Genomic DNA, 144,179 nt, shown 5'->3' with positions numbered 1-144,179 from the left:
TTTCAGCCACTGTGGAAGAATGTTTAATGGTTATTAAAAAGTTAAAATAGTATTACCATATGACCCAGTAATTCTACTTGTAGGTATATACACAAAATAATTGAAAACAGGTACTCAAACGAGTATATTTATACATATATGCATAGCAACACTATTAACATCAGCCAAAAGGTGGAAACAGTCTAAATGTCCATCAATGAATAAAGGCATAAACAAATTCTCTTATACATGTACAATGGATTGTTGGAATAAAATAGTGATGCATGCTACAATGTGGATAAACCTTGAGAATATTATGCTAAGTGAAAGAAACTGGACACAAAATGTCACATATTACATAATTCCATTTATATGAAATATTTCGAATAGGAAAATCCATAGAGACAGAAAGTTGACTGGTGGTCCTCAGAGGATGGGAGAGGAAGGAATGGGTAAGAACTGCTTAATGGATACAGGGTTTTTTTGCAGTAAAAAAAAAAAAAAAGTCTTGAAAATAGAGGTAGAGGTTGCACAGCACTGTGAATGAACTAAGTGCCACTAAATTATCTAACTTAAAAGTTTTATGTCATTAATTTTATCTCATTAAAAATATTAAAAGCTATCAGATTAGAAAGATACAAATGAAAGTGTCCTTATTTGAAGATGATTGCCTATATAGAAAATCCTAAAGAATTTACAAAAAACAAAACAAAACTAACTCCTAGAACTAATTTATGAGTTCAGAAATGTCACAGGATAAAAGATCAATGCATAAAAATCAATTGCAGATATAGTGCCAGGAGGAATGTCAAAAAGATGGCAGAATAGGAGCTTTTTACCATCATTCCCCCTCAGAAGCATTGATTTTGACAACTACCCATGGTTGAGAGTACCTTTGTGGGAGTCTGGGAGTACAGTGGTGAAGTTCCAGCACACTGCTGGAACAATAAAATCCAAGAATAGATGCATTGAGGAGGGTAAGAAAAATAGTTTCACAGGAGAGTGGCACAGCTCAGTGCTGAGAGACTCCCTTGTCCTGCAGTTTCACCCATGAGGGAAAGTAAGAGCTTAGTATGGGAGCACCCAGCTAACCCAGCCATATGGGACACTGCCCAAGAGGCTCGCTTCTTTCTTGCACCACCCAGATTACTGAGCTGATTGGCATGGCTGGATGGTTGGGAAAGACTAGTAGCAGGGAAAAGAGGCCACACTCCACTAACCACTCCATGGGCTACATCAGGAAGCCTGCCTATGAGACACATGGTACACCTCACCTGTGGACCCTTCCCAACTGGCCCACAGGCAGCCCAAATGGCTTATACGCCTCATATCCCCCTTCCCTATGCTAGCTCCCTGAACATACTTCCACAGATGGTAAGTGCAAGTGACTCACACAGACAGGTGGTTCAATTCTACAGGACTGAGAGAAGACACACAAACGAGTATTTTAGGATACCACCCAGAAGAAACAAAACAAACAAATGGCTCTTGGCACCAGGCCTGGCCTTATGAGGTCAAGAGAAAACATACAAACTAAAATTCTCCCACCCCAAGACAGAACAAGAGGTGTGGAGCAGCTCTCTCAGAAAAGGTATGAGAGAGCCTCAGAATCCCTAGCAGGGCTATTGGTGAAGATATTTCTCTCCCAAATACAGGCAGTAAAAACTACTAGAGGAGGTGACTGCTTCTCCAAATACAAACACAAGACTTCAAGGAAGATGAAAATACAATAAAACTTGATATCACTACAGGAACACAATAATATTCCAGTAACAACACCTACAGAAATAAAGATCTACAAATTTCCTGACAAAAAAATTCAAAATAATTGTTTTAAAGAATGTCAGAGAGCTACAAGTAACATAGATAGACATCTCCTCAACATCAGCAGAATATATAAACTAAACTAGAAGTTTTACAAATAGAAATCATAAAAAAGAACCAAACAGAAATTCTGGAGCTAAAAAATACAATAAAAAATAAAAAAATTCAATAGAGAGCATCAACAGCAGACATGATCAAGCAAAAGAAAAAAAAGTCTGAACCTGAAGATAGGTCATTTGAAAATAGTTGGAGGAGAGAAAAGAAAAACAGAATGAAAAATAATGAGAAAAACATATGGAATTTATGGGTCACCATCAAGAGATTTAACATTCAACTACAGAAGTCACAGAAAGGGAAAAAAAGAAAGGGGCAGAAAGCTCTTTTACTATTTAAAGAAATTGTGGCTGAAAATGTCTCAAATCTCAGGAGAGATATGGGCATCCAGGTTTATGAGGTTCAAAGTCTCCAATGAGGTTCAACACAAAGAACAGTTCACTAAGGCATATTACAGTGAAACTGTAAACAAAAACAATGAGAATTTTGAAAGCATCAAGAAAAAAGATGCCCATCACATACAGGGGAACCTCTATTAGACTTCTAGCAGATTTCTCAGCAGACATCTTGCTGTCCATGAGAGAGTGGGATGATGTATTCAGACTGCTGAAAGAAAAAACTACCAACCAAGAAAACTTTACACCTGGCAAAGGTGTCCTTCAGAAATGAAAGAGCAATAAAACTTTTCCAGACAATAAAAATTGAGGGAGCTCATCACCACTAGACCTGTCTTACAATAAATGCTAAAGGAAGATCTTCAAACTAAAACAAAAGGGAGCTAATCAGTAAAATGAAAACATGTGAAAATATAAAACTCACAGAATATAGTTAAGTTCAGAATATGCTATCCTGTAATAGTAGTGTACAAATTATTTATTACTCTAGTATAAGGTTAAAAATTTTAAAGTACAAAAAATAGTTATAGCTTCAAATTTGTCATTGTATACTTACTATAAAGAGTTGTAAATTACAACATCAAAAACTTAATATGTGGGGGGGGTTGTAGTAAAAGTGTAGAGATCTTATGCAATCAAAATGAATTTGTTAGCTTAAAATACTGTTATAACTATAAGATGTTTTATGTAAGTCTCATGGTAATCACAAAGCAAAACCTATAGTAAATATAAAAATAGATAAAGAGAAAGAAGTCAAAGCATACCCCTACAGAAAATCATCAATTCACAAAGACAGCAAAAAAGGAAGAAAGCAACAAATGATCTGAAAAACAACCAGAAAGAAATTAACAAAATGGCAATAGTAAGTCCTTACCTACCAATAATTACTTTAACGGTAATGATATTAAATTCTCTACTCAAAAGATATAGAGTGGCTGAATGAATAGAAACACAAGACCCTACATGCTACCTACAAGAGAGACACTTCAGATTTAAGGACACACATAGACTAAAAGTAAAAGGAAAAAAAAAAAAGATATTCTATGCAAAGGGAAACCAAAAGAGATGAGGGTTAGTTATATGAGTATGTCTGTTAAGTCCATTTGGTCTGAAGTGTAGTTCAGGATCCAATATTTCCTTATTGATTTTCTGCCTGGATGATTCATCCATTGATGAAAGTGGGGTATGAAATCCTCTACTATTATTGTATTCTCACCTCTTTCACCCTTTAGATCTATTAATATTTTTTTAATATATTTAGTGCTCTAATGTTGGGTGTCTATATACAAGGGGTCTTTAAAAAGTTCATGGAAAATGGGTATTATTTTTTAAAAAAACTACGTATACATTTCAAATTATTTTGCACCAAAATAAATTCATACTAGTTTGTTATAACATGTCTGAACAGGATCTATTTAAGGCACTAAAAAGGGTAAGACATCAGTTTCAAAAAACCTCTTACCAGAGTGACATGAATTCTGCTAAAATTGAAGCAAGAATATCAAATTTATGGTGATGCTTGGGTGGAAAAATGGTGAAATCATTGATGCTTTATGAAAAGTTTATGGGGACAACGCCCCAAAGAAATCAGCAGATTACAAATGGATAACTCGTTTGAAAAAGGGATGAGACAATGTTGAAGATAAAGCCCATAGCAGCAGACCATCCACATTAGTTTGTGAGGAAAAATTAATCTTGTTTATGCCCCAATTGAAGAAGACTGACAATTAATTGCAGAAACAAAAGCCAACACCATAGACATCCCAACTGGTTCAGCTTACACGATTCTCACTGAAAAATTACAGTTGAGCAAACTTTCTCTGCTTGATGGGTGTCAAAATTGTTGTCCCCAGATCAGCTGCAGACAAGAGCAGAGCTTTCAAGGGAAATGTTAAACAAGTGGGATCAAAATCCTGAAGCATTATTCAAAGAATTGTAACAGGAGATGAAATATGGCTTTACTGGTATGATCCTGAAAACAAAGCAAAATCAAAGCAATGGCTACCAAGAGGTGGAAGTGGTCCAGTAAAAGCAAAAGCAGACCAGTCAAAAGCAAAGGTCATGGCAACAGTTTTTGAGTATGCTCATGGCATTTGCTTGTTGACTTTCTGGAGGGCCAAAGAATGATAATATCTGCTTGTTAGGACAGTGTTTGGAGAGACTTAGTCAAAGCTTAGCAGAAAAACAGCAAAAAGCTTCACCAGAGTCTTTCTCCACCAAGACAATGCTCTTGCTCATTCCTCTCATCAAACAAAGGCAATTCTGTGAGAGTTTTGATGGGAAATCATTAGGTATCCACCTTACAGTGCTGATTTGGCTCCTTCTGACTTTGTATTTTTTCCTAATCCTAAAACTCCTTAAAAGCTGCCAACTGTTCTTCAACTAATAATGTCAAAAAGACTGCATTTACATGGTTAAATTCCCAGGACCCTCAGTTCTTTAGGGATGGTCTAAATGAATGGTATCATTACTTACAAAAGTGTCTCAAACTTTATGGAACGTACATTGAAAAACATTTATATATATTATTTTCATTTTTTAATTCCATTTTTCCGTGACTGAAGTCCCCTTGTACAGAGGACATTTTATCGAACAGCATCAGAATAAACATTCTTCTCAAATACCCTCATAACATTCTCCAGGATAAATCATATGTTAGAGCAAAAACAGGTTTTAAGAAATTTAGGAAGACTGAGGGCCGGCCCGTGGCTCACTCTGGAGAGTGCAGTGCTGATAACATGAAGGCCACAGGTTCGGATCCTATATAGGGATGGCCGGTTAGCTCACTGGCTGAGCGTGGTGCTGACAACACCAAGCCAAGGGTTGAGATCCCCTTACCGGTCACCTTTAAAAAAAAAAAAGGAAATTTAGGAAGACTGAAAGATTATCAAGTATTTTTCTAATTGCAATGTATAAAACTAGAAATAAGTAAAAGGAGGAAACCTAGAAAATTCACAAATACATGGAAGCTAAACAACACACTCCATAACAACCAATGGGCCCAATGCAGAAATCAAAAATGTCTTGAGACAAGTGGAAATGAAAACACAACATACCAATAAAATCTGAAGTAAAAGAGGAGACATTACAACTGATACCACAGAAATACAAAGGATCATAAGAGACTACTATAAATTATTATACACCAACAAATTAGATGACATAGAAGAAATGAATAAATTTCTAGAAACATACAACCCACCAGGACTGAATCATGAAGAAACAGAAAATCTGAATAGAATAAAAACAAGTAAGTAGATTGAATGAGTAATAAAAAGTCTTCCATCAAGGAAAAGTCCAGGACCTAATGGCTTCACTGGTAAATTCTACTGAACATTTAAAAAAGAAGTAATATAAGCCTTCTCAAGCTTTTCCAAAAAATTATATAGGTGGAAACACTTCCAAACTCATTTTACAAGACCAGAATTATCCTGATATCAGGAAAGGACACTACAAAAAAAGAAAATTACGTAACAATGCCCCTGATGAACATAGATGCAATTCTCAACAAAATACTAGCAAACTTAATTGAACAGCACATCAAAAGGATCATACACCAAGATCATGTGGGATTTATCCGTAGGATGCAAGACTGGCTCAAGATATACAAATCAATAAACATGATATCACATTAACAAAATGAAGGGTAAAAATTATTTGATCATCTCAATAGATGCTGAAAAAGCATTTGACAAAATTTATCATTATCTCATGGTAAACTCTCTTAACAAATTAGGTATAGAAAGAATAAACATCAACACATTAAAGACCATGTATAACAAGTCCACACACATCTTACTCAATGGTGTAAAGTAGGAAGCTTTTCCTCTGAGATTAGGAATAAGACAAAAATGACCACTTTTGCTACTTTAATTCAACATAGTACTAGAATTCCTAGCAAGAGGCAAGAAAAATAATAAAAGGAATCCAACTGGTATAGGAAGAAGTGTAATTGTCTCCATGTGCAGATGGCATGATCTTATATATAAAAACCTTACATACTATACCAGAAAACGGTTAGAACTAATAAATGAATTCACTAAAGTTGCAGAATACAAAACCAACATACAAAAATCAACAACTATCCTAAAAAGAAATTGAGAAAACAATCCCATTTACAATAGCATCATATATAATAAAATACTTAAAAATAAATTTAACCAAGGAAGTGAAAGATCTGTACACTGGAAACTATAAAACATTGATGAAAGATACTGTAGATGCAAATAAATGGAAGATATCCCATATTCACAAATCAGGAGAATCAATATTGTCAAAATATCCACATTACCCAAAGTGATCCACAGATTTAGCAATCTCTATCAAACTTCCAAAAACATTTCTCACATAAATAGAAAAAGACAACCCTAAAATTTGTATGGAACCACAAAAGACCCTGAATAAATGAAACAATTTCCTGGTTTCAAATTATATTACAAAGCTATAGTAATTAGAATAGTCTAATTCATAAAAACAGACACAAAGACCAATCAATGGAAAAAAATAGAAAGCCCAGAAATAAACTCACACATGTGCAATCAACTAACTTTTGACAAAGGCACCAAGAATACACAATTGGAAAAGGATAGTCTCAATAAATGGATAAAGAGAAAAATGGATATCCGCATGCAAAAAGAAAGAAAGAAATTAAACCCTTATCTTCCACCACACAAAAATCAACTCAAAATGTATTAAAGACCTAAACATTAGACCTGAAACCATAAAACTCCTAGAAGAAAACATACGGAAATAACTCCTTGATACTGACCTTGGCAATAATTTTTTGGATATGATACCAAAAGTATAGGCAGCAAAAGCAAAACGAACAAATAGGACTACATCAAACTAAAAAGTTTCTGCACAGCAAAACAATCAACAAAGACACTCAACAAACTAGGAATAGAAGGAAATGACCACAATGTAATAAAGGCCATTTATGAAAAGCACACAGCTATCATCATACTCATTGGTGGAAGACAAAGCTTTTCATCTAAAAAGTCAGGAACAATACAAACATGCCCACTCTCGCCATTTCTATTCAACACAGCAATGAAGTCCTAGCCAGAGCAATTAGGCAAGAGAAAGAAATAAAAGCATCCAAATAGGAAAGGAAGAAGTAAAACTGTCTCTGTCCACAGACTACATGATCTTATATAAAGAAAACCCAAAGATTCCACCGCACTCCAAAAAGATTATTAAAACTAATCAACAAATTCAGCAAAATTGGAGGTAACAATGTCAACCTGTAATATTAGTTGAATTCCTATACCATAACAATGAACAATCAAAAAGGGGAATTTTTAAAAGCAATTTTAATTACAATAGCATCAAAAAGAATAAAATGCTTACAAATAAATTTAACCAAGGAGGTGAAACACTTGTACAGTGAAAACTATGAAACACTGGTGAAAAAATTAAAGACACCAATAAAGAAAATGACATCCTCTTCATGAATTAGAGAACTTAATATTGCTAAGATATCATTATACCAAAGTGACTTACAGATTTAATGTAATCTCTATCAAAATCCCATTCATTTTTTTTTTTTTTTTGGCAGAAATAGAAAAATCCATCCCCAAATTTAAATAGAATCTCAAGGACCCTGAATAGACAACATAATCTTGAAAAACAGAACAGAGCTTGAAGTTTCATAGTTGCTGATTTTGAAACTTACCTGTAAAGCTACAGTAATGAGAATTGTATGGTACTGGCATAAAGAAACATATAGACCAATGGAATAGAATACAGAGTTCAGAAATAAATTTTCATATATATGGTCAAATGATTTTCAACAAAGTTGCTAAGACCATTCAATGAGGAAAGGTCAGTATTTCCAACAAATGGTGTTGGGAAAACTGGATATTAGAAGAAAACGTAAGGGGGATGGGGGGAAGCTTCAAGACATTTGCTATGGACTGAATTTTATTCCCCACCCCCCAAAATATCTATCTTGAAGCCCTAACTCCCAATGTGGTGGTTTCCAGAAAGGGGGCTTTGGGGAGATAATTAGGTTTAGATGTGGTCATGACAGTAGGGCCCGCATGATGGGATCATTGCCTTTATAAGAAGAGAAAGAGACATCAGAATGCTGTCTACCATGTGAGAACACAGCAAGAAGGCAACTGCCTGCAAGCTAGGAAAGCAGTCTTCACCAGGAACTAAATTGGCTGGCACCTTGATTTTGGACTTCCCAGCTTCCAGAACTGTGAGAAATAAATGTGTTGTTTAAGCCACCCAGTCTATCGTATTGTGTTATGGCAGTCCGAGAACACTAATACCATGTTGAACTTGGCAATGATTTCTTGGATATGACATAAAATGCACAGGCAACAAAAGAAACAATAGATAAAATGGACTTCACCAAAATTTAAAATGTGCCTATCAAAGGACACTATCAACAGAGTGCAAAGGCACCCATGGAATGGGAAAAATATTTGCAAATTATGTATCTGATAAGGAAATAATATCCAGAATATATGAACTCCTACAACTCAACAACAAAACAATAACGCTGTTAAAAAATGGGCAAAGAACTTGAACAGACATTTCTCAAAAAAGAGGTACAAATGGCCAATAAACACATAAAAAGATACTCAACATCACTAATTCTTAGGAAAATGTAAATCAAAACCATAATAAGATACCAACTCATACCTATTAGGATGGTTATTAACAGAAAATAACAAGGGTTGAAGAGGATGTGGAGAAATTAGAATCTTTGTACTTTGCTGGTAGGAATGTAAACTGGTGCAGTCATTGTGGAAAATAGGATGACAGTTCCTAAAAAAATTAAACATAGAATTACCATATAATCCAGCAATTACACTTTGGAGTATATATCCAAAATAACTGAAAGCAGGAACTCAAAGAGATATTTTTACTCTCATGTTTATAACAGCATAGCCAAACTGGAAACAATGCAAGTGTCCACCAATGGATGAATGGAAATTACATGCAGTATACCCATACAGTGGAATATTATTCAGCCTTAATAGGGAAAGAAATTCTGACGCATGCTACAATATGGATAAACCTTGAGGCCATTGAAAACAGAATTGTGGTTGCCAGGAGCTGGAGTGAAGGGACAATGTGGAGTTGTTGTTTAATGGGTACAGAGTCTCAGTTTGGAAAAATAAAAAGATTCTGGAGATGGATGGTTGCACAACAATGTGAATATACTTAATGCCATTGAACAATACACTAGAAACTGAGTAAAATAGTAAATTTTATGTTACATATATTATGACAATAATTAAAAAAAAAATAGTGGTAGCACCAAATGCTGGTGAGGTTGCAGACACTGCACGTTATGGACAATCTGAAAAATAATTTGGCAGTTTCTTATAAATCTGCCATCTGACCCAGCAATCACACCCTTGGGCATTCTTCACAAAGAAGTGAAAACATATTCATGTAAAATCTGGTACACAAATGTTCACAGAAGCTCTATTCATAATAGCCAAAATTTAGGAACAAACTAATGAGAGTGGTTAAACAAACTCTAGGATGTCCATGCAATGGAAAATTAGTCTACAATAAAAATGAGTGAACTACTGATAAGAGCAGCAACTTGGATGGATCTTAAGGGCACTATGCTTAGTGAAAAAAGCCAAACTCAAAGGTTACATACTATATGATTCCATTTATATAGTATACTCAGAATGACAAAACTATAGAGATAGAGTATACATAAGTGGTTGCCAGGGGACAGGAACAGACATAATGGAGAGGGTGTAACTTTAAAAGGAGGGAGTTAATTTGTCATGATGGAACAGTTCTAAATCTTGTTTGTAGTGGTAGTTACATTAACATGGGATCAAATTGCACAGAACTACTATACATACACACATACCCCACACACAAATAAGTGGTAGAAACCAAATAAAGTCTGCAGTCTAGTTAACAGTATTGACACTGGTACGTCAATTATGGGTTTTGATATTGTACTACAGTTATATAAGAAGTCACCATTGGGGAAGATTGATGAAGTGTTTATGAGACTCTACTATTTTTGCAATTTTCTGCGAGTCTGCATTTTAAAAGTTTTTTTTAAAAAAACCTCTCAACAAAGTAGGAATGATTTCATCCATCAATGAAAAATATACAGCTAACATCCCACCTAATGGAGAAAGATTGAATGCCTACTTCTAAGATCAGCAACAAATCAAGGATGTCTGTTGCTATGGTCTGAATGTGTTTCCCAAAATTCATGTGTTATAAACTTAATCCCCAATTCAATAGTGTGGGGAGGTGGGACCTTCTGGGTAGTTTTTAGGTCATGAGGACTCCACCCTCCTAAATGGATTAGTGCCACTATAAACAGGACTTATAGGAGTGGGTTTGCTCTCTCTTGCCTTTCTGCCTTCCCCCATATGCAGATGCAGCAAGAAGTTTCAAACCAGATGTCAGTGCCTTGATCTTGGACCTCCCAGACTCTGTTCTTTATAAATTACCCAGTTTGTGGTATTTTCTTCTAGCATCACAAAACAAACAAATATATCTATCTCTTCTTACCAATTCTATGCAATATTGTACTGGAGGTTCTAACTAATGCAATAAAGCAATGTTCTAAAAGGAGGAAAGGAGAAGAAATTACAGGCACCAAGATTGGAAAAAAAGAGGTAAAACTGTCTTTATTCACAGATGACATAATCCTGTATATAGTAAATCCTAAGGAATCTCCCCAGAACTGATAAATGAGTTCAGCAAGGCTACAGGATACAAGATCAATAAACAAAAAAATCAACTATATTTAGCAATGAACAATCTAAAAATCAAATTTAGAAAACAATTCTATTAATATTATCAAAAAGAATAGAACGGGAATAACTTTAACAAAATAAGTATACGACTGTACACTGAAAACACAAAGCACTGCTGAAACAAATTAAAGATCTAGATAAATGAAAAGATCATTCCATATGGGAGAAGAGTCAATACTGTTAAGATGGCAATATGCAATTCCTGTCAAAATCCCACCAGATTTTTTTTAGAAACTTACAGGCTGATTGTAAAATTTACATAGAAATGCATATTACCCAAAATAGCAAAAACAACTTTGATAAAGAACAAAGTTGGAGGACATATACTACTCAATTTCAAATCTTTATATAGCCACAGTAATCAAGACAGTGTGGAATAGGCATATAGATCAACAGAACAGAACAGAGAATCAAGAAATAAAGCCTCACATATGTACAGTGCATTAATTTGCAATTAAGGTGTTATGCCAGTTCAACTGGAAAAGGATAGTCTTTCTCAACAAATGGTGCTGAAATGACTGAATATCCAAAAGCAAGAAGATAAACTTAGACCTTTACCTCATACCATACACAAAAATTAACTCAAATTAGATCACAGACCTAAATGTAACTGGTACAATAAAACTTGTAGAAGACACAGAAGAAAATCTTCATAATCTTGGGTAAGGCAAGGAGTTCACATACATAATATCAAAAGCATGATCCATAAAAGAAAAAATGATAAACTGGACTTCATCAAAATTAAAAAGTTTGCACTTCAAAACATACCATCAAGAAAATAAAGCCACAAAGTGGGGAAAGATATTTGTAAAGCATATCTCTGATAAAGGACTTGTATCCAGAATATATAAAAGAATTATTACAACTCAATTATAAAAAGATAAGAGCCAATAAAAAAAGTCAAAAGATATGAGCAAACATTTCCCCAAAGTAGACATAGGAGTAGCTAGTAAGTCCATGAAAAAATGCTTAACACTATTAATCACTATGGAAATGCAAATTAAAACTATGAGATACCATTATACATCCATTAGAATGGCTATAATCAAGAGGAAAGAAAATATCAGGAGTTGATGAGATATAATGATACCAGAACCTTCATCTATCGCTGTTCAGTATGTAAAATGATACAACTGCTTTGGAAAACAGTTTGAAACTTACCATATGACCCAACAGTTCCACTCCTAGGTATTTCCCCTAGAGAAATGAAAAGAGATGGCCACAGAAAGAACTGTACACAAATGTTTACAGCAGCATTAATCTTAAGAGCCAAATCTAGGGAAAAAACCAGATGCACACGAACTGGTGAAAGGCTGAACAAAATTTGGTATCCATACAACAGAATACTTATTCAGCAACAAGAAGGAACAATCTATATGTCACATCATAAATTAACCTTTAAGACTTGCTAAGTAAAAGAAGCTATATTCAAAGGACTACATATTGCATTCTCTATTGCATGATTCTCTTACAAACTAGGTCACCATTCCCACAATCACAAGAGAACTGTGTAAGAAGCAGGTCTTATTTTTCAGTGGAGTTTTCCAGTAACAGGAATACTTTTCCCACTATACAGGCATCCTCTGCTCTGCCACTCACCATACTCTCTTCCCCTAAACTCTATATTGGGGTTCCCAAAATATTAAAATAACCATTGTAAGATTACTTAGGGAAACTTTTTTCAGTTTTGGGAGATGTTAGACAAATATATTAGACCTCAAACTTTGTGCATCTTTTCAGATTTTCTCAATCACCTTCTTTCTCATTTTGATTGATGCCCCCTCTGTTGGGTCACTCCTCCTCTTTTAGGTTTAAAGTATGGCTGAAATACCACACTTCTGGGTATAGTATTTGACTTCCTAATCAGCTGCCAATGGGCTAGAAGATGAAACATGAAAGTCTACAGAAGTTAGCTCTCCATGAGGACCTATGACGAATATGTTCTAGACTATTGAGAAGCAAGACAAAGATATGTAAGAGAGCTGGGCACGTTTAAGAAACAAAGGGTGCACATACACAGGCAGTTCTCGTATTGCATGGCCCCGTGTTAATGCAAATTCATTCATACTCAAACCTTGTTAGCGTTTTTCGCTACCAGGCAAAGCAAAGCAAAGCAAGGACAAAGTTCTTATGTGCTCAAATTTGTTAACAAGGTAGCATGCGAAGAAAGGACTGTGTGCACACACACACACAGCATTTATTGAGAGCCTGTCATGTGAAATGTGCTCATATTAGTACTGTGGATAATATACCTCAGTGTATAGAATGAGAACTTGCATTTAAGAAACTTACCTGAGATAAGCTATATAGCTTGCTTTTAAAAATCTTTCTAGGATTCAGATCTAGCCGCAAAAGAAAAAAAAAATGTTTCCGTGTCACTGTTTCATTGTAAATAATCAAAGAAAGTTCTGCATGTAGAGGCTCAAAGTCTGCAATTGCCATTCAAGAGTGCAAAAAGGTTAAAAAAAAAAAAATTGTTGCTGAATATCTTGAGCTCCCATTTTTGCTAATGGCAGAACACTGAAATCTCATCCATTTAAGGTGGTTGTCTTAATTTAAAGCAGTTTTAGGAGAGTAGTCTAGCAAATTCAGGGTAATCTAAATTTCCAAAAGGCTTAACTCCTATCAGCACCAGGGAGAAGTGTCTCATCCACACGTTGTCTGAGCTCAGTCCTTGCTGGCTGCCACTTCTAAGATCCAGCTTTCTGAAGTGTGGTCCTTGGCATCAGCCTCTCCCCACTGCATCCTCTGCTCACATTTAGGGTCCTGCCATGGATGTCAGATATCCATGCTATCATCCTTATCTAAGCCACAAGCGTCCCCTCACACTTAAGCACACTTAAGGGCTTTCCCTGGGCTTCCTTAAGATATGTGAGAATCCTGTGAGGGAAGCTTTCCTCTGCAAGTAACATAACCACTGACTGTAGGGAAGTTCATTTTTCTCACATAAATGAGAAAAATGGAAGTGTGAAGGAGGACGAATGCTGGCACCAGCTCAGCGGATCAATGTCAGAACTCTAGGTTGGCATTATTGATCTACCAACCCCTCGTGGTCATACAATGGCTGCAGTAGCTCTGATCATCACACAATCATATTCAAACATAAGCAGCAGGGTGCAGTACAAGGTAGCTTCTCCTCCAGAACCTTCCTTTTATGAAATCCTCTCCTCACCACCACTCCTTATATCTCATTGGTCAGATCTGGTCACATGCCTACCCCTAGACCAAGAGCTAGGGCACCTTTCCTGAAATAAAGGATCCATTCCTCAACAAAACTGAGGTTCTCCAGGAGGAAACATTTGGGTAGGCAAGCAACAGTGCCTGCCACAGAACCTCCCTGGATTTGCATCCTTCAACCCTCTCACTGCAGGAGGCCATAATGTACACAGGCTTCCCTAGTTTTCTGCTCTCCTCAGGTTATGCCCTGGGGAAATAAAGCAAATCTGCCCTCACCTGCTCCTGGACTCCCCCTTATCCAACTAGGTAGTTCCACCACACCCATCCCTGAGGGAGATGTGCAAAACCTCTTCTCCAGCACTAACGGAAGTGTGGCTAGTCTCATTCCCTTTCATTTTACTGCTTGCTGGTAGAACCTTTCTTCTTCTTGGGTGGAATAGTCCATTACCTATAACATAACCCATAGTTTGCAGCTTTTATGCGTTAAGTCCAAAAAGTCATTTTAAGTACCTGCTTCTACTATTAATCTCCAGTCAATTTTGGCACTTAAAGCTAAAAACATGTCCCTTGGTCATTGCTGAGTTGTGTTCTTTCTCCCACAGGGCAATAAGCTAAGCCTCTTAGCCTAATTCTAATTGTGGAAGAACTTCAAGAGAAAAGAAAAAACAAAAAGTGCTTTATTAAAATGTATCACTGTGGTTAGGACCTTGATAGGAAGATTTTGTGCATGCGGACAGTGAACGCTACATTCCATTCAATTTTGCTGTGAATCTTAACTTCTCTAGAAATTATTATTTAAAAATACATTATTAGTCCCAGTTCTGTACCAGGCCCTGTGCTATGTGCCAGAAGTTATATCACAGGGTCCAAGTAAGATGAGAGGAGCTCCCTCTCTTAACCCGCTTTCTGTGCTCTTCATATGAAATGCACAACCTTCCCATACAACCTAGCTTTCTGAACCTTGCTAGAATCCATGAATTTCTCATCAAGCCCAGGGTTGGGAGGAGCCCTGCCCAAGGGAGGCCACCTAACTATTAATGGCAGGGGTGGAACAGAGCAGGTCTTCTCTATGCCAAGCTTTTTCTCTAGTGCCCACTACTACAGTTACCCACGTGGTTTTCTTTCTCCCCTTCTTCCTTACTAGTGGAACCCAGAAACTTGGCAATCTGCTCTGACAGAACTACACTTCCCAGCCTTCCTTGCAGCCTAAGCCTTGTCTGTGATAGTTCCCACTTATGGCACGTAAAGGAGTCACTAGGTGGCGTTTCTGATTCTTTAAATGAGTTTAATCGTTAAAATGTACTTTTTGCCCTCCTCCTTACATCTTTATGCCTAGAAAAAGAATGTGATGACCATACATGGCAGTCATATTGTGACAAAGAGGTGACTTCGAAAATGGAAACCTGTGCGCTAGGAATCGCAGAAAAGCCAGAAACAACCTAGGACATTGGTCGTGAAGCTTCCATACCAGCACTGGGATACCTCCTTTGAAACCTTTATTGTCTACCACATTACTTTTCTCATGTTACTAACCATTACTCCACCCCCACACACTTTTACTTAGGGAAAGATAATTTTTAAGTCAAACTAAAACTATAAGTCATGGGTTTCAAGCAAGTAGATTTCATAAACCCAAATGAGTCAAGAATACAAGGGATGCTTCCCTCAAGTCAGCCATTCAACCAGCAAACACTGCTGAGGGGCCCCTCAGCTCTGCTCCCACCCTCAGCTCTGCTCCTGGCCCTCCATGCAAGATCTCAACTGTGGAAAGAAAAGCAGGAAAAAATAAAGGGAAATTAGTTCAATATAGTAGAGGAAAAAAGCCAACTAATGTGACCCAAATATTTTAAGAAAGATGGTTAGAGATATTCTCAGTTCCTTGCTCTTTTCCTATGCAAATAAAATTGATGAAGTTCTGCCACCCAACTGAAATCTTTGAGGATGTTTTTAAGTCTTTGATTTTAAAGAACTGTAACATGTAAAGTGCCTTATAAAACATCAAACTATCTCAATTTATAAAGGCAATACAAAGCCCCAAGTGATGAGTAGAACATGCCTAGAACTCACTCCTTCCTTCTACTGGAACATTCCCTAAGGGGAGAAGGGCATGCTGGTTTAGAGGAGCAAGATGGGAAACTTGACTGAATTCCCTTCCATCCTTTTTCATCCTGGAGCCTTTTAAATATATCGCTGTTCAAAATAGTTAGAAAAAAAGAAAATTTATCCCTGAGATGCTAATACACACATGATCCCTTACTTAGCACCATTCCCAGTATGGTAAATGCTTCAGCCAGACCGGGAAGATGAGGAAGGATAACAAGAACAGTTTTTGCAAGGTAGTGTGTGCTTGAGCAGACTCAAAGAACAAGAACTCCTCAGGTAGAGGGTGGCCTGAGCAGATGCAATCGTGTGTACAAAATCATCCAGGTGTTCACAAAAATGCAAGAGCTGGGGATAGCTTGAAGTAGTTTTATTAATATATACCTGTGAATAATGATAGTACAATCAGCAAATTACTGTGAATAAAAAATGAAATTAAGTGCATTAGCAGATCTTAAAATAAGTCTAAAAACTTACAAATGAAAAATGTATCGAATTCAAGGATGGAGATGAGTGTTAAGAATGACTTAAAGAGCACAATTTTTAAAGTATGCAATACTTTTATTGAAAAGACGTATAAGTTTAACAAATTATAGTAACTCCACTATCCTGACAAACTTTTTCACTTTTACATGGTCCTTGTAGACATTAAACAGACTCAATCACAGGGTTACATACCATAATGTGTAGCTAAATGCAATTAGCAATTTCCATACCACGCAATACCACCATAAACTTCAAGTCCAGAAGACAAAGAAATCCAGAAATTCAGGATAAATATTTACAAATATAATGTAGAAAACAGCAGACTATTTCAATCGTTTTATTAAATGCTTTCTTTCAGGCGTAATGTAGAGACTACAAGGAGGGGAACAGCTGACTCTAAATCACAGAAAAGACAACTTGAGCAAAACATACTAACAAAAAAAACTATGCTTGCCAAAACCTTCCAGTGAGACCCTAAACCTTCCAGTGAGACACATAACCATATACCTATAATTAGATATAAAACTACAAATTCTCATTAGTTGACTTTCAGTAATTATGTTGGCACCATGCTGCTATTTATAAATCACTAATGTAAACATTGCTGTCTTTGGTATACTTGCAATGTTTTCATTTATAGAAAAACCTGCAGAAAGAACTCTGCTTACACCAAAGCAAGGTAGCAAGGAAACAGGTTACCGTGGAATAATAAGGCCCTAAGAAAGGCAGCAGGTCGTATAGTTACCTCCTTGTGGGCAAAATCCCTGCCCTAAAACTATGCAACCTACTACCTCTTCCTAGGAACCCATTTTTTTCTTGCTGGTCTTCTACTTGGCAGATGCACTTCAAATTAACCTGTTAAGTTAGGCCACATTCTTCGAGTTTTCTTTTGAATTCAGACCAATTAGAATTCCTTCACTGGTTGTTTTTAAAAAGTTACTGGCCACATGACCTTGGTAAAAACCACAAATTGTTTAAAGTCAAACCTCAATCAAGTTACAAAGGAACAAGAAAGTAATACAATCACAACAGAGGACACAAACCAGTAGTCTAATATTCCACCAATCACATATTTTTGGTTTAAATACCAAATTTCTTAAAATCTTCAGCCTCTCTTGGTAAACTGCAAAGTTAGGTGTCACTGTATATAAATCCTGCTTGCCACCTATCAAATGGAGCGAATTAACTTACTGCTTGTCCCCTTTATATGTCATGTGGTTCCTAGTTATAGCCAGCCCCTTCTGGGCCCCTGAAGGCATTTCAGTTTTTGTCCCCTGCATTATAGTACACAGAAGCAAATTCTGCTTAGTTTTGCCACCATTATAAATAAGCTCTTGGAGACCATCCAATTCTCCATAAAGGTACTTTAAAGTATTTTTACAAAACTTACCAGTTCTCGACAATTCAATCCATGTATAGTTGGCCATTAAGGATGTAAAATGGACCCTTATGTAATTAATAAGAGATATAAATTCATTTTTCTCCAGACCTTAGATAATAATTAGGTAAGAATAAGTTTTCAAAAGCAGAGTAGTAATGATATTCACACTGAAGGTATATGTGTCAGAAAACCAAAATTCCATAACTGAACTTCCCACACACCTAGCAGGTGAGTTATGCATATTGTCAATTTAACAAAGATTAAGCCAAAGAGAATTTCTCAAACATTCCCACTTTTCTTTGGCACACGGAAAGGCAATGAATGTCAGTTTCCACTCCCCCTCCACATTTATGTCCACTTCAGAACAAAGACCAATTGTTCATGCATGTATCTATCTACATGCCAGGGATGAAATAAAAAGCATAAATTTGGTCCAGGACAAGTCATCTGGGTTGGGTCCATCCAAGAGAGTTTGATGTATCCTCTCACATAAAGTTCCTGCTACCATTAAGAGTCAGGATAAACGGAAATATCTGTAAAGAGTTGACCTTCTCCTCACATCTACACTTTATCTCTTTTCCCTTTTCTCCCAAAATAAAATAGTTTAAATAGGAAACACTTAAAACAAGGAGCTTTTAGCCTTGATTAATTATAAGGCCCAAGGCAGCATATGCTCTGGCCATTGGGAGAAAGCTGAAACATGGGCCTTCATGAGTGTTAAAATTCAAGAAGCTCTTTCAAGCATTTTTCTCATATTTTCTTTAAAGCAACAAACTACAGACTTCCCCATCTGAAAGTTTCAGGTGATCCCCCCATTGCAAATGAATGACCCTTTTAGGTTTTGAAGGCAAAGCTGAGGTCTTAGCAACTTACTAGGAAGCACGGTTCACAGAACCTCAGAGCCCTCTCTCCTTTTCCAGGCTGGCAAGAGAAGCCTGTCCAAATCAACACACTAATGAAGTACTGCTTACAACCTTCTCCAACAAGGCTGCCCAAAACCCAAACTGGGAATGAATTAATCAATCTGATTCTATTTTAGCCCAGACAGTGCCTTTTCAGTTTCTACCTTTACCACCCAGGACCTCACCCTGGACATGGGTACCAGGATGTAGGGCAGTGAACTTATTCACAATTCCGAAAGGGCCCTATTAAGATTTCCTGAAGGGTCCACTCAGATTTTTGCTTAATTTCCAATTTCTTAAATATACCATAGGTGAAAACTAAAAATGGTTAATCACTGTACTATACTTAAACAAAGAAAATTAACTGATAAACTGTAAGTACAAAAGAACGTCAAAATCAGTTCCTCTGAGTTTTAATACATAGATAAAAACAAGCAAAATAATGCTGCAAGTCTACTCATCAGGGAAGGCAATAGATTGTATAGTTATCTCCTGAACAGGGTAAAATCACTACCCCACAACTATACAATCTACTACCTCACTCTGATAGAGCAATCTTTTCTTCTGGAATGGAGAGCATAATCTCTTACAAAAGAAAATTTCAATACAAAATTATCAACATCAATCAAAATAAAACATACATTTATTCTGACATACAGAAATGAGATAAGCAGCAACAAGTATCCCCACCCCATCCAATCTACTTGCTAACATTTTTTATCTCTAAAACAATAAACAACGTGCACACCATAAACAAATTCTATACGACAGCTTTAATCTTAAACACTGTACAATTAGTTATTGACTTTCTATGAGGCACCTAGATGCAGACTTTTCTATCACGTTAGGAAAGACAGTAGATTGTATAGTTATCTCCCAGTGGTGGGTGTGACCCTAAAACTATACAACCTACTACCTCATCCCACAGTGAAGAGAACATCCACGGTGAATGTTGAAAAGGAAGCACAGCTGAGCACCACAGGAAAGCTGAACCACAGCTGAGCACCACAGGAAAGCTTTCTCCTCAGTAATCCTGGTTCTCTGTGTAACAGGGGAAAAAAAAAAGGTTAGACAACCTTCATTCACTTAATTTGAACATGAAGTTTAACTGAACATTTTTGCTACATCTATGATCAATTCTGTGCTTTCTTTTCATTTCCTACATTTCATTAAATTATTATAAATGCTTGGTTATCTGAATCTACTCCTAATACCAGATATTTATAAGATTCAGAAATCATCTTCTTACCACTGTCTGTATTAACAATTTTTGGTTTCCTTACAGTTACAACAAATAAGAATTTATAAAATTACTTACAGTTCCCTTGAGAAACAACAAAAAAATCATTACAAAGAAAAAAAAGAGCCTTTAATGAAATCCAATGACTTCAAAACACAAAAGCCCTGTACATCACACATAAGCCATGACTAAATGCACCAATGTACAAAGAGACGATATAAAAAAATATACACAAAGATAAACTAATTTTTAAAGGAGACTACTCATTTATCCCATGCCATCAAACATTGAGTGGTCTTATTAGCAGAAAAATCAAAGATAATCAGCTGGATCTGAGTCAGTGTCAGGATCCTTTCCTTTAGTTTGAAAGGTGCTAGGGGATTCAAAGGCAGAGTCCATAATACCTTGTTACAATGTCTGCGAACTAAGCAACATGACCAGTTTATAATCAAAATCTTAAAAACCCAGTCAAATCTAAACTATATTATTAGTCTTCATACTTAAGAGGTATTATAAAGATTCAAAAACACAGCTTAATGTAATAAAACTGAAAGTAAAGTCATACATTGTGTCAACTGATTTTCAACAAGTGTGCTAAGATAATTTGATCGGAAAAGAATAATATTCTCAACAAATATAGTGCTGGGACAACCAGACATCCACATATGAAAGAATGAATTTGGACCCCTACTCTCACACTACATACAGAAGTAACCTAAGACAAATAACCTAATTTAATAAAGGGCAAAAGATTTGAATAAATATTTCTCCAAAGATATGGCTCATAAGCACATATGGCCAATAAGTATGTGAAAGGATGCTCAACATTATTCATCTGTCATGAGGGAAATGCAAACCAAAATCACAATGAGATACTACTTCACACCCACTAGGATGGCTAATAATCAAGAAATAATAACAAGTGTTGGCAAGGATGTAGAAATTGGAACCCTAACAGACTGCTGGTGGGAATGTGAAATGTTGCAGCTGCTTTGGAAAAGTTTAGCAGTTCATCAAAAAGTTAAACGATCACCATATGTGGTGTAAGGAACATAGTCATGTCTCACTTAACGAGATGTTTTTTAAAAAAATGTGTTGTTAGGTCATATTGTTGTTGTGTGAACAACAGAGTGTACTTACACAAACCTAGATGGTAGAGCCTACTGTACACTTACACTATATGGTATATAGCCATTATAATCTTATAGGACTGCCATCCTATACACGGTCCATCTGGCACATGACTATATTCATCTTTATGCCCAGTTGGGGTTGCTGGCCTACAGCTCCTAAACCCTCAGAATCTCCCAAGTGATTAATGTCTTTTTAGTGCCAATGTGATGACTTGTGAATAGGGTCCCTAGATAGTTTCAGGATGGGGGCTAGTCAATGGAAAGACCAAAGCATGATTAGAGGATTAGAACTTTCAGCTCTACCTCTAAAACTCCAGAGAGGAGAAAGGGGCTGGAGAATGAGTTAATCATCAATGGCCAATGATGTAATCAGTCATGCTTAATTAGGTAATGAACCTCCATAAAATACCCTAAACAACAGAGTTCGGAGGGCTTTGAATTGGCAAACACATCCTCATGTCAGGAAGGTGGCATACCCTAACTCCACAGGGACAGAAGCTCCTGTGCTCAGAACCCTTCCAGACCTCATCTTAAGTACCTCTTCATCTGGTTGGTTCATTTGTACCCTTTTATAATAAACCAGTTAAGGTATGTAAGGTGTCTTCCTGAATTCAGTAAGCCAATCTAGCAGATTATAGAGCCTGAGGAGGAAGCTGTGGCAACAACCCGAATTTACAGCCAGTTGGAGAAGTTCAGATGGTAGCATAGGACTTGCAACTGGCATCTGAAGTGGGGGCAGTCTTGTGGGATTGAGGCCTTAACCTGTAGGGTCTGTGCTGACTCCAGGTAGTATCAGAACTGAATTGAATTAGAGTACACCCAGTTGGTGTCCAGAGTTGGAGAATTGGTTGCTGGTGTCAGAACTCAGTAAAAACAGTTCACCATATGATCCAGCAACTCTACTCTCAGTTATATACCCAAGAGAACTGAACACAAAAACTTGTATATGAATGTTCATAGAAGCATTACTCACTTGTAGTAGTAATGCTGCTATGAACATTACTCCAAATGAGTAATGTTCACATTCTTACATTGGTAACAAAAACCAAGGTTCAAATCTTGGCCCTACTCACTCACTACCACTGAAACCTCATACAAGTAATTTAGCCTTTCTAGCCCCTCAGCTTTCCTAGTTGTAATATCAATACATTGGATAAAGCAATCTAGATAAGAAAAAGGGGAAAGATATACCTACCACACATCCAACATATGTAATCATCTCTAGGTGAAAACTGGTGCCAAGAAGTTTAATAACTTGCCCCAAATGAGAGGAGATAGCACAGCACTGGATTTCAGAGCCCATTTCTAGTCTACAAGACCAGATGATTCAGGTTATTAACTTGCAGACAACTGTCCCTAAAAAAATCAAGCCTTTATAAGCCAAATCTTCCCCCCAGAACCAGCACTGTCCTTACTTTAAAAGAATGACAGCCAACAGCTAAACCATTTGGTACCTCTACTACAACCCTCAACTCCAACCCATCTTCCCACTTTAAACATGTTTGACTCCTCGTCAAACATTCTAAAATGTATTATTTTTCAATCTTGGTGGGTGCAGCATTCTCACTTTGTGCTATTTTTCTCAATTCAGCAATGTAAATAGGTACCATATTGTTAGAAAGCAATCTGGTTAATTTACTCACCAAGAGCTATTTATTAAAATTATCCTCATTTTTTGGGGAACTACATATAAAAATAATCTAAAAGTTGGGTGTTTATGGGGGAGAGACAGGGAGGACAGATATCTACTATGCAGCATTACTATTAGAGCAGCTGTTCTCACCTTTCCTCAACCCACGGCCAAAAAATTTCATATTTCTAAACAGTACTCATACATGTCTATACATACATAATACTAATGCAAAAAATAACATCATTCACACATTAATACTAACCCTTATTCCTGTATTTCTGTTATTTCATTAAGTACATAAATTGATTTTTAGGATCCGCTGGTTCCCAGCCTGCAGTTAAGAAAACACTGATTACAACAAATGTTGGAAACTAAAATGTAAAAGGCAATGTTCAGTTACGCAAGCTTTCAGAAATATAGAACATAATCCACATACTAAAATTTATGGATTATGAGAACCCAAGGAAATGTTCATTTAGAAACAGGGTTAAGTAAAAACCCTAACATATACACTGGTCACAACTATATAATGCCTGGATACTGGGAAAGAAAGTGGGGTAACTAGCTAGTGTATACTTAGTTCTTCAGATTTTTCTGTCTATAGTTGAAGTGTACTTCAGAATCAGAGACCAGGTTTGAATTCTGGCTCCCCATTTACTGTATCTGATTGTTGGAAGAAAGTTGCATTCCACAAGAAAAATTCTTCACACACACACACACACACACACACACACACACACACACACACACACACACACACACACACACACACACACACACACACACACACACACACACACACACTCCTTCATATATACACATACACTCTCTGGGCCTTTGTTTACATTCTTAGGCAGCATACTATTAGCTAAAACTGTGAGATTTTGATCTTTCAGATAATTCTTTTTTAAAAAAAACTACACCAATATACTTTTATATCCACTTTCTACACTTATTTACATACTACCTCAATCTGTAGCTGCAACTACCCTCCCATTGAAAATTATAGCAATTAGTCTAATTCAATTTGGACAAAATGTATCATAAGAAAATCATGACGGAAAAAGTGGTACATCTACACAATGGAATACTACTTACTCAGCTATAAAAACGAATGAAATACTGCCATTTGCAACAACATGGATGGACCTTGAGAGAATTATATTAAGTGAAACAAGTCAGACACAGAAAGAGAAATACCACATGTTCTCACTTATTGGAAGGAGCTAAAAATTAATATATAAATTCACACACACACACACACACACAAACGGGGGGGGGGGAAGAAGATATAACAACCACAATTATTTGAAGTCGATAGACAAGCAAACAGAAAGGACATTGTTGGGGGGAGGGAGAAGGGAGGGAGGTTTTGGTGATGGGGAGCAATAATCAGCTACAATGTATATCGACAAAATAAAATTTAAAAAAATAAAATAAAAAAATAAAAGTTAGCATCAGGTTAAAAAAAAAACCTTTCACATTCCATCTTATGGTTATATAAATTTCATTTTGGCTAACCTTCCCTACGAGTAAAATGACCTATTTCCTCCAGTCTCATCATTCAGTTTTACTTACTGATAATCAAATACAAATCAAAATCAGAAAACTGGCTATTTAATAAAGATTTCCTTCAATCTCAAATACTCAGATGAATATTAATGAAATTATCTGCTGTGATGTTGGCTGAATATTATAACATTATTATTAAGCTAACTCCCTAAGAGTATTTTGCTTCCTTTGATAGAGCATTATTTTTGGCAATGGAAGGTACTCCATGTGCAACTGACAAGGATTAGGAGGTTTTTAGACTTATAACTGTTTCGCTAATGAGTTAAATAACCTAACTGTAATTTAAGATCTCAACTTCTTATCCCACCAAACATTGCACTAACTCTTGAGATTCATGTCAATTTTTTTTTTTTTTTTTTTTTTGTCCTTTTCTGTGACCGCGCTCAGCCAGTCAGTGAGCGAACCGGCCATCCCTATATAGGATCCGAACCCGCGGCGGGAGCGCTGCTGCGTTCCCAGCGCCGCACTCTCCCGAGTGAGCCACGGGGTCGGCCCCATGTCAAATTTTAAATAGCTAAGTACTACTAGGTCAGGTTTCCCAAAAGGACTATTTCCTTTCATTCACTCTTAGATATCCAGCAGATACTTAAGAAGCTTCGTTGATTAGATCTACATATTTAAATTCCAAAAATGTTTAAAAAGGTAACTACCAGCATTACTTTGTAAATTTTCCAATGTGAATGGTCAATTTTGGGCCAACTTTCCTGCTACCACAAACACATTCTATGCTACCCCTGTAAACCTAAGTAAATTCTGCTGCAAACCCTGTAATGCACACAAATATTTAGAGTGAGACAGAGTATCCAACATGGGAGATTTATCAGATCATCACACATACTATTACTTCTCAACCCTTTAAAATATTCTACCTTCCTATCCTCCATTATACTGATATGTTTCCAGGTTGAAAAACCACTGTATAGTCTACACATCCCCCAAGCCAAGAAAAGGGAGTTTCTACTTAACATAAATTCCAGTTTACTATAATTAACTGTATCCTTAGTAGACAATTCACAGTCTATACTGTACAAGAGTACAGTAGGTATGCTAAGAAAAAGTTCCCTCCTAGGCAGGAGGCAATCATTTAGCTAGCCAAACAAAACATGTGCAGGGGTGATGGAGTTTGGATGTGTTGTCCCCTCTAAAACTCATGTGGAAATTTGACCTCCAATGTGGCAGTGCAGGAAACCGAATGAGTCATGGGGGCGGATCCCTCATGAATGGATTAATGCTCTCCTTGGGAGAGGGGGGATTAATGAGTGAGTTCTCAGTTCTGTTAGTTCCCGCAAGAGCTTGTTGCTTAAAAAGACCCTGGCACCTTCTCTCTCTCTCTCTTGCTTCCTCTCGCCATGTGATTTGCTTGTACCCACCGGCTGCCTGCCACTTTCCGCCATGAGTAGAAGCAGCCTGAGGCCCACACCAGATGCAGCTGTCCCAGAATCGTAAGCCAAATAAACCTCTTTCCTTTATAAATTACCCAGTCTCGGGTAATTTCTGTTATAGCAACACAAAACGGACTAAAACAATGGGGGTGGAGTGGGAGTCAACCATCCTCCCAGGTGACAGAAAAACAGTGTCACTTATGGTGCTAGTGACACCAAAGTCCAGGGTTCAATCCCTATATTGGCCAGCCACAGGGGAAAAAAAAATAGTGTAACTTCATGTTAATAAAATATTGATAAAAATTAGAAAAGGATGACTACTTAATACAAGAACAAAACGCTCCCAAATCGTATCATCGTATCTGCCATTTTAAATCATCTAAAATGTCTTAAAATAGTCCTAGAGAAACAGAAGTAACTTAACAAAGGTATACCTTTGTCAGCTGCCTCAGCATACCTATATCTTACATCTAGAGAGCCTAAGAAATTATCTGACAAAATTTCCTCACATTTGAGATGAGGCTGTGAAGAGACAGGAAACATTTTTGGCAGATTATCTGAAATTTCAAATATTCAGCTAAGAAATCTAATTTTTGAAAAGCAGCTAGGCAGGACACTAAAATTGCACTCTTCATTCGGTAGCCATTAACCACATGTCACTGTTGAATACACGATATGCAACTAGTCCAAAGTGTTAAGTGTTGTAACCATAAAATACACTTTGAATTTCAAAGACTTAGTAGCAAAAAAGAGTAATGGTTCTCACTCTATTTGGTTATTTAACGAAGTCTACAAATGATTATGGAATGCTCAAAACACCCACACAGGCAAAGAGCATGTAATGACCAGGCCTCCTTTACTCCAGTCCCGAGGTCACATGAGGCAATGTTGACAACTCATTATTGGGGATGTGGATTCTTCTATTCTCATCTAGACATGAAAAAGTCATTGTCCAATTAATATTTTGGGATGGAAAAGATCCTTTACAGTCTAAATAAAAGCTTCTCAGGCTATTAAAAATATTAAGTGATTAAAAAACACATGCTGGTCGTGGATGACAAGTTTATTTCCCAACTCTGAAAACTAAAGCAAGGGAACATGGTTCCCCGGATATAAATATAAACAAATAAGACTGCTTTTAATACTCCTTAGAGAAGATGAGTGTTATAAATGAGAAAAAGACCCTTCCCAAGGACTGGTTTTCAATCTTTTTCGACAATCCTCTTCACAAAAAAATATTTTGCAGGAATACACATGTGTATAGCTTAATCAACATGCTATTTCATGCAACACACTATTTTTTTTCCTTAATTTTGATCACCACCCACTAAAGTGATTTCATGACTCAGTGACTCATGACCTACAGTTTGAAACAATGGTTTAGTGCTCTTAATACTGAGTAATTCCCACTGTGAGTAAAGCTATTACCTACTACTTTAGCTATTAAAATACTAGTGTGCTGTACTCTAAACCAAGAAATGTCTAGCGAATGCTAACAACAATAAAATGCCCTTAAAGGAGTAAACACAGGAGACCAACTTGTTTAACACCATCTCTTCAACGAATAAGTCTGAACCCAGGGGCTTACCAACTTTTCTTTTCTTTTTTTTTAAAATAAACGTATGTTTTGTTTCCCTCCGCTTTTCAGACTTGCAAAATTCTATCAACGGAGGAGCGTTTCAAGATAAAATACCCTCTCTTAAATAGAGCTATTCAAAAGGGTTAATTTTTTCCCTTGCCACTTATAATTATACCCCACTGACACATTTTAAAATGCTGTGTAGTCAAACAATTTAGAAAATGTGAAAAATTTGTCTCCTCTCTAAAAGTTCTTAAGTTTCAAAATAACTTTGTATAATAAAACAAACATCTTCACAAAACTCCCTCAAAATAACTTCCATGTTTTTACTTCCTTAATTACACATACTCCTCGAGCATAGTGAACCAGACTGCCAGACAGCAGAAAAATCCAGATATAAACAATTTTTCTGTTCCACCTTGCTTTTGCTAGTTGATACACAAATTATTCTGTTTTCTAAACTGCATATGAATCTACAATTGAACATTCAAATTTCTTGTACTACTACATGACATTCAGGCCAATGGAAATAAATGCAGGGCAATGCTAAATGATGTTTTAACTTTAGGAACTGAGTGCCAAGAAAGCAATATTCATCACTAAAGTTCAAACTCACTGTCTCCAACGCCTTTTTCCCATCCTGCCAACCCTCTTATAAATCTAATTAAAAAAAAAAAACAAACCGAAAAGCTGAAAAATAAGTAAATACACACCATCATCTCTGACACAGCCCACTGTAAAAAGTTGGAAGACCGAAGGACACTGCTGACCAAGGACATAAAGGTTACCCATTCCTCACACCAGAGCCCGTCGGGGAAGTTTACTTGCTAGCCTTTGGAGAGGCGCTCGGTTCCAAGAGTTTGCAACGTCGAGTCATTAGGCCAGCGCTGTTTCCGGTGACACCGAGTCGCAAATCTCCAAGCCCCGTCCCCCGGGATACAATTTCCTCCCGCTCTTGCTCTCCCCTCCCCCTCGCCAAGGACGGCTGCGGCTGCGGATCTCCAGCCGCAGCAGCTGCTCCAGGACGGGAGGCTTCACTTGGCCGAGGAAAGCAGGGGCAGCCAGCCAGCCAGCCAGCCCCGGGCCTCCCCTCTCCATCCCTCCCCCTGCACTTCCTACCTTCCCTCCTTCATCCCAGCCCCCAAGGCCAAGGTCTCCCCGGCCCACAAACCTGATAGAGGAAGTGACGTCAGAGCGACCTGGCATCTCCCGCAGCCAGTCACACCATGGCGGAAGGCGGTGCCGGCCTACGGGTACGGCCCGAGGGCGGGACTTCCTCCCGCCCCAAGTTTGATTGAAACGGGGGAGGGGCGGGGTGAGGAATGTGAAGAATGACCCCCCTCCCCCGCCCCGCCGGTGAGGAGCTAGGCGGGAAGAGAAGGGGGTTGGGGCCAGCCCCGCTGCAGCCACGCGGCACCCCCTCCCCCGCGCCCCGAGCGCCCGTGGCCTCCACTCAAGGACCATTAGGCGCCCCAGGGCCCCCGCCGCAGGAAGAGGCCCGGCCGCCCCACGGGTCCCAGGCTGCGCTGGCCAAGCGACGGCAGGCCACCCCACGACTCTTCCCTCCTGCCCACCCGCCTCCGAGGGTCTGAGGCAAAGAAAATGGCGACGGCCCCGCGATAGCCTTAGCGCCTGCTGTACCCACCTCTGACTCGCGGAAAAGGCCGCTGGCCACCGCCGCGGAGATAGCCCGGCCCTCGCGCCCACCGCTGCCCGGCGCCGCCGCCCGGAGAGAGCGCGCGAAGACCCGGATGGAGGCGCGGGCGGACGCCGCCGCGGCGGCCTGAGGGAAGGCAGCGCGGGCGCAGGGAGGCCGAGGCAGGGGCGGGCACCGTGGGCAGCGCGCGAGCCCATTGGTGGGGCCTCGTGACTGACTTGCTCCCTGCCCTTTCGCCTCGGCCGAGCCAGGCTCGTCGGCCCCCACTGGAGGGCGGTGGCTGGGTCCGCCCCACGCTGGGCAGCTACCGCGGGGGAGGCGGCCTAGCCCGCCTACCCTGAGCGTCTCCCTTTTTCCTATTGGAGGGCCGAGAGAGTGGCGGGGCGGTGTCCTCGAGGCCCCGCCCTCCACGTTTGATAGACAAGTCGCGTCACGTGGCAGCCAGGCGCGCTGCCCCTGAGGCCAGTCGGCTGCTACGCCCGCATGGGATTTTCGGGGCATTCTCCACGTGGGTTGTCTCTGGCTCTCCGTGCGCGGTCGACCCAGCGCACTCTAGAGGCCTGGGGCCAGGTAAGCGGTCTGTGCCTCGGTTTGCTCATCAGTCAAAAGGAATTACGTCTGCCCAACATCTGTAACTTTTAGACCTTTTAATAATAAAAGTTTTATTATTTTTTCCATCCCATGTTTTGAAGACTTTTGTCTTCAAACGCTTTTCAAAGCATCGTTAATTTTCCTTTTGAAAAATGAATCTAAAACGGAGTTCCTCCGTCTGCGTTCCTAGTTTCCCACACTGAGACCCTTGTTAAGGTGCTCTTTAAGGTCTCTGCCATTTCTAAGATTTATGGTTGGCAGCCCCAAGACCTGGGCTCTAGCTCTGTTTTTACAAATTCACTGTAACTTTGTGCACAGCACTTAAATAGAGAAAAAAAGGAAACTTGAGTCCTCGTCTGTAATGGAACTGTGGGAAATGGTACCTTTCAGTCTACGCAGTGCATTTACAGTTATCGTCTCTGGTGGGGCTACCTGGTATCAGCTGTCCTTTTAGCCCTCATGTTAGTTCCTGTGATCAGTGCCAAAGGAGTTAAGAAGGTGGGGACTTCTGTGGGCTAAAGCAGGAAGAAACTGAAGGAGGGAAATCCTGAGCCTTGAGGATGGATAGGACTTAGGAAGGGCTCTGGAGGCTGGAAGAAAGATGTATTGAGAAACGAGAGCGCAGGCCACTGAGCCCAGTGGAATACAAGGGAAGACGGGTTATGCTGCAGAGGACATGAAAATACTCAACGACAGAGACTGGATGGGCCATGTCTGTTCCAAGTACCTAGCACGATACTAGGGTGGTGTTATATGAATTCTGTTAATGATGATGTAGCCTGAGGTGGGAAGTAGTAACTTAAATAAAAATTATAGGAGGCCATTGTTTTTAACTAAGTTCCCGTATTGGGCCCCAATAAACCAGACTAAAAATCAAAATAGAGTCATCCATGCTAAACTTCACATTGCCAAACAGAAACTGAATTGTTTTATGGCCTTCTGACAAATGAGGACAGGGAAATAGTCTAATTTACTAAACCGACCAGTTTCAATCATGATAATTAAATTCCCTCTGTTTTCATCCTTAACCTGAAGTTCCCTGATGTTACTGTTTCTTTTGTTCTGTCTCCCTATCCCCACCTTACAGGGAAAGTAATTTTGAAATGATCAATCTGCTTTTCGTTCTTTGTTTCTGCTTTCCTCAATCCTTTCTGTCTGTAAAACCAACACCCTCTGCCCAACTCATTGGAATATATATTCTATTTTATGGATTCCCTGATTCTAGAGTTGTGAATAGAGCCAACTGAGATCTTTAAACTAAACTTGTTGTAATTTTGTTTTTTCACGTAACAGAGAAATCAGTCAGGATATTCTTGGGTATCATAGTTAACAGGTGCTGTGGGCTTCAGTTGTATTGTAGAGGCTAATAGGTCAATGTGTTGAAGAAATTTATACTAAGAGGCCTATAGCACTATGAGACTTTCTGATGTTTTCTTCACATGTTTATAGGAAAGTTTTGGTAAGTTTGGAAATGTGCATATGACATACATTACCCTTTACTTTCCCATTCATGCTTCATTTTCTACCCTTGAAGGCCAACTAAATGACCCAAAGTGGAATCCATAATGGAAAAGATTAATAAATTTGACCATATAAATGAAAACTGAATTTGAAAACTGTAAAGCTCAAAGACAAATGACAAACTGGAAAAATAGTTTGTAAAATCTGTGAGATAAAACATTAGTTAGAATGTCTAGTAGCAAAGAGCAAGAATCTGGAACCAGACTGCTGAGTTTAAATCAGTTCTGCCTCTTTCCAGCTATACAACTGTACATTGGGAAAATTGCATGTTTTCTGTGCCTAAGGTTCTTCATCTATAAAGTGGGGATTATAACAATACTTATATAACTGTTGAAAGGATTAAATGAATAAATAGCTCAAGTACTCAGATGAACAAATAGCTCGAGTACTTAGAACAGAGTTTGGTGCCTTGGGTTAAATATCCCCACAAAACTTACCTCACTGTGACAGTGTTAAGAGGGTGGGAAATCCTGTTATGATAATTGGAAGGAGGAGCCTTGAAGAGGGGATTAGATTGTAGGACCGAGCCATAGTGAATGGATTAACAATGGTGGTCACAGGGGTAGTTCTGAGGGCTTTAAAAAGAGACTGAATGAGGAGGTTAGTCTCTCTTGCTCTCTCTGTTTCCACCATCTTGCAATGTGATACCCTGCCGCCACCAAGGCCTTCACCAAATGTGTTCCCTGGACTTTGGACTTTCCAGACTCAGAAACTATAAGGGATAAATTTTTTCTTTATAAATTATCCAGATCCATGTATTTTGTTATGAGCAACAGAAATGGACTAATACACTTGGCATGTATCAAAACTATGTTAAGAGCTTGCTAATGTTATCCTTAATGTATAATGTGGTTTTTTTTCCAAATCAGTAGGAAAAAAGTGAACAGTTCTATTAAAATACAGACAGAAAAAAAGAAATATTGTCAGAGGATATGAACTGGCAATTCATAAAAGAAGCAATGAAAATGGCCAATAATGTGAAGAGATGCTCACCCTCATTAGTAATCAAATAAATGCAAATTTTAAAAGACAATGAAATCTTTCTCATCTTTTAGTTTATCAGTGGCATTGTAGAAGGAAACATTGGAGGCAGGAGTGTAAATTTATACAACTCTCTAGAGGACAACTTGGCAGCAGGAATCAGAATCTTTGAAAAATGCATATCCTTTAATCCAGCAATTAGCCACTGCTAGGAAGTTATGCCTAGGAAATGACAGGACAAATGTACAAAGATTTCTCCACAGGATGTTCATCATCTTGTTTATGGTAGCTTCAAATCATGACCATCTCCTATAAAGTAAATAAATCATGGTCCAAACATACCATGAAAAACTATGATGGTAATGTTGATCTATATTTATCAATTTAGGAAGATTATCAGGATATTTTGTTAAGTGAGAAATAAGATTACAAAAAAAATGTATGATATGATCCTATGAATCTTAAACAACAGTTAGCTCTGGAATTACTCATGGGATTTATTTATTTATTGTCTTTATGTATTTCTGGATTCCTGGCAGTATATACTGCTTCTATAATCAGGAAAAAATATAAAAATAAAAGCTATGCCAGAGACTATTAGTTGTTCTCCAATATCCATGGTCTCCTTTTTCTATAGTAAACAGACACCCAGTGTTTAGGTGATTACGGAACTAAATTGCTCCTTGAATTAGCCATGTGACTAAGTTCTGGCTGGTGAGCTGTGAACAGAAGGATGGTGACGGCCGCGAGCAGTGACATACACCAAACCCCAGTCCCCTGGTGGCATCACAAGGCTTTGACTTTAAGTGACAGAGACATGATTTCCATCTCATTTAAGCCCCTGAAATGTGGGGATACTTCCATCGGAAGCCAGCATGGTGATGCGGGCATGCTTGGGCGGTGTGCTCTCACCCTGCCTGTGGGCTTTCACTCTGCCTATGGGTTCTTAATGAAGCAGAGGGCATTTGGTGTAAATAGCACACAGCCTTTGGAATAGAACAAATGTGGGTGAATATCCCAGCAACTCTGTTTTGTAGGGGCACCCTTGGGTAGAGACACCGTATTTTAATTAGATCATACACGGGAAGGTGATTTGGAACTGCTGAGTGATAAACAGAACCTGGTTGTCATTAACGATCATTATTTGGCAAGGGGTAGGAAGGGCATGCACTTGACTCCTCGTTCGGGACCAAACAGAACCACCTTCCAGCAATGCAAACCAGCCCGTGGTATTCCTTAGGTCCAAGTCTGAGCATGTACCCCTGGCTAGGCCTCAACCTCCCTCTCCACTCCCTTCTCTTGTGGTGGCAGAGCTCCTGCTCCTGCTCAAGCTACCTGGAACACTCATTCCCATCTTCGTCTGTCTGGTCCTTATCATTCGGATGGTGCTTAAACCTCCCTGCTCAGAAGAGGACTTCCCTGACCACCCAGTGTAAATCCCCACCCAAATCACTATTTGAGGTGTAGATTTTATAACATCTACAACATTTTAGCACTCCCTGAATCCATCTTCCTTATTTTATTTTGTTTGCCTCCCACAAGGGCAATGACCAGGTCTGGCATTTTCACTACTGAAAATCCTAGAACAGGGATCCCCATATCCTAGAACAGGGCCCAACACACACAGTAGGTGCTCGAGAAATATCTCTTAAAGTGTGGAATTAAAAGCAAAAAAGACTAATAGCTCACAGTGGAGGTTGAGCTCAAATAATACAAGCAGATGGAGAGGCCACAGGGGGAGTCCAGGTTGTGAGGGTCAGGACCTGCAGAAAGTATGAATAAGCAGCCAGCTGGGCCCAGGAAGAGAACTGGGCAGAAATGCTGAGTAACAAGAAGACCAGCAAACTCCTACAGCTGATATTCCTAGAGTATCCAGCCCCATGTCTCCGAGGCATTGCCATCTCATGATTCCTGCTCCACCTGTCTATATGCAGCCTTATGACAGAACCCTTCCTCCACCCTTTTTAAATTAGACAAATGAATCTGTTTTTCTTGCAACCAAAACAACTGAGGTAAAGCAAACATATTCCTGGTAACTTTCTCTGGCCATCCTCCCTCAGTGCCCTTCTCCAGGTGAGATTTGGTGCTCTGTCTTTGCGTACTGGTGGCCCCCTGGCCCTATACTAATCACATGGCATTGAGATGATCACTTTGCCTCTTGCTCTCCCTGCTGCTCATAGGTTAGATTCTCTACCCTTATTCATGGGTGTGATGGTTAGTTTTATGTGTCAACTTGACTAGGCCACAGGGTGCCCAGATATGTGGTTAAACATTATTTCTGGGTATATCTGTGAAGGTGTTTCTGGAAGAGATTAGCATTTGAGTTGGTGGACTGAATAAAGCAGTTTGCTCTCCCCCACCCCCAGCCCAGTGTGGGTGGGCCTCATCCAATCCATTGAAGGCTTGAATAGAACAAAAAGGTGAAGGAAGGTTGAATTCACTCTGCCTGACGGTTTAAGCTGGGACATTGATCTCCTGCCCTCAGCACTCCTGGTTCTGAGCCTGCAGTCTTGAACTAAAATCTACTCTATCAGCTTCTAGCTCTCAGGCCTTCAAACTATACCACCAGCTTTTTCTGGGTCTCTAGCTTTGCAAACAGCAGATGATGGGATTTCTCAGCCTCCATAATCACTTGAGCCAATGCCATCCATCCATATACATATACACATGAGAGGTCTTCGAAAAGTTCATGGGAAGATTCATATTATCTGGAAAACTCTGACCGACATACTGGGTCTCCTGCAGCAGTCGGCACGTCTTTCTTAGTGCAGAGCTTGGTGGACGTGTTGCCCCTGAGAATGATGTCTGGGTGTTGCCTTCCAAGACTTCAGCCATGCCAATTGCCCATGATTCTAGGAGCTTCCTGCTTTCTATATGCCCAGAAGTGCTTCCTCCTGAGGCAGCAACAGTGAAAAGCCACATCCGGAGGCCCCAAGACTAACAAACATCCCCTAGGAGCATCCCTGGGGTAGAAAGGACATTTATTAAATTGTCTACCTTCCACCAGAGGTTTGCAAGCTGATGATGGCCTGGAGGTCACATCTGGTTCACAGAAGTGCTTTGTTATACACACACAATATTTTAAGTCTATTTTTAACTAATCAACAGAATTCAAAAGAATCAAGACATTTAACATGAAAAAATCTGGATTTCTTGCTTTTCTCAAAAAGTTGGAATCTCTGGCTACACTCAGCCTGCATTCCAACATGACAGTATTTTCTTTATGTGCAGCGTGGGCTCTGCTATTTGTCACAGTCCCATTGAGCCTTCTTTCTTTCTTTCTTTCTTTCTTTCTTTCTTTTCTTTCCTTCCTTCCTTCCTTCCTTCCTTCCTTCCTTCCTTCCTTCCTTCCTTCCTTCCTTCCTTCCTTCCTTCCTTCCTTCCTTCCTTCCTTCCTTCCTTTCTTTCTTTCTTTTCTTTTCTTTCCTTTCTTTCCTTTCTTTCTTTCTTTCTTTTCTTTTCTTTTCTCCTCCTCCTCCTCCTCCTCCCCCCCTCCTCCCCCTCCTCCCCCCCCCCTGCTTTGGTCATGGGGAATTGGTATCAGCTGTTAATCACAGTACCTTAGCCACAGAGATGAGCAGGTAACATGGGCTGATTGGTCCTGCAAGAGGAGAGTACCTAAATGAGGCCATCAGAGAAGAGTCCCTTCCTGGGAACATATGAAACATGAACTGGGTGCAGAAAGACCCTTTAGCCTCAGACTGCAAGCCCTAATGACAGGTGGGAAGAGGTTAATCCGTAGGAAAGAAGCAAAGCAAGAGTTAGAGACAGAGATGAAAGACAGAGAGGGGTTGTGACAGCAGCTGAGCCCCAGCATGCGGCACCCCCAAGGCCACCCTATCCTATCACTAGTGAGTGTCAGAGACATACATTTCCCTCGTTTACTGGCAGGAGCTAGATAGAGTTTCTGTCATTTGCAACAGGAGTCTTGACTGACAATGGGATAGTTAGGAAGATAGGCTTGAGAATAACATTCAGACTCCACATTTCCCCCGTGCTACTATCTATGTGACTTTGTACAAATTGCTGATCTCCTTCCACCCCAGTTTCTTTACCTGCACAATGAGCACTCTAATGCTTACCTCAGGTGGAATGGGGTTTTCATAATGTAATGTATGCAAAGCACTAAATGCAGTGCTTGTGGCTGAAGATCTGTAGTAGTGTTCTTTAAGGAGCTGTTTCCAAATCAGTACTACCTTCAGAGACTCCCGGAAGGAGCTAGGCCTCAGCCAGGTGGACTTGGATTTGCATTATGTAATAACTGTGTGATCTTGGACCAGCCATTTAAATTCTCTGACCTTGAGTTTCCCCTTAGAAGATGGAGATAATAATTCTCAGCTCTTTTGGTTATTTTGAGAATTAACATATTAATATAAGGAGTACCTCAGTACATTCAATAAATACGCTAGTAGTAAAAAAAGGTAGTAGTAATCATTCAATAAACTGTAGTTATTATTGTGATGGGAAAAGAACAAAAGAGATGGGCAAGAGCTGGCCAAAGATTTCATTTCTGGGGAATCATTGTTATTGCCATTTCTAGTATCTGAGGCTCAGTTGAGCTAAAATTGCAAAGTAAGTCATCAGAGCATAATGCTGTTCTGTTCAGTTGCCCACAACTCACCTGCACTACCTCCAGCCCAGCATCTTCACTAGTCAAAGCGCTCCTATATGCGCTGCAAGCAACAAGCTTTTTCAGCAGGTTTGCATTAAAAATGAATAAAAGCTTTGGGTGATCAAGTACCAGAAGAATAACCCAAATCAAGAGAGAAAATACAATGTGGAAAGAATCTTTTATTTTTATTTTCAAGTGAAGTTTAGCAGCTTTCAAGTTGCAGCCCAAATCATCAAAGTTGTTGACATTTTGAGGCCAAAATATGACTTTACACTGTTGACTCTCTAGACCCCACCCCACTTCCCTGATGAGGGGACACAGTGGTGGAAGAAGTAGAGTAGGGAAAAGATGGGTTCCCGGGAAGCTTTGCCTCTTCCCTCGGTTTTGGCAGTGAGCCCAGCGCTGACTTGCACAGACTCCTGGAACATCTGTTCTGACAGCCCGCCCTGCACTCCGCGCTGCCGCCAGATCTCACGCGGCCCGGCCGCAGGGGCCAAAGCCTGGCCCCACTCAGGCAGGACCAAGTCGACGATGTTTATCCCTTTAATGAGCTCTTGAAAATAGCGCTCAATGGACTCTTTATCCTTGGAGGGGCCCTGGGTGGCCACGCGGTGGTCCAGGAGCCTCTCCCACCTCTGGCCTGCGCTTTCTGTCCCCGTGCAGAAACTGCGCCGCCCTCGCGTGCTGCTGCAGGAGCGGGATATCCCCTGCGGCCCGCTGCAGCCTCTGCAGCTTGGAGGCCAGCCCGAGCTCCAGCTCCTGCTTCAGGGTGACCATCCGGCCTCCGGTGCTGCGGAGCAGGCCGTTTCCGATACCGTCGATCATGGCCCACGTGTTGACGGCGCTGGCCGGTAGCTCCCCGGTGAGTCTCTCTGCGTCCTGCAAAAGAGCATGGATATCCCTTATGGAAGGCCTGCGGAGGGGACGCCCAGTCCCCCTGCTTCAGCCTGGTCTCCCGCCCTGAGACAGGGAGGCCCTAGGCCTGGCAGACGCTGCTGGTCACCTGCCCAAAGAACTCTCATTCTTCTGGGGAGGCAATATGGGCAGCTAAAAATACCACGTTCATTTCCTGCTTCTCTTGCAGTTGACCAGGGTGCAATAGAAGGAAGGAGAAGCCTTCTGTGGGGCTTCTAGGAAAGCTGCTTAAAAGTAGGCAGGCACCTCTGGGACAAATTTTGACCCTAGTCTTTCCCCTGTGACTACAGCACAGAGCACAACTGAGATAAAAAGTAGGGAGCATTGTGGGGTCCCCAAGCCAGCCAGCCTGGACTTCCTACCTTGGGACATTTTATTAAGTAATAAAAGAGAACCCCCAATTTTTAAAGCCACTTTGTGCTACAGCCAAATGCAGGTCCTTGTTGAGAGAATAGCCAAATGAGCAATTTGGAGGGGAATGAAATCTCAGACCCATCCATTTAATGTTGCCAGTAAAAGTCAAGATCTCCTGTCCTGGCCTGTCCATGGCTGACGTTGTGCTCTGTCTTTTCAACTTGGTGGCCTCCAGTTCATCTCTAGAGCCCAGCTCCAGGATCAGTCAGTGACCTGGTCTGCCCTAATGGTGGCAGCACAACTAGAAGAAAGTGCACCCATATGAAGTCACACAGACCCAGAGAGAATCTTGGCTCTGACTAGCTGTGTGGCCCTGTATCTCAGTTTCCTGCCTTGTAAAAAAGGGGTCCTGTGTTCTGAAGAGGACTAAATGAGATGATGACCAGGTGCTGGCCAGGCACACAACGGGCACTTCACAAATCCCTTTCCTCCCCTGAGGCTACGATCGGCTCTTCAATTCTACATGAGCATGCTACCTTGTGAGCATACTGAGATTTCATTTGATGGGAATTTGGATAATAGTTCAAAATAGTACAGTATAAAAATATTCTAATAGTATGTGCAAGCTTTGGAATAATGTGACCCTCCTCCAACTGAAAATGCATCAAGAATGACCATTTCCGAAACGATGTTTTTACAATTGCCTATTTAACTGGCAGGTAGATACGCCTGCTATTCTTTATCAGCATGAGCTGACTGCCCGGTATGTGTATCAGGGTCTTGTTTGATCCACCAGACTCATCTTAATTAATCTTCTTGAGGGCAACAAAGACACACAGATAAATGTACAACAGAACATCACAATTCTGATAAATGCTCTGAAGAAGGATACAGGAGAATACAGCAGGATCAGAGGGCGGAGGGAGGAGAAGCCTCTTTATTTTGGGTTGTCTGGAAGGCAGCACAGAGCAGCTGACCTCTGAGGAGAGGACTGAGGGGTCCAGCAGCAGTGATACCTGAGGGAAAGATTTTCCAGGTAGAAGGGCCATGAGGGCACGGGCCCTGAGATGGAAAAAACTTGGTGCATCTGAGGAGCTGTACAGAGACCAGTGAGGCTGAAGACTGAACCACATACAGAGTGGGGGTCAAGGAGGAGGTGGGGATGGGGCAAGCAAACGGGATTTATCAACAGTGTAATGGACTCCGTCTATCTCCACAGATGGGGGTTTTGAGCAAGGGAAGGGCATGATCTAACATGTTTACCAGTCACTCTGGCTGTGAAGTGGGGCAGGGTGGGTACAGGGAGCCCAGTTGGGAGCTTCTATGGTGGTCAGGCCAGAGATGAATGGGGTGGGAGCAGGGGAGATGGGAAGAAGAGGGCAGATTTTGGAAGCATCTGAGTTAGCGGTGACAGGACATGCAGCAGAGTGGATGAAACTGGTAAGGAAAGTGGCACAGCAATGGCCTGAGCCATCCTGACACCTGGGGAGCCATGGCACCTGGTGCCAAGGAGGTTTGGAGGCGCAGGGTTGGGGTGAGGAGTGGGGAATTAGGAATTCTCTTTTGTGCATGGTGTTTGAGTTGCACGTGTGGGACTGGAGCTCAGGATGGAGATCTGAGTTGTAGATATAGCTGTGGGAGTCATCAGCACATAGGGGACTTTTAAAGGTGAGATTATTTATGGAGAGAGTGCATACAGAGGGCAAGGGCCGAGCTGTGGGCACTCCAAGATCTATAGATACGACAGAGGAGGAGGAACATGAGCAGAGGTGGTCAGGGTAGCTGTAGAAGTTGGGAAAGCCAGGAAGGGTTGAGTTTATGGAGGTCAAGTGGCCATTTTAATTTTCTGGAATCCAGAAAATAGATACTAGATGCTGACTACTACATGCAGACATGAGTCTGGAGATGAGTACTTCCTGAGATGTTGGCTCATTTGGAAGAAAGAAAGAAGTTAATAAAGAGAAGACTAGTGATCTTACTTGCATCCTTCACCCACTTGGGCCTTTAAAGATTTTTTAATTTCTTTTTATTTCCTTTGAGTTTGTAAAACTAGTTTTAGGCCTTTATACAGAGAACAGAGACATGAATACGAAAAAGCATAGATTACAACACCTTGCTCATTAGATTGAATGAGTCGTTTGATTTCTGTTTTTATGACAAGGAATAGATGGCACAGTAAAATTATTTTTTAACAGGACAACTCCTATGGAGAAATTCACAAAAGAAAAGCTTGCTTATTTCCCCCAACCCTGATTCACATTTAAAATACACTTGGTTTCCCCAATACATGGAGTGGTGGTTTTCTTCAGCATCCCCTCAATGAATATTAGGGTGACCATTAAGTTGCCCTGGAGCAGAGCTCTCTAATCCAGAGTGTACGATTGGGGCATTTCTCAAAACTATTAGTTTTTGCTCTTCACCACTATTAAACTTTGGCTTAAAATGTTAATATTCCTTCAACAGAATGAAGATACTAACGGTTGATGAATATGTATTGGTCAAACTAAAGCATTTTTAAGCAACAGGGGGCATAAAATTCATTGAGCAGGAATTTTTTCTTGCTCACTGCTGTACACCCAACCACCATCACAGGGTCTAATACTGGACAGGCACCCAAGAAATACAAACAAAGAATGAATGAATGAGGAAAACGTAAACTTTTTTTTTTTTACTGATAATGCCATATGCTTGCTAGAGTTCATTAAGTTCAATTTTTTCTATATCCTTTAAGTTTTCAAAATAGCTTCATGGAGTATAATTGACATACAAAAAAGCATACAATTTGATAAGTTTTGAAACTTATTTGATGTTTTGAAACCATCATCCCAATGAAGATAATAGACATATCTACCACTCCTAAAACTTTCCTAATGCTCTTTTGTAATTTCCTTCCTCCCACCCATCCTTGACCTCCCTTCCCCCCCAAATCACTGACTTTCTTTCTCTAATTGTATATTAGTTTGCATTATCTAGAATTTTATAAAAATGAAGGTATTAGGAGCCTTTGGAAGATGATTAGGTTATGAGGGCAGAACTGCCAGTATTGGGATTAGTGCCCTTACTAAAGGGACACCTGTCAGGCTGGATCACAGACCCTTCTGCCCCATCCTGTGCAGGTCGTGAGTCAGGTAGTTGGAAAAAAGATTCTGGCAGCCGATGGCAGGGTAGACATGATTTATCCTGACAGGAGCTCGGCTGGCCAAAAGTATACAATAGTGTATAAAAAGTACACAATAGTGGCAACAATCCAAGGAGTATATGGGCATGCATGCATAGTTACACTACTCTTATGTAACTTGTTTACAATGGATGTACTGAATCATACCCAGCCGGATATGAGGTGAGGGGGCCTGCCTATGCTGACTCCATTTTCCTCACAACCCCAGCTTGCCCCTTCTACCACGTGAGGACATAGTGAGAAGGCTTTCTCTATGAGGAAGTGGGCCCTAGCCAGACACTGAATCTGCTGGAGACTTTATCTTTTCAGCCTCCAGAACTGTGAGAAATAAATTTCTGTTGTTTATAAGCTACCCAGGTTATGGTATTTTGTTATAGCAGCCTAAGCAGATTAAAGCATAAAATTACTACCAAGAGTGGGGTGCTGCTGTAACTAATACCTGAAATGTGAAAGCACATTTGCAAATGAGTAATGGGTATAGGCTGGAGAAGTTTTGAGGTGCACACTAGGAAAAGCAGACATTGCTGTGAAAGGACCATGAAGGGTGATTCTGGTGGCTCAGAAAGAAAAGAGGAGAGCTATAGAGAAATCCTCAGTCTTCTTAGAGGATACTTAAGTGGTCATGAACAGAATGTTGGTAGAAATACGGATGATAAAGACCATTCTGATGAAGTCTCAGTTGGAAATGAGGAACATGTTATTGGAAACTGAAGGAAAGATGATCTTTGTAAAGTGGCAAAAAACTTGACTAAATTGTATTTGTGTCCTAATGTTTTGTGAAAGGTAGAACTTGTGAAAGATTAAATTGGATATTTAGCTGAAGCTATTTCTAAGCAAAGTATTGAAGCTGTGGCTTGGTTTCTCTTGACTGCTTATAGTAAAATGCAAGAAGTGAGAAATGACTTAAAGACAGAATTGTTAATCAAAAGGGAAGCAGAACTGAAAGATTTAGAAAATTCTCAGCCTACACATATTGTAAAAAATGAAGACTCGTGTTCAAGAGAGAACACCAAGGATGTGGCCAAATGAATATCTGATAAGAAGATTAGTTGGACATCTAAACAGAAGCCAGGAGCTATTGTCCAAGACAATGGAAAAATGACCCTGAGAGCAATTCAGAAATCATCAAGGCTGCCACCCACAAGCATGGGGCCACTGCAGAAGGCCCCCTTTAGGACAATTTTCAGTGGTGTCATGAGGATGAAGCTGCCCTTGTGACCCCAGACTGGTAGAGCCAGCGGCCCATTCCAGGCCAGGGGAGCCACAGGTGCACAACCCAGGCACAGAGCCACCATGGGGGTAGGGCTGCCACCCCAGTGTATCTGGAAGGTAGGACCCCAACTCTAGTGGGCCTGGAGGGCCAAGCATTGAGCCAAAGAAGATTATTATTGAGCCTTAAGATTTAATGTTATTTGCCTTATTGGGATTTGGACTTACTTGGGACCTGTTACCCCTTTCATTGTTCCTATTTTTCTCTTTTGGAATGGGAATGTTTATTCCGTGCCTGTTCCATTGTTGTATTTTAGAAGTGCATAACATTTTTGATTTGACAGGTTAATAGCTGGGAGGAATTTTGTCTCAGAATGGATTATGCTTTGAGTCTCACCTATACGTGGTTTAGATGACATTCAGATACAGCCTGGATTTTAGACTTTTGAATCGATAGTAGAATGAATTAAGAATTGGGGCCATTGGGATGGAATGAATGTATTTTACATGTGAGAAGGATGTGAATTTTGGGGGGCCAGGGATGGCATGCAATGGACTGAATGTTTATGTCCCCCCAAAATGCAAATGTTGAAGCCTAGCCCCTAAGGTGATGGCACTAGGAGATGAGGCCTTTGGGATATGATCAGGCCATGAGGGCAGAACACTTACTATTGCATAGTGCTCTTATAAAAGAGACCGGCAAAAAGCTAGCTTACCTTTTCCACCATGTGAGCACACATCAGGAAGGCACCATCTATGAGGGAGTGGACCCTCACTAGACACTGAATTTGCCAGTGTCTTGATCTTGGACTTAGAGCCTCCAGAACTGTAAGAAATAAATTTTTGCTATTGATAAGCCACCCAATTTATGGGCATTTTGTTATAGCAGTTCAAATGTACTAAGACAGCACACACCTGGAGAGGGCAGAGAAGTTCTGCACCACGCTCCCTATCCCCATACCTTGCCCTATGCATGTCTCCATTTGGCTATTCCTGAGTTGTAGTCTTTATAACAAGGCAGTGAACACAAATGTTCTCCTGAGTTCTGTGAATTGTTCTAGTGAATTATCAAACCTGAGGAGAGGGTTATGGGAACCCCCTGAGTTTCTAGCTGGTCATTCCAAAGTACAGGGGCAATCTGGGACTTGTAACTGGGATCTGAAATGGGAGCTATCTTGTGAGATATCCCTTAACTTGTGGGGTCTGTGTGAACTCCAAATAGTGTCAGAACTAAATTGACTTGTTGGACACCCAGCTGGTATTGGAGAATAAGAAAACTTAAAATATTCCTCAGTTGCTGAGTTTTTATCAAGAATGGATATTAGATTTTTTCAAAAATTTTTTCTGTGTCTGTTGAGATGATCATATGATTTTTTTAGTTTGTTATTATGACTAATTACACTGATTGTTTTTTGGATGTTAAGCCAATATTGTATTTCTAGGATAAATCCCTCTTGGTTATGATATATTAGCCTTCTTGTATATTTTTGAATTTGATTTGTGGAATTTTCAAGAGACTTCTTGCATCAATGTACATAAAGGATATTGGTTGTAATTTTCTTTGCCTGATTTTGGTTTTAGGACAATGCTGGTCTTATTCACAGAATGAGTTGGGAAGTAATACCACATCCTTAATTTTCTAGATGTTTGTGTATATTTGATATTATTTCTTCCTTAAATGTTTGGTAGAATTCACCAGTGAAGCTATCTGGGTCTAAAGTTTTCATTGTGGGAAATTTTTATTTTGTTATTATTTTGGCTCCCTGTCAGGGAATTGGACCCTGATCTCCACATGACAGGCAGGGATTCTCACTACTATACAAAGACATTGTGGGAAATTTTTAAACCACAAATTTAACTTCTTTAACAGAAAAATAGTTATTCTGATAATTTATTTCTTGGGAGAGCTTTGATATTTTGTGCCCATCACAGAATTTAATCTAATGTTAAATATTTGGTATAAATTTCCCCCATTAGTAAATGGTGTATAGAATACATCAGTTGTTTTCTGATCTTACAGGTGAAGTTTGAATTTTTGTCCAAATTATAAATTATAAACTTTAGTAAATTATAGTGAGTTATTTTAAGACCCTATCAAGTTCTAAATTGATGTAACTAAACCAAATATTTTAGGCTGCTGCTTTTTATAAAAGACATTTTGTGAGAACCAGTGACTTTTTTGTTTTTAAAACATAACTAATGTGGGAAAAATGAAATGTTTTATGCAGTTGTCTGTATATCTTACGAGCATCTTTTTTAATAATTTGGTACAATACTTTTAGTCTGAGATAAATCTAGTATGCCTTAGAAAATAGTCATTTAAAAACAAATTTTAAAACATGAACACCCTTCTACAAGCTCCAAAGTTCTAGCCATATTTGCACTAATGATTGTTAATAGACAAAATATGTAGTTTTTAAATATAAACTTAAAAAAATTTTTGGCATAAAGTTGTTCATAATAGTCCTTTATTATGTTATGTCCTCTTGATCAATTGATCCCTTTATCAAAATGAAATGACCTTCTTTACCCCTGGTAATATTATTTGGCCTAACATCTACTTTGTCTGATGTTAATAGAGACACTTTAGCTTTCTTTGGATTTGTGTTAACTTAGTATGTCTTTTTTCATTCTTGTGCTCATATTTTGTGTGCTCATATTTAATATGCATTTATGATAAGCAGCATATAGTTAGGTCTTACTTTTTATTCGTTCTGAAAAATATGCTTTTAATTGGTGTATTTAGACCATTTTCATTTATTGGGATTACTTACATGGGTAGGTTTGAGTTTCATCATCTTGCTAATTGTTTCTATTTGTCCAATCTGTTTTTTGTTCATTTTTTCCTTTTTTCTACTTTCTTTAGAATTAATCAAGTTTTTTTATGATTCAATTTTATCTCCTTTGCTGGTTTACTAGCTATAACTCTTTCTTTGGTTATTCTACTGGTTGTGATAGGGCTTGTAGTATACATCTTTAACCTACCACAGTCTACCAAATGATATTATACCACTTCACATATAGTATAATAGCCTAATAATAGTGTTTTCTATTTTGCTCCCTCTACCTTTTATGCTATTATTGTCATGCATTTAGTTTTACATATTTTAAAACCCCACAATATATTATTTTTAAGTAGTCAATTATATTTTAAAGAGATTTAAATAATACAAAAAAAGGTCATATAATTATGCTTGTAGCTTCCATTTCTGGTGCTCTTCATACCTTTGAAGATCCAGATTTTTCTTCTGCCTGAAGGACTTCGTTTAACATTTCTTGTAGTGCAGGTGTGCTAGTGATGAATGCTTTCAGCTTTTGTATGTCTAAAATGTCATACAAAGATATTTGTACTGGATATAGAATTCTAGGTTGACATTTTTTTCTAATTCATACTTTTAAGATTTTTCCTCCATTGTCTCCTTGGTCGAATTGTTTTCAAAGAGAAATCTAATGTAATTTCTTATCTTTTTTCTTCTGCACTTAAAATGCCTCCTCCCCCGCTGCCCACCAGCTGCTTTTAAGATTTTTCTTTATCATTCGTTTTTAGCAATCTGACTGTGGCATAGCTTTCACCTTGCTTTCTGTGCTTGGGTTTTGCCATACTTATAGATGGTTTTCATCAAGTTTGGAAAAATTTTGGTCATTATTTTTTAAAATAATTTTTTACCCCTCCCACACTCTATCATTTTTTTCAGGGGCACCACATACCCATGTATTGGGACACTTGAAGTCCGTCTATGACTCACCAGTGCTCTTTTATTTCAAATTCTTGTTCTTTTCTGTTTCATCCTGTATAATTTCGACTGTTATATGTTCAAGATCATAAATTTTTTCTTCTACAATGTTTAACCTGCTGTTATCTCATTCGGTGTATTTTTAATGACATTGTAGTTTTCATCTCCAGAAATTAAATTTGAATATTTTTTATATCTTCCATGTCTCTAACTTTTTGAAATATGGAATACAATTATAATAATTTCTAGTTTTTTCTCTAATTCTAACATCTGTCTCAATTCTGATTTTATTTTGTTTGTGTGATTATTGTACTTATTATGGGCCATGTTTTCCTGTTTCTTTGCCTGCCCGGTAATCTTTGATTGGATGCTAAATGTTGTCAGTTTTATTTTGTTGGGTGCCGGCTATTTTTGTGTTCCTATAAATCTTATATTTTGTTCTAGGATGCAGTTGAGTTACTTGGAAAGAGTTTGATCACTTTGAGTCTTGCTTTTATTATTTGTTAAGTGGGTCCAGAGCAGAGGTCAGTCTCTTTTGGGTGATGCTGGCTGCTGAGTCCCCACGGAAAGGGCTTCCTTTTTGTCAGGCCTGAATGGTAGTTCAGCGTCTCCTCTGCTTCATCCTATTTCTTCCTTCTTCCTTATCATTCGTTTTTGGCAATCTGACTGTGGCTTCGCTTTCACCTTGCTCGGTTTAGATACCTTGCTCCCCAAACTCTGTTTCAGCTTCTGCTTCCTGAGAAGCAACCTTTGGTCGTCATAGGTGGCTAGTGTGATTCAGAGAATAGTGCTTTACCCAGATGTCAATTCCCAGGGGCTTCTTCCCTGGCCACTCTAGTGATGTCCCTTCTCTATGAAAACTGAAAGTTCACCTCTCTGTGTGCATATATGTGACTTAGAAAATTTTGTCCTCTTGACAAATATATCCAGAAGTTAATGCTTAAAATCTATTTTGGGGTGGAGGGAGTCATGAAACGAGGAACATAGGCTATAGAAGTTAGGACACACCTTACTTGTTCATCTTACAAGAGGATAAATGATGTGATCATTAACTTTACGTTTTTGGAAGCCCTTAAAGCAATCTGAATTCACCCATTTCTTAAGGTGCACATTTCAAAATGTGACATGTTTCAGGACACACTAAGGAGAGCCTGACTCTAGAGAATGCAATGTATAATTTCTCCCTTGCATTTAAACACCACTACTGTCAGCCTAGCACCCTGAGGAGGAAACTGTTGGAACTGGAACCAAACATTTTCTCATTGTTTATGTGGGGAAAGAACAGGAACCGTGTGAGCCATACTTCCACTGCCTGTGCTGTGCTCTTAGACATCTGCAGCAGCAGCTGAATGTCCTCAGCAAAGCTAGCTTTCCTCTCTGTGTAGCCATCAGCAATCTTGGCCACCTAGTGAGACTTGTGGCCCCCAAAGAGCTTGCACATTCTACATAGTGGCTCTTCATCACTTAGGCAAAGCTGATTGAGAAAAGTCAATGAAACTTATTTCCCTTCCTGTTTTAACCCAACGCACTCAGGACCTGCCATAACCCAGGCTGCTGACATTCTGAATGTATTCTTAAGCAGGTATTGAAAGTCAGCTGCATAGGACACCCTGGCGTGTGGAGGACAGAGGCGATGGTAGTACTTGGATATTCCGATAGTAATTTAGAGAGTGCATGCCACACATGGTATTTCATTGAATCCTCACAACAGCCCTTTGATTTAGAGAGTATTATGCCTGTTTTATGGGCAAGGAAGCTCAGAAGGCTCCAAGATGTTAAGTAACTTGTCAGGAAGGAATAGCACTGGGACAGGAATACAAGGTCTTTCTGACTCCAAGGTCAAAGCTTTTTCCACATTGCCATGCCATCCACCTCATAGGGCTGTTATGAGGATTAAATACAGTGATGTACATAAAATGCCTGGTGTAGTGCCACTTGGAAGACATTAAACATGTGGTAGCTACTGATAATGTTATAAGGATCTCGACAAGTGAAGTTGAGCCCCACTACAGGGTTCAAAATAAGCTGGGCACATTTTCAGGTGGAAGGGATCAAGGAGGAGTTATCTCCCCTGCCTGTTTCTTCCTCTTTTCCCTCCCCTTCCCCACTCAGATAATGAGCAGCCTGGTGACAAGCACTCTCTCTTGAAAGGGGAAGTGACTGTTGAGGATGAGACAGACCATTGAGAATCTGTGACAAACTAAACTGATTTTTAAAGTCCAAGTCCAGAGAGGAATACCTAATTGCACCCTATCCCCTTGTGCCCTGTCGGGGGCTTGACCTAGCCTGCCCCAAGCAATGCCAGGAGGAGTGGGAGCTGGAATGAAGAGAGCAGAGGCCAATGCTGCTCAGAGCTGCCCAGGCCATGGCTGTGGGTGGAGAATCACAGAGAGTTCCTACCATCTGAGAGCAACCTCTGATTCAGAACTATGAGACTCTCCTTCAGAGCCATGTCTGTGTTTCAGGAGTTGGCTTCAGAGCTTCAAGCTGCAGCACATTGTGAAGACTCATGTGTCACCTCTCCCCCAGGGTGACGGAGACGCAAAGGATTACTCAAAGCCCATTTGTTCTGAGCAGTGAGAAGCCCCAAAGGGTTTAGTTTCCAGGAACCCTCAAGAGAGAGGCATTCCTCCTCAGAAAATTAACCCGGAACTCCAGTCTTCTCTCCATATTTATTCTTTAGGAAGGCAAGTTACAGAAAAGGAACATAGGTGGTTACAAAAGAGCAGTAAGATAATTGTCATGGCAACAATCATTAGGTTTGGCTGCACCAAGGACATCTGCCCTTGGAACCAGCAATTTTGCTGTGTTACAATTCTTTATCTACAACAGAGACTTTAGCCTGGGGAAAGTCTTTTGTCTTTTGTAAGCTTAACATTTCTATGTGTAATTCTAAAAAGTTAGTCTATACCTGAAACTACAGGGCTTTGGAAGCTAGGCCCTGTGAAATACATTTGGTCTATTAATGTTAGTACACTCCACACTCATGAATACTTTTGACTTCCCCCAAAGAAATTTCCAACTTAGTTTATACCTAATAGTTATAACTGATAAAGCAACCTATCTGAGGACCCTAAACCTGGTGGTTGATGCCACATAATCTATGAAACATGGAAAATTCTGTCTTCTCCTGCCCCTCTAGGATTGTTGGGGGAATCAAGTGGGCTAAATAAAGATTGTGAATGTGCTTTGTCAACAGCGAAGAATTAAAGCTTCAGAGGTGTCAAATCTGACAAAGGGATCTGTCCTAAAGTCAGTGTCAAAGGGGAAAATTACATTCAAAATTCCTTTTGAAGATTCTTTGGTGAGAGAATGTGAAATACATCATCAAGCACACATGGTTTGTGTAAGGCACACTGTAGATATGTGTGTACCAACGTGCAATGTTCAGGGCATCGTACAGAATACAACCAAGGGTTCATATGGCATATTGTAGGAAAAACTCATGCTGAATATTCAGACAACAGAATCACGCTCAGCTCTCCAAACTATTCAGTCCTCATAGGCAATGCAGTAACCCACAGAGGGAGTGGCAGATTCACTGGTCTTATATTACCCCACCCTCTCTGGGATGACCAAGGGTAGGTGAATTCTCATAAATCTGAGTATGACACCACTTCACTATAACTGTCTGAGCCCGTTCTACCTGTGGTCCCCTAAATCCTGCTGTGAGTTGCATGGCTGAATACCACACACATGCACACACACATGCACATTCATACACTCATTCCTGGGCTCATGATTAAGAATGAAGACCAAAGTCAACATAGGTGTGTGAATTTATTTGGGAAGTATCCCTCTACTATATTTCTGAACAAATACCTGGTTCCAACTACGTAAGGTTGAGGAGTAATGTGAAATACATCGTCAAGCACACGTGGTTTTGTATAAGACACACTGTAGATATGTGTGTATCAATGTACACGTCCAGGGCATCGTACAGAATGCAACCAAGGGTTCATATGGCGTATTGATGAGTCCCTGACAGATTGGGTGGACAGCAAAAAATAAAATAAGATAAAAAGTATAAGTTAATGCCAGATTCATGATTTCTTCATGCTTTTTACACGTTTGAGCAAGCTGGTTTTGCTCCTTGGTGTGAAGCGTCTCAAGTGCTTCCTTAAAATTTTCCAGTATATTTTCAACCAGGATGTTCCTCTGTAATCCATTTGCTCCCCGCCCCTTGCCCTCAAATAAGTGACCTAAAACACAGAGCCAACATGAGCTGGTGGCAAATTTCCATGGCCAGCTGTCACCCCATCTTGGGTGAAGGTTGAGACACTTCCCTCCCTGAACGCATAAACACGATCCAGGAGGAAAGAGCTCAGTCCCACACTGGAGGAGGCTCCTAAGACCTTCAGAGGAAGTGACTGTGGAGGCCTCAGCCTCTGCAAAACAACATCTCCAGACAGGGCTGGTGTGGGCTTGAGATCAGTCTGTACTGAAAGTCGCTACAAAGTCCACCAGGTGAAACAGGAAGGTGTACTCTTTCACTCCATGAGTTTTAGTTAGTACCGTCTCTGTCTCCCACAGAAACTCAGCCCAGTGGGGAGCATAAATGCTCACAGTCAATGACTACACAGTTGGATGCACCATGGGAGCACAGAGAAGGAAGGACTGCATTTCCTTGTGGGTGATGGCAGAGGTCGGGACTGGAGTCTCTGGAAGATGACACCTGAACTAGGCATTGGAGACCAAGTTGTGTTAACCGTGTCTTTTACTGTCTGTATTTCATGATGCTTGGACATCTTGAGGCCTTGCTGACTTTGGGGGGACCACCTCTCCTGGGGCTGGCCAGTTCCTAGAGATAGTACAGGACCTGCCTATGATCACGCCTTCCACAGGCAAACCAACCAACCCTGAGCTGGGAGGACACTGCTGTTGTTCAGCCCCTTTACAGAAACACAAGTCCCAGGAGCAGGGCCTCACTGGGGAGGCCTGAAGAGGAGGAGCCCAGGTTCAGATCTACCTGGTACACATACATCCCAATATCCACCTGCCGTGCTGCATTTCCCAGCCTCCTAAGGCTGAATGGTCGGTGTGGTCCTAGGACACAGAGCAGCAGGTGGGCAGGTAAGCTCTGGTCTCCTTAGTTCACTGTCCTTTGAGCAGCAACCTGGGACCCCGGGTTCCAGAGCTGAGGAGAGGTGCCCAGCCAGCCACCATGGGAGTTCAGCCATGATGCAGGCTTTTGTTGGTTAAATCACTGATATTTAGGAATTGATCTGTTCTCGCGGCACAGCCTAGCTTGGGGCTTCCCAAACTATCTACGGCAAAGGGCCAGTTCCTTTTTAAAATTTCTAATACAGCACAGATCAATACTTTTAAAAATGAAATAAAAATAAATTATTGGAAAAATGAACAACAACAAAAAAGACATCCTGAATACAAACAATTCAACTTTTAAATGATTCTTTTCATCAGACATTGCCAGACTGGAGCAGAGTTTCTGAATCCTCATTCTCACTTTCTGCACCTCACTGTCCAAGTGGGGACTTTGAAATGGGGAAAAGATACGATGATGAACGATAAATGCTGGCGAGGCTGCGGAGAAAAAGGAACTCTCGTACATTGTTGGTGGGACTGCAAAATGGTGCAGCCTCTATGGAAAATGGTATGGAGGTTCCTTAAACAATTGCAAATAGATCTACCATACGACCCAGCTATCCCACTGTTGGGAATATACCCAGAGGAATGGAAATCATCAAGTCGAAGGTATACCTGTTCCCCAATGTTCATCGCAGCACTCTTTACAATAGCCAAGAGTTGGAACCAGCCCAAATGCCCATCATCGGATGAGGGGATACGGAAAATGTGGTACATCTACACAATGGAATACTACTCAGCTATAAAAACGAATGAAATACTGCCATTTGCAACAACATGGATGGACCTTGAGAGAATTATATTAAGTGAAACAAGTCAGGCACAGAAAGAGAAATACCACATGTTCTCACTCATTGGTGGGAACTAAAAATTAATATATAAATTCACACACACACACACACACACACACACACACACACACACACACACACACACACACACACACACACACACACACACACACACACACACACACACACACAAACCGGGGGGGGAAGAAGATTTAACAACCACAATTACTTGAAGTTGATACGACAAGCAAACAGAAAGGACATTGTTGGGGGGGAGGGGGGTGGGAGGAGGGAGGGAGGTTTTGGTGATGGGGAGCAATAATCAGCCACAATGTATATCGACAAAATAAAATTTAAAAAAAAAAAAAATAAATAAAAAAATAAAAATAAAAATAATTTCAAAAAAAAAAAAAAGATACGATGAGGATGTGTCCTTTATACAGGCCCTGAGGAGTGTGGAGAGAAGTGTGAGGACCCAGAGACTGCCAAGGGGGAGATGAAGAGATGGAGCTGAGGGACATTTGCCCCAGAATCTATCGACAAATCGGGTGGGTGGGGTGCAGTCCAGCCTGCTTTACAAAGAGAAAGATAAAAGGGATTTCCTTGGGGTCAAGAAAGGATTCCAAATTAGAAGACAGGTCTCTGAACTCCTGGAATCCATTTCCTGGGATGTCTGTGGTCGCACACCTCAGACCCAGCCACCCAGCATTCGTCGTGCCACCAGAAGGGCCCAGTGCCCGGGTCTGGCTCTCACACCCGGCTCAGCTGGAGAGCAGCCCTGTGTGCTTTGGAAAGGCCAGCCCCCAGGAGCAGTTCTACACTTTAAGGAGGAAACAGGCACGCGTGACAGCCTTGCCAGGGGTCCCTGCCCCAAGCCCGGGAGGCAACAGGGGAGGTACCACATCTCCCCTGGGCAAGGGGAGCAGAGGATAGGCCCAACGTCTAGGGCTACAAATGGTCCCTGAGCCTTGGCACAATCTTAGAGGCCCGGAGTGCCTGAGGTCAGATATTTCACCATCCTGGGGGGACACCGGGGTTTAGAGTCCATGCTGAGTTGATTTAAAGAAAGCGAAGAAATGTAATATTTCTTGCCCACCTGTGTTTGTAGGTTTTTTAAAAAGTGGGAAGTGGCACTCTTTGAAATTTGTCAGCAAAATGACCCTACAGCTTTATTTTTGCCCAAATCCTCTCCTTATAATCTAAGCAGAAAGAATTATTTGGTTTTCTCAGAACAAAAGGCTAGCAGTGTTCATATATATAGTTTCTTTGTCCAGAATCCCCTTCCTTCTATTTTCTGCATACTAATCTGCCAGACTAAGCCCAAGTGTACACTTCTCTATGGAGCCTTCTCCATATTCCCAAAGGAATCTTGGCCTCATATGATTTGCTGTGTTCCCTGGTAAGAACCCATCCTGCCTGAGGCTGCAGTCTGTTTCGAGTCACCTCCCTCCTTCACTGTGAAATGCTCAGTGGCTGTGTCCCTAAGCCCAGGAGGGACTCAGAAGATGCTTATACGCTTATACGTGGAGGACTGAATGAATGGTGCCAGAGGGAAAGAATTTAGATGTCCCCATATTTAACTCAAAGCTCTGATCTATGGCTCTGAGACTCCTTTCTAAAGTACCATTTCTCATTTGCCTGAAGGTTTATTTTACACGCGGGGTTTCTTCGTGACTCACGGTCTGGGCAGTGGCCAGGAGGCGCTCTCCGTCAGAATTCCTGTGGACGAGGACTCCTGAACGCCATCGCCTGACCTCCTGCCCTGCCCTGTGGAAGGCAGACAGGCTGAAACCTTTCCTGGGCTCCTTAATTAAATCAAGATTTTTGCGCTTTCAAATTAGTCTGTAAATGCCAATTGTTAAAATTCTAAATTGTTGACAATATAATTACGTGGCTGTTAACAGCTGAATCTCCTCTGTAACTTTTAAATAAAGAAAGCAGGAAGACCAACATCTGGTAATAGAGGTTGTGTGCTGAATGGGCGGTGGCCAAAAAAAAAAAAAAAAAGCATTAGTCAGAGTCTAGAAAAATAGTGTGTTACTTTTACCAAGTAATATTTAGAGACGGAACTGAGAAGGGAATGTAAGACATCTGTTAAAAAGCATATTTTTCCAAACTCAGTCCTTTAGAAATTCTCAAGAAAAAAATTTTAAAATAAGAAATAAATGTCTTTTAAAGATATTTTAGACTGTAAAAACAAAGTTCTTCCTGTAAAAATCCTACAACTCACAAAGCTTCACTGAAGATTCACAATCAACAAACATCAGAGCTTGATTGTGAGTTAGACATTTCTTTTTCACTTTAAGAGTAAAACAGTTAATATGTGGGCACATTGTTACAAAAATCCAAATAATATAGTTAAAGCACAAGTTCTCCTTGAACATAACAGCTCATCCCAGTCCCCTCCCCAGAGAAAACCACCATGACCACTTCACTTCAGTGCTTCTCCTGATATGTTTTCCTCATTTACAAATACAGTTTATGTTCTTTATTTAACAGCTTTATTGAGGGAAAATTGACATATAGTATTTGAAGTGTATAATTAGATGTTTTGATATATGTATATGCCCTTGAAACCAATACCACAACCAATGCAGTTGAAAGTCTCCTTTGCCCAGAAGTTTCCTCAAGCCCTTTGGAATGCCTCCCTCCTGTCCTGCCCCCCACCCCCAGGCAACCACACATCTGCTTTCTGTCACTACAGATTACTTTGCGCTTTCTAAAGTTTTATGTAAATGGAGTCACACAGTACATATATTTTTTGTCTGGCTTCCTTCATTCAGCACAATTAGGTTGTGATTCATTCCTATTGTTGTATGTATCAATAGCTTATTCCTTCTTATTGCTGAATAGTATTCCACATATGGATATGCCACAATTTGTTTATCCACTCACTTGTTCATGGACATTTGTGTTGTTTCCAGTTTTTGGCTATTCCAAATAAAGCTGCTATGGGCACTTGTGTACAAGCCTTTGTGGGGACATATGTATTTTTTTCTCTTGGGTAAACGCCCAAGAGTGGAATGGCTGGATTGTATAGTTGGTGCATGTTTAACTTTTTAGGGAGTTGACAAACTGTTTTCCAAAGTAATGGGGGTATTTTATATTCCCACTGGCAGTGTATGAGAGTTCTATCCTTACCAAAACTCGGTATGGCCGACCTTTTCAATTTTAGCCACTTTAAAGGTGTATAGTAGTATCTCATGGTTTTAATTTGAATTTCTCTAATGACTAATAATGTTTAGCATTTTTTTCATGTGCATATTTGTCAACTCTTTATCTTTAGTGGTCTATTTAAACCTTTTGCACTTTTTATTTTTATTTTTTAATTTTATTTATTCATTTTTTTTGGTGACCGCGCTTAGCCAGTGAGCGTACGGGCCATCCCTATATAGGATCCGAACCCGCAGCGGGAGCGCTTCTGCGCTCCCAGCTCCGCACTCTCCTGAGTGAGCCACGGGGTCGGCCCCCTTTTGCACTTTTTAAAGTTTGGGTTTTTTTTCCTTCTTGTTGAGTTTTGAAAGGTTTTATATAGTCTGGATGCAAGTCCCTTAACAGATATATGCTTTGCAAAGATTCTATCTTAGTCTGTCGCTTGTCTTTTCATTCTCTTAACAACGTCTTTTGAAGAGCAAAAGTTTTAAATTGCGAAGTAATCCAGTTTACCAACCTGTTCTTTTATGGATTGTACTTTTTTGGTGCCATATCTAATAAATCTCTAGCTATCCCAAGGTCACACATATTTTCTCTTATGTTTTCTTCTAGAAATTACATAGTTTTTCATTTTACATTTAGGTCTATAAGTTGATTTATTTATTTGTTTATTTATTTACTTACTTATTTTTTATTGGCAGCTGGCCAGTATGGGGATCTGATCCCTTGACCTTGGTGTTATCAGCACCAAGCTCTCCCAAGTGAGCTAACTGGCCAGCCCCCAATTTTTAAAAATATAATGGAAGATACAGGTCCAAGTTCTTTTTCTTTTGCATATAAATATCCAATTGTCCCAGCACCATTTGTTGAAGGAAAATCTTTTCTCCACTGCACTGTTTCCATCTTTGTCAATAATCAGGTGTGCATTCATGTGTGGGTCTATGTCTAGACTTTTTACTCTGTCCCATTAATCTATTTATCTATTTTTGTGCTAATACCACTCAGTTTTGTTTAGTACAGCTTTATAATAATTCTTGAAATCAGGCGGTGTGAGCCCTCCAACTTTGTTCTTTTTCAAAGTTGTTTGGCTGTTCCAGGTTCTTTGCCTTTCCAGTGAATTTTAGAATCAGCTTGTCAATTTATACAAGAAAAGCCTGTTTGGATTTTGATTAGCATTGCACTGAATATATAGATCCACTTTGTAGGGGGTGGGATTGACATTTTAACAATCTTCAGTCTTCTGACTCAAGGACAAGGTGTATCTCTCCATTTACTCGTATTTAGGTCTGTTTAACTTCTGTCCGCAATATTTTGTAGTTTTCAGTGTACAGGTGTCATGAGTTGAATTATGCACCCCCCCAAAGCAATGTCCATGTTATAATCCCCAGGGCCTGAGAGTGTGACCTTATTTGGAAAAAAGGTGTCTGCAGGTGTAATGAAGGATCTCAAGATGGAAAGATCATCCTGGGTTATCCAGATAAGCCCTAAATCAAAAGGCAAGTGTTCTTATGAGAGACACACAGAGAGAAAATGATGATGTGAAGACTGAGGCAGAGACTGGAGTGATGTAGCTACAAGCCAAGAAACACCAGGCAACTCCTGGAGCCGACGGAAGCTGAGAGAAGCAAGGAGTACATTGTTCCTTAGAGCTTTTGGAAGGACTGCACTCTTACCAATGCCTTGATGTCAGGCTTCTGTATTCCAGACCTGTCAGAGAATAAACGACTGTTTTTAAGCCTCCAAGTTTGTGATAATTTGTTACGGTTGACCTAGGAAACTAGTACAACTTGTCTTTCACATTTTCTGGCAGAATTAACCCTTAATACTTTATCTTTTTGATTCTACAGTAAATCGCATTGTTTTTTTCAATTTCACTTTTGAATTGTTCATTGCTAGCATGTAGAAATATAATTGATTTTTTTATATTGATATTGAATCCGTCTACTTTGATAAACTCAGTTATTAGCTCCGGTAGCTTTGTTTTTATAGATTCCATCAGATTTTCTAGAGAGACAGTAATGTCTGAGATTTAAAAATGTTTTACTTTCTGCTCCCCATGCCTTTTCTTTCTTTTTCCTGCCTGATTGCACTAGCTAGAACAGTGTCAAACAGAACTAGTGAGAGCATCCAGATTTGATGTGTTCCTGATCCCATGGAGACAGCATTCAGTCTTTCCTCATTATGTATAATGGTAACTGCAGGTTTTTTGTAGATGCCCTTTACCAGTTTGTGTGTTTCAGTTCTTCTATATCTTTGCTGACTTTCTATCTAGTAGTCTTATCAGTTGTTGAGAGTGGAGTGTTAAAGTTCCCAGCTATAATTTTGCATTTGTCTATTTCTCCTTTCAACTATATCAGTTTTTGCTTTATGTATTTTGAAGCTCTGTTATTTGGTATGTATATATTTAGGATTGTTATGTGTCCCTGGTGGAGTGACCCTTTTTATCACTGTGTAATATCTAGTGATTTTCTTTTCTCTAAATTCTACTTTATCTGATAGTATCTGCTTTTTAAAAAATGAATGTGATCTTTTCTTATCCTTTTATTTTCCACCTACCTATGACATTGTTTTGGTGATTTTCTTGTAGACAACATATTGTTAGTTATGTTTTTTTTTTTTTTTAAAATCCACTCTGCCAATCAGTCTTTTAATTGGTGTATTTAGACCATTTGAATTTAAGTTTATTATTGATATGTTAGAGCTTAAGTCAGCCATTTTATTATTTGTGTTTTGCTTGCTTTCTGTGTTTCCTGTTCCTGTTTCTTTTCTTACTTTCCTGTGGGTTATTTAAACATTTTCTAAAAATTTCATCGTGATTTATTTTGGATTTTGAGTATATCACTTTTTATAGTTTTCTTAGTAATTACTCTAGGTATCACATATATCCAGATGTAACTCGGTACAGTCTATTGGTATTGATGTTTTACTACATTGAATGAAGTGGAGAAACCTTACTTCTGTAATGTCTTCATACTCTCCCTAGTTCTTAAATATAATTGTCTTAGATATTTTCTCTATATACGTTAAACACCACATCAGATGGTATTATAATTTTTATCTCAACCATTAAATATTATTTAATAAACTCATAAGCACAGTCCATTATATTTACTCATTCCAGTATTCTTTAATCCTTTCTGAATTTCCAAGCCTTCTCCTATATCATTTGTTTTTGTTTAGACAACTCCATGTAGCCATTCTTTGATCAGGCAGTCCATCACAAATGTTTATTCCAAAATTACTAGCAAATCAAACTCAGCAGCATTTTAAAAGGATTCTACACCATGACCAAATAAGATTTGTTCCAGGAATACAAGAATGGTTCAAAATATAAAAATCAATGTAACACACCACATTACAGAGTGAAGAAAAAACAAAACAAAACCATGATCATCTCAATTTGATGCAGAAATAGCATCTGACAAAATTCAACCTCCTTTCATGATAAAAACACTCAATAAACTGGGAATAGAGCAAAAGTACCTCAACAAAATAAAATCCCACAGTGAACATCATATTCAATGGTGAAAGACTGAAAACTTTTCCTTTAAGATCAGGAACAAGACAAGGATGCCCACTTTTGCCATTTCTAACCGACATATTGGAAATTCTAGCCACAGCAATTAGGCAAGAAAAGGAGATACAAGGAAACTAAATTGGAAAGGAGGAAGTAAAATTATCTCTTTATGCAGACATTATCATCTTATATTACAGAAAATCCTAAAGATTCCATCAAGAAAAAACCTGTGAGAACTAATAATTGAATTCAGCAAACTGGCAGGATTGGAACACTTGTGCACTATTGGTGGGAATACAAAATGGTACAGCCACTGTGGAAAACAGTATGGTGGTTCCTCAAAAAAATTAAACATAGAATTAATTACCAAATGATCCAGCAATTCCTCTTCTATCTAAATACTCCAAAGAACTGAATGTAGGTTCCTGAAGAGATATTTGTACAGCCATGTTTATAGCAGCTGTATTCACAATTGCTACAACATGTAAGCAACCCAACTATCCATTGACAGATGACTGGATAAGCAAAATGTGGTATATACATACCATGCAGCATTATCCCACCTTAAAAGGGAAGGAAATTCTCCAGTATAATACAACATGGATAAACCTTGAGGCCAGTCACAAAATGACAAATACTGTATGATTCCACTTATATTAAGTATTTAGAGCAGTCAAAATCATAGAGTGGGGAGTCATTGTTTAATGGGTATAGAGTTTCAGTTTTACAAGATAATAAGAGTTATACAGATGGATGGTTGTGATGGTTACACACTATAAATGTATTTAATACTACTAGACTGTAAACTTAAACATGGTTAAGATGGTAAATTTTATGTTACTTGTATTTTATCATAATAAAAAAATTGAGGGCTGGCCAGTTAGCTCAGTTGATTAGAGCACAGTGTTAAAACACCAAGGTCAAGGGTTCAGATCCCTGTACTGGCCAGCTGCAAAAAAAAGAAAAAAAAAGAGACACATACAGGAACAAGTGCTTGAGAGAAGAAACACAAATGGCTCAAAAGATATAATAAGATAACATACTGAGATACTATCTCATACCAACTGAGTGTGGCAAAAATAAAAAAGTCAGACAATAGTTAAGTGTTGACAAGGATACAGAGCAGTGGGAACTTTCATTCACTGCTGCTGGGAGTGTAAACCGGTACAATCATTTTGAGAAATAATTAGTCATTTTATAGGAAATTGAATATGTGCATATCCTAAAGCTCATAAATTCCACACTTAGCTACACAGCCTAGAGAAACTCTTGCACATGTATACTAAGAGACATGTTCAAATATAAACAACCCCAATGTCTATCACAAGTAAAAGGGATAAATTGTCCCCCTCCCCTCAACCAGGCACACCACGCCCGCACCTCAGGGCCTGCCTGCAGACATGAGGCATGGATCTGGGGACAGGACCCCCCTCCCCTCAACCAGGCACACTGCATCAGTGCCTCAGGGCCCGCCTGGGGCCATTAGGGATGGAGCTGGGAACTGGACTCCCCTCTCCTCAACCAGGCACACCATGCCAGCGCCTCAGGGGGTGCCCAGAGACCTGAGGGATGGAGCCAGGGACCAGAACCCCCCAACAACCTGGCACACTTCCAGCACCAAGGAACATGCCAAAAACATCACCTCCATGTGGGTGGCCCACCACAGCCACCACAATAACCATGGCTGCCATGAAAGCAGCTAGATGCCACAACCACCACACAGATGGTCTGCCAGCCACTGGAGTGCAATGACACAAGGAGAATCACCAGCAGAGATAAAGAAAAGAAGAGGATGTCTCTCTCCTTGAAGCCCATTACAGAGTGACAGAAGAAGCATCTGATCTACGATAATATTACGGGACCTGATTGCACCTCTCAGTATTGGACAGATCATCTAGGCAACAAATCAACAGAGTAACCATTATTCTTTCAGAAGGAGAGAAGAAATCTAGGCAATTAGAGGGGGAAGAGGGGAGGGAGAGACTGGACAAGGGGCATAAAGAATAATTATGATTTGTAACAATATATATGCTAGTAATATTGATTTGATCAACATATCTCAATGTTGAACCCCCAAAATATGTATAATTAATTTTGATTCAATAAAATTTTTTTTTTAAATTGAGGGAATATGGTATAAAGGCTCTAGTGGAGTGGGACATAGCACAGGTACATTTTGACAGTGATAAGGGGCTTAGGAAACATGGGAATGAGAATAAATTAATACTCACTAGGATAATAATAATAAATACTATTTATTGAGTGCTAAAAAAAAAAAAAAGGGAAATATCCACACAATGAAACACTATGCAGCAGTGAACACAAATAAACTACAGCTTCATACACCAATATGGATAAATGTGGGTAGCATGTAGAAAAAAAAAAGCAAGGCACAGAATACACACTGGATTGTTCAATTTATGTAATGTTTAAGCAGGCAAAACCAAGCAATATGTTGTTTAAGTTAAAATTATAGAGAAATACATACAAGGTAGAGTAGAAACATTGAGAAGGAGCAGAGGATTTTGTCTCCTCCTGTATTAGTTTTCTAGGGCCACCATAACAAAGAACCACAGACTGGGTGGCTTAAACAGCAGAGATTTATTGTCTCACTTACAGGCGGTCAGAAATCTGAGATCAAGATGTTGGCAGGGTTGATTCCTTCTGAGGCCTCTCTTTGGCCTGTAGACAGCTATCTTCTCCCTGTGTTTTCACATGGTTTTCCCTAGTCCTAGGACACATGTCTGTGTCCTAATCTCTTGTTATAGACAACAGTCATATTAAAATAGGAACAATAACCTTATTTCACCTTAAGTACCTCTTTAAAAACCCTATCTCCAAAGACAATCACATTCTGAGGTAGGCTTTAGAACTTCAACATATGAATTTTTCAGGGAACACATTCAGTCCATAAAACCTTCCCAGCTCTTTGGAATGAGAGGTAGTCAGGTAGTTAAATTTAATTACATTGATCAAAAAGGTAATAAGCACATAATTCTGTTCCAAGAAATCCGAGCTGTTGTGAAGGACATTTGGAATTAACAGGATGATAAAGTGTTGAGTATTAATCTCCCAGCATTGTATTGAAAGAATGAAAATGTGGACTGAAGAAGGTGTTCTGGAAGCTGGGAAGTCTGGAGACTGTTGGCTCGAGGTGCCAGCATCTGGTGCTGCTCTCTGCTTCCAACATGGCACCTTGAACACTGAATCCTCTGGAGGGGAGGAATGTGGTGTCCTCACATGGCAGACGGTGAAAGGGCAAAAAAGGGACAAACTCCTTTTTATAACAGCATTAACTGCAGTCCTCATGACCTGAACACCTCTCCAAAGGGCACATCTTCCTACACTGTTCCATTGGGGATTAAGTTTTCAACACATGAATCTTGGGGGACATATTCAGACCATAGCATTCTGCCTCTGGGCTCCCAAAATTTAAGTTTTTCTCACATGCAAAATGCACTCATCTAATACCAATAGCTTCAAAAGCCTTAACTTGTTCTAGCATCAACTCAAAATTCTGAAGTCCAGACTCATCTAAATCAGATATGGGTGAGACTCAACATACGATTCATCCTGAGGCAAACTGCTCTTCAGCTGTGACCTTGTGAAATCAAACAAGTTATGTGCTTCCAAAATGCAATGATGGGATAGGAATATGGTAGACATTCCCATCCAGAAAGGAGCAATAGGCAAGAAACAAGGAGTAACAGGTCTCAAGTAAGTATGAAACCTGACACAGTGGCATGAGCTGCACCTGTGACTGCTTGAGTCATAACTGGGGTGGCCATGGAGGGCTGCACTGGAATATGGGAAGTAGACTCTAGAGGCATCCCTGGGCCACAAACCCTGAGGCCCCTTGAGCACGCTGGGTCCCTCTCCAAAACTGTTCTGCCCCCAAGGTCCTCATATTCTGGGCCTGTGATAAGAAAGGCTTCCCTAAACATCCCTAAAATGCCTTTGGGGTCATTATCCCATTGTCTTGGTGAAAAGCACCTGGCTTTCTTCTATCTCTACCAATCTCCTTATCAAAATGGTCACTTGGCCACACTCTTGGCCATGTTTTATTTTTTACGTGGCCAGGCTGAGATTTTTCCAAATATTTACATTCTGCCTCCCTTTAACTATACATTCCATATAGTTTACCTCTTCTCACATTTTAATATAAGCAGTTAAGAAAAGCCACACAGCATCCCAAACATTTTACTGCTTGGAGATTTCTTCTGCCAAATATCCTAGTTCATTGCTCTTCAGTTCTGCCTTCCACAAAGTCCTAGGACATGAACATATGACGGTACTTAAAAGAAGTTTGTGGCAAAATTAAAAAGATAATACAAACATTTCTTTTTTGAAAGACCCCTTGTAATTCAGCAAAGCTTGCCACTTTGCAACAAGGATGGTCTTTCACCCACTTTCCAATGACATATTACTCATTTCTGTCCTCATCAGAATGGCCTTTACTCTCCATATTTCTACCAACATTCTGATCAGGACCACTTAAGTAATCTCTAAGAAGAATGAAGCTTTCCCTACAGCTCTTCTATTCTGAGCACTCGCAGAATCACCCTTAAATCTGTTCATGGTAAGGCTTTTCCCAGCATTCACTTCAAAACTGTTCCAGCCTCTGCCCATTACCCAGGTCCAAAGACACTTCCACATTTTTAGGTATTCCTCTAGTACCAATTTCTGTATTAGTCCATTTTGTGCTACTATAACAGAATACCTGAGACTGGGTAATTTATAAACAACATACTGTTGGGCTAATCAGAGATTGGCTCATGCCTAAAAGAATAACTTAAAAAAATGCACTGAGAAACAGAATTTTGTTGAATTTTTCTTCTGTCACTTTATGTGTAAACAATTTCAATCATCTAGCATCGAGAGGGGTTCCCCAAGGTAATGTGCCAATCTTGGGCCACATTCATAAAAATAAAAAGCACTAACGGGAATGTTGTTCTTGATTTACCTGCAATGAATAACAACAACAGTAAAGATCCTATAAGTAAGCTGTCACTTTTAATCAAACATCCAAATTATTGGGGGGCTTTCAGATGTCAAGATCTTGGGGCATGTACTCGGTCTACAACACAGTGTCCCTGGATATTTTTCCAGACATCAACAGTGCCTAAGCTTACCAGCAAGCATTCTACATTTAAGAGAAAATAGAGAAACTTTATCACTGTTGAATTATCATATAGAGTTATTTCCACAGAATCCAAAGTGACAAAGCACATAGTCTTTCTCAGATAAAACCAGGAAGCTGGATGAAGATATGACTAAGTAAATCAGCACAGAATTTCTGGGTTACGCAAACAAATGAAGCAAGCTTTACACCAGCAGCAGCAGTTCGTCTGAAAGGGCATTAGCAAGCTTTCTGAAGTAGGAAAAACTAAAATGGCACGGAATCACACACTTCCTCTAAATGTGATATGCTGGAGACCATCATATGACAGTAGCAGAGCCAGCTCAGCCTTTCCCAGAAGACAGAAGACTTGTGATATTTTCATGGACGTTGTGGACAATATGGTGCTCTCTAATGCCATCATGGAATCTAGTGCTCAAAGGGACCTTGAGATCCCTGAGGGTGCTCCATGCTGGGCAGTTCCACCTGGTTAAGAGTCCCACAGGCAACACAAGCAGGGAGGGGAGTGCAGTGCAAAGTCCATGAGACGTGGCATCCTCTGTCACAGATATGAACGCGTTTCTCTCAGTCTGTCAAGAGAAGTAAGCGAGGTAGTGGGTGTGGTTTGTCACGGTAGTAAGTTCTTAATGTGTGTGCGCTCTTGACCCTTCCCACTTCTGTTAAGCCAAATTATACAACCTTATAACTGCTCCCAACATGTAAGGTTTCTATCCTCTGCGCTACAAAGAACTCCTCATCCATCCGAATATAGGCAGGCAGTAATCTTGTTCATCTGGAGATTTTCCTCAAACATTCCTCTTAGAACTCGCCTATCCTGGTCCCCCCATTCTTAGACATTCTGAACCAACAGAAGATAGAGTTGGAACTAACAAGAGTTTGGCCGCCTAACTACTGAGCCTACACCTCAATCTGCCCCTTAGGATCATAGGAGAGCAAAATCTCATCTTCATCACGGTATGCGCAACACCCAAGAGCCTCAAGGGAAAGAAGTACAAGACTAGGGCTATGGGTTGTTATTTTCGCTTTTATTCAAATGAATACAATGCTTGTATATAGCTGATTAATGTACTCCCTTTCTCTTTTTTAGGCTGGTGCACTTTTATTTTTAGATGTGCAGTGCATGGTCACACAATGCCCATTCTCTATTTTGAAACGAGTGTTTCAGATATACAGCTATGACTTGTCAAAAAAGCCATGGTATTAGGTGATGCCCACGTGAGGTCAATGGCAATGAGGACGAATATCTTTCCTGGTAAACCATATTTTTATAATGTACCTTTGGATAAAATGCAATCATTTCCTCCCTTTCTTTCCCAGGCCAGGCACTTGAAAATGAGACATTTCAGGAACAGGCAACCTGGTTCCTTAACATCCATTGAATTTGATTTCCCAACAAAATTCAGTGTGGAAGAAAACTACGTTTAGTGTTTTCCATTACAGTTAAGTGAGACTGATAATGACTAAAATATTTCTGATGTGCTAGAGTTTAATTCAGAAATGCAGGAGTTGGAGAAATTTCATTTCTTCTAAATTAGTCTTGCTTTCCCTGAAATTCCATTTTTAAGATTAAGTGTACCTTCTTCAGTTTGAAATTGGTCTGATTAATATCACCTTTATTAGGCAAAACTACTATCCTCTCTGTGGCTTGGCCTCTGGTACCCCCATAAATTAATTATTTTAAATAGAAGTTACAGCTTCAACTGCTAATTGATAGTTTGGCCCACAAGGAACTAGTTTAGGTAGTCACCTCTTCTTATTTGAAGCCGGTTTTAGGGTGAATGCAATCTGCATGGGTCAAATTCAATTCAAAAATCTTAATTCCTGTAGTAAAAAAAGCAGCCATAGATAGAGCCCTGAAGCAAGTGAGTCCATGTAATGGCAGATCCGCAAGTGTGGGTCCAGGCCAGGCTGTTCATGCTAATACACCACGAGCATGAATAGTGGCCTGGCCTGACTTCCTCCAGCTCCAAGAGTCGCCTCTGCAGAGTGGCTACATCACCCAGAGAGAACAGGGCTGGCACAGAGACTGCAAGGCTGTCCCTTCTGAGGAGTACTGGGGAGGACAGAGCTAGCCTTGCTTTTTAGCAACTTCCCACACTGCCTGCCTTTGATCCCACTTCCTCTGTAAAGATGCCATTTGGCTCAGCAGCAACCCAAGGGAGTGGGAGTAAGGCTTGGTGTGTTGAGAACTCCTCCTGCCTCCTTGTGACAGCCAAGCTGGCAAGGTTGTCTGGAAGCCTAACAATAAGCAAGTCTACTTTCTACAAGTAAAAAATTCCAACCACTTCACAGTCACTCCATTAAAGTAAAACTAAATCACTCTGAAAAATAATACACTTCAAAACCCTTTGTCACATTTATAAAAATTAAAGAAAAAACAAAACATTTCAAAGTTTTAAAAAATCCTTAAAAAAATGATGTATCAATAATAGCGTTCTGAGTAACAAATACAAAACAGTTTAAGACACTTAGTGACTTTCCCAGATCATATGTCAGGGGGATGGGTACACGGTAAGCTTTTACTACTGAAATTATCTATTTGGTCAAAACTCTAGGAGGAGTTCTGTCAAGAAAATAATTGTTCTGGAAAGAAGAGTTACAACTTTTTCCAAAATGTCAAAAATAATAAGGATGTAAACACCTTAAAATGGTAATACAATATTAATTCAGTCAAATAAATAAAAGAAAGTGGCACCAACTTTACGGCAATTTTTCAAAACAAAAATGTAGCTCAAGGATATTTTAAAATAAATAATTGCTCCAAACAGGGAGGATCATTCTCAGCACAAACTAACAGCATTTAAAAAAGTGCAATGAGAAAAAGTAACTCCACAAACTTCAGCTCCCTCACATATGAACAGAAATGCTGTCTGGGTCTTCAGGTCTGAAGTGCCCATCACGGGGGAGAAGCGAGCTTCACTAGAGGCCAGGCTTAGGGCCATCTTTTGTCGTTTTTCTTTTTTCTTCCAGCGTGTGCTTAAATATTTTCTTCAGGGTGTTGTATACTATTGGTCCATTTTCAGAATCAAAATTAACCTGGTGGCAAAGAAAATTTACATTCAGGCACTGTAACAAGAATTTTGACCAGTTTTTATTTGGGGAGAAAACAGGAGGGTGGAGAAAAAACTAAGACTTAAAAGCAAAATTATATATTATTTTAAAAACACACATAATAAATTTCACACATTTCAACGGAAAGACTATATTAGACATGCCAACCATGTTAATACCAAACTGATGAATGAAAACTCAAAAATTAAATCTAATGTCTGGATATTTAGTATAATCACATACACCTAGTCATGAAGCCAGTCAACAGGTGAAGTGAGTTTTTAATTCAGACACTGATCACTGAGGGTTCAGGTTGAATATCCCTTATGTGAAATGCTTGGCAGCATTAGTGTTTTGGACTGTGGACTTTTTTGGATTTTAGAATATTTGCAGGTACTTAACCAATTGAGCATCCCTAATCCAAAAAATCTGAAATCTGAAATGCTCCAATAAGTATTTCCTTTGAGTGTCATGTCAGTTCAAAAAATTTCAGATTTTGGAGCATTCTGGACTTCGAATTTTTGGTTTTTTTTTTTTTTTTTAAATTTTATTTTGTCGATATACATTGTGGCTGATTATTGCTCCCCATCACCAAAACCTCCCTCCCTTCTCCCTCCCCCCCCCAACAATGTCCTTTCTGTTTGCTTGTCGTATCAACTTCAAATAATTGCGGTTGTTATATCTTCTTCCCCCCCCCCCGGGTGTGTGTGTGTGTGTGTGAATTTATATATGAATTTTTGGATTAGGGATGTTCAACCTGTGTAAGGAAAAAGTCTCCCTTATTAAACCAAAGAACATCAGCTGTAAGTGCTGTGCTAAGAGGGCTCAAGGCCCCTCTGGGCCAGTGTCAGAGCGACCTGAATGGAAAGCCTAGCTCTTCACCTGACAGCCTGCCATGCCTACCTCTCTGGGTCTCAATTTCCTCCTCTGTAAATAAGAGATCACAATGCCCATGTCCTTAGGATTTTTGTGAGCAAAAAATGAAACCTGATATCTATGAGTCTGACATGTTTGGCACATATAAAAACCTCAATATAGTTAGTTTCCTAACAGCAGGTGCCATGTACACATATCTAGATTCTTTGTTCAAGTTTGCCACACTGATTTAGGAGTGACAGTAGGACACAGAACCAGAGCAAGTACCCCTGCCCTATGCCCAGAGTCACGTGTGACTCACTGAGAAGGAATCAGGATATCAGGGTTATTGCTTCTCCCCTTGTAGATTCTCTCCTTTTCTGATAAATTTTGACAGAGGGAAGGTTGTTCCCTCTGTCAACAACTGTAAAGCACCTGAGATTTTACTCCACTGCAATTTAACCCATCAGCTTACCAGTGTCATGGATACTGGCAGAAGATGTGAGGCTCCTGGGTTAGGGACAACTTTATTCCTCAGGGCATGATGTGCCTTATAACCACATAGGTTCTCCTTGCCCCCCACATCCCATGGGAGCAAAGAGGAGGGGCCCAGGTGGGAGTTGCACAGGCAAGGGTTTGCATCATAGTGGAGGAACCCCAAGCTTAGGAAATCCCCATGTTTTATAAAGGGCTGCAAGCAAACCTGCCAACCTTTGCCCTGAAGGGAAATATGATCTTTATTATGCAGGAAGGCAGATGAAGTATTTTCTGCCCTACAGGCAGAGCTATACAGACATCCCTGAAGAGCTGGTCCCCAATAAGAGCTGTCAGTGCCTCTGCTCAGCAGACTGTGCACTGATGTGCCAGACCCAAGGAGAACAGTCTCCTAAGATTTTTATAGACAGATTTTGAACTGATATAGCTTTTTTTTTTTTTTTCCTAAAAGATGACCGGTAAGGAGATCTTAACCCTTGACTTGGTGTTGTCAGCACCACGCTCACCCAGTGAGCAACCGGCCATCCCTATATGGGATCCGAACCCATGGCCTTGGTGTTATCAGCACCAAGTGAGCCACGGGCCGGCCCCCGAACTGATATAGCTTAAGTTTCCATTAGTATCCCCTTAAAAGGCCGAAAGACGTTGTAAAGAATTCCAATTGCTTTCAGAGAGACCAATATTAAGGATTTTTTCAGTCAAACTCAGAAATTTAATTTGATCTTTATCACTATTATTGTCTATTCTATTTGCAAAAACTCCTTATTAACATTAACCATCGTTTAAATTGTTTACTTTCTTAAACTCCAAACCTTAACCCTCCTCAAATGGTAGGCATCCTCTCAATCCATGAAGATGTAAATATAGATGTAAAAGATCATGTGATTTGGATTCGAGACTGTTGAGCCTGGAAACTGAAGAACATACTGAAAGTATGTTGAGTGGTTAGTGCCATAAAGTCCAGGTGAGGAACAAGGAAGCCTGCAATAAGGACCTCACTGTGGAAAGCGTGGAGGAAGAGACTGAAGAAATATTAAAAAGAGTCCTCACACCTTGGGAATGAGTACAATAGTAGCTGCTACTATCATCAGTGTTTACAAAGGTTGACATTCAAAACCTGAGTTCTTTGTTCAATGACATTTTCATATCCTATATGAGAGATACCAAATTAGCTAAAGGGGTAAGGGGAACCTTTTCTCTTGGCATGAACTTGACTTCTTTCTTCAGCTAGGAAAAACTGCTGCAAACCAAAAGGATGTGCATAGAAAGGAAACTTTCTTTTACGCTTTGTTTAGGATTTGCCAACCAGAACACAGTACTGAATCAGCAATGTTTGATATATTCTTAATAGATATTGTTTAAACCCAAGGTAGCATTAGCTCAACAAGAAAATATTTTGTGACTCCTACTAGGTCTCTGATTTTAAAGTACTTATTCAACACCCAATTGTTTCTCTCTTCTCCTATATAAAAGCTCTTTGTTCTAATGTTCTCCTTCAAAAAACCCACAGTTCAGCTTTTCCTAATATCACTGTTTGGAAGCTATTCTTTTTTTTGGCCAAAACTCTGCAACACATTTTCATTAAGGGGAAACACAGCTAAAAGTTTTATTTTAGAGGACGATGGTGACCTCTGGATTGATTTACAAAGATGATGCTGATTTGGAGGGGGAAAGGAGAGTGCAACCCACCTTAGTGAAAGATTTAATGGCATGGGCAAGAAAAGCTTCCTCTACATCCATAGGAATCGCCTGCAGGTTCACTATGCAATGCAGCACACAAAGAATAGTCTGGTGTTGTCCCTGTTTTTGCAGAAATCAAAATAAAAAAGTTTTTTGAAAAATGCCTTAAGAAATCAACTCAAAACAACTGTTGAGTCAGAAATTGATTTGTGACCAAGTACTCCTAATCTCAAATACTAAAATATCTATGAAGAGCTCTACCAAATGTTTATTGTTATGCATTAATATAGTCTGAAAAGCTTTCAGGAGATTATCAAGGTTGGTTAGTTACTGCACAAAGAACAACTGAATCAGAAGATGAGTACAATTTTAAACCAAATGTTTCTCTTGCAGTGAACTGAACAGATTTTTCCATCCTTGTTGTTTCTGGATATAAGCATTTCAGTTTGGCTAATAGATACTGACATGTCATAGTGACACATGGACTAATCAGTTGAGCACCTAGGGGTCAGTACCTTCCTATCCAATCCTTTGCAGTTACCAAGGAAAGAGAAGGACAGATGAAGAAAATGAGCCACAGCCCTCCAGGAGCAATGTAGTACTTAAGGAAGCAGCCTTTGACTTAAGGTGGGGGGAGATCCCTTAAGAATGTGTCCACTGACTTGACTCCTGGGGGCTGTCCACCTTGGCAAAGGAGAAATTCCATCACCCTGAGCAACACATATCCAAGATGCAATGCACTTACTAATTTCATATCTAGAAATCTACTCTAAGAGCATAATCTGAAATGCAGAAAAACCTACAAGCACAACTTATCATTAAAATGATACTTATAAAAATGCCTGAAACAATGTAAATGCCCTATACACAGGGGCTGGGGGTACATTATGATAAAACAGAGAGCATTTTGTGATAGAAATAGCATGAGCTTTGTGCCACAACAATCCAAGTTTGAATCCTGCTGTGACACATGCTGCAAACCATGGGCAAGTGGCTTTACCTTACCTTGTCAGTAAAACAGGGCCTCTACCTCCAAGGGGGATTAAGATAAACAGAAGGGAAAATGGACAGTACATCCTGAAGGGCTGGGCCCACAGCCACTCAAAAAGGTTAATATCCTCCCTCCCTTACCACCCTCTCCTGTTTTATCTCTGTAATTTAATTGCTATGAAAATATCCTAAGAAAAGGACTCCAAGTACAAGGAATGTTTTATCTTAAAAAATGTGCATTGCACAATTTTATGTGTGCTTGTGCGCAAGTCTGTGTGTGCATGTATCTGTAAATTATGTGTGGGTGACTGTGTGTGTATGTGTGTGTGTAAACAATGAGAGATGTTTATACTAGAGCACATCAGGTAACTCAAGGCTGATTATTTGACAACATTGTTTCCTAAAACAAAAACAAAGCCTGTTTTTAAGTGAAAATGTAGTATCTCTATATGGTTAAAAATACTAAACTGTTTGAAAGGATCTACAATAAAATAAGTTTCTCTCCCTTGCTAGATCCATTGGTTCCTAATATCTTTCCCTATTAGCAACTACCATTACCAGTTTCTTATTTTTTCTTCTATATTGTATACATATACAAATTATATATATGTATGTATGTATATGTATCTGCATATATATATAGGACAGATACCCCTTTTTAAAAATACAAATGAGTGCACATTCCAACCTACTTCATAGTTTTTCACATATCTATGCTCACAGTAAATAAGTAGAAACAAATACACAACTGTGAAAAAGTGGTTAATTATGGCGCATCCCCATGTCACAGCATCACACACCCACACCTGTTACAGTCAACATTTATAAAAAGCTTACACTATTCATGGAAAAGTACCTATGTTATAATTTTAAGCCAAAATGAAGTATTGAGTTGTATGTTAAAATGATTTTTACTGGGTTAACATACGCATTGATAAGATTAAAAGAAAAGATTTGAAAATGTTTACAGTAGCTCTCCCAGGATTATGGATATTTTTCCCTATTTATTTTTGTATTTTCTAAATGTTTACATTGGGTATCAATTTATTCTCTTATCTTGGAAAACTATTAAATGAGACCTAGATATGGGATTCTGTATGAATTTCCTTTTTTATAATGGATTTTTTTTTTAGTGTGTGAAACTTATATCGAGGGCCTCAGTTAAATTCATTAACTGCTCCTTTACCTTCTCTAATAAAAACAGCGCTTCTGCGGCTTCTGCGTGTCTGTCAACCAACATGTCCACATCCTCTTTGGTGATTATGGGCTCCTTCAGCTGCTCCACCCAAGACCACATCAGACTGCACAGGATGAAAGGGTCCCTCTCACCACATATTCTTTCCCAAGCTCCATCTCGGGAATTTAGTTCTTTCTAAAAAAGAAGAGACAGACAGAAACAGAGAAAGGATGGAGAGAGAGGTGCACTGCTCAACGGATGACCCTCAGGCTGCCCACCACAGTGAAGGGCTAAGGCTCTGGGGTGCAGATCTGGGACCTCTCCCAGCTCCTCCACTTCCAGGCAGGACATTGGACTAAGACTCTGAACTCCTCCACGCCTCAGTTTCCATCCATGAAGCTCATCCCCTGTCTCGCAAGGTGTTGGGCTGACTAACAGAGAAGGTCTGTTAAAGCTCACAGCACAGAGAAAGGGCTTAGTTAATCCAAGTCCTCTACTTCATTCAGAAACCACAGAAACAGTTCAGGAAGAGGGAATCTTCCTTTCCAGGCTTCTGGCAAACAAAACAAAAATATTTATTGCAATGAAGTAAAATAGTAGATAAAAAAGTGTAAATAAGGGAACATTTATAAATTAAACTGGGGTCTTCTTTGACTGAAATTTCAAAGTGCATAAAAAAAGGGCTTTAAAGGTGGTAAATGTGGTATAGTATTTCTTTAGAATCCTATGCAGAATTTAACAAATAATAAGCCCCACATCCTGAAACTTGATAGGGTGAAAATAACTAGGAAGTCTTGCTAATGTTCCAAATGCCTGGGGACAATTTAAGCATGAGATTTTAAAACTTCACCTCATAGAGAGCATTGGAGAAGATAAGAATTTTAATTAGGGCCGAGCCCGTGGCGCACTCGGGAGAGTGCTGCACTGGGAGCGCGGCGACGCTCCCGCCGTGGGTTCGGATCCTATATAGGAATGGCCGGTGCACTCACTGGCTGAGTGCTGGTCATGAAAAAAGACCAAAAAAAAAAAAAAAAAAAAAAAAAAGAATTTTAATTAATTTCTGACAGGGTTCAGATTTATGTGTTAGTAAATCAAACATATTTTTGCAGTAGTAATAAGTGTAATAATTGCTACCATTCATTCATTCACACATCCAATATTTACAGCATGCTTACAGTGGGACAGAACTGTCACACACAGCTTATCTCTGACTCTCACAGCAACTCAGCAGGGAGGCCCCTCACAGGTAAACGTACTGGAGCTCAAGAAAGACGAAAGAGCTCACCCAGGAGCCCAAAGCTAGAAAATGGCCAAGGTGTTCACACCCAGTGCTGCCTAACTCGAGTCTGTGCTATTTCTGCCATGCCACAAAGATCCTCCAGTACTGGATTTCTTTTTACTATCTTATAAATAAGCCAATACTTTCAACTGTTTACAGTCTTTCCTTCCCATAGATCACGTATATAACAGAATAGGTTTTTATTCAATTTCATGTAGCTAATGAGGAGACAAGCTGGGCAGAACTAACATTACTCAAAAACTATCACATCATGATGTTTCCTGAAGCTTTCCAGTGAGGTTAAAAAAGACATCTTGGGATAATGGAAAGTATGAAACACATGAGCTGTACTCTGGCTCCACCGCATATAAGCCATGTGACCTTGAGCAAGTCACTTAACCTCTATGACCCATAGTTTCCTCATCTGTGATACTGAATTCATAAGATTAACAAAGAATCTATAAATAGTATCTGCCTCAAAGGACTACTGTGAAAATCTCAAGATAAAATATATGAAAGGGCCTACTACAGGCACAAGCAGCATTATACCATTCAAATGATGTTCATTTTACTTTTCCAGGTTCAACTGTTTTTTTTTTTAATTACTAAAAGGCCTGAAATAAAATCTATAAAGGAAAAAAAGGGCTAACCTATCCTAATTAAAGGTTTGTGTTTACCTCCAGAAAATGCACTTGTATATGCTACATGTTGAAACAGTCTGGCCTAAACCAAGTCCTGTACTCATCAGCACAGGTATAGCTCATGTCAGCACCTGGGGAGAGGGGCACTCGGGGCTGACCTGGGAGTGAGGGGGTTTTTTGTTTGTTTGTTTTTTAACTTAAAATGGATCTTCTTGCTTGCTAACTCTTGACACACAGGAATGTAAAGGAAATATTTGCTGACTGAATGGAAGGAAGATTTTTTCACTTTGGAGTAGGTAATAAAGAAAACAATTCAGGCTGGCCGGTTAGTTTACTCAGTACAGTATGGTGCTGATAACACCGAGGTCATGGGTTCAGATCCCTGCACTGACGAGCCACTCCCCAAAAAAAGAAAGAAAGAAAACAATTCATCTTGGAAGAAAGCAATATCTTTAACTATTCATTACGCAAAAACACTTCAAATCTAATGAACAAAACTTTTACCAAAAGTTCTCTCCTCCCATCATTGTATAAGTTATTGTGACACTCCAGACATAATTTTCGTGCCTTCGCATTTGAAAAGACACTAGCACTCTTAGAAATATTATATGCCTTGTTTAATTCACGGTAGAATGTGGAAAAGTAGCTGTGAAAATAATTCATAATAGATTATAAACTGACAAGTCAAGATTTCACTAAGTCAGGACTCCCCTAGTCAGCCCCATTTGGGGGCTGTTTACCTGTTTCTGATAACTAGGCTCATAAGTCCTGTCTTTTTTCTAGACCAGGTGTTCATTTCAGGCAAAGAAGAGTATAGCTGATCTAAAACTGTTTTCCTAGTAAAAGTACAACACAAAAAAGGATTAAAATTTAAAATTTCACATTCTAACTTAAATAAAAGCCAAGAAATGGACCCCAAAGACCTAACCTCAGATAAAACTAATGGCACAGTGTTAGTCTGTGGTTACTCCCATCTGCTTCCCTGAATCCCGATAGTTGCCCTCTTGGAGCAGGACAGGCAAATCTGAAGGAGAGGATGCTGACCTCACTTCAACACTAGTGTTACGAGCTTTGGAAAATAATTTTATTTGATTTATGTCTCTAGGTCAGTGGTTCTCAAGGTGCGGCTCCCTGCGCCAAGCCTCGGGTTAGACGTACTTCAGGTCAGTTACTATCACTGTCTCATGTGGCCAGTCACCCCCACAAACCCAGCAGAAAGAAGATGCCACCAATCAATACCACCTACCGGTCAAGCATTTTGCACAGGGAGATTTAAATAAAGTCACACAACCGACCTGGGTTCTGTCTATAACACAAGGTTCACATCACAGCTGAGAAACCTGAAGCTTGAAAGTATTATGCAAACATATCTTCACATTTCTATAACAGGGAATTCTGGGGAAATGTACTATATTTTTGCCCTGACATAAATATTTCCAACCTATATATAATTAAATGAAATACAAATACCTGCCACATTTCTACCTTCCTTTTCACTTCCTCCTTTTCTCCAAATTCATTTAAATTTGCCAGGGCTTTGGCTGCCAGTATTCTCCTTGCTTCGACACTCAATTCAGATTGCAAAGCAGGGTGTGGAGCTGCTTCAGATAGAACTTTGCTGTCCTGGGTTTCGGGTCCAACCAAGAACTGTGCTTTGGGACTGGAGCCGCAGTCCAGAGGGCTGTGGCAAGTCCCAATGTCCTCCTCTAAAGAGCCTGGGCCCCAACCACCATGAGTTTCACAGTGACACTGGGCTACTTGCTGGTGAGAAGGGTTTGGATCCTTACAGACATTTGCAGAGTTGGGTATAACTGGTTCCCCAGCGTTGTGTGAACCCGAAACACCCACTGAGAAGGTTCTACTTTGCTGTATTTCCTTTGGAATACTCCTCGTGTGGAAAAGTGGTGACCCAGCATCTTTGAGTCCTTCCAAGCCTCCAAGCTTAGACTGACTCCAGGAAGAAAACGTGCTTCGAACCAATGCTTCCTTATGTAAATCTAGCTCTGGAGGCTGTGGGACAAAACAATGGCTTATGGGCCTCCTCTGCTGCCTGAGGTTATGGCAAAGCAAGACCTGGGCAGGCACTGTCCACGGAGTCTCCCCTTGGTCCAGGAGTGACTCAGCCTTCTTTAAATCTGAGTCACTATAGCTGAGCAGCCTTTTCGGATGAGTCAGGGGTTGAAGGCACTCAATGTTCTGCCTCTTCCAAAGGGGGTCAAACTCTTGCTCATTAGAAAGATTCTCAAAATCTGCCACCAATATAGTAGGGTTAAATGGGTCAGACGTGTCACTGTCATGCCTCAGTAACTCTTTATCCAGCCGCATTGTGACCATCTCAGACACGGTTTTTTCAATTTCAGCAGAAAGACTGGGTCCTTCGAACATGTCCTTCATCACCACTGGCCTGTTTTCAGCTAAGTCCAGCAGTAATTTGCAAACTAGGTGGATAATTTTTGGCACGTGTTTCAGAAGTCGGGCCTCAGAACCATGGAGCAGATGACGCTGGCGAATTAGATACTGAGCTAAGGTGACAGCATGTGCTTTAGGATCACAGCAAGAGAATATATTGCGAAGAGGAGTGAGAAACTGAGTAAATTCTCTTACACAGAGTAGCTGTCCTCTGGTTTGTATGGAATTGGGTCGCTTTGCCCGCACAAATATAATTGCTTGGTCAGCAGTCATTCTCGTTGCAAAAACTAAATAACATGCTATTAAAACACCTAAACAGTGAAAAAAAGATTGGTATAAGAAAAGCTTATATTTTTACTTATTTAGTTTACTTATCACTCTTTCATCATTTAAAACGTGAATATGTACTAAGAAATCATATAAACAGAGGCACATTTTAAGGACAAGTATAATGATAACTTTGTAACTTTTACACAGATGGTTATTATTGCACTCCCCTTATTGTGCAGAACTACATCTATCTACATGTCTACATGGCCCTCCCTCCCCAAGACTGAGTCCTGTCTGTACCCCAGAGATGGGCTAGCACAAGCAGTGGCACAGTGTAGGTGAGTGAGTGTGGTGCAGGATGACTGCATGCACTGAATAGTTGACTCACCTGTCCTTCTACCCAACTCCAACGTGGAAGAAAGCCAATCTTGGTTCTATTTTCCACTCTCAACAGCTCTTGAAAATTTCCATCAAATCTATCCACTCACTTTGTGCTTGGAACTTCCCAACCCTGCCATTTTTGCAATGCTGGCACATTCCAGCCTGGCAACCTCTCTACTAGGTAAGTTTCTTCTTTGGTGGATTATTCACGTTCATAGCCTACTTTACTTCCTGACAATTCTTCCAGACTTATGTCTACATTAATATAAGTATTTTTCTCCACACTGTGATATTTTTCCATAAGCAAGTAATAATATTAAGGAAGCCAGCCTTAACAGTGTAAACAATATTCTTATTAATTAACATCTAATTAAAATGAGTAACTAATGAAAAGGTAATAACTGATCAATTAGTTCAAACATAATAGCCAATTAATATTAAAGTAAAAGGCAAATCAAAGACACCCATGTAATTCACAAGTTTGTGAACATCCTGTTGCACATGAAAATTAGAACCTCTGGAAACTGAATGTTCACCAGTTCATAGTAGGATACCACATATCTTTCTCACTAGGAATAGCAGATCTTTAAGTGTCAGTATAAAATATCAGCAGAGCTATCACGTGCAATGCCCAGGAAACAGTGAGATTTCAGCTTGATCCTAAGAACTAATGATCTCAAGCAGAGCTGCGTCCCATCCCTGAGGATGCTCCCAGGCAGGTGGGAGATCCCCTGGCGGTGTACAGGTTCACTGTGAATGAAGTCAAGTTGCAGGTATTTAGTCAGACCAGATGACAATGAAGATTTCAACCCTGAGAACTTTATTTTTGCCCTAATACCAGCACTGTAATGAGATTCTGCTGAATTTTTAAGTAAAATTACTGATTTTTATATAGAATTCTAGGCTCAGATAGACTCTCCTTTGCAAACAAAATCCTTACACGCCCAAAAGTAGAAAGCACATGAGCTTTGGAGTCAGACAGTCTTAGATTTAAATCTCCGCCCTGCCACTTATTAAATGTAGCCAATTACTTAACCTCTCTCAAACTGCAGTTTCTTCAACTCACATTGTTGCTAAAGATTTTAAAAGACAGCAAATGTAAAATGCTTAGAACATAATAGGTTAAATAATGCTGGCTATTTTCACTGTTATTTTGGTTAAGGAAAATTTCATTTTTTAGAAGATATTATGTATTAAAATGAGGTGTTGATTTTTTTTCATGTAAATAGGAAAATCAGAAAACAGAAAGGTCATTTACCTAGTTTTAGAAACTCATCTGTTTTCTAAATATGATGAGCTTTCAGCCCTAAGTCGTTCAAAAATATTCTCACCAACATGTGGTCATTATTACTGTTTAAGATCTCTCAATTATCTTTTATTTACTTTCACTTGACTGTAGAGCTTTGAAAGGATTCTGAAAAAGACTTATCCTTAGAATTAGGAAGTCTTATTTCTTATATGTTTAAATATGCCTACAAGAAAATAAAACCAGCTCCTAGAATTTACCTGTTCGGCCAAGTCCTGCATGGCAATGAACAGCTACTTTTCCTTCTTGTAAGGCAAATGTCATCACCTTAACCATATCTAAGAGGGTGGTAAGAGATGCTACACCGTAATCCTTCCATCCAAAATTGTAGAAATAGACTAGGCCATAAAAAAGAGAAAAGGAAAAAAAAATCAATATACAGAAAAAATATTTGCAAAGACATTTAAAGGAAATGAGTGAATTCATGGAAAGGATAAAGCCGTAAGCCATGTAGATCTCACTGGATATACAGGCCCAAAATAATAGGCTTTTTACATTCCCAGTAAGTTTATTGTTAAACATGTCTCACAAAGCATATTCTTTATTATCTGAGACAGTTCCTGCTGAAACTAAGCCAGAAAAAATTATGGAAAAGTAGAATTACAAATTAATGAAGACAATGATCCACACTAAAGTTACTCAGTTAAAGAAGAAAAGCATACACTCTTGTTTAAGCGTGGAAACATGTCTAAATGGCTGACAGAAGGCTAAAGACAGTATATTTATATATATATATATATGTTTTCTACCTAGCGTAAAAAAAAAAAAAAAGCTGGACACAAACTTCTTAAAAACAAGTTCCAAGATTGTACACGTTTATCCTTTCTAGCCTGGTTTGCATGGCACATATTGAGTGGATTTCATCCCAAAGCTCCTGCAACTAAGGAGCCTCTGGGACTGTCACAAGAAGACTCTCTGGGCGTGCCTGCAGGGGTGGGGCTAGCAGCACTAAAAGCAGGAATGTCCAGGTTCCAGTCCTGACTACCATTTTTAAGCTTTGTGATCTTGGGCAAGTCAGTCACTCTTTAAGCATCTATGGCCTCATGTATAAAATAAAAATAACAACAATATGTTACACAACTGCTTTAAGGATGAAATGGGATAATAGTGTCTGGCATACTGTGGGCATCAACTAAATGTTAACCATTATTATTACAGGGTCTCCTCCCAATATCACTTTCACAGAAAAAAAGAAACTCTGAGCTTTCAGCAGCAATACTAAAGAAGAATGGCAGCATTATTTAAAGTCCAAGTTAGCATATTTTCATTTTCTATGAACCTTATTATAATGTAGCAGGTATTTATTTCCATCACCTTTTTAACCTAAGATCCTAGTCAATAAAGATCTCTGAGTACTGTCCTTGATGATTCAAGGAGAGGAGGGTGGGAAGGAACTTACTGCCAGCCTCCATGAAAGCTTCAGGAAGGTAAGTGAAGCCGCTTTCTTGTTCCAGAGGGCTCCCACAGCTAGCGTGCTCACCAGGGCGCTGCAGGTTGATTATTGTTTTTATGCCATGGCTTAAAGGAAAAAGAGCACTCAGTCATATTGGGAGCTAGCATTTTTTTAAAAAATTAACCATTTTGGGCCTTAATAAAACATTATTAATTACTCTCATAACCTTAATTTCTTATTTGAAATAAGCTCTTCATTGCCTATTATTAAAATGAAAGCTTTTGTCCACTCAAAGGCAGAAGCAATGCAAGAGAAAACATGACAGTTTGCTTACTAGTGTGTGTGAATGATGCAGCATTTACCTGAGGAACTGCTCGATGATGTGGTATCTCTCAAGGAGCTCAGAGGATGGCCGAGCCATGGCCAGGATGTTATCAGTGACCCTGCAGATGGGAGGAGGGACTGGTGAGATGCACAAAACCTAGAATGTCCCCGCTCCAAGGACTGAGAGATGAGTTTTCTATAATTTCAATACCTCTGTAAAGAATATGCTCATACAAATTTGGCTTCAATTTTGCATCATGATTAGAGCTCTAAGCTATCCTGGCTTCTTAAATCCCTGGAAAAAATTCCAGGACATAAAGTATCTGTGGATTCCAGCAAACTGTTTTAAAGGACTCTCAAGAGATTCTAGAGGACATGGTGGAGAAACCTCAGCTGTGGCAAAATTAACAGTCTGGATTAGTTATCCAATGGTTAGTAACTAAATAAGGAAGGCCAAGTGGGAGGCATTTTTAGTTACTCAGCTATATGAACCTCAGTTATCTAAAGTGTTAAATGGGGATAATAAGGCCTGCCTCAAAGGGTAGATATGAGAATTCAATACAATATAGATGTAAAGTCTTTAGCTCAAATCCTGGCATGTGGTTATGAATAAACGCTGAATCATTGTAATTTAGCAAAAAATATGGGCTCTGGAGTCAATCAGGCCTCGTTTCAAATGCTGGCTTTTCTACTTTCTATGAATTAATCTCTCTGGAATTCAATTCTTTTCTAAATGGCACTAAGAACTCACAAGAGTTTTAGGAAGATGAGAGAATAAGTTGACAGTCTAGCCCATAGCCAAATGGATGTTTACGGAATGAATGAGTGGATACAGGCCCAATAAATGGTGTCGCTATTGTTAGGTCTTTGAGCTCTGGCTTCATTCTGTTCTGCTCTAATTTCTCATCAGTGGCCTGGTGAAAGATACATGAGGTAGTCTATTGGAAGTTGTGGGTCCCATGAATCTCAGAGGAATAACAGAGACATTAGATTAATAGTGCAGGATCCAGAAAGACATCTCCCCCTCTGGAACAAAGCATGAAATTTAACATGGTCTCCAAGGTTTAGGACTCCCCAAATTTAATAATACTTAGTATAAGATGAGGGGAGATGTAACTTGAAGGCGGCAGACATGAAAAAGACTCGTGGTTTAGTCAACAGTAAAGCAAAAATATCAATGTGACCTTAAGCTACATTGTCAGAAAATTTCTTGTCTATGCCTCAGGAATAATGTTTGCTTCTTTATACCACTCGTGTAATAGTGAAAGACCAGAATATGATCTGTGGAGAGCAGTCATGGCAGTGGACCCCAGATTGCACCACTGCAGATGTACCCAGAAAATTTAATACAAAGAAGTACAGATTGCAAGTTAGATAAGCTGGCTGGCAAGTATCTAGTTTAAAAATGGCTTCTTGCTCTATAAAATAATTTACTACTAGAATTCTTTAAACAGTGAATTCCTCTAGTGTGTTTCAAATATGATTTGATTTAAAGGTATACCTGACTAGTTTACTGTTACTAATAAAAAGCAGTATGATTCAAGAATGGTATTAATTGCACTTCCACACCGTATATAATGCAAGCATCTTATGTCTGTCTACTGAGCTGAATACTTGTACCACTTCTATGAAGGCAGACCACAGTATGTTTGTGTGAAAATGTGTCCTTTCATACAGAATATAGTAACAACATAAAAGTGAAGCTAAAGCTTGTTTGTATGAAGCTGAAAAACTACATGTGTACCTTACAATTTTCTCAAACTTACAGCCGAGCATTTTTCTTATTTCTAGCAGTTTCTGAAATTTAAGAGCTATCTAATGACCCATTTCCTTATAATATTTTACATTCATCATTTCACTTAATTAAAACAACCCCCATGGTTTTGGTTTTCTTCTATTTGACAGATGAGGAAGCTGAGGTTAGCTAGGCTGAACTCACACAGTTGGTACAGGGCAGAGCAGGACCGAGGCGAAGTCCTGACTTCCAGGCCCCACACTGCTCTTTGCATAGCTCCTGCCTCGGGCTCACACACATCTTCCTTCCTTTACCCCACCCAGCTGCAGAGACCACCAGGACCATTTACCAGGATGAGTAGACTCCCTTGATGGCTTGCTCCTGCTCACTCCAGCGGGCTGGGTTCTCGTACTTGCATGCTCTGCCACCACACGCCATGGAACACGCCACATGCCCAGGAATGACATGCCGTAAGCGCTCGCCTACTTTTGTGTACTTTGGTGTTGGACGTCCTGCATTTCCTAGAACATACAAGGAAGGGAAGATTCAAAATTCCATTCTCCAAATGGAACAGTAACATGGGAAACAGCTTCCATTTTATCTCAGCATAGTAGAGGACAAGTTGATGTTAAAACCCCTAAATCAAGTCAAGAAAATAAAACTGTTTCCTTTTCATCTACATGCACTCTCTCTTAATATTAAAAAAGCTTTCACATACAATAATGTTTACGCATCATATTGGTAATGAAGAGGAAGAAACTAAAAGCAGATCTTTTACAAGTGGATGAGTTTAATTCAAAAACTGCATTTTTAATGAAAAAACACAAAACATTTGGTAATCTTAACTCATCTTACATATCCACTAAAATTCTTAGCATAACTGACAGTAAAAAGTATAACATAGAATTGACTGTCAATATTTAAAAGGGAATAAGCACAACACAGCCTACTCACATTCCCTAAATTTAAGTACAAAGGTGTGGCAAATTATAGGAAGAAAGAGAGCTTTACTTTTTCTCTCAGGTAAAGTTGGGTTTCCCTCGGCATGGCTGACGGAGGACACAGCCACCATCACCTGGAAAGAGGATGAGGACAGCAGCTTCGTGGCTGAGCCAGACCTGTGCCGGGCCTGTTGCAGTTGCACAACCGCATCCGAGGTGGAGTGCCGGCGGCCCTGGAGAAAGGAACTGAGGAAATGCATGGCTGAGGGCCAGTGGGGTGAGTCCCGCACCTGCATGGCACTGGGCTCCAAGGAGGCAAGAGCTGGCAGCAGGGTGAAGTCAGTCCTGGCTTGCTCAGTGAGGAAGTTACACGGAGATGGGAGCGCTGCTCGGTATGATCTAAGAACTATTCAGGATAGGCTGACTCGTTGCCATAGTAACAAACAAAGAAACTACTGATTCCCACTTAGATCTGAACAGGCAAAATCCTGTACGAACGAATTATGTTTTGGACAAATTATTCAAATATAGGGAGGAATAATATGCGTTTTAAGTAGATTATTCCTAAATCTAGACTACTCTTATTTTGTTTCTCTTAAGTACGTAACAAATCTGACTGCTCAAAGAATTATCCCAAAATATTTTAATGAATTTAGAGAAATGTCTTCGTGACACAAACACTGCCTTTTACACACACATTAAAAGATTTATATTCTGTTATTCCTTTTATAGCTATTCTCCAGATATTTTGAAAATGATTCTTTCTACTCCTCTCTGGGACAGGCTGGATAAAAGTTAATTGTAATAAAGGAGAATAAGCTAGATACCTTATACCATTATTAAAAGATCAATTTTACATAATCTACTCCCCCACCCCCATATTTTCTTGATAGAACTGCTAAAGAAACACTTGGATAGAACAAATACAGACATTTTTAGAGCTGATATAAATGAAGACATTTAATTTCATATTTTTATTTCCAGAATATAAAAACCCAATTCTTGGTTATGCTTCTATTGGGTAGTTATAGTAGCAATGCTTCTCAAAAACTCAAAAGACACAATTCTCTGCCATTTGTTGCTATGAAGAAAAAAGAAGCCTCAATAATGTCTTGGCGGGGGCATTTGAAGAAAATTCACTAAGTATTACATTTTTTAAGGAACTGAATGAGGAGGAGTTTGCAACTTGAGGATAAAAGATGTAAAGAAAACAGAAACTGCAACCAGCACCAATAGGCTCATTGTCCGCCTCCTCCCTTGTTAATGTCAGGCTGCGCCTGCACTCACTCACGCTCACTCTCTCTCTCTGCACAAATGGTATTTCAGTTGTGTGCAGACAGAAGCAAACTACTGCCATAGATAAGGCTCTTTTCCATTTTGCTTTATTTTAAAGATTACTAATGCTGTAAATGAGCTACTTTCAAAGTTCTGCCCCATCTCCCCAACAATATACACTTTTGTCAAATAAGAGAGACAGAGAAGCCCAATTTGGTGCCCAAGTTCCTACTCCATGTGTAATATCATGCCTTTGTTATTTAGTACATAGCCATAAAAAAAAAACCTTTTTAATGTCACCAATCCAGAAAGCATAGCTTCCCTTGTCTGGGCAAATGATCTGAGGAATATTCTAGGCAAGGCCTGTATGACCCTCAGGGCAACACGGGAACAGAAGCTGCACAGAGGTTTGTATGAGAGAAAAGCACAAAAGATATGGCAGGAAAGCAAGGTAGAACCTGACAGCAGCAAGCCCCTAAATGCTCAAATAAGGAGTTGTATGTTTGCTGTCTGGGTAATGAGAGTCTGAGAAGGTTTCTGGGCGTCTCTGTGCTTCCAAGTGGGTGGCATTTAGAGAGGTTAACACAGCCCTGGAGATACACGGGTGGGAAGCCCATGCAGTGGCCTGGATAGGAAAGAGACTGTGTGGATGGGGGACACTTCTGGGGTGGACTGCCATGGTGCTAGAGGACAGGGAGCTGGAAGTGATGCTGGGACTCCAGCTCAAGTGAGCAGTGAGATCCTGCAACTAGTTACCACGGGAGTCCTTGCACAGAAGGTGAGAGAAATTGGCAAGCTCCATTTGAGAGGCAAGGTATTTAAGGCAACAACTAGGAGGTCTCAGCCAGTGTGTGATGCCTGAAGAACTGGCATCTAAGGATGTCTACAGAGGAAAGTCAAAAGTGACTCTGCTTTTAATTGTACTGAAAAGGAAAACTAATTTGATAAGGTGTAGGGCTTATTTGACTAAGTTAAGGAAGAAATGGCTTATATATCACCACAAGAATAATTTCTGCTGTGAAATCTTGAGAACTGGACTGCCCTCCAATAAACACATAACAACTGAGCTGACCCATGTAACTACACAGTCAGCGTCTAAGGAAGTCACACCTGATACAAACAATCTGCAAGGTGAAAGCAGACCTCTCGGCATGCTCACTCAGTGTTCCCAACAATAAGGCACTGGGAATACACCTTGCATTGATCTGACAGAGGAAGTTAAACTTTGCCCACCTATGGGAGTGAGAGATGGACACATACACTTTCACTTCCCCACTTGTCTAAAGAGTTGCTCTAAAACTACGCCTTGGCAAAATGCCCAATTCACAGCACAATCCTCTCTCTCCTCTTTGGTGGCTGGCCAATGGGGGACAATTCATTTTTTAAAACTAGTTTTATTTATGCCACAAATAGCTTTACAATAGGGAAGTGTACCTTCAGTCCCCATCCACCACTCTAGACTCATGTCCCTTCCCATCCTTGTCCACATACATGTGGATTTTCTGCATATTTGTAATCACACTCCAAATACATCTTTTCTTGCCTTTTCCAATTGTGTAGGAACACTTTGCCATTTTGCTTTTGTCTTCCCATAATTTTCGTTTAATGGAAGTACATCAAGCCGATGCATCATAATTTACCCAATCATTCCTTAGCTGCTGGAGATTTAGGCTATTATCACTTATTTTTATTTTAAAATAAGACATTATTAAATACTTTCAGGACTAGAACCTTTTTATTTCTGTCTCTCCTTCAGTAAATTCCTAGGAATGATATCACTGATGAGTAAAATTAATTTTCAAAGCTCATATTTTTACTTAGTTGGATCTTTACATGTTTGAAGAACCAAGTATGAGGGAGCTGAAAGAAGGAACATTTTTAGTAACTCAATGCAGACTTGTTCTGGGGTCAGAGAGAAATACAGCATTAAAATAAGGATAAAGAGATGCCACCTCTGGTAAGTTTTTGTGCCAACCTCCTTTACACCAGCAATCTCATCATCTCCATCATTTGTGGACTTCTAAGCACACCTTTTTTATTAACAGCATATAGCCAAAAACAATCATGCGAACAACTTTAAAGGGATCATTTCCTTTTGCATTTCCCTGATGACTAGTGATGTTGAGCATTTTTTTCATGTACCTGTCGGCCATTTGTATGTCTTCCTTTGAAAAATGTCTATTCAGCTCCTTTGCCCATTTTTTAACTGGGTTATTTGTTTTTTTTACTGTGTAATTGCTTGAGTTCCTTGTATATTATGGATATGAATCCCTTGTCGGATGCATAGTTAGCAAAAATTTTCTCCCATTCTGTAGGTTGTCATTTTACTTTGTTGATTGTTTCCTTTGCTGGGCAGAAGCTTTTTAGTTTGATATAGGCCCATCTGTTTTTTCAAATTTTGTTGCTTGTGCCTTCAGGCTCATGTTCACAAAGTCTGTGCTCAGTCCTAGTTCCTGAAGTGTTTCACCTATATTTTCCCTTAGTAATTTTACAGTTTCAGGTCTTATTTTTAAGTCTTTAATCCATTTGGAGTTGATTTTAGTATATGGTGAGAGATGCATATGTCTAGTTTCGTTCTTCTGCATATGGATATACAATTTTCCCAGCACCACTTATTGAAGAGGAAATCTTTTCCCCAATGTAGGTTTTTGATGCCTTTGTCAAATATCAGATGGCTGTAAGACTGCAGTGTGATTTCCGGGTTCTCTATTCTGCTCCACTTGTCTGAGTGTCTACTTTTATTCCAGTACCATGCTGTTTTGGTTACTATAGCTTTGTAGTATAATATGAAGTCAGGTAGTGTTATGCCTCTGGCTGTATTTCTTTTGCTCAGGATTGTTTTGGCTATTTGGGGTCTTTTGTTGTTCCATATGAATGTTAAGACTGTTTTTTCCATTTCTGTGAAGAATGCCATTGGTATTTTGATGGGGATTGCACTGAATCTGTAGATTGCTTTGGGTAGTATAGACATTTTCATAATGTTAATTCTTCCAATCCAAGAGCATGGAATGTCTTTCCATCTTTTTGTGTCTTCTTTAATTTCTTTCAGTAGTGGTTTTTAGTTCTCATTGTAGAGATCTTTCACCTCCACATTGAGATATCACCTCGCCCCAGTTAGACTGGCTATAATAAAAAAGACAGAGAATAACAAATGCTGGCAAGGGTGTGGAGAGAAGGTAATGCTCCTACACTGCTGATGGGACTGTAAATTAGTACAACCACTAAGGAAAACAGTATGGAGGTTTCTCAAACAGCTACAGATAGACCTTCCATACGTTCCAGCAATCCCACTTCTGGGTATATACCCAAAGGAAAGGAAATCATCATGTCAAAGGGATACATGCACTCCCATGTTCATCACAGCTTGTTTACAACAGCCAAGATATGAAACGAACATAAATGTCCATCAATGGACAATTGGATAAGCCATAAAAAAGAATGAAATTCTCCCATTTCCAACAACATGGATGAACTTGGAGAAACTCATGTTGAGTGAAATAAGCAAAGCACAGAGGAATAAATACTGCATGTACTCACTCACAAGTGGGAGCTAAGAGTGAAAGAAGGAAGGAAAGAAAGACCACAGTGGTGTGTTGGACTTGCAAAGCGAGAGAGCACTCCTAGGGATACAAAGGGGAGTGAGGGAAAGGAGAATGGGGACAGAGGTCGGGGATAACTGAGTGGGGGACATGGGGTATAATTGCAATTTGTGGTAATGGGCATGACACCAGTATGGATCTGGCCACCACATCTTGGGCACAAGTGATGACAATCAGCTTTGTATCTCATGAATATTCACAACCAATAAAAATATTTTTTTAATTAAAAAAATTTTTTAAATAAAGGGATCATTTTCTAATTCTTAGGTAGATTAAAAGATTTTATACTTGTACCAAACTGGTCTCTCTTTTTGTATTCTTTTCAAAATACTTCTTATTTTATTAATTTTGTGGATCAATTTTGTTATATATACGCACACTTTTGGTTCCACATCTGTAAGAAAGCATATTTGTTTTGCCACTTAAAAACCAATGGAAAAATTTAATTGGGATGAATTATAAACAGCTAATAATGAACTGTTTCAGACTCTTAGCAATAACATTTTATTTATTTATTTATTTATTTATTATTATTTATTATTTATTATTTATTTATTATTTATTATTTATTATTTATTATTTATTATTATTTATTTATTTATTTATTTATTTATTTATTTATTTATTTATTTATTTATTTATTTATTTATTTATTTATTTATTTTTAAAAGATGACCGGTAAGGGGATCTTAACCCTTGGCTTGGTGTTGTCAGCACCAGGCTCACCCAGTGAGCGAACTGGCCATCCCTATATGGGATCCGAACCCGTGGCCTTGGTGTTATCAGCACCGCACTCTGCCGAGTGAGCCACTGGCTGGCCCTTAGCAATAACATTTTAAACTTTATTTAAAATCACCAACAGGAAAAAATAGAAGCCTTATCTTTCAATAAACAAAAGCAGGAGACTATTTTAATTTCCATTTCCTGTTTACAGGAAATGGAAATACTTTAGAGTGAGAATAATTTTATGAAAGTCTCTCCTCTCAACAGACAAGTAAAAGGTAAAGAGCTTTTTAAAATGGAGGCTGCAGAAAACGTCTTTATAACTTCACTATCATAACTACAGTCACACTTCTCTACTTTTCTTCTTCCTCCACAGTTATAACTTATTTGCAGGCCACAAGAAAGAACACTACTGTTATTTTCCCACTTACCTGCTAATAACTGATCTATTTTTTCTTCCTCTGATAATGTATCTTTCTAAATTCATAGGAAAACAATTTTCAGTTTTCTATTTCTCATGAATATAAAATCACAGGGGAGCATGCCTCAGCTCCTGTCTTACTCTCCCCACTACTTCCAAATATGCTATGTCTAGTACAAAGCATGCTCCAAGAAAAAGTAGGAAAATAATACAAAAGGTAATCCACACAACCAATCTTGTCCTCCCCTGGGCTCCTGGAATCATCCCTGCAGGAGAGGCCTCTCTCAAAGCATAAAGACAATTGGTGCAGCACTGGAGTCTCTAGACCATAACACCTTGTGGCGACTGGCCTGTTTGCAGACAGGCAATCAGACAGAACCAAATTCAGAATGATAGGTAAGGAACCAAATGAGAAATTGATCACTGCAAATGGGAAATTATCCACACTTGTGATAAGCACAATAAAAACACACACACAAAACCCCACTAAAAGGTTCCAATGAGTACTAAGACGTTTCCTCTTTAATTTTTCCAAGTTGGAGGTTAAAACAATGAGAAGCATAAGCAGATCTGGAGCACCAAGAACTGGTAATTTCCTTCTAAACTCATGATTTTGGAAAGTACTAACTACTTCCTATTTAAACAAACTCATATAACAATAGACCCAAGAATGCTGTGGGAGCTATAAGTCCATCTATTCACATTCTTAAATCCACAAAGGAGCCACTTCCAGAAATTCAGCTATAAAACTGATTTTCCAAGCCTCACGTTTTCCACTTTTTGTGACAGAAGGATCACTTCTCATAGGGCAAGTAACTATTCAACTGCTGGCTCAAAATGTTTTCTAATGTTGAGTCAAAATCCATTTCTCTATAAACATTTGTTCTAGTCCTTCCCTCTGAAAATAGAAAATAAAACATCACTTGGACTTGAAAGGTTTTCAAATCTCTGAAGACAGAACTTCTCTAAGACATCCCCCTATTTGGACTAAATCTTCCCAGTTTTTCAAACATTCCTGTCCTTCACTATAATTCCACTTCTTCTGAGGCCCCTTTTTCTACTCCTTCAAAGATAAACCTCTAAAAAAAAGCTGACTGCATATGCCATCTCCATTTGTCACCCTTTCACCTCCAGCATGTTCAGCTCTTGCATCTACTTCCACTCTCCACTGAAATTTGCTCTTGGTTAGGTCTTCAATTGACATAGGAGGGGCTCGGTGTCCATGGGTTCACGTTTCTGGACACAACTCTTGGGTTTCAAGCCACTCCTTGAGGTCTCAGGCCCCTTCTCTAGGCTTTCCACTAGAGGAAAGTTACTGTTGCTTGTTAGACTTCTTTTCAGCACAAACATGGGGAAATTGAGACCACAAGGGGCTGGCTTATGCAAATCCAGTGGCTGGGCTTACTCAGTAGAAAGGGTTATATAACCCTGGTAGCCAAGGATGCTCAGTAGAGTGGAATTTATCCTTTGAATGACCTTCCACTAGAGGTGCTAAAGAGCACAGAATATTCTTGAATACATCTGGTATATAAGATAAGATTTGACTAATGAACATGCTCCAAAAAGAGGCAACGGGGCATATGCAAGACTCTGTTATATAATAGGGAACCACTCCCTTAACTGAGTATTCATTAGATAACATGAATATGTATTAGATGAAAAACTATCAATGCTGAATCCCAGCAGAAGGCAGGGTTGCTGCTCATTTTCCTGGGGCCAACCTACACTTCACTGGCTGAGATGTTTACTTTTGTGTTAAACTTACTTTTAGTGGTTGCTACTCACTCTCTCGAGCCAGCCAACACTCTGTACTAAACTTTAAGTCTGTATTTTTTACTTTTGTATTAAACTTGGTGTGGGCCCTGCTCAGTCTTTGCAACTAGGCTGCACTTTCTCTGTGAAGTCTATATTTCTTATTGTTACATTAAACCTGTTCTCACTTTCTACTGTGACTCTGCTCTTGAATTCTTTCCTGTGATGGAGTCAAGAATCTGGTAAGAGGATGCGGTGGGTTGAGGCCAGATACCAGGCCTCCCAGACCCTCTCATCTGACATCACAATGGCCTGTTTGAAGGTAGACTCTTTATAGTTCATGTCTAATTTGACTGCTGAGCAGCATGCAACACAGTTGAACACTTTAGTTTTAACTTTTAAATATCTTTAAGAGGGTTTTGTTTTTTACTTTGAATCAACCTCAAACTTAGAGAAAATTTGCAAATATAGTACAAAGAATATTTTTTCTTGAACTACTTGAGACTAAGTTGCAGACATGCTGCTCCATTACTCCAAACAATTTAGTGTACGTTACCTACAAAGACATTGTCCACAATACCCCCAAATCATAAAATTACAATTGAAATATTACTACTTGCCCTCTATCCTCAGACCTCACTCAAGCTTCACAGATTAGTCCAATAATGTTCCTTACAGTAAAAGGGTCTAGTTGAGAGTCACGTGCTGCATTTAGTCGTCCTGTCTTCTTCATCTGTTTCACTCTAGAACAAGGTCTTAAGTCTTTCCTTGACTTTGATGACACTGACAGTTTTGAAGAGTACAGGCCAGTTATTTTGTAGAATGTCTCTCAATTTGGGTGTGTCTGCTTCCTGATGATTAGATTCAAGAACCTAATTCATGATTAGATTCATTAGTGAAGAATGGCATTTAGAAACCAATGTCTATGTCTCATTGCTACCAGGCCCTCTCAGGGCACAGAGTTAATGGCTAATGATGTTGAACATCTTTGCATGTGCTTATTGGCCATTTGTATATCTTTTTAGAGAAATGACTATTTGAGACCTTTGCCAATTTTTGAAGTGGGTTGCTTAGTTTTAGGCACTTTTTATATATTTTGGGTATTAATCCCTTATTAGATATGTGATTTGCAAATAGTTTCTCCCATTCTGTAGGTTGCCTTGCCACTCTGTTGATAAGCATAAGTTTTTAATTTTGATGGAGTCCAGTTTACCTATTTTTTTCTTTTGTTGTCTGTGCTTTTGGTGTCATATCCAAGAAATCACTGCCAAATCCAATGTCATGAAGCTTTTCCTCTATGTTTTCATCTATGAGTTCTATACTTTTAGTTCTATGTTTAGGCATTTGATCCATTTTGAGTTAATTTTTGTATATGGCATAAAGTAAGGGTCCAACATCATTCTTTTGTATGTGGATATCCAGCTTTCCTAGCACCATTTGTTGAAATGGCAGTGCTTTACCCATTAAATGGTCTTAGCAGCCTTGTCAAAAATCACTTGACTATACATATATGTGAGGGCTTATTTCTGGGTGCTCTATTTTATTTCACTGGTCTGTATGTCTGTCTTTATACCGGTGCCATACTGTTTTGATTACTGTGGCTTTGTAGCAAATTTTGAAATCAGTAAGTGAGTCCTCCAACTTTGTTCTTCTTTTTCAAGTTATTTTAGCTATTTGGGAGTCCTTTGAGATTCCTTATGAATTTGGGGATGAATTTTTTTTTTATTTCTGCAAAAGCCATCAATGGGATTTTAATAAGGATTACAATTGAATCTGTAGATCATGTTGAATTGTACTAACACCTTAACAATATTAACCAAGGTCATGGATTTGGATCCCCATACTGGCCAGCCTCCAAAAAAAAAAATCACCCAACAATACTAAGTCTTCTAATCCATAAATATGGGATGTCCTTACATTTACTGTATTTAGATCTTTAATTTCTTTCAGTAATGCTTTGTAGTTTACAGTGTTGCAAGCCAAGAATACTAGGGCCCCAAGTGTCCTCATTCCACCTCATTTGTAGGTCAGAGGTTCCACACTCAGGCAAGCCAAGAAGATCAGAAGCTACTGCCCTTGCTCAGCTTACAAAGCACGGGTATCATTCAGAGAGATGGGCTGCTGTCCCTGCCCCAAGTTCCAGAGCCACGGCTAGATTTCGCCCAGAGGGAAAAGCAGGCCTTAAAAACAAACTCTGAAGCTCTCCCCAAAGAAACTTTCTTTATCTGAAACATAGTGGGGGGAAGTTCAAGCCTAAGGATGCTCTCAAAAACTGTGGAGGCTTTGGTGTCAAGCAATTAAGAGGAGCTTGGTAGCTTCATGAGAGCAACAAGCTAAACTAGATTGTTGATTAGGTAGCTTACTGGAGAGAAGCAAAGAAAGAAGCACTCTCGAGGACTGAGAACAAACCTCAAACACTGGTCTCAGAGACTACCACTGCCAAAACTTAATTGGATCAGACTGTGGAGCAACAGATGCTCCAGAGCTTTGTCAAAAACAACATCATGATCAGCAGGCATTAGTGAAACCTAACAGCCAGTGCATTAACAATTGAGGGAGACAACTTAACAGAGAGATAGGTGAAAGGCAGAGAGAAAGACAGCCCTGCTAATATCACTGTCGTCTCACAGTGACTGTGTTTGCTTGGCCAACGCCATGCCCCCTGAGGAGTCACATCAAAGGCTTCAAACTATGGAGAAAACAGACTCCACTAAGATGGTCCAGTCAAGTCTTTAAACAAATAGAAAGCAAACAACAATAAAAACAAGCCTGGAGAGGTGAGAGGGGAATCACGGGAATCAGCATCTAGAGGTGCTAAAACATACTACCTAAAATGTCCAGTTTTCAACAAAAAATTATGGGACAGGGAAAGAAACAAGAAAGTGTTACCCATACACAGGAAGAAAAGCAGTCAACAGAAACCACCTGTAAGAGAACCCAGATATCTGATATACCAAAGACTTCAACACAACCGTTAAAAATATGTTCAAAGCACTAAAGGAAACCATGCTTAAAGAAGTAAAGGAAGCTTGATGACAATGTCTCAACAGATAGAGAATATCAATAAAGAGATGGAAATTATAAAAAAAAAAGGAAATGGAAATTAAGAAGTTGAAAAGTACAAAAACAATAACAAATTCACTAGAGGGGTTCAGCAGCAGATTTGAAGTGGCAGAAGGAAGAATTAAAGAAATTGAAGACAGATTGATAGAGATTATGTACTCTGAAGAACAGAGAAAATAAATAATGAATAAAAATGAACAGAGCCACAGAGAAATATGGGACACCACAAGTGTACCAACATACACATAATCTATGTATGAAAAGGAGAACAGAGAAAGGAGTAGAAGAAATATGGCTTAAAACTTCCCAAATGTGATTTAAAAAAAAAATTAACCTATACATCCAAGAAGTTCAACAAACTCCAAGAAGGATAAACACAAAGAGATCCCTGTAAAGACACATCACAGTAAAAATGCTCAAAGACAAAGAGGAAAATGGCTTGTCGTGTACAAGGGAACCTCAAAGATTAATAGCTGATTTTTTATCAGAAACAATGGAGACCAAAAAGCAGGGGGAGTGGTGACATATTGAAAGTGTGGAAAACAAAACACTGTCAACCAAGAATCTTATATCCAGCAAGATTATCTTTCAAAATTGAAGAGGAAATAAAGGTATTACCAGATAAACAAAAAACAGAGAATTTATTGCTAGTAGACCCATCTTAAAAGAAATACTAAAGGAAGTTCTTCAGTTGAAAGCAAGTTACCCAAGATGGTAATGTGAGCCCACATGAAAGAAAGGACACTGGTAAATTACAAAAGACATATAAAGATATTATAAGTATAATATAAAAGACTAATTATAGGGCAGTATAAATGTGTATTTCTTCTTCTTCTTTTGAATGATTTAAAAAGGATTGTACAAAACGCTATTATGTAATTGCACTGTTGGGCCCATAACATATAGAAATATAATCTATATGACAATAAATACAAATAAGGTAGGTGAGAGTACAATTGTATTGAAGTAAGGAGGTGACTCAAGATAACTCAAATTCATAAGAACAAATGAAGAAAACTAGAAAGAGCAATAAGGAAAGTTAATATAATAAACTAGTATTCAAGGTATAAAAACAACTCTTGCAGCTCAACAATAAAAAGACAAATAACTCAATTTAAAAATGGGCAAAGGATCTGAATAGATATTTCTTCCAAGAAGACATACAAGTGGTCATAAGCACATGAAAAGATGCTTATCGTTAGTCATTAGGAAAATGCAAATCAAAATCAGAGTTTGGCAGTTCCTCAAAATGCTGAATAAAGTTACCACATTTTGACCCAGCAATTCCACTTCGAGGTATATCCCTAAAAGCAATGAAAAAATACTTGTGCACAAATGTTCATAACAATATTATTCATAGTAGCCAAAAGCAGAAATAACCCAAGTGTCCATCAACCCAAATGGATAAACAAAATGTGGTATATCCATATAATGGAATATTATTCAACAATAAAATGGATGAAGTACTGATACATGCTACAACATAGATAAATCTTGAAAACATTACAATATTATGTTAAGTGAAAGAAGGCAGGCACAAAAGACCACACCTTGTGTTATTCTGTTCATATAAAATGTCCTGAATAGGCAAGTCCATAGGGACAGAAAGTAGATTAGTGATTGCCAGGGACTAAGGAGAGGATGGAATGGGAACTGACTGCTAGCTGGAATAGGATTTCTTTTTGGTCTGATGAAAATGTTTGGTATTTACATGGTGGTGATGATTGTATAGTCATGTGTATACAGTAAAAACCACTGACTACTTTAAAGGGGTGAATTTTGTGGTATATAACTTATTTCTCAATAATAAAAAAATGGGCAAGTGATTTGAATGGGTATTTCTCCAAAAAAGATATCATAATGGTCAATAAACACGTGAAAAGATGTTCAACATCCCTAATCATTAGAAAAATGCATACTAGAACTACAGTGATACCATTTCACACCTGGCTATAATAAAAAAATCAGATAAGAAACGTTGAGGAGAATGTAAAGAAATGGGAGCCTTCAAACACTGCTGGTGAGAATGTAAAATGGAGCAACCACTTTGGAAAACAGTCTGGCAGTTCCTCAAGTGATTAAACAAAGAGTTACCATATGACCCAGCCTTCTACTCCTAGGTATATACCCACGAAAAATGAAAACATATGTCCACCCAAAAACTTATACACAAGTGTTCAAAGTAGTATTACTTATAATAGCCTAAAAAGTGGAAACAACCCAAATGTCCAACTGATAAATGCATTAAAAAATGTCATATATCTATAAAATTGTGTTGGTGGGCTGAGCAGAGACTTCCCATTCCCCATGAGGTAGAATTCAGCAGTGCTTCATTTTCCCTGCCAGGGTAGTGTCATCAAGGTCTACCTGTGAGCTAAGCCTCTGCCAGCAACAAGTCTTAACAGCTGGTTTGAAACATGGTTAGTCAACACTAGGCTCACCATTCCTTCTATGTCAGTGGGACCCACTGGTGACCTGAACCTCCATCCCCACCCAGCACAAGAGACCAAACAAGGCAATACAAGTTGGGGTAAGTAAGCACTCTATTTTCCCCCAAACTTTGGTCTCAGTGAGCCCATGGGGAGACAAACCTCTACATCCAACTGGCAGCAACAAGACTAAACAATGCAGTGTGAGGCAGGGCTAGCTGGCAGTCCTGTCTCCACCCACATTGACCCCAGTGTCAGTGGAGCCCAGAGAAAATCTGAGCTTCCACTCCACTTGCCATCGGTAAAGCAGAAGGAGTTGGTATGAAGCAGGGCAGTCGACACCCCCTTCCCCACCCCCCTGGTGTCATGACAGGGTCCAGTAGGGAGCTGAGCCCCAACTCTACCTGGTGTTCACAAGGAGGAAAGAGTCAGTGGGTGGTGGGATACTGATACTGTTGGGCATTTGTCCCTGAGTAATGAAACCTCATCCACACACAAAACCTGTACACAAATGTTCAGAGCAGCTTGACTCACAATAGCCCTAAACTGGAAACAGCCAATTGCAATGTACTGACCTTTTTTGGATCCCAATTCAAACAAATATGTACGAGGCTACTTCAAAAAGTTCACGGAAAGATTCATATTAACTTTTAATTCTATTTTTCCACAAACTTTCTGAAGTACTCTCATGTATACATAAATGTTAAATATATAAATATATTTATGAGCTATTTCTATGAGTCAAAAATGTGAACAGTTTAGATATCTGATTATATTAAGCAACTGTCAGTTATTTTAGTTACGGTGATGATGATGTGACTATTTAATGAATAAAATGATGTGATGCTTTGAGTTTGCTTCAGAGTAATATGGATACAGGGGAAGCGAGTGGAGGAAGTGACTGGAATTATTAAAGCTGGGTGATGGTACATATTTGAGGGATGGTACTTATATGGGGGATGATACACACATGGGGATCTTTATTTTATTCTGAATACTTTTGTGAAGATTTTACATTTTCCATAATTAAAGTTATTTTTTTAAAGTAATAGAACCAAGACTTAAATCTAGGTCTGCCTCATCCCAAAGCTAGGTTTTGATGAGTTTTCTATTTTCCTTTACAAATAAATTAAATACTTTATTTATGTACTCGTCCAATTAAGTTGTCCCATGATTCATTAGATAACATTTTAAAAATACTTCCAATCCTAAAACCTAATAAAGTATGACTGACCTCCTTTATTGATGAGATACACATTAAGGAAGTTACATATAAAGTAAACTTTATTTTTCTAGATATTTTCCTAATTAAAAATTAGCTACATTTATAAAATTAGGAAAATTTTAATAAAAAAATGTCTTTTGGATAGGTAAAAATCAGCTTACCTGTAGATCACAATAGAGATGGTACAACCTTTGTGGGGGCACTTGGAAAGGTACAGAGTTTTTTGGGTTGTCACCAAAAGCTGGGGACACTACTGGATTTAGTGGGTGGTGGCAGGGATGCTAAATGTCTTCAACCCTCAGGGCTCTCCTGTACAATGAAGAGCTGCCCCATCCCAAAAGCCACTGAGAAATGCCAACTAAGAGGTAGCATTCCAACAGAAGAAAGAATAAGGACAAAGATTCCTCTGACTCTTAGACTTGTTGGCTGGAGAGTTACTTAGGGTAAGAATTCATTATTCTACAAGAGAAGCAGCAAGTAGACACCATCACTGCATTTGTTTCAGATAGCACTTCTTTCTAAAACCAGGGAAACTAACATATAGTAAGTCTGGCACATAGAATTGTCTACAAATGCTTGTTACAAGTAGTATTAGCGTTAGTGCCTCTAGAGTCAGACACAACAAAGGCGAATGAAGGAGGATCCACAAGGATCTGTAATTCAGACGAGCAGAAGCGGGAAACACCAGGTTTCTTGATGAAAGAGAGCTCCCCCTGGTGGAGTGGTCAGATTCCTACAAGAACGCAATCGTTTGAGAACCGATTGTTCCCAGCAAACATTGAACCTCCAATACCTTTAGTTAAATCCTTCCTCCTTTACTCTTCCTTCTATCATCTTAGCCACTTAGGGAAGAAATCCTTCAAAGTTCCATATAAAGTAGGACTAAAGTGAACTTAGGCAAAACCCAGAGTGGGCAGTTAGAAAACTGCAAGGGGTACTGCCAAGAAAAATTACCCAAGGTCTTCCTTGGCTAACTGCTGGTGATGGCAGCAAGATCAGCAATGCAAAAGCAAAATCAGCATGGCTTGCAGCTCAGAACCTGTGGCAGAAAGAGTGAGGGGGAACTGTGGCAGTAAGAATCCAAGTCACAGCACTCTTCCTTGCCTGGGGTGCCATATAGCGATCACAACAGTGTGGGAAGGTGAGAGAGAAGAGAAAAAACACCGGTAATAGGACTGGAGTGCTTTTAAATGTGCTTTATAAGTGATACTTGCCAGTAATGAAAGGAGAAAGAAATGAAAGGCTGATTCACAAATGCGTTTGACAATAGGGACAAACACACAATCTCAGTCTCAGATTATAATGGAGACATTGTTTGCAACATTCCTTCTTAAAAGGCAAGAGTCATTATTGAGGATTCTGAAAACGAATTCTATCAGGCCAAAACAGTAAGGAAGTAAGAATAAAAAGGTAAGTTAAACCTGCAACTTGGGATTCCAGTATGAAAAATAGAGCCTTTTCTTTCATGTCCATTCACATGGTTATTTTTATTAAACACCAGTTTGCACAGAGACAAAAAGTATATTAAACAGATACTACCTTTCATATTTGCAGCATACCCACTGTTATTCACCAAACTGGAATATGGTGGTTCATTTTGAGGCAAGACTCCTGCAGCCATGGTAGCGTCTGTTGGGGGAAAAAAAATTTTTTTTGAATCTATGCTTTGAAAATTTGCATTTACTAGTTACCCATTATATGCTAGACTTCTGCTGTCCAATATGGCAGTCATTAGCTAAGTGGCTACTGATACTTGAAATGTGCTGCTGTTAAGTCTAAAACATAAGATTTTGAGGACTTAGTAAAAACAAACAAACAAAAAAAGAATGCAAAATATTTCATTAATGATATTTTACAGTGATTACACACTGAAATGATATTTTTGATATATTGGGTTAAATAAAATATATTATTAAAATTAATTTCCCAATTCTTTTTTTTTTTTTTGCTACTAGAAAACCTAAAATTCAATACATGGCTCACATGAGCTAGACAGTAAGTACACTGCATAGAAAAATAAGACATTCTCCCTTATGAATTTATAGTCTATGGGGAAGATAAGATATAGACACAAATAATGCTAATAAATGCTAATTGTCATAAGACAGGCTTGGACAAGCAGGAGGGCTATCCAACTTGAGGGTGGGTGTAAGCCTTCAAGGAAAAATAAGCATTTGAACGGGGCTCAAGGAGCAATATTTATTGTGGACACGAGGGTATACTAGGAAATTGAGCATAACCCTTATTCTATTGAAACATAAAATTGTACCAAGTGACAGTTTACTGCATTTATAGGACATTAATCTGTAGCTAACAGTCTTCTTCTAGCTCATGCTAAATGATATGGCTAAGTGACTGCTCTGTAGTTCAAATGGTACGATATCCACTGAAGAAAGTAAGTAAATCTTTCTAATATGTCAGAAAACCAAAAATTATCACCTGTCTTAAGCTCTTATTATGTGCCAGACACAAATATTAAATTACTTTTTTCTAACAAGAACACTATGAAGTAGGTATTACTCCCTATTTTAAAACTGTAAAAATTATGTCAGTAAGGTTAACATGTACATTAAAAGGCAGAGGTGGCAGTTAATACCATCTTTTGGCTTTTAGTTCAGTTTTTTTCACATACTACACAGCTGCAAATGAAAGAAATTCTAATAAAGATGATCTCAACATTTTTGAGCTTTCAGGAAAACAAATGCATAATTCAACTTAGTAGTCACAGACTAACTGTACTTCAACTTAAACACTGACAAAAAAAAGAAAAATCAACTGTGGAATTTTATAAACTACAAAATTATTTTCCTAAAATGCAAGTATATAACCCAGAAAAGTTTATGGAGTTGACCATAATACAAGAGAAAGTCACACACAATTCTTTTTTTTTTTTTTAAGATGACCAGTAAGGGAATCTTAACCCTTGGCTTGCTGTTGTGAGCACCACGCTCAACCAGTGAGCCAACCGGCCATCCCTATATGGGATCCGAACCCGGGGCCTTGGTGTTCTCAGCACCACACTCTCCCGAGTGAGCCACGGGCTGACCCTGAAAGTCATACACAATTCTAATGTTTTTTTCTAAATAATTTTAATATTTTTCTTTGCAAATTTGTGTTTATTGTTTGAGTATCAATGACTGGGTAGTCAAACACTGTAATTTTATTAGCTTATTAAATGGCTATGAATTTTTTAAAAGGCTCTAAAAACCTGTTGGAATTTCCTGCACCAATAAATTAATAGTAGTAATTAAATTCAGCCCTAATTAACAGTTTTCCTTGGAGCATTTGTTTATTTCTGTTGGGGGGTGGGGGGGAATCACGTCAGTGATTCCTGGAGAATTTCAAGTTCATTAAAATTTTGCTTCTAAAATCAATTTTTATATGCTCAGAAGGTAAAAAATTTAAAATCTAAAGTCCTATTTGATGAAGCTGTGTCCCTTCAAAAGAAATATAGAAATTAAAATCATAGGGGTAATTTAAATTAAATAAAAATGAATGCTTCTTACAATATTAATAATGTCACAAATCAGGTATAACATTAATTAATGCAAACTTTTATAATGTGCATAACATTTCAAGTGAACGTTACATAAAGACATGAAGTAAAAGGACTAATGGAACAAGTTGTTCCAGGGAACTCATTAGCAAAAAGTTAATTAGAAAGGATATCCATTAAGATCAGACTCACAGGAAATATTTTCACCACATTACTTTTCACAAATCTGGACTATTTTTCTTAAAACATATTTTGACAAGAAAAACAATTATCACCACATTAGAATCATGGAATTTTGGAGCAGCTGAGATTCTAGCCCTGGTTTCTTTGTACATGAGAACTTATGCACCATGTTCTACAGTAGGTCTCTGACTTGTCCAGCATGATCCAGCATGCTGAGTGACAGAGCATGTTAGTGACAAGCCAGAACCAGTCATCACTTTGTGAAACTCCCTGACCTCAACTTTGCTCTTCAGCTGTAATGTAATGAAACACTTCTACTTGACTGTCTCCCCTGTAGACCATGGGGTCATGAGAGAAGGAGACATGACTGGTCTATCTTTATGTCTCTAGCGAAGGGGACAGCCTATCTAGGACACACTCATGACACATCTGTGGAACTGAAATGGACCATACCAGACTGAGTTCTTGAGTCTATTCCCATCTCATTTATCTCTGTATCCTAAAGCCCATGGAAAACATGGCTATTAAGAAAGTTTTTGTTGAATTAATTATACCTTTCCAGTCACAAAGAGTACAAGTATGATTACGGACTCTCTTAAAGTTTTCTTTCTAACTAGCCCCTCAGAAACTCAAAGTTGTAAGGAACCTCTAGTAGAAGTCCTCTACTAGAATTCTGACTATGAGCATCACCTCTACAATATATTTGGACAGTAACAGTGACATCGTCATACAGCCCTGGTAGCTAGAACACTCTTTATAATGCTGCCACCCTGTAATTTCTCCCCATTGGTCCTATTTCTGCCCATACAGAACAATACATCCTTTCTTCTATATATCTAACATGGTGATCACGTTCCCCTCACTCTCAGTTTATATCTTCCCAGATGATAAATCAGAAGTTCCCTTCACCGTTCTTCGTATGTAATGGTTCTAGACCTCCTCGCCAGCCTGGATGCCCTCTTCTATTTACACTCTATAGAAATTATTTTAGTGCCCAAAGCTGAAATCTATTCCTCAGATGTGGTATAATCATCAAAAATAAGAACAAAAACAGTCAGTCCTTGTCCGGATAGTATATGGGGCCTTTCATCACATTGGTATTTTCAGCAGTCTCAAGACAAATCAGGATACATCAACAGACAAGGAAAAAGCTGGCTAAAAATGATTTATAATATATTTGGAAGTTTAAAAAAAGATATTCCCAAAGCATAATTAAACATGTAGAAAAGTTTAAAGTGAATACATGGTACAGAACGAAAAGGAAGTCTCCACCTCCTATCCCTCAAGCCAAGTTTTATTCCCCAGAAGTAAATACTTTAAACATTCTGGAGGACAATCACTCTGGTTATTACATTATCATCTTTAAACCATACTTTTGAATTCCTGGTATAAAAGATGAGCAGAGTGGCTCATTTACTCTACCTCCCCCACCATGCCAAACTTTCCCCCACTTAATACATCACAAAATTTTAAAGTCTTCTGATTATCTTTGTAATTTTAAACAATATCCTTTAACCACCTCTTATTCTATCAACTTTAAACAGTATCTTGATTCCCTCTATGTAAAATAAGTAAATTAATTTACCTGTACTACTGTCCATTCTCTCTTTCCCTCTACATTCAAGTTCTGCCAACTATACCATTTCTTTTATACTAAGATTTTTAACTTTTATTTCAGTTAATCTGCAATTTTCTCATGACTTTTCCATAGGCTTATTCTAAAATGTAAGACAAAATATAATTATTGTGTATGTGTATTATACATAATACACAAACACCAAACCTGTGCTGATCAATGTGAAACATTCCAAGCATCAGTGTCAAAAACATTATCTTTTCTTGCATTCCATTGGTTGCTTAAAACAAAATCATACTTTGTTTCTCTGTAAATTTGGACAAAACATTTCTTATACAGACTTCCCCCTGGTTTTTAGTTGTCTTTTTCTTACTGACAAAAGTAACCTAAATATACACCACATCCCTACAATCTTTTAACTTCTTAATCATACTATCTACTTGCTTTTTGAAGATATTTTTTTCTGAGCTCTTTGGATTCCCATTCTAATGAGGACCAAAGCTTCCTACGCCTGGTACTTAGCTGTCAGCCTCAGGCTTCTTTTAATTGCACCCGAGTTGAGGCCACGGCTCCTTAGATTCTGCTTTGGCTTTGCTGACTTATCCTCAAGTATTTTCATAAAGGTTGAATGGAAAACTAACTTTCTAATTAACTCTCCAATCTTTTCATTCTGAAAATATCTTTATTTTATCCACATACTCAGCTGATAATCTGGCTACTTAAAGAATTCTAGTTTGAAAGCCATGCCATACCAGAATTTTGAAAGTATTGTTCTACAGTGTTCTAGCAAACAACATTGCTGGTAAGTCTGATGCCAATCAGAGACTTGCAACAGGTAAGCGTAGGAACTTTTTCTTTGATGTTCTGAAATTGCTCAGTGGTGGGTATTGGGAGCAGACCTTTCTCACTCACCTTGATCAGTTCCTGTGGGCCCTTTCAATATACAGATTAATGTTCCCGCCAGCAAGCACACTTGATTGTGCACATGTATCATGATTTATATTAAGTGCTTTACAAAATCCATGTCATTTTCATAAAAACACTCCGTGAGGTATGCACTATTATTATCTCCACTTTCTTAGGTGGGAAACCTTGTCTGAGACCCTATGATCTAGCCTGCAAAGCTGATGCTCTTAACACCAATCCACTGTACCTCACAGAAAGATTAGACCAATTCACACAAGTTATTAAAAGGTGCGTTTTTTTCTCTCATCTTCATTAATGCTGGGCATTTTGTCTTCTTAACAGAATTATCTCATTATTGTTTCACTTTGCATTTCTTTACTTAGTGAGGTAATGTAGTTTTTTAGAGTTTTTCTTATGAATTTCTTATTAATAGACTGCCTGCTTCAGAGCTCTGCCCTTTTTCCTGTTGGGACATTTGCCACTTTCTTCATCATATACATCAATTCTCATATCATAGTTAACATTACATATGTCAATTCTTCATCATTATATATGTCACAATTTTTTCAATGTTTATCATATTTTAATTATAGAAATGGTGTGTTTTGCCCAGCAGTCTTACTTTTTCATGCAGTCCAACCTATAAGATTTTTCCTTTAACTTTTCTGGCTCTAGTGCCACAATAAGAAAGTCCCTCTCCAATTCAAGATGTAAATTTCAATTTAATGTCTCCTATTTTCGGGTGATAAGTGTTGATTCTTTGTTGTAGATTGACAATAATATTCCTATAATGTAATAGTTAATCCCATTGCTAAGGAAACATCTTTCCAAAGATTCTACCTGCTGCTCTGGGTATTACGTGGCCTCCTTACTCTGGCTGGTGGGAACTACTGCCAACCCTCTGAGAGCCCAGGGAACTGTTCTGTTTACTCCTTTCCCATATCTTTTCCTGGCCCCAGGAAGTTTCTATAGATCAGTACTCAACCAAACACCTTAGGACAGCAAAGGCTTGAGCCCACCACACGTCTTTGTAGCTCTCTGTGATGCTCCTTTCACTCCAGGACCTTACTCTGCAAATTCTAGCTGCCTTGGTTACACTGCTCGGCTCCCTGTACATCTCTGGGAGTGGTCTGTCTGGGTCCTACTCCCCGCACTGAAGCCTGGAAACGGCTCCCAGAGAGATGGCTGGTGCAGTCATAAGCTCACCATGCTGTTTCTCTCCTCTCAGAGACAGAGGTCCTGAGCTGCCTGTTTTCCAACATGCAAAAACCATTTTTTATAGGTGTTGTCCCATTATCTAGTTGTTTGAGGCGGGAAGGTAAATCTGGCCTCTCTTATTTCATCTCAGTTGGAAGTGGAAATTCCCTCTCACCATCTTCAAATGACTCAAGCCCAGGGGAACTCTGAAACAGTGCCCAATGTGCATTGCCTTTGCATAATTTACAGTCCAATTGTACATAATTGCTGCTCAAAAATTACAATTCATGCATGTTAAACTATTTTAGAGTCAGAAGTTCTGTTTAAATCTTGACTCTGTTCATTGTCAGCTATATGAACTGTTTTGAGCTTCAATTTCTTCTTCTATAATATAAGAATTACATCTACTTTCCTAGGTTGTTGTGAGGATGAAGAGAGATTGTGTGTTTGTGTTTCTAGCACAATGCTTGGCATATAGATATTCAATAAATGCTTGTTATTTTAATTTGCAAACCAATATCTATTTCTTTCTTTCCCTTCTGAGTTTGTATTCACTTCATTTTCCTCTTATTTTTATAAGAATTTGTAAAGGATTCTATTCATTACCTGTCCAACACTCCTGCTAGTAGTTACTAATGGTTGAGCTTCTCAACAAGACATTACCTCCATTCACAACTGAATTTATTTCATATGGCTGGTTGTAGAATCAGGAGAAGAAGGGTTTGAATAGTAATCCTGTCACTTCACCGCACAATGACATACTATTTAATTTCATTTTCTGTTGCCAATGACAGATATTTTGCTCACTTTATCCTATAGTTTTTTTGTTTTTTTTTTTTTGTCTTTTTCGTGACCGGCACTCAGCCAGTGAGTGCACTGGCCAGTCCTATATGGGATCCGAACCCGCAGCGGGAGCGTCGCTGCGCTCCCAAGCGCTGCACTCTCCTGAGTGCGCCACGGGGCCGGCCTATAGGTTGCTTTTATTCCTAAAAGCCCCCAAAATGACTCGACTATTTAGAATTAGTCACACATTCAGTAATTAGTATCTAATACTTAAAACTTAAGTACAGTGATAGGCTATTACTCACACTGTTAAGAAGAGTAGTCATGAAGTACGAGTTCCACATAAACAATGTTCTACTTCATAAAAAATGTCATTTTACACAAGAGACTGGTTCTGAGATGAACTGAAAAATCCTTAGATCAGTACTTCCCTTCTATTTTCCAGACACATGGTGTTCTGCCAAAACCTACATGTGTACTTTTTGGAGAGAATTTGTGGGGAACTGCATTAAGCAGTGGCTGGGAGGTCAGAAGTGGTATAATCCTTCCCAGACTCTCACAGCACTAGCACTCCAACTGTGCAACGCACCAGGACTACCATAAGGAAATGCAAATTCCTTGGCTCCACCCTCAAACCTACTGAATTAGTAAATCTGGAGGAGGGTAACAACCTGCATTATCAGTTGACAGTTCACGTCATTCTGATGGAAGAGGCCCTCTGCATACATTCAAAGAAATACTGTCAGTCTAGTTAAATTCTAGATAGCAATCACAGGGGAATAATTTGAGGTTTAAAGAACTTAACCTTGCATGAGGAAAAATAGGGATAGAAGCCCAAGTACATGAGTTAGCCTATGAAATACATATACATATTTTTATGCTCATTACCAACAAAATAACTAAATCACATAAGCTTACTCCATGCCAGGTACTGTTCCGAGTGCTTTATATATCTTAACTCACCTAATCCTACCTCACACTACTAGGTGAGTGCCACTATTATTCCCATTTGTTTTTTCCTTTTTTTTTTTTTTTAAATGGGCCAGGCATGTTTATATCCCATTTGTTTTTTTAAGTAAACTTTATTTTTTAGAGCAGTTTTAGGTTCACGACAAAATTGAGCAAAAGGTTAGACCGTTCCCATATACCCCAGCCCTCTCCACTCCAACACACAGCCTCCCACACTGTCAACATTCCTCCCAGAGTGGCACATTTGTGACTACAACTTATAAACCTCCACTGACACATCATTATCACCCAAAGTCCACAGTTTACTTTAGGGCTCACTCTTGGTGGTGTACAGTCTATTGGTTTAGACAAACTTATAATGACGTGTATCCACCATTATAGTGTCAAACAAAATAGTTTCACTGCCCTAAAAATCACTTGGGCCCACTTATTCATCCCTCCCTCTCCCTGAATGCTGTGAACTACTGATCTTTTTATTGCCTTCAGAGTTTTGTCTTTTCCAGAATGTCACAGAGTTGGAATCATACAGTATGTAGCCTTTTCAGATTGGCTTCTTTCACTTAGTAATTGTGTATGTAAGGTTCCTCCATGTACTCTCATGGCTCGATAGCTCATCTCTTTTTCGTACTGAATAATATTTCATTGTCTGCCTATTAAGAAAATCATCTAAGTGACTCATTTTCAGAAATGACTTATCTGAGGGTGTTTTAACTGATTCAGGCCTAGCCCAAAAGTTGTCTGACTGGTCCAGCACATTCCTGAAGGGTCTCTGAACAGATAGAGCTCTCCTTGAGATGGTAATTAGTTACTAGGCCCCACTATTTTCTTTATTCCCTGGTGCTTCTCCTTTGACAGGGCTTAAGTGGGCCTTTTTTGCAGGCTTGTCCTGAGCCCCCAGACAAAGGAATTCCTTGCAATGGGGTAATAAATTTTAGGCATCATTCAGGAAGATTGTGTACCCCATAGAACTCAGCCAATGAGGAAGTGGGGGTAGGGACTTGCGTACTGGGGAATAAACTGCTTGCTACAGCCCTTTTCCGTGTGCCTGTCTCATTCACAGACACCCAGACTTGCAAGGCCATTATTAAAGTCTTGCTTCATTGTACCTCATGTTTCTGTGTCCATCCTTTGGCACTGGATGGGTGAGAGCATTTCTCACAATACCCCAGTTTATTCACGCATTCGTCTACTGAAGTACACCTTGCTTGCTTCCAAGTTTAGGCAATTATAAACAAAGTTGCTATAAACATTTGTGTGCAGATTTTTGTGTGGTCTTAAGTTTTCAGCTCATTTGGGTAAACACCAGCATGACTGCTGGATCATATGGTTAACATATGTTTAGTTGTCTATTATTCCCATTTTACAGATGGGAAACTAAGACAAACAGAAGTCAAATAATTTGCCTGAAGTCACACAACTATTAAGTAGGAGTAGGACAGCTGGGATTTGAATTCACAATTAGCTCTACAGTTTGTGCTCTTTAACCATTCCACTACACAAACAGCTTCTCAAAATGAAGACATGTCAAAGAACAACAAAATGAGTTTTAAAGATCAAACTGGCTTTTTTAGTGATTCATGAACCAGTAGCACCAAGCCTACAAAACAGAGAAGAGCTCTGCCAGATGTGGCAGATCAGCTTTCTGAAAGCAGCTTTAGCAGGAAAAGGAAACAGCACAACACAAACAGCAGATGGGTTATGATCAGGTTACTTTCCTTGTAGTGTTAAACCAGAAAGGACTTCCCTATTATGCTGGCTTAGGTTGACTAGACCCCTTTTGGTTGCTGTGAATATCCTGCCTGGTTTTTTTGTTGTTGTTGTTGTTTTTCATTTTAAACTAGCCTGTTTAGAGATTTATTGTTTTCTTTTTTTAAGTTTCAGCTTGATTACATGGCACTTAGCACAAGTGACTCCATTTTGGTTTGGTCTGTTGGGGCCTAGTGCAAGAGTTCAGTCCAAATTAATGGGCTCCCATAAATTTTATTTAGCAGATCCCATAATAAATAATAGGAATTTCATTGTTATCCTGTGCAGTTTAAATCAGGTACACTGGATTCTGCACCATTAATTTCCATTTGTAATACCTTTGCTTGCAAGAAACTTTTCAGATCTATACAAAGCAAGATTTCCAAATTTGTTTTGCTTTGTGTAGACAATTTACTGATTCTTTGCCCAACTTCATTCACTGCTGTCTCAAAGACAAAATCAGACACACACCCCTTTACACATTTTATCTCCCTCCCTCCTAACAGAAACAGGAGTGCAGCTGGTCTAAATGTAAGATTATAAAATCCAAACATATTTTCAATAGAGTAGTTGGCACTTATCAGCTTTGTGATCTTAGCACATTTATTAACATCTCTGAGTCTCACTACCTACCGTGTTGGGTCATTGTAAAGATTATGGGAGAGCCTGTAGACAGGCCTGATGCCGTGCTTGACACATAATTCAGTTTATTCTCAGTATAGACCCAGAATGATCTTGTTAACTTCAGCCAGTCATATCACCCCTCTCTATTCGAAATCCCCCATGCCACCCTCTTTAAAATTTAAATCGCCCGTTTCATTTTTCTCCAGAGGACTTATGAAGAAAACACATCTAACACATTATACTTTACTTATTTATCCTGTTTATTGTCTGTCTTCCCCTACTAGACTGCATGCTCCATGTAAGCATCGATTTTTCTGTCTGCTTTGTCAACTGCTCTATCTCCAAAGCCTAGAACAGGCCCTGGCCACATCCATCTTGCTGTGGATAGATCTGAAAAGTTTCTTGCAAGCAAAGGTATTACAAATGGAAATTAATGGTGCAGAATCCAGTGTACCTGATTTAAACTGCACAGGATAACAATGAAATTCCTATTATTTATTATGGGATCTGCTAAATAAAATTTATGGGAGCCCATTAATTTGGACTGAACTCTTGCACTAGGCCCTAACAGACCAAACCAAAATGGAGTCACTTGTGCTAAGTGCCATGTAATCAAGCTGAAACTTAAAAAAAGAAAACAATAAATCTCTAAACAGGCTAGTTTAAAATGAAAAACAACAACAACAATATTTGTTGGAAGAATACAGGAAATATATTCCATAAAGGGTAGCTGCCACCACCATCATTGTTTAATCTCTCTCTGAACCTCAGCTTTCATCTGAAAAGTAGGAATAGTATTCATGACTTACCTATCTCACAGTTATTGCTAAGAGCAGATAATTACATGGCAGCACTATGCAAATGCAAGGAATAGTATTACCTTACTTAGTTTTCCTGATCCCATTTATATCTCTAACTTCTTGTTGATCTTCCACCTGAAGATTTTGTTCTATCTAATTCCCCGAGGAGAGAATCTGTTTTCTTTTCAGCCAAATATGCATGATGACAATAATCTCAAACCTCAGCCCAAATTTTCTCTCCCTTAGGATGCCTTCCCTAAGTCCAATCACACATTTTAGTCACATCCCCTCATCATGTAGGGCTGAGTGAAGATTTATCTAGGTCTATGTGGCTCAGATGCTATAAAAACAGCCTCCTAATACCATGGTAGCATTTTGTCTTAAAGAATTAAAGCACTCCTTATGATTCCTTATGTAGTAAAACAAAACAAAACCAGATTTCTTTTAAACTAAAATTTCCTCACTTCTGAATCTGTAACCTCAAAAAACTGACTATACAAAATCCCTTTTCTTCTCAAACTGCCCCAGAGGCAGGCAGGCAGGCAGGGAGGCAACATTTAAAAAATACCTTTTCTTTTTTCAGACCCCTCTAACATTTCTAATAAGGTTAGTCCTCAGGGAAAGAACTATTAGGGCCACCTTCAAAATACGTTATATCTGGCAGTTCACTATTAACTTCACTGGCTTCTGTGATCTCACACCTTAAATATACCTTAGGGAAGCTTCCAAGACTCAGGAGACTAGTCATAGATCACTGAAAAACAACACTACAGCAGGAACCCTGCTATTTCATCATTTAAAGAAATATACTGTTTGACTCAGATTCTTCAGAAAACATATTATGATAAAGCAGGGGTAAAATGTTAACAATAGATGAAACTGGCTCTTACAACCAAGGTTTCTATGTTCCTATCCTTTTCTGACAAGCAGCCATACCTGGCTAGTTATTCCTACAGATATGAACCAACCTCAAATCAAAGACACCACCACGGATGCTTCTAAACTCATCAAGAAGTCAACAATTCATAATTCAACACCCACCAGAATCACCTGGAGAGCTTTCTTAAAAAATCAGACTGCTGGACCCCACCCCCAGAGTTTCAGACTCAGTAGGTCTAGGGTGGGACTGAGAATCTGCATGTTTAACTAGATTCCATGTAATGCTGGTGCTTTGAGAACCACTATATTAGACAGGCAGTTTACAATTACCTAACAGCAGCTATTCATATTTATATAGGTTACTGTGAAGATCGGTTTCCTGGTTTCTGTTTAGCTGTCAAACATTAAAAACCTTCTTTTCACAGTTCTTGAGCCAATCTTCACAAAATCATGAAATACATTAAGAAGCCTCACATCACGAACTAGATCTAGAAACAAGCTCATATTCCTGGGTGAGACCTTGTACTAATGTTGCTACCAAAAATTCAGTTTTAAACCAAACACATCACTGAATCAGGGCATTGCTATACAGATGATATGAATAAGAATAAAGACTCCCTATAACATCAGCACTTTTTGGTCAAGTTCCAGATGCCACACCATTTTGGACACCATAATGTGGATTCCTAATCAATACAAGTTCATTATCTGAATATCCCTTTTAATAAATATATTAAAATTATGGACATATAATTATGTTTACCTTTAAATATTTATTTTGTGACATTGCTTAAAATTTTTTTCACCCAATAATTTCAGCTAGTTCAACAATGTAAGAAAATAAGTGATTCATTTGCAGAAATGACTTATCTGAGGGTGTTTTATGGCAACGGTAATTAGTTAGTAGCTCCTTTTATTTTCTTCATTTTCCTGGAGGGTGGCTGAACAGATAAGGCTCTCCTTGAGACGGTAATTAGTTGCTAGCCCCTTTTTTTCATTCCCTGGTGTTTCTCCCTTCACAGGGTTTTAGTGGGCCTTTTTTGCGAGCTTGTCCTGAGCCCCCAGAAAAAGGAATTCCTTGCAAGGGGGTAATAAATCTTAGGCATTGTTCAGGAAGATTGCGCATCCCGTAGTACTCAGCCAATGAGGGACCGCGGGTAGGGACTTGCGCACTAGGGAATAAATTGCTGGATGTAACCATTTCAGGCATGCCTGTCCCATACAGACACCCAGACTTGCAAGGCCATTATTAAAGTCTCGCTTTGCTGTACCTCATGTCTCCGTGTCCATTCTTTGGTACTGGACAGGCAAGGGCATCTCTTACAACAAGAAAAGCTTAAAATACTGTGTAAGGCAGAGTTTGTTACTCACTTTTCTATTTCTATTTATAGACTAGGAGAGGAACAAAATTTTCTACCTCTTCAATTCCCGAACTATTTCTCTAAGAAAAAAAACTATTCTGTGAAACATATTTCAAGTGCCTGGATGACAAGCCTGGGTGACTTAAAACATAGGCAGGTGTGTAGCTCCTGGGAATTCACAGGCTTAGAACAGGCCTTCCATAGCAAGATACATAGCTGGCCTGGTTTAAGTAGTGTGTGAGCTCATACACTAGACTCCCCTTACTCCCTAGATCCTAGAGAAAAGACCATTACAAAAATTAAAAAACAATAAGCCCATAGAGCAAGGGGCAGGAAGTTGTTATAAATGGACTAGCTATCTCAGAAAGCTTTTGGAAAACAGAAAGCACAGGGAAGTGAAGGGGCAACTAAAACTGAGTGGAGGAAGCTGTACCCTAGGATATGACCATGAGGAGGGTAATACAGGAGAGTTAGTATAGTGATTATGTCTCATCAGAAAAGATGGAAGTCAGAAGAGAATGAGATGACCCCTTCTTCAATGCTGAAAGAAACAGATGGTCAACCAACAATTCTAATTCTATATCCAGCTAAAATCTCTTTCAAAAATGAAAGAGAAATTAAGACATCTCCAGATTAAAATAAAAACAAAACTTGAGAGAATGTGTTGTTAGCAGACCTGCCCTACAAGAAATACTACAGGAAGTCCCTCAGGCTGAAATAAAAGAACACTAAATGGTACCTCTGAAATCTGTACAAAGAAATAGAGAGCACCAATAAAGGCAACTAAATAGGCATTATAAAAATACATATAAATAAAACTCTTTTCTTGACCTATCTATTTTAAAGAATACCTGCATAAACAAATAATTATAAAAATGAATTGATGTGTTTATGACATGAGAGGGGAAGGGAATGGAGGTACATTGGAGGAAAGTTTTTATATACTATTGAAATTAAGCTAGTATTAATCTGAACTAGACTGTTTTAAGTTAAAATGCTAACTGTAATCTTCAGAGCAAGCAATAAAAATATTACCAAAAAAACCAGAGAAAACAACAAGGGAACTGAAAAGCCATGACCAAAAATATCTAACACAAAAGAAGGCAGTAACAGAGGAATAAAGAAACATAAAAGACAGAAGACATTAAAAAAATAGGAAAGTAGCAGGAATAAATCCTAATTTATCAGTAATTGCATTAAATATAAATAAACTACACATCCCAGTCAAAAAGAAGAGATTGGCAGAATAAATGTTTTAAAAATGATCCACTATATGCTATCTACAAGAAACACACTTTAGATTCAAAGACACAAACAGGGTGAAAAAGAAAGAGCAGAAAAAGATATACCATGCAAGCAGTAACCAAATTAGAGCTGACATAGCTGTACTGATATCACAAAAAGATAATGTAAGATAAAAATTGTTATAAAGGCAAAAGAAGAGCATTTTATAATGAGAAGAGAGTCAATTCATCAGAAAGATATGATTATAAATATATATGCACCTAAGAACAGAGTCCCAAAATACATGAAATAAAAATAGACAAAATTGAAAGGAGAAACAGACAATTCAACAATAGTTGGAAACTTCATTACCTCCCTTTCGATAATGGATGGAAAAACAAAACAGAAGATCAACAACAACAACAAGATTTGAACAAACCGTAAATTACCTAGTCCTAACAGAAATCTACCATAAATTACCTAGTCCTAACAGACATTTACCCATAAAAGCAGAATACACATTCAGTGCACATGGAACATTCTCCTGAGTAAACTATGCTAGGCCATAAAACAAGCATCAATAAATTAAAAAAACAATGAAACCATGAAAAGTATGTTCTCTGACCATAATGAAATTAAATTATAAATGAACAACAAGAAGAAAATGTAGGAAAGTTATAAGTACATAAAAATTAAACAACACAAGTTAAATAACCAATGGGCAAAGGTCAAAGCATAAAATACAATGAAAAATACAAAGTACTTTGAGATGACTGAAAACAAACATACAAACTACCAAAAGTTATGGGATGAAGCTTTCAGTGCTCATAGGGAAATTTACAGCTGTAAATGCATGTTAGAAATGGAGAATGATTTCAAATCAATAACCTAACCTTGGACCTTAAATAACTGGGAAAAAAAAGAGCAAAATGAACCCAAACAAGCAGAAGGTAAGAAATAGAAAAGATGAAAGTGACAATAAATAAAAGAATAAATAAAAAAAGAGAAAATGAATAAAATCAAAAGTTGTTTCTTTGAAAAGAGCAACAAAATTGACATACGTTTGCTAGACTGACCAAGGAAAAGAGAAGACTCAAATTACTAAATCATAAATAAAAGAAGGGACATCATAACTGATTGTGCAATAACAAAAAGGATTACTAGAGAATACAATGGAGAAAAGTATGTCAACAAATAGGTAACAAAGATGAAATAAATTCCTAGAAAGACACAAACTATCAAAAATGCCTCAAGAAGAAATAGAAAATCTGGATAGACCCATAACAAAAAATTAAATTACTATTTCAAAAACTTCCCACAAAGAAAAACCAGGCCCAGATGGTTTCACTGGTGAGTTCTACCAAACATTTAAAGAATAATTAACATCAATTCTTCTCAAACTCTTACAAAAAATAGAAGAGGAAGAGGGAAGATGTCAGAATTCATTCTATGAGTACAGTATTACACTGATACCAAAATGAGAAACAGACATAACAAGAAAACCACAGATCAGTATCTTTTATGAATATAGATGCAAAAATCCTCAAAAAATTGGCAAACTGAATATAACAACATATAAAAAAGAACAGACACCAGGACCAACTGGCATTTATCTCAGGAATGCAAGGTTGGTTTAACATTTGAAAATCAATTAATGTAATACCTCAAGTCAATAGAATAAAAGACAAAAACCACATGATCATCTCAATAGACACAGAAAAAGCATGTGACAAAATCCAACATCTTTTCAAGATAAAAACACTCACTAAACTAAGATTATAAAGGAATTTCCTCAACCTGATAGAGCATCTATGAAAACTCCACAATTAACATCATACCTAACTGTGAAAAACTGAGGGCTTTCTGCCTAAGATCAAGAACAAGACAAGGATATATACTCTCACTGCTTCTAGTCAACATTGTAATGGAGGTTCCAGCTACTGCAATAATGTAAGAAAAAGTAATTAAACGCTTCCATATCCGAAAGGAAGAAGTAAAACAATTTCTTTTTGCAAATGATGTGATCTTGTATACAGAAAATTCTAAGGAATCCACTAAAAAACACTATTAGAACTAATAAACAAGTTCAGCAAGGTGGCAGGATACAAAATTGATATATAAAAACAATTGTATTTCTGTAAGTTTAAATTAAATTTTAATTGTATTTTATGTCCTGTAAGAAAAAGATGCTCTTTTTCAAGTTAAGGCTGTTCCCTTTTATTCCTAATTTCCTGAGGCTTTTAAACAATGAGTGAGTGTTGAGCTGTGTAAAGTGCTTTTTCCACATCAGTTGATGTAATCATGTGATTTTCTTCTTTAGTCTGTTAATATGGTGGATTATAGTGACTGAATTTCAAATACTGAACTAGTCTCACATCCCCTCATCCATCCAAAATCCCATGAGGCTTTAGGGGTGGCTCACAAATTTTGATAGGTTGTATTTTCATTCAATTCAATGTATTTTTTTCCTTTGAGATAAGCATGTTCACTCTCACCACTTCTATTCAACACAGGGTGGAGTTCTAGCCAGAGCAATAATGCAAGAAAAAGAAAAGGTTTTTTTCTTCCATACTGCAAAGGAAGAGGCAAAATTATGTTTATTCAGAGATGATATGATCTACGTCGAACATCTGGTGTGATCTGCACAAACCTACTAGAAATAATAAGCTAATTTAGCAAGTTTGTGGTAAACTTGACCAATATACAAAAATTGTATATGTATGAATAATAAAATTAAAATTAAAAAACACATTCAGAAGAACATGAAGAAGTATGAAATATTTAGGCATAAATCTGATAAAAGATGTGAAAGGCTTGTACACTGAAAACTACAAAATGCTGCTGAGAAAAACTAAAGAGAACATAAATAAATGGCAAGTTCTACAGTGTTCTTAGTTCAGAAGACTAGATGTTAAGATGACAATTCTCTCCATCATGCCCTATAGATCTATCTCAATCCAGCCAAAATCCCATGAGGCTTTTTGTAGAAATTGACAAGTAAAGGGCCGAGCCCGTGGCGCACTCGGGAGAGTGCGGCGCTGGGAGTGCAGCGACGCTCCTGCTGCGGGTTCGGATCCTATATAGGAATGGCCGGTGCACTCACTGGCTGAGTGCGGGTCACGAAAAAAAAGACCAAAAAAAAAACCGAAAGAAATTGACAAGTAAATTCTAAAACTAATATGGAAATGAAAAAGACAACTCTGAAAAAGAAGAAAAGTTGTCAGGCTAATACTACCTGATTTCAAGCTACAATAATAAAGACAGTGAGGCAGCAGCTTAAAGACAGGGAAATGGAACAATAGAACAAAAAAGAATGTCTAGAAATATACCCACAACTACAGGACAACTGATTTTTGACAAAGATGCAAAGGCGATGAGGCAGAAAAAGTATGGTCTTTTCACCAAAATATACTGGAACATTTGAATATTCTTATGCAAAAAAACAAATCTCAAAGAATCTCATATCACATACAAAAATTAACTCAAAATTGATCATACACCCAAATGCAAGAACTAAAAATATAAATTTTATAAACATAAGGCAAAAACTGAAAGAGAAACAGACAAATCTGCTATTTATGTTAGGTTTCAACACCCTTGTCTCAGTAACTGACAGATCAAGCAGGCAGAAAATCAGTAAGGACAGAGATGACCTGAATAGCACTAACAATCAACTTGATCTAATTGACATTTCTAGAACATCTGATCTAACAACAGAAGCACACACGAAACATTCACCCAAGATATGTCCCACATTCTGGGACATAAAACACACTTTAACAAATGTAAAAGAATAGAAATCATACAAAGTAAGTTCTTAGAGCACAACAGAATTGACCTAGAAATCAGTAACTGAAAGATAGCTGTGCAATTAGAAATATTGGGAAATTAAACAACATACTTATAAATAACAGATGGGTTAAGAAGCCTCAATAGAAATTTAAATATATTTAGAACTAAATAAAAGTGAAAATATAACTCATGCTGCAGAACTATGTAAATGCCCTTAATAACAGTGAACTGTATACTTAAAATGGTTAAAATGGTAAATTTTATATGTATTTTACCACAATTAAAAATAATTTTAAAAAATACAAAATCAAAATTTATGGTACACAGCTAGAGTAGAGAGAAATTTATAGTATTAAATGCATATTTTTAGAAAAGATCTCAAGTCAATAACCTAAGCTTCCGCCTTAGGAAACTAGATAAAGAAAACTAAATTAAACCTAAAGCAAGCAGAAGGAAGGAAATGATAAACTACTAATCAAGAAACAAAGAGAAGACACAAATTACCAATATTAAGAATAAAAGAGAGGTCATCACTACTAATCCCATGGACATCAAAAATAAAATAAAGGAATACTATAAACAAGGTTATGCCCATAAATTTGATAATTTAGATAAAATGGACCAATTCCTCAAAGGGCACAAACTACCAAAACTCACTTAAGGCGATATAAATATATTTATAGATATAAATAGCCCTACAACTAAAAAAGAAATTGAATTAGTAGTAAAAAAACCTTCCAAAAAAGGAAAACATCAGACTCAGCTACATTCACTGGAGAATTCTACCAAACATTTAAGGAAGAAATAATATCAATTCTATAATCTCTTCCAGAAAATAGAAGATTGGGACCATTTCCCAACTCATTCTGTAAGGTCAGCATTAACCTAATACCAAAACTAGATAAATAACTTCCTTAACCTAATAAAGATTATTTTCAAAAATCATGCCAATACCATACTTAATAGCAAGAGACTCAATATTTCCCCCCTAAGATCAGGAACAAGGCAAGAATATCCTCTTTTACCAATTCTATTCAACTTCATACTGAAAGTCCTGGCAAAGTATAATAAGACAAGAAAACGAAATGAAAGGTATACAGATTGGAAAGGAAGAAATAAAGCTGTCTTTATTCACAGGCAACATGATTGTCTATGCGGAAAACCCCAAAGAACCTACCAAATAACTCCAGCACATTCTAAGGGAACCTTTAGCAAGGTTGCGAGATACAAAAGTCAATTGCTTTCCTATACACCAGCAATGAACCCTTGGAACTGGAAATTAAAAAATAATACATTTATAACAGCATCTTTTTTTAACTGAAGTGTAATTCATTGTACATATTTGTCGGGTACAGAACTGACTATCACTATTTGTGTACAGTATGTGGTGATCAAATCAGGATAATCAGCATATTCCTCATTATAAAACGTAATCTTTTGTGTCCATTAACCAATTTCTTTCTAACCCTCCCTCCCTCTTTTCCACCTCTATTCTCTCCTTCTGAAAGTTCAATGTATTATTATAACAGCATCCCCCAAAATAAAGTACTTAGGTATAAATCTAACAAAATATAAACTAATCAACAGGCTGGTGGTTGTGTTTTCAGGTTATCATAACTCTTGCAATGAGACCTGTTAACAGCGGGTTCCCAGGTCTCTGCCTAATGATAAGCTGCCTGACTGTCTGTGATCCCAGGTCATACGTTTCTGTTAGGCAGTTGCTTCTTCCTCTTCTCCATGATGAATTGGAGAAGTAGAGGAAGCACAGTTCATTCAATAATTTAAAGGACAGAAAGGTGATTCTCGTGTAGAGAGTTACCAGGTTCAGTGGCAGAGAGTGAAACAACTTTGGCCTCCCTTTACAGTACTGACGTGATTATGGGTGTACTTACATACTTTATAACATGTCACTCTTTCAAAGCTCAAATGCATGTGCCAGTGTTTAACACTTGGTTATACCTCTAATTAGTGTTATTATACAAATATGATTTTTTTTCTAATGACTTATAAATAATACAAATTGCCCTAACAAAATATGTACAAGGCCTGTATATGCAAAGCTAACAAATCACTGATGAAAGGAATCAAAGAAAATCTAAATAAATGTAGAGATATTTTGTGTTGTTGACTGGAAGACACAACATAGTGAAGATGTCAATTCTCCCCAAACTGATCTATAAGTTTAATGAAATTCATATCGAAATCCCAGCCAGATTTTTTGTAAATATACACAAGCTTATTCCAAAATTTATATAAAAAGGAAAAGTACTAGAATAGCCAATTCAATTCTGAAAAACTGACTTATAGGTTTAATGAAATTCATATTGAAATCCCAGCCAGGTTTTTTTGTAGACACACACAAGCTTATTCCAAAATTTACACAAAAAGGGAAAAGCACCAATTTTGGAAAAGAACAAAATTAGAGGATTCACATTATCCATTACCCATTTCAAGACTTATTATAAAGCTACAGCGATGAATACAGAGGGGTAAAAGAACAGACACATAAATCAATGGAACAGAATGGAGATTGGAAATGGACCTAGAAAACTATAGTCAACTAATTTTTGACAGGTGTAAAGATAATCCAATGGAGAAAGAAGAGTCTTTCCAACAAATGATGCTAGATGTTTGTAAGTCCATATGCAACACACTGAACCTCACACCTTACACAAAAATTAACTCTAAATGTAAATGCAGAAATTATAAAAAGTCTAGAAGAAAATACAAGAATCTGTATAACCTTAGGTTTGCTGATGAGTTTTTAAATACAATACCAAAAACAAAACTCATGAAAGAAAAATAAAATTAACTTAATTAAAATTAAAAACTTTTGCTCTGTAACAGATATTGTTAAGAGAATAAAAAGACAAGCCACAGACTGAGAGGAAATATTTGCAAATCACGTAGCTGATACATGCCATGTATCCAGCATATACAAGCAACTTGTACATGCCCTACAAGTGGGCAGGCTGCTGCTCACTCTCCTGGAGCCAGCCTGCACTCTGCCTGTGGAGTGTGTATTTCTTTCTTTTTGTATCAAACTTACTTTCAGCAAGCAGCTGCTCAGTCTCTTGAGCCAGCCTGCACTCTATGCTGAACTGTATGTATCTCTAACTTTTGTGTTAAACTTGGTGTGGGCACTGCTCAGTCTCTGGAGATATGCCACACTCTCTGTGAAATCTGTATCTCTTAATTGTTAGATTAAACCTGTTCTCACTTTGAAAAGAATAAAAGTAAAAAATAAATAGAAAATAAAAATGGGCAAAAGGAGAGAAAGAGAAAAAGGAAGGAAAGATTTTAATATTGAGAGAAAATGATTTAACAGTCCTAAAAAGTTTGTTACTCTCTTCTCTGTTTATATACTGATAAAGTATAGATATTACAGATATCTATATATGTATTATATTTTTATTTAAAAAAAACCTAAAATGTACATGACCTATGGTCATTAGTGTCTGTAAAAGTGTGTTTGCTGTCATATTTTTGTTGTAGAAAAGAAATGGAGTAATTTGAATATTTTTAAGTAAGAAATGATTGAGCAAATTATAGCATGTTTCTCATAGACTATAAACCAGTTACGTGTTTAACAAGTTAGATTTATATGAAGGTACTTCAAAAAGTTCATGGAAAAATAAAATTAAAAGATAATACGAATCTTTCCACGAACTTTTTGAAGTAACTTCATATGTGCTGACCTGGAATGCTGACTGCAACGTAGTGAAAAGTTAAATAAAAGCAAGTTGCAGAGCAATAATTTTATTGTAGTCACTTCTGTGTATAAAAAATTTGAAAAAGATAGAAAAAAATGTTTGTGTTACTAAAAGCATAAGGAAAAGACTGGTAGAATGTATGCCAACCTGTTAACACCAGTTATTTTAAGAGATTTAGGTTTGGAGCAAAGAGGGAGAGTATACCCTATTTTATTCCCTTTATACACATCTGTATTGTATAAACTTTAAAATTATTTTAAAATTACAAATAAAACCTTGATACTACACTTTTAGATTCTACTGAAATAAAAAATAAAATGGGCACAAGATCTGAAGAAAATATACAAGTGGCAACTAAGCATATGAAAAGATGCTCCCTGTAAGGGAAGTGCAAACTAAAACCACAACAATACACCATTATGCATCTATTAGAACGGATAAAACCCAAACAAATAAACAAAAAACTAGCAAGTGCTGACAAGGATGAAGAGTAACAGGAACTCTCCTTTACTGCTGGAGGGAATGAATGCAAAATGGTACGGCCACTTTAGAAGACAGTTTGGCAGTTACCAAAAGACCCAGAAATTATGTTCCTAGGTATTTACCTGTGAAGAAAATAGAGCACTTTGGTAAGGCCCCCTTGCCTCAGGTCTGGTTGGGTGGGGGTGGTGCAGCACATTCTTTGTAAACAAGTAGTGTGGGAGTAGAGTTAGTGGCATGCATGCTGGTTTACTTTTTAGCTTGTTGCTATTCTTGTGTGTTTTTCAGTTATGAGGCAGAGACTCTGAATGGCTGGTTGGCAGAGCTCACGTCTAAAAATAGAGCATGTTTATTTTGCTGGCAGCTGCTGTTTCTCTTTGGACTGCCTAGCTCTTAGAAGTGTGTGTGTGTGTGTGTGTGTGTGTGTGTGTGTGTGTGTGTGTGTGTGTGTGTGTGTGTGTGTGTGTGTGTGTGTGTGTGTGTGTGTGTGTGTGTGCATGCCTGTGCGCACTCAATAAAGCTTATTGTCTCTTCAACCAAGGCTTCAAGGATCTTTTTCCTGCTACCTAGATTATAGACCTGTGTGTGAAGGGTTTATGAACAGGCTCAAGAGGTCTGTGAGCCCCAGACCCAGCCCTAGCTCTATATTACCCACCTGATTTGAAAACTATGTCCAATAAAAAACCTGTATATGAATCTGTACAGCAGTATGTAGTGCTCTTAATCCTGTTCATGATGCCAATTGTAAAGCTACTCAACCATGACTATGCCAATTGTGGTGCTCTTTAACCTGCTGGCAATCCTGCACCGACTGGGCCAATTATCGAGCTAGGGCTGGGTCTGGAGCCCACAGACCCCTCAAGCCCATTCACAGACTGCGTCACAAACCCTTCACATGCAAGGCTGGGTCCCCAGACCCCTCACACACCAGGCTGTGTCACCAGACTCCTTCACGCAGGTCTATGAGCTAGGTAACCAGCCAAAAAGTCCTTGGAGCCATAGGCTGGAAAGCATGGCTGCATGGGGCAGACACCCAAGGCCAACACCCACCCACCAAACTCTCTCTCTACTCTCTGAAGAAGACAAGAATAGCAACAAAACTAACAAGATACGTTGGCACGCATGTGCACTAACCACACACACACACACACACACACACACACACACACAATTTGCTTACAAAGAATGCTGAACCACACCCAACTGGACCCGAGGCGAGGGCCCTGACCAAACTATTCTATTTTCCCAACACAGCATTATCTGTAATCACCAAAAACTGGAAGTAACCAAGATGTCACATTCATACTAGGAATACTGTCCCGTGATCAAAAGGAAATAGCCATAAATCTATAAAAAAACATGGATAAATCTTAAATGAGTTATGCTGAGTGAAAAATCCAGCCTGAGGTGGCTACACACTGCATGATTTCATTTATATGATTTTTCTGGAAAAGACGAGACAGAAAACACAGTTTTTGCAAGGCGTTTGGGAAGGGTGGAGGGCTGACTAGGTAAAGCACAGGCTATTTTTCAGGGACATGAAACTATTTTGTCTAGTACTGTAGTGATTGATACATAATGTTATCTATTTCTCAAAACCCATGAAATTTTACAGAACAAAGAATGAATCGTAATGTCATTTTTTAAAATGTAAATTTAATAAAATCAACTAGGTGGGGGTGAGGGAGTGGGAGGGGTGGCTCCCAGCATGAAATGCAGACTATGTCAACAGAATTTAATTGTATTACAAATGTACGGCATACTTCACTGAAGACAATGGGGTAAAAGGGTTGTAAGTAACTTTATAAATGAATGGAAGTTGTAAAAGAAAACTAAAGGAACTATACAAAAGCACTGTAATGTAGTTGGTAATGTTTCTTATGGAGGTACAGGTTAACAATTCTAATATTGCTGTACATGTATAACAGGATTCAAAAAATAAGGAAAAAGATGGTGAATGACAGGAGCAAAGTTTCTCATTGTGGACTGGCAGGTTAGAGATAAGTAAGGGGGAAATGCTAGTGTGAACCATGTAGTTCTGAATTAGAGACTGAGACATCAGGGCAAACTCCTGTTTAGCTTAATATAGACATTGATGAGTAAAAACACAAGTCATACAGATATGTATGCATACACTGGTTAATATACATATATATTGATATGGACAATATACATACATATATTTATACATAATATAAATATATACATAATATAACATGCATATGTTTTCTTGCTCTGGTCTCTGGCAGGACCTAAAAGCAATGACATCACAGTAGTGATGAGCACATCAGAGCATATCTGGTTTCTAATACCATTTTCTAATACCATTTCCAGGTATCCTTATTGAAATGGCTGATACTAGGGTTGAAGCAGGGAATATCCAAGTAAGCCTAGAGTATCTTGTAATGCCAGAAAGCAGAGAAGTGCTTAAAACACAAACTGGCACAAATGTAAAAGGGATATAGAAGCCAAGTGAAAGAGTTTCCAATGGCAAGAGTTGAAACAATTCTGCTATGGGAAAATTCCAGGTCCCACTGGCTAGATCCGGGTTCTTGGTGTCTCGAACAAAGAATTGGAGCAGACACGCCAGAACGAAACGAAAAGTAGAAGCAGTTTTATTTGGCAAAGGAAAAGTACACTCCGGAGAAAACCGAGTGAGCTTGAGCAAGAGAGAAGAAGAGCTCAAGAGCACCGACGGTTACATTTCTGGGGTTTTAAGTCCTCATGGCTGGATTCGTGCCATTTGGTCATTGGTTGAGCCTGAACGTAATCTGTGTCTTATTGGTTAAAGAGATTGGCGCCCCAGCTGGTGGGAATTCATTGTTCTAACCAAATGGGGCCCAAGGTGGTGGGGGGCGGGGGGACGCTCCCTGTCTGGAACTGTCTGTCTCCACTTTTGCGGTTTGTCCCATTTGCAAATAACCAGTTTTTCCTTCTCCCACTCTTATCTCTATGTAGCTTCCTTCCTCAATTTGAGTAAAAAATAAATAATGCCATATTCAGTTATAACTGGCCACCAACAGAAAACCTTGACATGCTCAGTAATAATAATATTAAGTCATTTTTGATATTTTTCCAACTTTTAATCATATAAAATTTTGTCACTGTAGAGGTATATTTTTTCCAAATAGGAAGACAGAATATACCAGGGACATAGCTTAAACGGGACATAGACAAACTAGAACATGTTCAGAGAGGAAGAGAGCAGGTTAGGGGCTCACATGAACAACAGTCCAATCTAATAAATACTTGAGCCCCTACTGGGTACCAAAAACTATGAGAGATATGGGGGAGTACAAGAATAAATAAAATAATTCCTGAATGATTATCTTAAAAGTAACTGTTAAGTAGAAAGCATGAAAAAATGCACCCAGAGAATAACGAATCTAAATGATTCAAGGACTGTTGTACAGATTCGTTCAGTATGATCTAAGGGATAGGCTTAAGAATGAAGGATAAACTCGGTTACATGCTGAGTTGGGTTCAATGTCTGGCACAAAGTATGTGATTAATACATATTAAGATCTCTTCTCCAAATGCCCAACACAACAAGATTCACTCTTCTGAAACCAATATATTTCACCAAAATGTATATAACAAAAGGATATTACTTCCATTCTATATTGCAATAATCACCTAGAAAAGTTAATTTCTTAAAAAGTATAAAAATTCAAATCTAAAATTTAATATAAAGAAAAACAGTTCACTTTTATGTCTTCACTAATTTGAGGGGTTTTTAAGTTGATCTATCAAGGAGGTCTACCACTGATCCAAGTAAAAATCAGTTAGAAAACAGGCTAAAAGTATAATCATTCTACAATCTCTTTATAACAATTTAAACCATTACGGGCATTCACACTTTACAAATCCACAAATAATTAGGAGAATTCTGTTTTCCCTGTTTTGCATCAGATGGAAGAGAACAAAATGATCTAAATGAGAATACTCTCCCCATGTGCATCAGGGAACACACACAACTAATCACAAAGAGAAGAAAACCTCCCCTGTGGTCCTTGCTTATCATCTCTGTTTTCAAAGAGCTTTTGCTCAAAGGAAAGAAAACACTGAACTAGAGTACGTTTTTTATGTACAGCCTTTTACTGACAAAATAAGGCAGGGTAAGTTGGAGGCATGCTAGAGCATTTGCAAAATAGGCATACAGAATGGAGGAAGATGAGGAGACCAGTCAGCATGGGGGCTAAGAATACTAACTCAGCCTGGCGTAGAAAGAAAGAGATAGTCCAGTAATCATGTTCAACAGGACATGGTTAAGGTAGGCTTGTTCAGATAGTCCACTGATATAAACGTAAGAAGTATTCAAGAAATGATGACAGTGAATATTAATCCAAGTCAGTATGGTCAACATCTAGGAGACTTCAGGTGGGAGGACTTGAGAAAGATATGTGCTAGCATTAGCTTCAGTACATTACTTCAGCAATATATTGAAATATTACATATCAATTTTAAATGGTAAAAATTTCTACAGAAAGTCAAATATAAATTGTGTACACAGTATGTAAAAATAAATATGTATAGAAAAAGTGCGTGAAAGAGATTGACCAAAATGCTGATGATGACTGACTTTTTTTCCTGTATATGTTTCGATATTTTCCATTATTATGCTACTTTCTTATTTTGTTGTTATTACTCAGGTGACAAAACAAACTTAAAAAGTTAGTTTACTCATACCCTTCCCTAAAGACACATGATTGCCGAGATGTCTATAGATACCCAGGAGAAGTCAGTCCGGAATGAAAAATCTTTATTCACAGAGTAGATAAAAGATTCTGACCTTAAAATAGGAATAAGATTATCCATTCGTGAAATAGCTTAAAAGCAGATACTTAATGTACACATATTCAACTCTAACAAAGAAGGTGTTAAATAAAAATTATGGGAGGTCATTGGTTTGGACTGAATTCCTACACTAGGCCCAATAGGCCAGACCAAACCAGAATGAGGTCACTCATGCTAGCTGCTACATAATCAAACTGAACTTTGAAACTGGCCAGTTTTCCAAAAAACAAGAGATTCACAGCAACCAATCAGAAGGGGCCCAGTTTACTTGAGCTGGCAAGAAAAGGAGGTCCTCTCTGTTTTAACCCTATAAGGAAAGTAACTTTGTAACGATCATGTATGTACTTTTTCTGTTCCTTGTTTCTGCTTTCTTCAGCATTTTTCTGCCTATAAAGTCCAACTCCTCTGCTCAGCTGATCAGAGTATCTTTCTAAATCTTTAGAGGAGATGCTGCCCAATGCATGAATTGCTAATAAAAGCCAACCAGATCTTTAAACTAAATTTGTTGAAATTTTATTTTTAACAAGGGTCAAAAACCACAAGAGAGTTGTCATTTTATATAACTATTACGAATTGAATCTGCTGTAGATTAAGAGAAAGGTAAATTGGGTTAGTTAACTAATGGAATATTAAGAGTGGTGGGATTATAAATTGATTTTTTTGGTTTAATGGTATTTTCTAAATTTTCATATTCAATGTTTTACTTTTATAGGAATAAAATGCCTATTTTTATTTTCAAATGACTACAATTGTGCTGGTTACTATTATGTACATTTTTAGGAATTTACTTTCATGCTACATTTTAAAATACACTCCTACCATTGTTTTTAATATCCAGTATAAATTTTATCTGTGGCCTGAGTCATTTGTGTACAATATCTTACAGACTATAAGCACATTTAGAATAAAGACAAAAATATTGAGTATTTCAAAACAGGGATAACTTAACAGTCAAACACATTTACACACTAGCAGTAGATTATAACAAAATTGCTAGAAAGTTTGAGATCAAAAAGCAAAATGGAATTTAAAAATTGGGCTATTTTCTTTGGAATATAAAAATTTAAAACTTAAATTTCTATTACTCAACCCTAAACATATTTATTCAGGTATCTCCCCCTTCCCTACACTTTTGAAGAATTCTAGCATACGATATGTTATTTTTCCCACATTACTTCAAATCCTTTCGACTTCACTTGATGTTTTGCCTCTAGCAGCAATAAAGTAAAAAATAAACGTTCTGAAGTGTTGGTTGAAAAGATGTGAAAAGAAGAGTACTTAAAGTGTTAATTATATGTCTGACTAGATAAACCTTCCTTCAGAGACACCTCCAACAGAACCCTCCTGTGTTGGGGTTGGGGGAGGGGGGAGGGGCAGGAATTAAGGAAGAAAAGGAGCAGAAAAGTGGATTTTGCTCCTGGGTCTGCAGTTCGGGCTTCTGAATTTATCCTGTACAGTAATTTATTAACAGGATTCTTCTGGTCCCTATTCTAGCAATAAAACATCTGTTTATAAAGAACTGGAATCCTGTGAATAAAAAGCATACTTATTTACCATATATTATTGGATTAAAAAGTACAAGCTACAAAATAGAATACAGGATATATTCTCATTTTTGTGAAATAAATACTGTGTGTGTATATATATACACATGTATATTAAAAATTTACACGCAGACAAAAGACTGGAAGAATATACATCAAGATATTAATAGGATGGATTATTGGTGAGTTTTCTTTTTTGATTACAGATATTTTCTAAATTTGGCACTCAATACATATCATCTTTAGAAGAAAAAAATATTATTTTTAAAAGACAATTATACTATACTGTAAACTTCTTGGGAAACAGTATTGGGAATAGAATAAAATAAAAAGTCACAACACTAATTAAACAAACAGGTGATTTAATCCCTAAAACAGAAGACTCAAGAAAATGGTGAAAACGTAAATTCTCTGGAAACTTTTCCCCCTAGAGTTGAATTAGTCTTTATAAAGTATAGAAGTAACATATCAAGATTGACTCAGCAAAGGCGTAATTCTAAATGAGAAAATGTTTCCACGAGTAGCCAAGATCACCTGGCACATAGTAAATAATCAAAAATTTTTGATGAGTGTCCTGAATGCACACATAGGTCAAGGCAACTTTCCTTTTGAGGGGTAGAATGACACAAATTACTATATAAAACAGGTGTCAGCAGAACAAATGGTGCTGCTTGAACCATAATCACCCTTAGAGAGCAAAAAAACATGACTTTGTTTCCCTCAAGTAATTATATGTGGGCCTTCTAACCATTCTCCACCTACACTGGCCAGCTCCCTGTGCTATAAACACTGCAGCATCCAGACAGGGAAGTTTGATGCAGAGATTTAACATTTACTCATCCTCACACAGAAAGAACAAAGACAAAGTGGGTCCTTTTGTAGCAGCCAGAATCAGGCTAGGAGGCTGGTGGTAGAACCTGCCACTCAAAAGGTTATGGATTAAAATCATAAGGTTTATCACTCAAGAGGACAAACGGTAGGTTTTAAACAATGACAAAAAAGTAATCTAAATAAACCCATGCATATATCGTCAATTAATATTTGGCAGAGGTGCCAAGAATACACAAGGGGGAAAGGACAGTCTCTTCAGTAAATGGTAATGGGAAAACTGAATATTTATATGCAAAAAAAATGAAATTGGATCCCTATCTTACACCACATACAAAAATTAACTCTAAATGGACTGAAAGACTTAAATGTAAGACATGAAACTATTACTCTCCTAGAATGAAACACAGGGAAAAAGCTCCTTGATGTTAGTCTTGGCAATGATTTTTTTGGATATGACACCAAAAGCACAGGCAACAAAAGCAAAAATAAACAAGCAGGAATATACCCAACTAAAAAGCTTCTGCACAGCAAAGGAAACACTCAATAAAATGAAAAGGCGACCTATGGAATGGAAGAAAATATTTGCAAGCCATATATTTGGTAAGGGGTTAATATCCAAAACATACCAGGAAACCACACAACTCAAGAGCAAAAAAAAAAAAATAATAATCTAGTTAAAAATATGCAAGGGGCCTGAAAAGACATTTTTCCACATAAGACATACAAATGGGCCAACAGATACATAAAAAGGTTCTCAACATCACTAATCATGAGTGAAATGCAAATCATTTCCCAGAGGATATCATCTCACATCTATTAGGATGGCCATTATCAAAAAGTCAAAAGATAAGTGTTGACAAGGATTTGGAGAAAAGGGAACCTTTATGCACTGTTGGTGAGTATGTAAATCGGTATAGCCAGCTGCTAAACTGCAGCTAAGGCCTGGAATCCTCACAGCACCAATTATGGTGATAGGGCTAATGTTGAAATCCTGTCAATGTTGCCCATTGTAAAGCTATAGGCAACCACGCCAGTTATCACGGCTCTTTTACCTGCTGGTAATCCTGCACCAACTGGGACGATGGTTGGGCTAGGTCTGGAGCTCCCAGACCCCTCAAGCCCATTCACAGACTAGGTCACAAACCTTTCACATGCCAGGCTGGGTCACCAGACCCCTCCATGCCAGGCTGGGTCAGCAGACCCCTCACACACTAGGCTGGGTCACCAGACACCTTCACGCAGGTCTATGCGCTAGGCAACTGGCCACACGATCCTTGGAAGCTGCAGATTTGGAAAAAATATGGCTGTGCACGGCAGGCGCCCGAGGCAGTGAAACACCAGCCAAAGCTGCGCCACCATGCAGGCACACTTACTCCACCCACACACACAATGTTTACTGAACAAACCTGAACCAGCTCTAAGGAGAGGGGAGTCTGACCAAATTGTTCCATTTTCCCAACACCATTATAGAAAACAGTATGGAGTTTACTCAAAGAATTAAAAACAGAACTACCATATGATCCAGCAATATCACTTCTGGATATATACCCCAAGGAAACAAAATCAGTATCTCAAAGAGATATCTGCACTCCCATGTTCACTGCAGCATTATTCACAATAGCCAATACGTGGAAGCAACCTAAGTGTCCACTGATGGAAGAACTGGTAAAGACAATGTGGTATATACATACAATGAAATATTATTCAGCCATTAAAAGGAAATACTGCCATTTGTGACAGCATGGAAGAACCTGGAGGGCATATGCTAAGTGAAATGAGTCAGAGAAAAACTTACTGTATGATCTCACTTATATGTGGAACCTAAAAAGGGTTGAACTAATAGAAACAGAGATTAGAACGGTGGTTGCCAGGTGCTGGGGGGAAAAGTAAAAAATAATAAATGAATCCATTCTATTTTTATTAACTAGAAAACATGATTAATAATGAACGGAGAAAATGCTATTAATATTTTTGAGTTAATTTTTCATGCAGGTGCTAGTAGTCAGGGAATTTCAAATTTTCATCATTGCAACTAGTCACTTAAAAAGTTGAGTTTCGTTAAAAGTCCAATCTGTTCAATCTGTTTTGATCAGACTGATCACTGTTTGATCAACTAGGAAAGTAAAAATATATAACTTCCAACTTAGTCTAAGATGACTCAGCTAGTTGTTCTCTCAGATACCTGCTTTGATAATCAGTCCGCACTCACTGTCTCAGTGTTACAATTCCCATGGGCTTAAGGATCAATAAATTTCAGAAAAACCCATGGAGAAAAGAGAACCCTGGAATACTGTTGTGGGAATGTAAATGAGTATAAACATTATGGAAAACTGTTTGGAGGTTCCTCAAAAACTAAAAATAGACTACCACATGATCCAGCAATCCCACTTCTGGGTATTTACCCAAAAGACTTGAAATTAGTTGTCAAAGAGATGTCTGCACTCCTGTGATCACTGCAGCATTATTTGCAATAGACAAGTTATGGCATCAACCTAACTGTCCATCAAAGATGCATGGATAAAGAAAATGTGACATATGAACACAATGGAATACTATTCAGCCTTTAAAAAGGCAGAAATTTTGTCATTTGTGACAACATGAGTAGAATTAGAGAACATTATGTTAGGTGAAATAAGCCAGGCACAGAAAGACAAATACCACATGTTATCACATACTGTATGTGGAATCTAAAACAATCAAACTCATAGAAGCAGAAAATAGAATGGTAGTTACAGAAGGTGGGGGTCAGGGGAATGGGGAAATGATGGTAAAAGAGTAAAAAGTCTCAGAAAGGAGGAATAAGGTATTTTTTGAGATCTATTGCACTGTGTGGTGAATATAGTTAATAACAGTGTATTGTACATTTCAAAGTTGCTAAGAGTAGATTTCAAACGTTCTTCTCACCACAAAAAATAAGTATTTCATGTGATGGATATGTTAATTAGCTTGATTTAATCATTCCACATTGTAATTGATTTAATCATTCCACATGAATCATAACATTACTTTGTACCATATAAATATATACAATTATAAATTGTCAATTTACAATAAAATTAAAAAATTTTCAGAGAAATCACTGAGAAAGTTTTTTTTGGACACAATTTTTCTAACAAACTAGGTGCCCATACTAATAACTACTAAAGGAAATCATTTCCAAGAAAAATAAGATTTTAACGCCTTAGAAGTTAAGCTGAAGAATTATCAAAACATTGACATTTTTATGGAAGAAATGTAAATTACATTTTTTGGATCAATTGTAAAACATTTCAGACGTGGTTTCTAAATGTTACTTGCTTTAAAAAAAAGTTCAGACATGGGAAATCTTGAACTGTGCTCTCACTTATTTTCCTTAAATCCCCCATTTTCTGATAATCTATTTTCACAATCTAAATTGAGATTTAAGAGTTTAAGAGACTTTCTTAATAAAATTTTGTCACATACTTAAACCCAGTGAGGAACACATTTCTTCTTCAACCAGTTCTTACTTAAACCAAAACCCACTTTATTTCATCTACTCCATGTTGCCTCCACAGGAACCAGAAAAAAAATATATAACTTTTTCAGTAACAACACATTAAATGAATTAAATAATCCAGTTAACACTTGAAAAGAAATGTTTTGACTACTCAATTTATATCATTTTTAGAACAGGGAATATATAAGTAAATTAAAGAAATTAAATGTACTTTTTGGTAAGATTGAAGTGATATGGGAAACGACATAGAAAAAATGATTCTGAGATAACATTTAAATGTATATATTTTCATACCCATTATACTGCTTATTTTAGAACCAAAAAAAAAAAAAAAATCTGATTGAGGCAGTTTTTGGTTTAGAAAAAGCATGAGATGTGCCTTTAGGAGAACTGCCTCAGGATAATTTTCAGATTTACAACTGGGATTTCAAGGTTCAAGCCCATCTCTCAGAATTTACTAAATTTTGCAAACCTGAACAATCGATGTGATGAACTACTACTGGGAGATCACTGATTTACTAATAGTGCAGCAATACAGCAGAACATGAAAATCATTCTGCTGATTGGTGGCACTGTGGGTGAATTGTGGTTCTTAAACTTTTGTTCACTGGTTAAAAGTTTGTTTAATATTAACTTTAAAATAAGTGCCCTGAGGCTGTTTTTCTAGGAGGGTCAGAATAGCACTGAAAGAAGCTCATAAGTTTTTTTAAAACGGCAAAGAAAAATTGTCAGGACTTTCTCAAAATGAGAGCTGTTCAGCAGTGCGAGGTACTGTCTCATAAACCTTGGCTTTCCCCCAACAAAGGATTTCCTTCCAAAGCTTGGATGGTCAGCTGTCTGGAAAAGGAGACAGAATCTCTGCTTGGGAAAAGAAATTTGCGTCCCTTGGCTACATCCCCAATGACGTCATTGGCATTGGGTGGGAAATTAGACTAGAGCAGTTTTTCTCAAAATGGTCCCTGGATCACCAAAATGGGAATCACCCAGGAAGGTTGTTAAAGTGCAGATGCTCAGACTTGGTCCAGACACTGAATCCACATTTCTGGAGTGGAGACTGGGAATCTGCATTTTTAAAAAGCCACAAGTGGAATTCTTGTGCACAACGAGGTTTGGACACAACTGGACTGGAGGCTGGGAGACAACATGATGAGTGGGTGGTTTGGGTTTAAATCCTAGTTCTTACAATTAATAGCTCTGACTTTGGCAAGTCACCCAAACCCTCTGAGCTTCAGTTTTCTCACAAAGAAAGTGGAATGACACTTTGTTGTGGAGATCAACTAAAATTGTGTGGGTATATGTATGTGTGTACATATGTATGTATGTGTACATTTGTGTGCTATCAGTGCCTGGCATAAAACTTTTAAAAGATGACCCCTCAGGTCATTCCAGATCTCATAGTCTATGAAAGCTAATTTGTTTTAAACCTTTAACATACACAACTATCACAGCAACATTTACTTATCGATTTCCTTAAAGCAGTGTTTCTCAACCTTTTTTTCATTTCCCGCCTCACCTTCCAGGAGCCTTCTTAGACATCTTCTTTCCTAATCTGCCGCCCCCTGAACATTTCAATGAGACACATATACCGTGAATCTGTTTATGTTCTGTGGCCCTTTGGAAGGCCACAAACCATCATCATATTTATCAAGACCTTTTCGTCCCCCAAGAACATAAGCAATATCACCCATGTTGAGAATGCAAGTGACTCGGTCAAGGTCACGTAACTAATTTAGTGGCAGAATTAGATCCAAATTAGAGGTCACAAACTAGCAGTCTGGAACCAGCTTGTAAATGTCTTTTGTTTAGCTGTCTACCGTTTTTTGTTTCGGGGTTTTTTATTTTAATGAATTGCCAACATTTAAAAATCAAGAGACAGCACATAAAAATCTAGTTATGCAATTTCTCATGAAAAATCAGAAGATCAGATCACTCCGAGCAGGATCTGAGGGGCGCTCCCACCCCACTGCGTGGGGGTTCTCCCGGCACCTCCCTCCCAGCCCCTCACTGGCCCCTTCAGGCATCTGAACGTGCGACCCTCAAACCCAAGACCTCTGCACTCAAGCGTAGGACCCTCACTGATTTGCCTCCAAGCACGCATCACATAACAACCAGAAGTTTAAAAAAATAAATCTGTAAGAGCCATACTGAGTGTGCAGCTAAACTGGCTGCGGATTCCCACCTCTCTTCCCCGCGCCGGGTGCCGAGCCCTCACGCCTGCTGGGAACTGCGGGCGCGCCGGCCGTCTCGCACGGTGTCCGAAGCCGGCGGCGCGGGCGGCCAGGGAGGACCGGCCCGGAGCGCTGCACCGCGGAGGGCCTGGGCCACCGGCCCCTGCAGCTCCAGCTCACCTCAGCGGCGCCGCCGCGGCCCCAGCCCCCTTCGTCCCCGCCGCACCCTAGGGACGAGGACCCCGCCCCGCCCGCCAGACAACGTCCTCCCTCGGGCGCTCGGCCCCTCCCTCCACCGGGCGCAGCTGCTAAGGCCGCGTCCCCGGAGCTGCCCTCCGCGCGCCCGCCCGCTCTATCCGCCAGCCAATAGCAGCCGCCGCACGCCGCACGTGACGCATGCCGGCGAATAGCGGCCCGAGGCGGCCAGTGATGCGGCCTGTGACTCCCAGCTCATTCGAACAGGCGCGGGCGGGCAGGTTGACGGCGCTGGCGGGGCTCAGAGCCTGAGAGGTTTGTGAAGTCCGGGGCCATGAGGGATCTGTGTAGGGTCTGAGGGGACCGTGAGGGGATGGTGTGGGCTGTGAGGGGTCGACGCGGGACATGAGGGGCATGAGGGGCGGGGGTGGGGCCTGAGAGGACGGCGCGCCGTGGGGGACAGCTCTCTGCAGTCCCAGGACGCTGGCCCTGGAGGAGCGTGAGGTAGGTCGAGCTGGTTGAGCCACGGAGCTGTGGGAACAGAACTAGGCGTCTGACGGCCTCTCCCCCCGAGGCTCTTCCCGCTGTGCTCCTCTTGCTCCTTTTGGTCCTCTGAGCCACACTCCTACTGGCATCCTAGCCCCCAGCTTTCGGTAGGGATTTCAGAGAAATCCTCCACGGAGCGGAATCCGTGGGTGAGAGCAAGGCCTGGCGGTTGACCGAGTGGCTGAGTTCTTCTGCCAGTAACAGAAGCCCACAAACGCCAGTATCCTAAACCCATGGGAATTTTTTGTCTCTCCCATAAGAGACAGTGTTACGTACCTCAGGGACCCAAATCCTTCTTCTCTACCGTCCTTACAGCTTGGTTTCTGAACACAAATTTGCCTCATGGGCCAAAATGGTAGTTGAAGCTCCAGCCATCAAGTTCTTATCTTAGAAAGGGCCTTTCCAGAAGCCCCACGTACCTGAAACAGAGTAAGGCTAGGCCTATGAACCAAACGGACTCCATTTTCCCTGCAGAGGACACTTTTCCACTCCTCAGTCATGAGACCCCCAGGGCAAATGATTACCCCATGGGCTGCCCTGACAAAACAGACTAAGAGAGAAAACAGATATTTACTGAATTGCAAAACACCTCCCCAAGGCTTGTTTACTATAACTGTAAAATTTGCACATTAACCTTAAGACGCCTTTAGGAATTCCCACCTGTGCACAAAGCATCGAGGTGACTGCTACAATGACCCTCCTGGGATGACAATGATGAATACCATTGCCATCTTGGACCTACTGAGCATGCACTCATGACTCAGAACAGAATGGACCACCTCTAGTGACGCTGGCCTGCCACCCCTTAACTCCTTTCCCTATAAAAGACCCTGAACAGCTCCCTTCGGGGAGCTTGCTTTACTGTCGCTACCCCCCTTACGCATAAGTCTGTCTCCACTTTTAATAAAGCGTTGCTTGCTTTACTGTTGGGTACATTGTTCATTTCTATGACTTTGGAATCTGAGAGCCTAATTTAATCACTGGCAAAAATTGGAAAGCTTTGGGCACCAGAGAGGACTCTAGCTGCAAGAGGCAAGTGGCCACTGAGACTACTTTGCTCCCATGTCTCTGCTGCTGGTAGATCTCTCCTGGAGTCCCTGGCCTAAATTCGGACAAGGCAATGCTTTATTCTCTTTACCTTTCTCGGATTTTCTGAGCCCTCTTCTGCTGTTTGGTTGGATTGTTTCCACTTCTGTAAAGGTGCACCCTGGGAGGGCTCCTGGCTATGCTTTGTTTCTGATTTTCCCAGCCCTCTTCTGTTTGGTTGGATTGTGTCCATTTCTGTATAGGTGCACCCTGGAGGGCTTCTGGCTATGCTTTGTTTTTCTGATATAAATCTAGTCAATACTTTTCTTCTTTATGTTGAAAACAGTGGGGAGAACTGCTTTTATCAATTACTGTTAATGGAATAGGTTGGCCTCGCAGATTGGGACTAGGCTAAACTGGACCCCACTGCTCCTCTTTTCTCTTTGTTTGTTTGCTTGGTTAGACCTTTAGTTGAGTACCGGTAATCTGAATAAACCTTCCAATACTTGCACCAACATTTGGACTTTCAGGTCATTTGTTTAAGGCGAGAGGGCAAGCCAAGCCTGTCCTGTCGGTTAACATACCTACATCTTATAGACTCGAACTTAGCAACGTGGTCTTACCTAGCTGGGAAATGTGGTCTGAGCTAGGCCCATTTTTGCCCTTAATGCAGTTGTCTTTGAAAGAAGGGAATAATGAATTTGGATAGGCAAATAGAAGTCTGCTGCATCCTGTTTTTCAACCTTTGCAGGTGGTCCTGTTTCTCACACAGCTCAGAAGGCATAAGTCCTCCTAAGTGTGCAGAACAACTTACTGGGTAAGAAACATACCCTGTGGCAGACCCCGTGCTAGATGCTTTACATGTATTTTCCTGTTTCGCAAGGCAGGCATTACTAGCCCCACGATGCAGACAACACTGTAAGATGTAAATGGTGACAAACTAGAATGCAGAGAGATTTTTAGATATACCAGATGGTCTGGTATGAGTTGGCTGCAGTATTGCAAGTGAATGGATCTAAGGAATATAATTTTATATACTAAGTCAACAAAGGCCATGGTCTAAAGCTGACAAGAATCAACAAACAAGATGAGAATGAGATACTGCCCTATAGCTCAGGAAGCAGGCCCCATATAATACATCACTGCAAAAATATTGTTACATCAAAACACCAATAATGCTGTAAAAACAAACATTTTTGGTAACCAGTAGAATAAAAGAGAATTGAAAAAGTTGACTTTATTTCTCAGTAGTATCCGAGGGAGAAAAGTGCCCGTCAAGTATGGGATTGGTTTATGCATTTAATAAACAATTACTATTGTATACTAGTGCTGCATTAAGCATCAACAATTAGTGAGGTGAATTAGACATTGCCCTGCCCACAGTCTACGGGAAGACAGACGAGTATACAGTTTGAACATATCATGATATATATATGGGTGGTATGGGAACACCAGAAGGTTTTCCAGCCTGGAGGTTGATGGATTTTGGATGTGACAGTCACCATTGTGCACACAATGAGCACAAAATAGCCGCCGGCCTTGTCTTCCACTCCAGCACCAAGCCCCTCCCTGCTTCCTTTTATGAGAAGCCTCCTGACTTAAACAGAAACCCCTTTGCTTCCGCAAGGACGCAGTTCTCCACCCCAATCCACATTAGCATCATGACTCTCCTTGATGGTATCAGCCAGCCCTTGGTGCACTATATAAGCTCTACCACCCCCACACCTGGTGCTGTCCCCCATTTTCAGGGCAGCCCTGGGCTGTCCACCATTATGAGTATAGCCTGGCAGATTTCTTTCTTTAATAAAGCTTGAACGGTACCCAACATCTCAACTCACTTTCCTTCAGAGGGGAGAAGAGGAAAAGAGAGACATGTCAGAGAAGATATTCTAAAGAGATGATAACTGAGCAGAGTCTTGAAAATCGAACTTGAGAGGATCAAGCTGAGTTAAGGGGAATGGTGTTCCATGCAAATGGATCAGGCAGTACAAAAATATGTCTGTGGGAGAGAGAATATCATATATGACTGCTGGGTATAAAGAAAAAGGGGGTAGAAGAGCAGCACACTGAAGAGTTAGGCAGTGTCCTGTCATGATGGGTCATATGTTTCTTGCCAGGGAATTTGCATACTTTGACTACTAGCACCCATTCACCCCCTTGCTTTGGGGGGAATTACTTCATCTTGTATGTAGTCTTTGTGACATTATTAAGATGCCCTGTGCTCCCTCAACCAGTGGATGGATAGGTGACTCTGGTTAGCTAGGCCAATCAGATTATCTGCCAAAAGTGAGAGGGACAGTAGTGGGATAGGGAGTTGAGGAGAGTGTTTAAACATCCTCATTAGGGAGGGGGCGAGGGGGTTACCTTTGGATCCATGAAAAGATAAGTTTGGACAGAGAACACAATCAAAAATAGAGGTCTTATGTGTGATGTTTTCTTTAGCAAACAATAGCTGGAGTCTCATTATTTCATTTTCACATCTTACAACTGTATTTCAAACACTTGAAAGATGTACTCCACAGTTACTGGGATAATATTTTGTAATCAAAAATAATAACTTGGTATTTTAAATCAGCACTGTTATGGGAAATCAGACTACATAGACATCATTTCTCTACTAAAACTTGGACAAGTATTCCACCAAAAATTTGAGTAATATGTGCAAAAACCCAATCCAACTTTACTTTCATTGCACATTTACCTAACAACCTTCTAGGAGTTTCAACTCAGTAATAACAAGGTTCCACAGAGGGAAAAATTGATTATTGTATTATTTATGTTATACATAAGTTCTTTAATTTTCTAAATATCTAAGGGCTTAAAATTGTTACATCACTGACATGAAAATTACACCATCACAGATAAACTTTCCTCTCAAGGTTTTGGTTTCTTTCTCTTTTTTTTATTATTAGCATATTCATTATTACAAAGCATGATTTTTCTTTATGCTCTTTACCTGACCTGTCCTTCCCCAAACCTCACCCCTTCCTATCCCCCATCTCTAGTAACCTTAGGCTTGTTCTCTCCTTCTGAAAGTTCAGTGAATTGTTGTGGTCTTTCCTTCCTTCCTCCCTTCCTCCCTCCCTCCCTCCCCCTCTCTCTCTCTCTTTCCTTCTTTCTTAGCACCCAGTTATAAATGAGAACATGTGGAGTTCCAGTCAAGATGCAGGAATAGATGGTCCCCAGCATCACTCTCTCCCACAAATCAACCAATTTACAAGTATAGAAATGCCACAACAGCCAAGCTGGGGCCGCTGGAGGTCAGGGGAAGAGGAGGAGAGACCTATGGAGTCCATGAAGGTGGGAAAAGCCACGATGAGAGAAAAAACTGCTCTGAGCATTTCGGGCCACAGCTGCTTTAAGGCTGGAACTGCTGACCACATGGAGCAGGAGCCAGCAGAAGCCACAGCTGTGCCCTTCAGATGGAGTTGCTTGGAGGCAGCAGGGGAGAAGAGGGCCTTGATGGCCTTTGGGAGAGCAAAACCACTAATAGGGTTCCCGTGGACCTACACAGGAGAAAGGAGCCACAACAACTGAAAAAGGGGGGCCATTCAGAGGCTGGTGAGTCATTGCAGGGGACCAGCACAGGGCCTGTCCCATGTGTTTGGAGCCCAGGTGGTGGGAGAGATGGGCCCACCGGAAGAACACTGGGACACAGCAAGGACAGCTGATCTGCCCCCCAATCAGCACAAGACCACTCAGAGGATAATGGTTGGAAATACAGAAATACATGGGGTGCAGTTTGACGAAAAGATTCAGGCCCAGATCAGAGTTTCTACACAATCCAGGTGCACAAGTTTCTCTGGAGAGCCAGAAGTACCCATAAGGTCAACCATTAAACCCTGAGCTGCACAAAAAGCCTTCCCTAGGGAAATAGCAGCAAAGCAGCAATTTAGCTCAACCACAGAGCTCAAAGACTGGTTCCCACAGGAAGTTCTCCCATTTTAGAAGTGAGCAAAGGACAAAAAATTAGTCCCAGCCCAGGCACACCACCAGCGCCTCTGGGCTCACTAGGGGACATGAGGCATGTAGCCAGGGACTGGACCCCCTGCCCACAACCAGGCACACCACCAGTGCCAAGAAGCATGCCAAAAACATCACCTCCATGTGGGTGGCCCACCACAGCCACCAGAGTAACCATGGCTGCCATGAAAGTGGCTAGATGTCACAACCACCACACAGATGGCCCACCAGCCACTGGAATGCATTGACACAAGGAGAGTCACCAGCAGAGACCAAAGAAATGAAGAGGATGTCTCTGTCCACAAAGCCCATTCCAGAGTGACAGAAGAAGCATCTGCTCTATGATAATATTGGGGGACCTGAACTCACCTTTCCACTTGGACAAATCGTCTAGGCAACAAATCAATAGAGTAACCATTACTCTTTCAGAGGGAGAGAAGAAATCTAGGATTATCAGTGGTGGAAGAGGGGAGGGAGAAGAGAATAGGGAGAGATTGGACAAGGGGCATAAAGAGTAAGTACAATTTGTAACAATATACATACTAATAATATTGATTTGATCAACAGATGTCAACATGGAATCCCCAAAATATGTATAATCAATTATGATTCAATTAAAAAAAATGAAAAAATAAAAAATGAGAACATGTGGTATTTTTCTTTCTTCCTCTCAAGTTTTTGAATGTAGATTTTCTTTTCTTTAAAAACAAGAATACATCTACATATAATTATAAAACACATATTCATTGAAAATAGATATCAAGAATGGCAGAAAAGTATAAGGAATGCACATAGTATTTTATTTTGTCCTAGACATTTTTCTATGAATATTTATTCAAACATAAGTGTATTTTTAAATAAGATCATTTTATACATACTGTTTCTAACCTACTTTTTACTTAACATTTCTTAGACAGCTTTGTGTAGCAAATCACCACAAACTTAATGGTATAAAACATCACACATTTATTATCTCACAGTTTCTGTGGGTCATAGTCCTGTCATGGCTTCTGCCACCAGGCTGCAATCCAGGCATTGGCCAGCCCTGCAGTCTTATCAAAGGCTCAACTGGTAAAAGATCCACTTGCAAGTACCCTCAGGTTATTGGCAGAATTCATCTCCTTGCAACTATAAAGAGGTCCCCATTTTCTTGCCAACTGGCAGCAATGGGCTGCTGTCAGCTCATAGAGGCTGCCCTCAGTTCCTTGCCATGTGGCCCTCTCCATAGACCTTCTCATAACATGGCAAGTTACTTCGTCAAAACCAACAAAGAAAAGAGAATCACTGTCATTTTTAATGGCAGCATAATATTCCACTGCAAGGCTGTAACATTATTTAACTATATAGATGTTAGATTGTTTCAAATTTTTCCCTATTGTAAACAGTGTTAAAATTAATATCCTCATGCATACATCTTTGTGACTTCTTCTGTTATTTCCTTAGGATAATGCCCAGAAATGGAATTATTGAGTCAAATAATATATACTTTTAAAACTTTATTTTTTACATATAGTAAAATAGCCATCCAAAAGCTAAGCCCATTTATATTTCTAAGTATGTATGAGAATGCTGATTTGTACACATAACTTGCCAGCATTGGCACTATCCATAGTTTAATATTTGCCAGTAAAATGAGTGAAAAATTCTATCTCATTTTAATTTGTATTTCTTTGATTAGTGAAATCAAATATTCTCATGTTACTGGACACCGTGTTTTGCGTATTGTCTTTTCATGACGTGCCCATTTTGCAATTGTTAAAACACTTTGTATGGTAAGTGCTCTTTATGGATTGCAAATCTTTCTCCTAGTACTTGTTAATATTTTTATTTTGTTTCATAAGAATAATTTTGTTTATGGGGATGTTTTGCCATATACAACTTTTAAATTTTCTGAAGTCAGTTCTACTGATCGTTTTCTTAATGCTTTTTGCCATTGATGCCGTGCTTAAAATGCCTTTCCCATCTAAGGGTATAAAACTTTTCACCCATTTTAATGCTAAAACTTTTATGGTTTCATTTTACATTTTAATTGTTCTGGAATTATTGTAAGTTATATAGATTGGTTGGCTTAGTGACCATAAAGAGTCTGTTTGTTTTTTTAATTGAGTTATTCTAGATGGGTAACTCTAGAGCTCTTTTAAAAATAAGTAACTTGTTGCTGTAGATTTGTGGGAAATAGAGATCAAATCAGCACTATGGAATATTTTCTTCATCATGTGGTTCTCTAAGTACTTTATTTTCCAGTAATGTCTACTTTTTTCCAGAAATTTGTTGGAAATGTTTCACTTGTGCTGTAATAACATTATATGAGAGGACTTAGTGACAAAATTGACAACAGGGAATAAATAAGCATGATTAACCAGGAGGACATGGGACAAGGACCAAACCACAAAATCCCTTAAGAGGGCAGGATGATCTTGCCACAGCACAATTATTTTCAAAAGCAATAATATTGAGGCCAAAGGCACCAAGGCTTCTGTTGAGAAAGTGGAATCATCACTGCAAATGGGCAACTGAAGTGAGTCAAGGGGGAGTAGGAGGCTGAGATGGAGCTTGGGCATGGCTGCAGTGTAAAGAAGAGTAAAGGCACACTCTCCTGCTCCAGTGAAATTCAAAGAGATTCTGGTAAACTGAAAGCCACAGGAGCTTTCATGAGCTATGTGTCTCTTAAAGAATCAATGTGTGAAAGGAAAACTTAGAAGCAGACATTAAATTCAAACACTCTGACTTATTTGCCTGGGATTGCCGGCACATAGGTGGTGCCTGGTTCAATGTGGTTTCTCAATGAATGTTAATTTCCTCCCCCTTTCTCCTGGCTCATCCTCTTGTTTGTCTCAATCCTCATCACCCAGCATAGTGACTGGCAAATATTAGGCATATAGTGAATGTTTATGAAATGGTTTCATAAACTTTGTTTTTAATACCAAGGATGGTTTGAGACAATAAATGTGTAGGTATTCAGGAGGGAGTTTAGTTACATTCCAATAATCACAGTAGCCCATTTGTTGAATTCCTATTTCATACAAAGCACTTTGCACACTTAGTTCATTTAATCTTCATGATAGCCCTGCAAGGTATAACTATTTTTATTATTCCCATTTGGTATGTGAAGAAACAAATGGCTCAGAGGAATAAAAGGAATCAAAGTTACCCTGTTAATAAGTAGAGGAATCAAGGTTTGAAACCCTGAACTGACTGCAAAGTCCCAGAAGTTTTCCAGTATTCCTTTACAGACTCTAAAAAGTTCACAAATCACTATGGCAAAAGAGCTCTAATCATTGTACAGGCATGTGCACACCCAGAGCATTTCAAGTGGGTGTTTATCTTCTAAGATGGATGTGACCCAGACCCACAGATTGTGCACATGAGCCAGAGAGAGCTCATTAACCTCCTTGAATTCCTTCAGCCCAGCTCCCCAGAGAAGAAGCGCAGCAAATGCTCAGAGTGCTGCTCACTTCCTCAGCTGCACAGCTATTCCTAGAGACGGTTTCAACTTGACAGGCTGGCTTGGAATTTCCAGGGGCTGTTGGAGCCGACACATTTAATTTTAGCTAGAGCCTTAATACCTGCTTATTAAATCAGTTCAGAAAGCAGCCACCAGGCTGGTATAGAGGGAAACAGAGTATTGTACTAGAAAGAGGGGTGAAGTGTGGATGGGGAGAGAGAACTGGGTTCCAGCTCACTGTTTTTGTTATTATTATTGTTCATTCAGCAAATTATTTTTGAAAAATCCATGATGCTCCAGGCTCTTTGCTGTATTCTATATATTTAGCAAGAAGGGATTAAGGGAGATCATCACATGATTTCTTCTGCTTTAGGAGGAAATGGGGTTAAAACACTGTAAGCATCATTCTTAAGCAAGTTATATCAAGGTCTGTGTGCTCCTTTATCAGAAACAAAGCCATCGTGAAGGAAGAAAAAAAATGAGGCTCCTGCAGATGCTTGTGCTGGCTTGCTTTCAGTGGTTCTTTTAAACAATAGAGAATCTTGCCCCCCAGTGTTCTAAATTAAGAGAGTTATGATTAGATGTTATAATAACTCAAAATTTCTGCCCTAAGGAATGTCTGGAAGTGGGAAGGGGTAGACAGGCTGTTCCTTGCTGAAACACTTGCCTGGCCATCTCTGCAGTGCCTTGCTCTGATCTGTAGGACAGTCTTTCAGAGTTAAGCCCTGACCCTGTACAAGGTGAGCCATGCCAGCTTGGGGGTCCAGAACTGTCCTGTCACTTGAAATTCCATCCTCAGCTGAGGGCTAGAACCATTCCACATATATCTGAATGTGGGTTAGCATTATCTTTGGTAGGAAATAAATGGCCATTTGAAATTCTTTATCCGCTCCCTGTTTGTTGATGCCCTGAATTTCCACTTTATTATGACTAAAAGAAAAAGCTTACAGCACAAGCAAGGCAGCTCCTGATTTTGTCATATCCA

General features: G+C 39.0%; 1 protein-coding gene across 3 annotated transcripts; it reads right to left on the bottom strand.

Moving 5' to 3' along the window:
- Positions 1-66,794: 66,794 nt before the first annotated feature.
- PTPDC1 (protein tyrosine phosphatase domain containing 1) lies at positions 66,795-134,102 on the bottom strand. Of its 3 annotated transcripts, XM_063099910.1 has the most exons (10): positions 134,031-134,102; positions 99,012-99,101; positions 82,394-82,565; positions 80,348-80,428; positions 79,992-80,110; positions 78,793-78,930; positions 75,697-76,946; positions 72,316-72,501; positions 70,149-70,259; positions 66,795-67,094 (listed from the first exon to the last, which is right to left on the bottom strand). In XM_063099910.1, exons 2-10 carry the CDS (start codon positions 99,091-99,093, stop codon positions 66,978-66,980), a joined length of 2,256 nt encoding a protein of 751 aa, XP_062955980.1. In that variant the 5' UTR covers positions 99,094-99,101; positions 134,031-134,102; the 3' UTR covers positions 66,795-66,977. The 3 variants fall into 3 exon arrangements, with proteins under 3 accessions (XP_062955980.1, XP_062955977.1, XP_062955979.1); XM_063099907.1 differs by lacking the exons at positions 99,012-99,101; positions 134,031-134,102 and adding an exon at positions 83,052-83,281 and having other exon boundaries at positions 82,394-82,567; XM_063099909.1 differs by lacking the exons at positions 99,012-99,101; positions 134,031-134,102 and adding an exon at positions 83,056-83,281.
- Between the last annotated feature and the right edge of the window lie 10,077 nt (positions 134,103-144,179).

This window comes from Cynocephalus volans, chromosome 6 (assembly GCF_027409185.1).
Source record: "Cynocephalus volans isolate mCynVol1 chromosome 6, mCynVol1.pri, whole genome shotgun sequence".
NCBI lineage: Eukaryota > Metazoa > Chordata > Mammalia > Dermoptera > Cynocephalidae > Cynocephalus > Cynocephalus volans.
The sequence above is the reverse complement of the archived record's forward strand: the minus strand, read 5'-3'. Positions and strand labels throughout refer to the sequence as shown.

Bases quoted from the DNA above. Each gene is read 5' to 3' on its own strand.
- PTPDC1 (XM_063099907.1), bottom strand. From the start codon at position 83,281: ATGCAGGTGCGGGACTCACCCCACTGGCCCTCAGCCATGCATTTCCTC. The intron at 78,931-79,991 runs GTAAGTTCCTTC...TTTATGGCCTAG, and splicing joins AGCTTTCATGGAGGCTGGCA to TCTATTTCTACAATTTTGGA. The intron at 76,947-78,792 runs GTAAATTCTAGG...TTCACTGTTTAG, and splicing joins TGCAGGACTTGGCCGAACAG to GTGTTTTAATAGCATGTTAT.